This window comes from Camelina sativa, chromosome 15 (assembly GCF_030686135.1).
Source record: "Camelina sativa cultivar CO46 ecotype springtype chromosome 15, ASM3068613v1".
Classification (NCBI taxonomy): Eukaryota; Viridiplantae; Streptophyta; class Magnoliopsida; order Brassicales; family Brassicaceae; genus Camelina; species Camelina sativa.
Window position 1 is genome coordinate 6,550,052 of NC_141894.1, and position 129,806 is coordinate 6,679,857.

The 129,806-nt window shown below is 37.8% G+C and overlaps 28 protein-coding genes, 3 long non-coding RNA genes, 1 other non-coding gene and 5 pseudogenes across 51 annotated transcripts; 27 read left to right on the forward strand and 10 right to left on the reverse strand.

The window, feature by feature from the left end:
• Positions 1-1,195: 1,195 nt before the first annotated feature.
• LOC104745727 (terpenoid synthase 25-like) lies at positions 1,196-3,317 on the forward strand (annotated as a pseudogene). The gene is made up of 6 exons (XR_015581618.1): positions 1,196-1,493; positions 1,609-1,882; positions 1,974-2,349; positions 2,420-2,641; positions 2,747-2,904; positions 2,988-3,317. The product of XR_015581618.1 is annotated as a terpenoid synthase 25-like (transcript).
• A 1,399-nt stretch (positions 3,318-4,716) lies between these two features.
• Positions 4,717-6,399, forward strand: LOC104745728 (uncharacterized). 2 transcript variants are annotated; one of them, XM_087489455.1, is made up of 2 exons: positions 5,729-6,063; positions 6,162-6,399. In XM_087489455.1, the coding sequence occupies exons 1-2, from the start codon at positions 5,810-5,812 to the stop codon at positions 6,163-6,165; spliced, it is 258 nt and encodes an 85-aa protein (XP_087345581.1). In that variant the 5' UTR covers positions 5,729-5,809; the 3' UTR covers positions 6,166-6,399. The 2 variants fall into 2 exon arrangements, with proteins under 2 accessions (XP_010465347.1, XP_087345581.1); XM_010467045.3 differs by having other exon boundaries at positions 4,717-6,399.
• Positions 6,400-9,464: 3,065 nt separating this feature from the next.
• LOC104745730 (putative callose synthase 8) lies at positions 9,465-20,068 on the forward strand. 5 transcript variants are annotated; one of them, XM_087489447.1, is made up of 41 exons: positions 9,465-9,962; positions 10,096-10,196; positions 10,328-10,449; positions 10,532-10,619; positions 10,732-10,842; positions 10,988-11,107; positions 11,192-11,284; positions 11,367-11,458; positions 11,554-11,680; positions 11,782-11,919; positions 11,993-12,069; positions 12,161-12,365; positions 12,753-12,884; positions 12,968-13,085; positions 13,158-13,486; positions 13,627-13,679; positions 13,768-13,828; positions 13,933-14,014; positions 14,107-14,156; positions 14,231-14,317; positions 14,416-14,550; positions 14,676-14,770; positions 14,851-14,935; positions 15,021-15,181; positions 15,260-15,383; positions 15,502-15,623; positions 15,725-15,872; positions 15,975-16,126; positions 16,243-16,349; positions 16,432-16,554; positions 16,648-16,716; positions 16,812-16,980; positions 17,085-17,196; positions 17,305-17,424; positions 17,501-17,616; positions 17,722-17,805; positions 17,900-18,012; positions 18,097-18,326; positions 18,412-19,260; positions 19,369-19,554; positions 19,642-20,068. In XM_087489447.1, exons 1-41 carry the CDS (start codon positions 9,710-9,712, stop codon positions 19,870-19,872), a joined length of 5,970 nt encoding a protein of 1,989 aa, XP_087345573.1. In that variant the 5' UTR covers positions 9,465-9,709; the 3' UTR covers positions 19,873-20,068. The 5 variants fall into 5 exon arrangements, with proteins under 5 accessions (XP_087345573.1, XP_087345574.1, XP_087345575.1 ...); XM_087489448.1 differs by lacking the exons at positions 9,465-9,962; positions 10,096-10,196; positions 10,328-10,449; ... (7 more) ...; positions 11,993-12,069; positions 12,161-12,365 and adding an exon at positions 12,492-12,545; XM_087489449.1 differs by lacking the exons at positions 9,465-9,962; positions 10,096-10,196; positions 10,328-10,449; ... (8 more) ...; positions 12,161-12,365; positions 12,753-12,884 and having other exon boundaries at positions 13,033-13,085; positions 13,632-13,679.
• Positions 20,069-20,155: 87 nt separating this feature from the next.
• Positions 20,156-21,811, forward strand: LOC104745729 (pentatricopeptide repeat-containing protein At3g14580, mitochondrial pseudogene; annotated as a pseudogene). The gene has a single exon (XR_015582748.1). The product of XR_015582748.1 is annotated as a pentatricopeptide repeat-containing protein At3g14580, mitochondrial pseudogene (transcript).
• On the reverse strand, positions 21,483-25,689 carry LOC104748195 (C2 domain-containing protein At1g53590-like; annotated as a pseudogene). Its single transcript, XR_015582747.1, has 11 exons — positions 24,766-25,689; positions 24,582-24,656; positions 24,316-24,459; positions 24,088-24,183; positions 23,873-24,004; positions 23,641-23,793; positions 23,503-23,544; positions 23,351-23,402; positions 23,138-23,230; positions 22,739-23,046; positions 21,483-22,653 (listed from the first exon to the last, which is right to left on the reverse strand). The product of XR_015582747.1 is annotated as a C2 domain-containing protein At1g53590-like (transcript).
• Positions 25,690-26,274: 585 nt separating this feature from the next.
• Positions 26,275-27,795, forward strand: LOC104745731 (uncharacterized). The gene is made up of 4 exons (XM_010467048.3): positions 26,275-26,712; positions 27,105-27,183; positions 27,287-27,398; positions 27,508-27,795. The coding sequence occupies exons 1-4, from the start codon at positions 26,538-26,540 to the stop codon at positions 27,568-27,570; spliced, it is 429 nt and encodes a 142-aa protein (XP_010465350.1). The 5' UTR covers positions 26,275-26,537; the 3' UTR covers positions 27,571-27,795.
• A 33-nt stretch (positions 27,796-27,828) lies between these two features.
• LOC104745733 (large ribosomal subunit protein eL20x) lies at positions 27,829-29,298 on the forward strand. Its single transcript, XM_010467049.3, has 4 exons — positions 27,829-28,052; positions 28,427-28,542; positions 28,644-28,707; positions 28,772-29,298. The coding sequence occupies exons 1-4, from the start codon at positions 28,038-28,040 to the stop codon at positions 29,111-29,113; spliced, it is 537 nt and encodes a 178-aa protein (XP_010465351.1). The 5' UTR covers positions 27,829-28,037; the 3' UTR covers positions 29,114-29,298.
• An 88-nt stretch (positions 29,299-29,386) lies between these two features.
• LOC104745734 (cytochrome P450 72A13) lies at positions 29,387-32,081 on the forward strand. Its single transcript, XM_010467050.2, has 5 exons — positions 29,387-30,230; positions 30,382-30,599; positions 30,683-30,930; positions 31,003-31,375; positions 31,493-32,081. Exons 1-5 carry the CDS (start codon positions 29,954-29,956, stop codon positions 31,916-31,918), a joined length of 1,542 nt encoding a protein of 513 aa, XP_010465352.2. The 5' UTR covers positions 29,387-29,953; the 3' UTR covers positions 31,919-32,081.
• LOC104779344 (cytochrome P450 72A552) lies at positions 31,493-34,473 on the forward strand. The gene is made up of 5 exons (XM_087489453.1): positions 31,493-32,682; positions 32,797-33,014; positions 33,097-33,344; positions 33,437-33,800; positions 33,898-34,473. The coding sequence occupies exons 1-5, from the start codon at positions 32,394-32,396 to the stop codon at positions 34,324-34,326; spliced, it is 1,548 nt and encodes a 515-aa protein (XP_087345579.1). The 5' UTR covers positions 31,493-32,393; the 3' UTR covers positions 34,327-34,473.
• Positions 34,474-34,795: 322 nt separating this feature from the next.
• LOC147926320 (uncharacterized) lies at positions 34,796-39,687 on the reverse strand. The gene is made up of 4 exons (XR_015582749.1): positions 38,398-39,687; positions 36,525-38,292; positions 35,666-36,358; positions 34,796-35,404 (listed from the first exon to the last, which is right to left on the reverse strand). It is a non-coding gene; the product is annotated as an uncharacterized LOC147926320 (long non-coding RNA).
• Positions 35,004-36,979, forward strand: LOC104745736 (cytochrome P450 72A15-like). 2 transcript variants are annotated; one of them, XM_010467053.3, is made up of 5 exons: positions 35,004-35,280; positions 35,351-35,568; positions 35,656-35,903; positions 36,021-36,390; positions 36,474-36,979. In XM_010467053.3, the coding sequence occupies exons 1-5, from the start codon at positions 35,004-35,006 to the stop codon at positions 36,897-36,899; spliced, it is 1,539 nt and encodes a 512-aa protein (XP_010465355.1). In that variant the 3' UTR covers positions 36,900-36,979. The 2 variants fall into 2 exon arrangements, with proteins under 2 accessions (XP_010465355.1, XP_087345580.1); XM_087489454.1 differs by having other exon boundaries at positions 35,004-35,266; positions 35,322-35,568.
• Positions 37,187-39,268, forward strand: LOC104745735 (cytochrome P450 72A13). 2 transcript variants are annotated; one of them, XM_010467051.2, is made up of 5 exons: positions 37,187-37,514; positions 37,606-37,823; positions 37,925-38,172; positions 38,285-38,654; positions 38,736-39,268. In XM_010467051.2, the coding sequence occupies exons 1-5, from the start codon at positions 37,187-37,189 to the stop codon at positions 39,159-39,161; spliced, it is 1,590 nt and encodes a 529-aa protein (XP_010465353.2). In that variant the 3' UTR covers positions 39,162-39,268. The 2 variants fall into 2 exon arrangements, with proteins under 2 accessions (XP_010465353.2, XP_087345578.1); XM_087489452.1 differs by having other exon boundaries at positions 38,285-39,268.
• Positions 39,688-41,396: 1,709 nt separating the features above from the next.
• Positions 41,397-43,545, forward strand: LOC104745738 (cytochrome P450 72A13-like). Its single transcript, XM_010467055.3, has 5 exons — positions 41,397-41,694; positions 41,786-42,003; positions 42,090-42,337; positions 42,464-42,833; positions 42,915-43,545. The coding sequence occupies exons 1-5, from the start codon at positions 41,418-41,420 to the stop codon at positions 43,338-43,340; spliced, it is 1,539 nt and encodes a 512-aa protein (XP_010465357.1). The 5' UTR covers positions 41,397-41,417; the 3' UTR covers positions 43,341-43,545.
• A 1,801-nt stretch (positions 43,546-45,346) lies between these two features.
• On the forward strand, positions 45,347-47,592 carry LOC104745743 (cytochrome P450 72A13). Its single transcript, XM_010467064.3, has 5 exons — positions 45,347-45,834; positions 45,937-46,154; positions 46,242-46,492; positions 46,613-46,982; positions 47,063-47,592. Exons 1-5 carry the CDS (start codon positions 45,558-45,560, stop codon positions 47,486-47,488), a joined length of 1,542 nt encoding a protein of 513 aa, XP_010465366.1. The 5' UTR covers positions 45,347-45,557; the 3' UTR covers positions 47,489-47,592.
• Positions 47,593-48,297: 705 nt separating this feature from the next.
• Positions 48,298-50,825, forward strand: LOC147926321 (uncharacterized). Its single transcript, XM_087487012.1, has 6 exons — positions 48,298-48,491; positions 48,571-49,240; positions 49,397-49,585; positions 49,642-49,881; positions 50,214-50,265; positions 50,389-50,825. The coding sequence occupies exons 1-6, from the start codon at positions 48,298-48,300 to the stop codon at positions 50,823-50,825; spliced, it is 1,782 nt and encodes a 593-aa protein (XP_087343138.1).
• Positions 50,826-53,529: 2,704 nt separating this feature from the next.
• On the forward strand, positions 53,530-54,691 carry LOC104745742 (uncharacterized). The gene is made up of 2 exons (XR_015582750.1): positions 53,530-53,658; positions 54,218-54,691. It is a non-coding gene; the product is annotated as an uncharacterized LOC104745742 (long non-coding RNA).
• Positions 54,692-55,181: 490 nt separating this feature from the next.
• Positions 55,182-57,485, forward strand: LOC104745741 (cytochrome P450 72A13). Its single transcript, XM_010467059.3, has 5 exons — positions 55,182-55,627; positions 55,780-55,997; positions 56,089-56,339; positions 56,436-56,805; positions 56,893-57,485. Exons 1-5 carry the CDS (start codon positions 55,351-55,353, stop codon positions 57,316-57,318), a joined length of 1,542 nt encoding a protein of 513 aa, XP_010465361.2. The 5' UTR covers positions 55,182-55,350; the 3' UTR covers positions 57,319-57,485.
• An 884-nt stretch (positions 57,486-58,369) lies between these two features.
• Positions 58,370-60,621, forward strand: LOC104745740 (cytochrome P450 72A15). Its single transcript, XM_010467058.2, has 5 exons — positions 58,370-58,855; positions 58,955-59,172; positions 59,265-59,512; positions 59,623-59,992; positions 60,070-60,621. The coding sequence occupies exons 1-5, from the start codon at positions 58,579-58,581 to the stop codon at positions 60,493-60,495; spliced, it is 1,539 nt and encodes a 512-aa protein (XP_010465360.2). The 5' UTR covers positions 58,370-58,578; the 3' UTR covers positions 60,496-60,621.
• A 976-nt stretch (positions 60,622-61,597) lies between these two features.
• Positions 61,598-64,297, forward strand: LOC147926322 (cytochrome P450 72A13-like). Its single transcript, XM_087489456.1, has 3 exons — positions 61,598-61,905; positions 61,982-62,199; positions 62,296-64,297. Exons 1-3 carry the CDS (start codon positions 61,629-61,631, stop codon positions 62,545-62,547), a joined length of 747 nt encoding a protein of 248 aa, XP_087345582.1. The 5' UTR covers positions 61,598-61,628; the 3' UTR covers positions 62,548-64,297.
• Positions 64,298-69,560: 5,263 nt separating this feature from the next.
• LOC104774847 (uncharacterized) lies at positions 69,561-71,384 on the forward strand. The gene is made up of 4 exons (XM_087487013.1): positions 69,561-69,783; positions 69,860-69,970; positions 70,043-70,614; positions 70,695-71,384. Exons 1-4 carry the CDS (start codon positions 69,561-69,563, stop codon positions 71,235-71,237), a joined length of 1,449 nt encoding a protein of 482 aa, XP_087343139.1. The 3' UTR covers positions 71,238-71,384.
• Positions 71,385-72,926: 1,542 nt separating this feature from the next.
• LOC147926323 (uncharacterized) lies at positions 72,927-77,225 on the reverse strand. Its single transcript, XM_087487014.1, has one exon. The coding sequence runs from the start codon at positions 77,223-77,225 to the stop codon at positions 72,927-72,929; it is 4,299 nt and encodes a 1,432-aa protein (XP_087343140.1).
• A 5,126-nt stretch (positions 77,226-82,351) lies between these two features.
• On the forward strand, positions 82,352-84,401 carry LOC104745739 (cytochrome P450 72A13-like). The gene is made up of 2 exons (XM_087489457.1): positions 82,352-82,643; positions 83,904-84,401. Exons 1-2 carry the CDS (start codon positions 82,449-82,451, stop codon positions 84,327-84,329), a joined length of 621 nt encoding a protein of 206 aa, XP_087345583.1. The 5' UTR covers positions 82,352-82,448; the 3' UTR covers positions 84,330-84,401.
• A 2,641-nt stretch (positions 84,402-87,042) lies between these two features.
• LOC104748196 (enhanced ethylene response protein 5 pseudogene) lies at positions 87,043-88,324 on the reverse strand (annotated as a pseudogene). Its single transcript, XR_015582781.1, has one exon. The product of XR_015582781.1 is annotated as an enhanced ethylene response protein 5 pseudogene (transcript).
• A 266-nt stretch (positions 88,325-88,590) lies between these two features.
• LOC104745745 (F-box/FBD/LRR-repeat protein At3g14710) lies at positions 88,591-91,561 on the forward strand. 2 transcript variants are annotated; one of them, XM_010467065.3, is made up of 4 exons: positions 88,591-88,823; positions 89,848-90,780; positions 90,875-91,015; positions 91,122-91,561. In XM_010467065.3, the coding sequence occupies exons 2-4, from the start codon at positions 89,863-89,865 to the stop codon at positions 91,398-91,400; spliced, it is 1,338 nt and encodes a 445-aa protein (XP_010465367.1). In that variant the 5' UTR covers positions 88,591-88,823; positions 89,848-89,862; the 3' UTR covers positions 91,401-91,561. The 2 variants fall into 2 exon arrangements, with proteins under 2 accessions (XP_010465367.1, XP_087343768.1); XM_087487642.1 differs by lacking the exon at positions 88,591-88,823 and having other exon boundaries at positions 89,779-90,780.
• On the forward strand, positions 88,702-89,820 carry LOC104745744 (SART-1 family protein DOT2-like; annotated as a pseudogene). The gene is made up of 2 exons (XR_015581742.1): positions 88,702-88,823; positions 88,989-89,820. The product of XR_015581742.1 is annotated as an SART-1 family protein DOT2-like (transcript).
• Positions 91,562-93,888: 2,327 nt separating the features above from the next.
• On the forward strand, positions 93,889-97,616 carry LOC104745746 (mitogen-activated protein kinase 19). The gene is made up of 10 exons (XM_010467067.3): positions 93,889-94,543; positions 94,647-95,055; positions 95,148-95,275; positions 95,378-95,437; positions 95,719-95,868; positions 95,958-96,113; positions 96,258-96,466; positions 96,577-96,678; positions 96,778-96,938; positions 97,083-97,616. The coding sequence occupies exons 1-10, from the start codon at positions 94,517-94,519 to the stop codon at positions 97,478-97,480; spliced, it is 1,800 nt and encodes a 599-aa protein (XP_010465369.1). The 5' UTR covers positions 93,889-94,516; the 3' UTR covers positions 97,481-97,616.
• A 187-nt stretch (positions 97,617-97,803) lies between these two features.
• LOC104745747 (pentatricopeptide repeat-containing protein At3g14730) lies at positions 97,804-99,918 on the reverse strand. The gene is given in 2 exon segments (XM_087487641.1): positions 97,804-99,859; positions 99,862-99,918. Coding segments are annotated over 2 exon segments (1,974 nt in total). The 5' UTR covers positions 99,893-99,918; the 3' UTR covers positions 97,804-97,916.
• Positions 99,919-100,067: 149 nt separating this feature from the next.
• On the forward strand, positions 100,068-100,681 carry LOC109129250 (uncharacterized). Its single transcript, XR_002035478.2, has 2 exons — positions 100,068-100,348; positions 100,439-100,681. It is a non-coding gene; the product is annotated as an uncharacterized LOC109129250 (long non-coding RNA).
• Positions 100,127-100,229, forward strand: LOC147926324 (U6 spliceosomal RNA). Its single transcript, XR_015583030.1, has one exon. It is a non-coding gene; the product is annotated as a U6 spliceosomal RNA (small nuclear RNA).
• A 73-nt stretch (positions 100,682-100,754) lies between the features above and the next one.
• LOC104745749 (uncharacterized) lies at positions 100,755-102,140 on the reverse strand. 2 transcript variants are annotated; one of them, XM_019237053.2, is made up of 2 exons: positions 101,163-102,140; positions 100,755-101,044 (listed from the first exon to the last, which is right to left on the reverse strand). In XM_019237053.2, exons 1-2 carry the CDS (start codon positions 102,138-102,140, stop codon positions 100,997-100,999), a joined length of 1,026 nt encoding a protein of 341 aa, XP_019092598.2. In that variant the 3' UTR covers positions 100,755-100,996. The 2 variants fall into 2 exon arrangements, with proteins under 2 accessions (XP_019092598.2, XP_019092597.2); XM_019237052.2 differs by having other exon boundaries at positions 100,755-101,050.
• Positions 102,141-102,471: 331 nt separating this feature from the next.
• LOC104745748 (protein FLX-like 1) lies at positions 102,472-104,585 on the reverse strand. 2 transcript variants are annotated; one of them, XM_010467075.3, is made up of 5 exons: positions 104,384-104,585; positions 103,625-104,259; positions 103,378-103,541; positions 103,135-103,220; positions 102,472-102,754 (listed from the first exon to the last, which is right to left on the reverse strand). In XM_010467075.3, exons 2-5 carry the CDS (start codon positions 104,254-104,256, stop codon positions 102,614-102,616), a joined length of 1,023 nt encoding a protein of 340 aa, XP_010465377.2. In that variant the 5' UTR covers positions 104,257-104,259; positions 104,384-104,585; the 3' UTR covers positions 102,472-102,613. The 2 variants fall into 2 exon arrangements, with proteins under 2 accessions (XP_010465377.2, XP_010465376.2); XM_010467074.3 differs by having other exon boundaries at positions 103,625-104,304; positions 104,384-104,566.
• Positions 104,586-105,031: 446 nt separating this feature from the next.
• Positions 105,032-106,160, forward strand: LOC104745751 (uncharacterized). The gene is made up of 2 exons (XM_010467079.3): positions 105,032-105,729; positions 105,809-106,160. Exons 1-2 carry the CDS (start codon positions 105,271-105,273, stop codon positions 105,854-105,856), a joined length of 507 nt encoding a protein of 168 aa, XP_010465381.2. The 5' UTR covers positions 105,032-105,270; the 3' UTR covers positions 105,857-106,160.
• Positions 106,109-108,596, reverse strand: LOC104745752 (bidirectional sugar transporter SWEET2). Its single transcript, XM_010467081.3, has 6 exons — positions 108,075-108,596; positions 107,589-107,625; positions 107,271-107,487; positions 107,013-107,171; positions 106,807-106,926; positions 106,109-106,718 (listed from the first exon to the last, which is right to left on the reverse strand). Exons 1-6 carry the CDS (start codon positions 108,133-108,135, stop codon positions 106,602-106,604), a joined length of 711 nt encoding a protein of 236 aa, XP_010465383.1. The 5' UTR covers positions 108,136-108,596; the 3' UTR covers positions 106,109-106,601.
• Positions 108,597-112,322: 3,726 nt separating this feature from the next.
• LOC104745753 (uncharacterized) lies at positions 112,323-114,982 on the forward strand. Of its 3 annotated transcripts, none has more exons than XM_087487823.1 (3): positions 112,461-112,906; positions 113,160-114,481; positions 114,695-114,982. In XM_087487823.1, exons 2-3 carry the CDS (start codon positions 114,241-114,243, stop codon positions 114,823-114,825), a joined length of 372 nt encoding a protein of 123 aa, XP_087343949.1. In that variant the 5' UTR covers positions 112,461-112,906; positions 113,160-114,240; the 3' UTR covers positions 114,826-114,982. The 3 variants fall into 3 exon arrangements, with proteins under 3 accessions (XP_010465385.2, XP_087343949.1, XP_019092585.2); XM_019237040.2 differs by having other exon boundaries at positions 112,477-112,906; XM_010467083.3 differs by having other exon boundaries at positions 112,323-114,481.
• A 353-nt stretch (positions 114,983-115,335) lies between these two features.
• Positions 115,336-118,104, reverse strand: LOC104745754 (putative callose synthase 8). 3 transcript variants are annotated; one of them, XR_015581538.1, is made up of 7 exons: positions 117,710-118,104; positions 117,483-117,583; positions 117,167-117,279; positions 116,745-117,063; positions 116,382-116,644; positions 115,870-116,240; positions 115,336-115,764 (listed from the first exon to the last, which is right to left on the reverse strand). XR_015581538.1 is itself a non-coding variant. In XM_087486907.1 (6 exons), the coding sequence occupies exons 1-6, from the start codon at positions 117,945-117,947 to the stop codon at positions 116,237-116,239; spliced, it is 1,038 nt and encodes a 345-aa protein (XP_087343033.1). In that variant the 5' UTR covers positions 117,948-118,104; the 3' UTR covers positions 115,336-116,236. The 3 variants fall into 3 exon arrangements, 2 of the variants coding, with proteins under 2 accessions (XP_087343033.1, XP_010465386.2); XM_087486907.1 differs by having other exon boundaries at positions 115,336-116,240; XM_010467084.3 differs by lacking the exons at positions 115,336-115,764; positions 115,870-116,240 and having other exon boundaries at positions 116,296-116,644.
• A 719-nt stretch (positions 118,105-118,823) lies between these two features.
• LOC104745756 (putative callose synthase 8) lies at positions 118,824-120,700 on the reverse strand. The gene is made up of 5 exons (XM_087486915.1): positions 120,192-120,700; positions 119,959-120,059; positions 119,654-119,772; positions 119,303-119,544; positions 118,824-119,225 (listed from the first exon to the last, which is right to left on the reverse strand). Exons 1-5 carry the CDS (start codon positions 120,421-120,423, stop codon positions 118,957-118,959), a joined length of 963 nt encoding a protein of 320 aa, XP_087343041.1. The 5' UTR covers positions 120,424-120,700; the 3' UTR covers positions 118,824-118,956.
• Positions 120,701-126,157: 5,457 nt separating this feature from the next.
• LOC104748197 (putative F-box/LRR-repeat protein At4g15060) lies at positions 126,158-129,175 on the forward strand. Its single transcript, XM_087487015.1, is given in 4 exon segments — positions 126,158-126,175; positions 127,641-128,567; positions 128,660-128,800; positions 128,885-129,175. Coding segments are annotated over 4 exon segments (1,377 nt in total).
• Positions 129,176-129,806: the final 631 nt, after the last annotated feature.

Here is a 129,806-nt window from a genome sequence, read left to right on the forward strand (position 1 = left end):
GCCACTTCCTCAAATCATGCAGAAATAATTGCTCTTCATGAAGCATCGAGGGAATGTGTATGGCTCAGATCAATGACTAACCACATACATGAATCAAGTGGAATAGTCACCAAGAAAGAACCAACAACATTATTCGAAGACAATGCTGCTTGTGTTGCCCAAATCAAAGAAGGTTACATCAAGAGCGACAGAATAAAGCATATACCTCCAAGATTTTTCTCCTACACTCAAGAACTCGAGCAAAAGAAGGAAGTTGATATCCAACATATCCGCTCAAGTGACAATGCAGCAGACCTATTCACAAAGGCGCTTCCGACTACCACATTCAGAAAGCATATTCACAGTATTGGAATGCGTCATCTACGAGATTTATGAAGAAAGATTATACTTATCTTTTCGAGGGGGAGATTACGTTACTATACTCTTTTTCCCTTGTCTTGGTTTTTATCCCAATGGGTTTTTCCATGACAAGGTTTTTAATGAGATAGTACGTAATTCGTTAATGGTGATGGATAATCAAGGGGGAGTATTATGAAATATTGTGATTAATCCATCATAATACACATGACACAACACTTGTCATTACCAAAATTAATGGGTGTATGACTCATGCTTTTGTAAGTGTACTATAAATAAGTTGTGTAAGAAGAGTAAAAGGTGATGTTGTCCTTGATCAAAAAGAAAGAGTTCTCTAATCTCTCTCACTCTCACTCTCGTGCATGCTTCTCTCTTTCCCTCTCTTTATTATTTCTTTTACTCTTTATAAAGTATTGTAAAACACACATAATTGTATTCTACTTATAATTCACAACAGTAATGATGTAGTTGACAATTTTGACAATTTTGTGCGCACGTACCTCTAAATCCAATAATTCACTTTACTTGATAAACAAAAAAAAGTTTTTTTTCCTGTATTATGTGTTTAATCAATTAATCTCCTTTGATACAGAGAGTTATATATTCCCTGTATTAGAAAATCAATCTTTGTGATACAAAATAAATTTCTAAAACATTATATATTCTAATACAGAGGGAGTATATGATATGATCCTATCAAACTACTTTTATTTATGTATTTTTTAATTAAATTACGTTCCAGCTTCTCCAGTATGTCCCAGATCTATTTAAAACAGCGTAGGATGAGGCATCGAAGTGTATCACATATATCCTAAGACAAGGAGTAGAGTAGACTTTAATATCTCGTGTCTTTCTTGTACTGAGAGTACTGTCTAAAACATGGAAGCATCAAAAATGTGTTTTGGTCCTAAAACTCTCCCTATCATTCACAACGTCCCTCTCTGTCTGAAGACCAACTTCTCTATCTTTCCTTGCCGTTTGCTTCAAGGACAGTCTCTTTCCTCCAAGAAATCCACAAAACACGACTTGTTCTGTGTTAAGGCTGAGACTAGTGACGACAGAGTACTCGTCCATTGACCTACTTTGCTCCATCTGTTTGGGGAGATCACTTCCTCTCTATTCCCCTCGATGACTCCGTAAGTCACACTGACTTGGTCCAATGTGTTTGGTGTGGATGTCTTTTTTTTTTTTTGCTAAAATATGTGTTTGTTACCGTGCATGATTTTTATTTTTTTAACTGTATATTTGTAGGAATTTGAGGCACTTGAGAAAGAAATTGAATCGGTGTTGAAGCCTAAAGTGAGAGACATGCTCATGTCTCCTCACAGCAGCGACAAGGAAAAAATTCGTCTCATCCATTTGCTTATTAGCCTCGCTATAGCTCATTACTACGAGAGCGAAATCGAGGAGATTCTGCACAAGGCTTTCGGGAAGTTGGCCTGCTTAACTGCGGACGAGGATGATTTGGAAACATTGGCAATCATGTTTGAGGTTTTCAGACTATATGGACACAAGATGTCGTGCGGTACGTATACTGACAATTTAAACGAGTTTGATCAGTTTTCTTGTTTGTTTTCCATGTAATATATAACATAACATATAATGGTTTGGTATAGATGTGTTCGATAGATTCAAAGGCGAAGATGGCAAGTTTAAGGAAAGTATAGTTGGGGATGTTAGAGGGTTGCTACAGCTGTACGAAGCCGCACATCTCGGAACACCATCTGAAGATATAATGGATGAAGCCATAAGTTTTGCGCGGTACCACTTGGAATCGTTGGCCGGCCAGGAAACAAGCTCCCATCTTTTTAAGCATGTACAAAACGCATTGTATAGAGCTCGATATCATAGCATAGAGATACTAGTAGCACGGCAGTACATCTCTTTCTATGAACAAGAAAAAGGCTACGATGAGACGCTCCTCAGGTTTTCAAAGCTCAACTTCAATTTTTGCCAGATGCATTACGTCAAAGAGCTCAAAATTATCACCAGGTAATTATACTGTTTATTTAAGATTCTCGTCGTCATGGTCTTACAAATCTAACCTAATTTATGGTTCCAGATGGTGGGAGGGGCTAGGTCTACCATCTAAGCTACCGTATTTCATAAGGGACCGAAGTGTGGAGACCTATCTTGGGGGCCTGGGAATGTTTTTCGAGCCGCGATATTCACTTGGGAGAATTTTCTCAGTTAAACTGACACTGATCTTGACTGTTGTGGATGATACATGTGATGCATATGCCACTCTTCCTGAAGTTCAGAGTCTTCATGATGCTTTTCAAAAGTATGTACTTAGAGTCTTATCTACAACCATACATACCAAGGTCTCATGCATCTACATATGTATTTTCATATATTAATGTGTCTAACAGAGAAACGAAATATCCAGATGGGATCTGCGGGCCATGGACGAACTACCGACGTACATGAGAATCATATACCAAAATGATTGGTATATGATTCAACGAGTGGTTTTACTCCAAGCCCAAAATCTTCCAAGCCTTGAATACTGTGTTTCGTCTCAGAAATGACATTGTCACGTTCGAGGTACATATATAAAACACCTTTTAATTCTGCTTTTTATTTCATGGCTATTGCAACATCTTTAACGTAAGCAGTACAATAAACAGCAAGAGATGAGCAGAGGAGAGGTGGCAAATGGCGTCAATTGTTACATGAAGCAACATGGTGTTACCAAAGACGCAGCGGTTGAAGAACTGAGGAAGATGGAAAGAGAGAGTTATAAGATTTTGTTAGAGGAGTTCATGACGTCCAAAGCTGTGCCCCGACAGATTCTGGTGCGACTAGTCAACATTGCGCGTGTGATGGATTTGTATTACAAAGAAGGTGATGGGTTCGGGGATCCTGATCAAAAGCTCAAACACCTTCTTGCATATTTGTTCCTCCATCCAATTCCTCTTTGAACATTTATTAAAGTTATACGTAACTTTTACATGTGACTTTGAATAAGTAATTTTCACACGTGTAAGAGAAAAACTCGGTGAAAATATTACCTATTTCCTTTACAGCACTTTTGTAATTTTTTTTTTAGTTAATACTTGCAGCATCTTACAGATCTTGATAAAAAAAAAAAATATATTCAAAGAAAAAAAAACCTTTAACTGGAGTTACAGAGCAAAAATTAGGAAAACAGAGAGCCTGTGAATATGTTGGTGACTGATACGAAAAAAGGAAAGATGTTGATCGCTTGCCGCTTGGCTTCTGGTTTGAACAAGAAGGCTAAATCTGTTTCTTTGTTGATTCATGATTTAGAAGAAAAAAAGTTGTTTCAAAAAGTTACATGTAATCATCAATATCTAAATGTAGTTATTTTTTTTCTTTCCAATTCACCTCTATGATATTATTTATTTAAATAAAAATATATATAACATTTTTTTGTCAAACAATAAAATAATATATAACATTGTAATCAAGAAAGGATATAACTGTTCTACCAAAAGGATATAACTGTTACCTCAAAAACTAGTGAGTAATTTGGAAAATACATGCTTTTTATTTACACTTTTGAAACAAATACCATTTATTTATCATCAATTGAAAGACTATTTTTAACTAAGTCAAATTACTAAAATAACTTCACTTGAACAATAATAATTAACCAGAAAGATATATATTATAGATAATTAGATACCGAATCAATTATTAATTTATTAGTAATAATTGAATATTTAATTTTTACAACGTTGTTATACAACTAACAAGTCCATAAATTTCTTATCTTAATTATAAAAAAAAATAACAGTAAACTACCAAAATTAAATAATTTTTTTATCAAATCATGTGCTATTGTTATAATTCAGTTTCTGATGATTCATTATTATTGAAAACAAATAAAGTAGTTTAGTGTTTAATTTTTTTTTCGGATGTTTACTAATTGACAAACGTTAAAATACAAAGTTTTGAATCATATATTTTGCACTCAAAGATAATCCGACAAAATATTAGAGAATAATTGGAGAAGATTAAAGAAGAGCAAAAGAGAGGTGGAGACATGTGTACCGAGAGATAATTGATGCGACGAAGATGGGGTGGGTCGGTCCACTAGAAGAACCACCACTCGTGCTAATGCTTCGAATCTCATTTATTCGGTCAAATCACTTCTTCTCCAACGTCCAACACCCACATGTGACACGTACCTTATCAATCAAGCATATCGTATACGACCCCCTCAAAATTAAAGTTTCCTTTTTTACATATATCTTTATTATCAATTTAGTGTCGGTACGTGTATTGTGAATTTGTGATTGTGACATCCATTTGCATTCTTAGGCTTTTAGCCTACATTGTATTTATTTCAAGCCTATATACGTTAGTGTCCCGAACCGTTTTTATAGGCGTGTAGATAGTTCATTCGTACACCTTATTAGAAAACTTTTGAAGAAATTATATATCATTATATTAACACTTCTTCATAAACACACGACGCCCACCTTTGATTGTGATCTTAGTTTTCTTTTAAACATCCGAATCGTTTCATGTAATCAAACTGTTAAAAGGTAATACAAATTGTAGAACTGTGATATATGTTGAGCAATTCCTTGATTCTATTGTTTCATCAGTTTACTAAAACAAAAAGAATTTCTTCGTTTTACAATTATGTGAGATTCTTTTTCTTAAAATCGATATGTATTCTATAATATTCTATCCCTCATGTTTTTATTTCTTCATTTCTTAATGTTTTTGTTACGGCAACAAATCATAATTTTTTTGTTTAAGAAATGATATGGTGTATAAATTAAAGTTTGACATTGCCTTTAAATTATTCTTTCCTGTAGAAATCATTCCTCAAGAATAAAATCTTTCATAAAAATAAATTACTTTTTGTGGATGTTTATATGGTACTGGTGTTTTCTTTGTCTACATAATAGTGGTATTATCCGGAGCATTTTATAAAGTTCCCCTTTTAAAAATAAAAATAATTCTACGTCCGTTGATTTGTTCCTAAGTTAATTGCAAACACGAGTAAAGTAGATGTCTCGGCTTTGTTTCTTCGCCTGTCCTAAACCATACCTATACGTATTAAGTGGGTTGTGTGCATTGTACCAAACTTGAAAGATCTTGCCTGTACGCATATTCCACTTGTACATTTTGAAATTTGACATTCAACTAACTTTATTATTATATAGATGCTCAAGAATTAATTTCATTCAGTCATGTCTCATCGATGGTCCATTACTAGTTAGGCCAAAAGCTACGCTATCCTATTCTTCTTTATTATTAAGTTTTATATTACCATCATCATATCACATTACATATGATCACATGATTGGTCGTGTAGTGTGGGGGAGACATCTTATCTCATATGCCTAATTAATTAAATGAACCTTTGCCTATATAAGAGACCTTAGTTTTGGCTCAAGCTATATAATATATTTTCAAGTTAAAGTAATATAATTTTCTCTTCAGACCTCTTTTTTCCCCTTCTTCACAAATGGCGTCTGTGCAATATGCTTTTGATCATCAAGGCGGCATGGAGATTAACAACGATGAGCTTCTCATGTCGTTCTTGGAAGAAGAATCTCCCGTGGAATATCATAGTAGCATCAACAAAGAGGAAGAAGAGAAATTAAATAGTGTGATTAGATCGTTAGAAGTGGAGATCAACATGAGTTCTCCGACCATAGAAGCTAGGAAAAATGATCTGCAACAAACCACGACGATATGCGGTCTTGAAGATGATTTCAGGTGGCTTAACGACTTTGATATTGGTATGATTTCGTCGCAAAATGATGATGAGATGATGAATTGGTGTACTGAACTTTCTTACATGGATGGTGTGGTAGGTAGTACTGTTCTTGAGATTGAAGGTGGTCATGAATATTACTCTCATATTAACTATGGACTTACATTTGAGGAACCAACTCTTTCTCTATGGCAAGAGGATAATGATGTAGTTATGTATTAATTGGTTTCGTGAAGCCATAATATAGCAAAAGCTGTTTAATAATCTGTTAACAAAAAAAAAAAAACAAAAGGCTGTTTCATATAATCCCCTTTATAATAAAACGAAAGTACACAACATTGTTTTGTAGACTATATAATTTTAATAAGTTCGTTACAAATAGATTATACATTAATGATAGATTAATTGGTTACATATAGGTTATACCGAAAATCTTAGAGATAATATTCTAAAGAATCATATCATCTAACTTACCATATTAATTTCTTTTATTAAATTATTCATCAAATAAAATCTTTTGATATCTAACTTAACATATTAATTTGTTAATTATCATTATATTTCACCTCTCATTTTTATATACGAATCTATTTTGTGAAACAAAAAATTATCATATTATTTATTATAACTAAAAAATAGTTTTATTTACGTATATACCATAAGTTGAATTTTTAAAAACAAATATAAATTGTTCAATATATAAAATATTCAAGCTTTAGTAATATTATTCTTTAGAAATAATATCTATTGAATTAAAAAATTTACTGAGTAACAGGTCAAAATTTGAATATTTAAATTTAAAATTATGTCTTATAATGACATTCAAGTCATGATTTTTTTTTGTGTTAAAGACATTCAAGTCACGATGTAGAATATACATTGTTGAAATAACTTCACATATATAACCTAATACAACATATTAAATATTTTAAAATATAAAATATACAAAATTTTGTATAAAATAAATTTTAATCAGTGTTATAGCATGGATACTTATCTAGAATTATTAACAATATAAAACTTACAAAATATGTGTCTTTTTCAAGTCATCATATTTAGCATATGATTTTATTGCATAATATTTTATCTAATTTTTTTAAAAAAAAACAATCACATAAATTATATTTTATATAAAAATTACAATATAAATAAAATGAATTTCAATCAGAGCACGGATATATTAATACTTCTAGTCTTCTAGACCCAAAAGATTAATCTAGTCTTTAAACAAAAGAGAAGAAGGCTATTTCAATCAGTTATTTAACCTTTTAAATCCATGACTATGTATTAGTAAAGGATATATTAATCTTACATGCTTTTTATTATGGTTTTTGAGAAATTAATATATGTATATGTCTTTCCCAAAAAAAAAAAAATAGAAAAATAGAAATATCTATTTAAAGATTTATCGTGATTATCACTTGACAAAAGAACAATCATTAAAACTAGCTGGATGGAAATATATTTTCCAGTTTACATGTTTTCTGTTTTATGTTTATACATATATTTTTAATTTAAAAGTATATTTTAATCATTATAACTTAAAAAATATACAAAAAGTTAATATTATACTCTTAAAATAGCTTGTTTTAAAAAAAAAAAATATCAACATAAAGTGAACAAAGGGCAAAATGGTTTTGGACTCTTGGTGTAGAGTTTGGTTAAAGAGATATTTGAAAGTCGTTAGGCTGTTAAATTATGACAAAATTTTCTAAAAAGTGAAAATCATGTTTTACAGGGCTTAGAAATATAAAATGAAATTGGTCGACGAAATAAAAAAATAAAGAAATATAAAACATAACTAAACCCAAACATATATGAAAGTTGTTTTTTGTTTGTCAACAACATGCAATACACGAATTTGGATTTTCATATCGTGACACATTGACAATACAGTCAATACTAGCACAAACCAGTTAACTGCTGGTTGAATGTGATAATTTTCGAAGAACTTTTTAAACCGTCAATACATCATAAATAATTATATATATAAAAACTGATTTGAAGACATTTAAGCCTTGAAATGTTGCTTTGCATTCAAAATACATAAGACACAAAGCCCATGGGCCATGGGCGATTGATCAACATATCCAAGAATCATATATGGGTGGGTTAGGTATACTGAAAAGTCCATTTCTATACATATACCAGGCGCAGATATCAGTTCATTACATTTACTACTACTACACACACTTTTATATGGTTAGTTTGTAACAAGACAAAACTACCATCTATTAAGCTTCACTCGAGGTCTATGCATTACACACTCGTCAATGTAAATACGTAAGAGAAAATCAAGACAAGAAATGAAAACACACAAAAGAAAAGGTCAGTTTGATGTTTTTAAAAAGAAATTGGTTAGCTTTGGACACCAAGTTAATTTTTGTAGTCTTTTGGCATATTCTTAGTGACTAAGATACATATGAACATCAAGTATATGCTTTTATATTCCAATTCATTTAAATAAGATTTGGCTGCTTTACAGTCAATCAGCTTCTTTTCTTTTTAATGTTTTGTTTTTTTCTATTCCCATGCACGTTGGTATATATATAGATTATGGTGGAAACTAAAAATAAACTATTGCTGTGAAACCACTTTTTTTAAAGCAGGGATTTAGCAACAAACACTTTTTTTGTTTGTCATCCAATGAAACTAGTAAACTACTACATATACCAAATGTTTGTTTCTTCATACATCTTATTTATCTTTCACTTTAACTCTGTCTTTTATTTTGTTATCTTTTGGAGAAAAAAAGCTTACTTAGTTAATAAAAAAGCTCTTTACAACTTTAATCTTTCTAACATTTAAGACCAAATTATGCAAAGCTAATTAACACTTCTCCTCTCTATAGATATAGACTTCAATATAGTAAATCTCAACTTTTCTTGTATATATATGAAATTGGCTCAAAGGATTTAATCACAACATGTAAGTAAGCAAAACTTGAACCTATATCAGGAATGATTAATCCAAATTACATTTCTTCCAAAATTCTCGAGTTAGGATAAAATAAGTATCTAAATAACCATGTTATAAAATATACGTGTACTATACATATCACCTTCACCTATATTATGAAATTACAAAAAGAACTTTGTGACGTAACTCTATTTAAGAAAAGGTTATATAAAAAGTGAAAACTGATCATTTGTTTCATATATCCAAAACTAGGAAAAGTAAAATTATAATAAATCATTTACTTAAAAAATACAAAATCACACACATTATATTAATGTACATCAAGAAATTATAATCTAAAAATTTAATTAATAAAATTATAATCTAATAAAAGGAAAAACACAAAAAATAACTGAAATATATATTGTAGTGTTTCCCTCTCAAAAAAAAAAGAACGGCCAACTCTATTAAAGAAAGCAAAAAGCCCCCAAAAGAAAAGAAAAAAAAAAAGGAAATCGCACTCATCATCATCACTCCAGTCTCATCCCTTCTCCAAATCTCTCCTCCTTTTTCAAAAATTTCCGCCATGGGATTGGAAACTCACCTCGCTAAGCAATTACCACTTTATATAAATCTTCCCATCTCCTTCCACTCATCTCCTTCCCCTCTTTCTCATTCCCTCCAAAAAAAAACCCCTCACCGACGAACACAAATCCCTAGAAGAATCAGCTTTGATTTATTCTCCTGAATATGTCTCACGAAATCGTCCCCGTAGACCCCATAGATGTTCCTAGTACTAGTTACTCACGGCCCGTTCTGGGTGATGATGATGATTCGCCGGAACGCCACCAGTTCACTAAATCCCTAACTTTTCGGGAACATGTTTCGTCCTCGGAGCCTTTTGATAGTGAGAGGCTTCCTGCGACATTAGCTTCAGAGATTCAGAGGTTTCTTCGTATTGCTAATTTGGTTGAGTCTGAGGAACCTCGTATCGCTTATCTTTGTGAGCTCACTCTCCCACCTCTTCCCTAATTTTTAGTATTTTGAATGTTCGAAATTGGAGCTTTCTTGTTGAAGAATCATACTTCAGTACCAATGTTCTGAATATATAATGTTGAAATCTTTGGGGGTTGCAGGTCGATTTCATGCTTTCGAGATAGCTCACCACATGGATAGAAACTCTACCGGAAGAGGTGTACGGCAGTTCAAAACTTCTCTTCTTCAAAGGCTTGAACAGGCAAAGTCTCCTACTCCTATAGCTGGTTTTATTGACCAAGATGATATGACCAAATCGGAATCATTCATGAAATTTCTAAACAAATGATCTGTTTACTTTTGTATTTGACTTTCTTTGAATTTTTTTTGTAGGATGAAGAGTTTACTGTAAGAAGAAGGAAGGAGAAGAGTGATGTTCGGGAGCTCAAACGTGTTTATCATGCTTACAAGGAATACATTATCAGACATGGTGCATCATTTAATCTGGATAACAGGTAGAATCTACTGACTATATAGCTCCTTCTAGTTCAATTTCAGCGAGCCAACACTAAAATTTGGGATTTTGTATCTTAATAGTCAGCGAGAGAAGTTGATTAACGCACGCAGAATTGCTTCTGTTTTGTATGAAGTTCTTAAGACAGTCACAAGTGGTGCTGGCCCGCAGGTTCTGCCCTCTTTCTTTTTTGTTACTTTCTCTTCGCCCGAATCTATATATAACTTGTGCATTGGTTTCACAATTTTGTATGTCTAATTTTCAATATTTTGTTTGCTGATAGGCCATTGCGGATAGAGACAGTATTCGGGCAAAATCTGAATTTTATGTGCCATATAACATTCTTCCTCTTGATAAAGGAGGGGTACACCAAGCAATCATGCATCTGCCTGAGGTACAAAGATATTTTGTCTTCTCACCAATTAAGTATTTGGTGTTTTTTATTGTTGTGATTTCTCATTGTAGTATGTATGCATTGTTCTGTCACACAGCATACTGAAATTTTCATGGTGAAATGTTCCTTTGTGTCCTAAATACAGATTAAAGCTGCTGTTGCAATTGTACGTAACACTCGCGGGTTGCCTCCTCCAGAGGATTTTCAGAGACACCAGCCTTTCGTAGATTTATTTGAATTCCTGCAGCATGCATTTGGGTTTCAGGTACTTGTCAGGAACTCGATATCGGTATTGTAAAGACTGTAAGTACAGATGGTGACCAGACTTTCAATTTTTCTCTTTCGCTAGAATGGAAATGTTGCCAATCAGAGAGAGCATCTGATCCTCCTACTCAGTAACACCATAATACGGCAACCTCAGAAGCAGTCTTCAGCACCCAAGGTGTTGTGTTATGTCGCCTTTTTTTTGAATAAATTAAGTTCTCCATCTTTGAAACTGACAAAATCTTAATTCTTGTAACCAGTCTGGTGATGAGGCAGTAGATGCGTTAATGAAGAAGTTTTTTAAGAACTACACAAACTGGTGCAAGTTTCTTGGGAGAAAAAACAACATCAAGTATTTCAAGATAATTTCTATCTGTTCAATTCAATAATTTTTCATCTCTTAAGCCCATTTATATTTAACTGTTTGGCCTCACGATCTACCTGCAGGTTGCCATATGTGAAACAGGAAGCCCTACAATATAAAACACTCTATATAGGACTATACCTTCTCATATGGGGAGAGACGTCAAACTTGAGGTTCATGCCAGAGTGCCTGTGTTATATTTTCCACCATGTAAGCACAAAATATCTGTTTCTGTCATCAATACATCTTCTTAGAAAGTTCATCACTCAATCTGATCAATATTCACAATGTTGATGTTGATGATAATTCAGATGGCATATGAATTGCATGGAGTTTTAACCGGTGCAGTTAGTATGATAACTGGAGAGAAGGTCATGCCAGCATATGGTGTAGGACACGAATCTTTCCTTGCGAATGTAGTTACCCCCATATACAGGGTTGTCGAAAAGGTGATCTTCTGTTTTATGAAGTGCTTGAATTAAATTTAAAATTAGTAGTCAATTGTATATTATATGTCTGCAGGAAGCTGATAAGAACAAGAATGGAACTGCTGATCATTCTATGTGGAGAAACTACGATGATCTGAACGAGTTCTTCTGGTCAGAACACCATATTACGTCTCTTTGCTACCATATCTGTGTTTAAAAGCTATGAACAACATCACTAATCAGTCTTTTACGGCTTCTACAGGTCTCCCGAATGTTTTGAAATAGGTTGGCCAATGCGAGTGAACCAGGGAGATGGCGAGGAATGCTTTGATGGCCAATGTCAGCACGATTTTTTCTGTGTAGAATCGTCAGATACCAGTAAAACAGAGAGATGGCGAGGAATGCTTAGATTTCGCAAGCAGACAAAGAAAACGGATGAAGAGATAGAGGATGACGAAGAACTTGGGGTACATGTCCTTGTAACTCATGGATCTCTTCCCCTGATTATGCATTTGCATATACATACTAAGTAACCTAAAGAATACGGGAAGCTTTATTTATCAGTAGGCTGTTCATTTTTGTCATAGCAGTATGGTGTTCCTAGCTTGTTCAAGAGACTACGGAGCATATTATCGCTTAATATCTAAGTAAGCACATTATTCAAATTGGTCAATTCATGTGTGAACGGCTTCCAAAATCATCATTCAGAAAAAAGAACTTGGGCTGTCTGTAGGACTAACGTTGTTAGGTTCAGAAAATTGCATTGCTTTTAACCTATTTACAAAGATTGTACGTCTCAAAACGCTATATAGATACATTTTTCCTTGCCTCATGTGATCTTCTCTTCACTGTAGGGTCTCAGTGAGGAACAAACTAAACCAACCTCAAAATGGCTGGGGAAGACAAATTTTGTAGAGACTCGTTCCTTTTGGCAGATATTCCGGAGCTTTGACAGAATGTGGAGTTTCTTTGTTTTGTCTCTACAGGTTCCTCTTATTCTGCTCTTTCGTCGTTCAAATGATATCCAAGTATACATTAACAAATGCAGAAAATCTTATTTTCATTTCAGGCATTGATTATTATGGCTTGTCATGATGTGGGATCTCCACTCCAAATGTTTAATGCCAATATATTTGAAGACGTCATGAGCATTTTCATTACCTCTGCAATTCTAAAGCTTATAAAAGGTTATTAGCCATCCTTAATTTGAAACCTAAGATATAATACTTATTGCTAACAATTAATGGGGCTTGTTGCAGGTATTCTTGACATAATCTTCAAATGGAAAGCCAGAAACACGATGCCGATCAATGAAAAGAAGAAGCAGATGGTGAAGTTGGGTTTTGCTGCGATCTGGACTATTATTCTACCAGTGCTATATGCTCATTCAAGAAGGAAATACATATGTTATTTCACAGATTACAAAACCTGGCTTGGTGAATGGTGTTTTTCTCCATATATGGTGGCTGTCACGATATACCTGACAGGAAGTGCTATTGCGTTGGTCTTGTTTTTCGTCCCTGCCATCAGCAAATACATTGAGACCTCCAATCATCGCATCTTCAAAACTTTGTCGTGGTGGGGACAGGTACATAATTCTCAGAAACTCTATACTTTTGTTCAATTTTCTCACAGTTAAGCATTAAAGTCTTCAGTTTGTCCGTTTTAGTTTTGGTGTATATCAAACTCACTTTACAAGTTTATTGACTGCTAGCTGATTTTCTGCAGCCTAGATTATATGTTGGGCGAGGAGTGCAAGAAACTCAGATGTCACAATTCAAGTATGTATATGGCCAAATTTCCTCTGTTACTTTTGTTGACCATGTATTTTCTATTTTTCTGTAGTTTTTATATTTGTTTTCTGTTCAGATACACCCTCTTTTGGATTCTAGTTCTCCTGACCAAGTTTGCTTTCAGCTATGCATTTGAGGTAACTAGAATTGATGCAGTTTCCAGATATGCACTACTGACAACTGATGTTGTATGCGTTGAGCTCAAACAATTTCTTACATTCGTAATGATCTGAAAATGCAGATAAAGCCTCTAATAGAACCTACACGACTTATAATGAAAGTTGGTGTGCGGAACTATGAATGGCATGAAATTTTCCCAGAAGGTTAACTCTTATACTTTAATTTTTTATTCTTCTGTTGTAAAGTATGTATTGAAGCGTACTAAAGAACCTCTTTCTTTTTTCTCTGTCTATAGTGAAGAGTAATGCTGCTGCAATTGTAGCAGTATGGGCGCCGATCATGGTGGTGAGTTCTCTATAGGTAGATATAAAGCTTTTGAGTTTTCCAGCTCGTACCTTCCATAAAGATTGAACTTTCAGGTCTATTTCATGGATACACAAATATGGTATTCAGTCTACTGTACGATCTTTGGTGGGCTGTATGGAGTTCTGCATCACCTTGGTGAGGTAAGCACACATTTTTTCAATGCCAGAGTTGTCATTTTTGCAATTTCTGGCCAGGTGTTGCTGTTTCCAGGTTAACATGTTCCTTTATTTCTATTCAGATTCGAACTTTAGGCATGTTGAGAGGCCGGTTTCATACTTTACCTTCTGCTTTTAATGCACGCCTTATTCCACACTCAACAAAAGATGAGAAAAGGAGAAAACAACGAGGCTTTTTCCCTTTCAGTTTAGGCAGGGTAAGAAATTTTTTAAATGGATAATGTGTATATGCTGAAAGACTAAACTGTACACTTTTTTGTGAGCTGACTACTGGACTATATTTGAGTTTCTCATAATGAAGTCATCCACTTTTTTTTTGCAGGGTTCTGACGGCCAGAAAAATAGTATGGCCAAGTTTGTGTTGGTGTGGAACCAAGTCATTAACAGTTTCAGAACAGAAGATCTGATAAGTAACAAGTAAATTTCTCCCTTCTGTATTTATGCATGTAAAGTTCTGACATATATAAAAAGCTAATAAATGATATTTTTCTATTCAGGGAACTAGATTTGATGACAATGCCGATGTCATCGGAGGTCTTATCAGGGATCATCCGTTGGCCCATTTTTCTCCTTGCAAATAAGGTACATTTTCTTTAAAAATTTCTAAACAATTATTTTTGGTGGGAATTTCGGTTTGTTGGTAAATATAGCTGCCCCATCTTACTAGTTTTCAACAGCTCTGAGCATTACGAAAGACTTTGTCGGGAAGGATGAGGTTCTTTACCGAAGGATTCGGAAAGATGAGTACATGTACTACGCAGTAAAAGAGTGTTATGAATCTTTGAAGTACATTCTTCAGATTCTTGTTGTTGGTGATCTCGAGAAAAAGTATAGCCTCATAGCTATTTACAACTTTTACTTCATTTTCTGCTGCCTGCGGTCTGTAATTATTTGATATTGGCTCAGGATTATATCTGGCATAATAAACGAGATAGAGGAAAACATCAGACAGTCAAGTTTGCTTGAAGAGTTTAAGATGACTGAGCTCCCAGCGTTGCATGATAAATGTATTGAGCTGGTTCAACTCCTGGTAATCATCTTGTGGTGTTGCTATAGATTTCAGATTTTAAAGTGATGGCCGTTTCGTTGCCTAAAACTAGTACTTCCAACGGCCCTTTACAATACATGGGTTCTTCTGTACATTCCAGGTTGAGGGAAGTGAAGTGCGACTCCAGATTGAGAAAAGCGAAGAACTGCATGGTAAACTTGTAAAGGCTCTTCAGGATATCTTTGAGCTGGTAACAAATGATATGATGGTACATGGTGACAGGTTAGTGAATTACGAAGTTACGGAGCCCCTGTTGTTTTTAGTTCTCTCTATGTTAAGGAATGAGCAAGCTGACATTGCTTAATAATTTTTTGCATGTTTAGGATTCTGGATTTGCTCAAGTCTCAGGAGGGGTCAGAAGAGGAAACAGATATCTTTATGAGGGTTATAGAACCACAATTGTTTGAATCTTATGGAGAACATAGATGCATCCATTTTCCACTGCCAGATAGTGCTTCATTGAGTGAACAGGTACCCTATAAGTGTGTTACAATGTGGCCTTCATTCAATTGTTCCAGCTCCAACCTTGCGAAAATTCTGCTGTGTGCTGATAATGTACATTGGTTTTGGCAGATCCAGCGTTTTCTGTTATTGTTAACCGTCAAAGATAGTGCAATGGACATACCAGAGAACCTAGAAGCTCGGCGACGCATATCTTTCTTTGCTACTTCGCTTTTCATGGATATGCCCGACGCTCCGAAAGTACGCAATATGATGTCATTCAGGTTTGCCTTCACGACTTTACCCTAAAAAATATTCAAATTATTACTTCATTCTCTAGGAAACTAGAAGATGAGTACATGATTGGATCATCAATTGATGACTAACACTTTGATTGCAGTGTTTTGACACCGCATTATCAGGAGGATATTACCTTTTCAACGAAGGAACTACATTCCACCAACTCTAGCGTGTCAATCATCTTTTATATGCAGAAGATTTTTCCAGGTAAGTCACAACACATGTGGGTTTTGATTGATGTATGTATTCTCTGTCGTGTTTTAATTTAGTCTAATATTTGGATTGTTAGATGAGTGGAAAAACTTTCTGGAGCGAATGGGATGTGATAATTTGGACTCATTAAAGAAAGAGGGTAAAGACGAAGAGCTTCGAAGCTGGGCATCATTTCGTGGACAAACATTGAGTAGAACAGGTGAGACCAATAAGAATATGTGCAAATCGCCTAATTGATCCTTATCACTCTTTAAACTAACAAATTTTTGTTTTGTTTTCATGCTTAACACAGTTCGTGGTATGATGTATTGCCGAGAAGCTCTGAAACTGCAAGCCTTTCTTGACATGGCAGATGACGAGGGTATGTCATCTTAACTCTCTAATCTCTGATCTTTGCAACTTCTTTTTGAGAACATTTATTTTGTAGATTCCAATGTAGTCCTATTTCTCCTATAGATATTCTTGAAGGATACAATGACGTGGAACGAAGTAACAGACCTTTAGCCGCACAACTTGATGCATTAGCAGATATGAAATTCACGTATGTTGTGTCTTGCCAAATGTTTGGAGCCCAAAAATCAGCTGGGGATCCCCACGCGCAGGACATACTTGACCTGATGATAAAGTAAGCTTTTATTGTTATGCAAATTGTACATGACCTCAGTTAGATTCAGTAGCCAAAGTTGTAAATGCTTCCCTAAAGCACTATTACATGACTGTTGCATTTAGGTACCCGTCTCTCCGTGTTGCATACGTTGAGGAGAGGGAAGAAATCGTGTTGGATGTTCCAAAGAAGGTTTACTACTCTATACTGGTAAAAGCTGTCAACGGTTTTGATCAGGTATCAATAACTATGCTACAATGCTTGATAATTTGATGTGCAAGTTGAACTGTAAAATCTTCGGTACACCTTAATAGTCAATGATTTAAAGTTGGTATGATGTTCTAGGAAATCTACCGTGTCAAACTTCCTGGACCACCTAACATTGGAGAAGGGAAGCCTGAGAATCAAAATCACTCCATAGTTTTCACTCGAGGCGAAGCACTTCAGACTATTGACATGAACCAAGTAAGTTTTCTGCCTCTTGGATGTACAATTAATTAACAACCCTTGTGTCTTCTAAAACTTCTGACATAAATGTTAGGATCACTACCTGGAAGAGGCTTTTAAAATGAGAAATCTCCTTCAAGAATTTCTTCGAAACCGCGGAAGAAGACCTCCAACAATTCTTGGATTAAGGGAACACATCTTCACCGGAAGGTTTGTTCTACACATACGTGCATGCACATAATTATCTTTCTCCCTATAACAACCAGGACATGGTATATTATAAGCAGCGAGTTTACCGAGTTTCTGGTATTGCAGTGTTTCTTCTCTAGCATGGTTCATGTCATATCAAGAAACTAGTTTTGTCACAATCGGTCAAAGGCTTCTTGCTAATCCTCTCAGGCAATAATCCCTAAGTCCTGAACCCTCAAAATCACAGTTTCCATTTGGTGCGGCTACGGAAACCTAATGTCTTTTTTCTTTTCACAAATTACAGAGTCCGTTTTCACTATGGACATCCAGATGTCTTTGACAGAATTTTCCACATAACAAGGGGTGGCATCAGTAAAGCATCTAGAACTATTAACTTAAGTGAAGATGTATTTGCTGGTATGAAATCACATATAAAGGACTTCATTCTCAGCAATTTTCTAAGGTTTACTTTGTAGTTACACTCTTCCTTGTGTTCTGTAGGTTATAATACCACCCTACGACGTGGATGCATAACCTATAATGAGTACCTCCAAGTCGGAAAAGGTCGTGATGTTGGCCTCAATCAGATCTCAAAGTTTGAGGCCAAGGTGGCTAATGGAAACAGCGAGCAGACTATTAGCCGTGACATATACCGCTTAGGACAACGTTTTGATTTCTTCAGAATGTTGTCTTGTTATTTCACAACCATTGGTTTCTACTTCAGTAGCTTGGTAACGTCTATGAAACTTAGCTAAATAATAACGCTTTCTTGTTTCAGTTTTGGATAAGCTCTAAATCCTGCTGACGTGTGTACAGATTTCTGTGATTGGGATATATATTTATCTCTATGGTCAACTCTACCTCGTGCTCAGTGGGTTGCAGAAGACGCTTATTCTTGAGGCCAAGGTGAAAAACATAAAGTCATTGGAAACAGCCCTTGCCTCTCAATCATTTATCCAGCTAGGTCTCTTGACCGGTCTACCAATGGTGATGGAGATTGGATTGGAGAAAGGATTTCTTATAGCTTTTCAAGATTTCATACTCATGCAGCTACAGCTTGCTGCATTCTTCTTCACTTTCTCTCTAGGAACCAAAACGCATTACTTCGGCAGAACAATTCTCCATGGAGGCGCTAAATACAGACCCACAGGGCGTAAAGTGGTGGTGTTCCATGCCAACTTCAGTGAAAATTACAGATTATATTCGCGAAGCCATTTCATCAAAGGGTTTGAGCTCATGATTCTTCTGGTCGTCTACGAGTTGTTCAAGCATACATCTCAAAGCAATATGGCTTACTCATTCATCACTTTCTCAGTGTGGTTCATGTCCCTTACATGGTTATGCGCCCCGTTTCTTTTCAACCCTTCAGGATTTACCTGGGAAATAATAGTTGGTGATTGGAGAGACTGGAACAGGTGGATCAAAGAGCAAGGTGGGATAGGGATTCAGCAAGACAAGAGCTGGAAATCTTGGTGGAACGACGAGCAAGCTCATCTACGTGGCTCTGGTGTTGGAGCTCGCTGTCTGGAGATAATTTTGTCCCTCAGGTTCTTCGTGTATCAGTATGGTTTGGTATACCACCTTGACATTTCCCAAAGCAGCACAAATATCATAGTCTACGCACTTTCTTGGGTCGTGATTCTCGCCACATTCTTCACAGTCAAGGTAAAACCTCTCATCTCCTTTCATCTCTCTGCTAGAGTAACAAAAAGATGCACAAAAAACAGAACCAAAGTCAAGCTAGAAACAATTCTTATCTGTTTTCTCTTGCAGGCCGTAGATCTAGGGAGGCAACTCTTCAGCACAAGAAAGCATCTCTTGTTTCGGTTCTTCAAAGTCTTCATCTTCGTGAGCATTCTAACAGTCATTATCACTCTATCAAACATCTGTCACCTCTCTGTCAAGGACCTTATAGTCTCTTGCTTAGCCTTCTTGCCCACCGGTTGGGGTCTGATTCTGGTACCAATCCTTCCCATTCCAAATCTACCTCTCATTGTTCTTACAATTTAGTTTCTTACTGCATCCCCTATAAAAATCTCGCTGCAGATAGCACAAGCGGTTAGGCCAAAGATAGAAGGAACGAGCTTGTGGGAGTTCGCACAGGTTCTTGCTAGAGCTTATGATTATGGAATGGGAGTTGTTCTGTTCGCACCAATGGCTATCTTAGCATGGCTTCCTATCATCTCTGCGTTTCAAACACGCTTTCTCTTCAACGAAGCTTTTAACAGAAGGCTTCAAATTCAACCTATTCTTGCAGGGAAGAAGAAGAATCGATAAGATTATGCTTCGTTTTCTTCCTTCCACTCCTCTCTGCTTTGTACATCTTGTAACTATTTATTTCACTTATCTGTACAAAAATACGGTTCATTAAAATTATTTCACTGGTGTACCAAACCGCTCAAAAATTTCCGGTATATTACCTGTAAGCCGGATCTGAACCACAATTAAATTAAATAAACTTTCTAAACCGAAATATCTGAATACTAAACCACTTGGTTTAATTTATTGTTGGACCGGGTTTGTTCGTATTTATACAGTTCGTAGTGTCTGTTTTCAGAGCTGTTTCTGGGAACAGAAACAATGATTCTTCTTCGGAGGCTTGTTGTTCTGTCTGCATCATCCTATTCAAATCTCAGAAGAAGCCAATCACTTTCATCTTCGACCGTTCGTCTTCTCTCATCATCAACGACGACGACGTCGCAACGATACTCCGGTGACGATAAACTCGCAAGGCTAAAGCACAAGGACTGGTTAGCTCCAAACGAGGTTTTGAAAATCTTCGAGAATGTCAAAGATCCGAGCTTTCTGATACCTGCTTACCAACATTACTCTAACCGTAAAGACTACCAACCAACGGAGTCTCTCTACGCACTTCTGATCAACAAGTTCGGACAAGCGAAGATGTTCGACGAAATCGAAGAAGTAATGAGAATCATAAAGCTCGAGAAACGATGTCGTTTCTCGGAAGAGTTCTTCTACAATCTGATGAAGGTTTACGGGAACTTAGCCGGTAGAATCAACCGAGCGATCGAGGTTTTGTTCGGTATGCCTGAGTTTGGATGCTGGCCGAGTTCCAAAAGTTTCAATTTCGTTTTGAACCTACTCGTTTCCGCGAAGCTGTTCGATGAGATTCATAAGATATTTGTGAGTGCTCCTAAGCTTGGTGTTGAGATTGATGCTTGTTGTTTGAATATACTCATAAAAGGACTTTGTGAGAGTGGGAACTTGGAATCTGCACTCCAACTGCTCGACGAATTTCCTAAACAAAAATCACGGCCCAATGTGATGACTTTTTCACCTTTAATCCGTGGGTTTTGTAACAGGGGAAAGTTCGAAGATGCTTTTGAGTTGTTGGAGAGGATGGAGAAGGAACGAATCGAACCAGACACGATCACGTTTAACATTTTGATTTCAGGGCTTAGGAAGAAAGGTAGGGTTGATGAAGGGATTGAACTTTTGGAGAGAATGAAGTTAAAGGGGTGTGAACCAAACCCTGGGACTTATCAGGAGGTTTTATATGGTCTCTTGGATAAAAAGAGGAACTTGGAAGCTAAAGAGATGATGAGTCAGATGATCTCATGGGGTATGAGACCTAGTTTTCTTTCGTATAAAAAGATGGCTCTGGGGCTCTGTGAGACGAAGTCAGTTGTGGAGTTGGACTGGGTTTTGAGGCAAATGGTGAATCATGGTTTTGTTCCTAAAACAGGTATGTGGTGGAAAGTTGCTAACTGTGTTGTTTCGAAGAATAATAATGACTGGAGAGAAAATTTGGATCGTGTTACTACTGCTTGCCAAGAAACTCTTGGATAAGGTTTTATGCATTCTGCTGTGTTGTTTGAAAGATGGAATATGCTATGCACAGAAGCTGGAAGAAGTAAGACACAGACTCGTTTAAAAGAGACTCGTTAAAAAGCAAGATAAGAGACTCAACATTCAAAACTCAATGTACAAGTAAATCTTGTGGCGTACATTTACAACTGTTCTACTTGAGCTACTCAAAATATCCATCCTCAAGCTGCTTTTGATTGATTGCCTATGTCAATCATTCGATAGTCTTTGGGAGTGACGACTTTCTCAGCTTCAGCAGAAGAGTTCCTGCCATCGCTATGTTTGCTAAATTTACTTTATTATCTACCTTTGCTTCTTGGAAATGTCCGCAAGACCTTTAGAATCTTCTTTGGAGATTGCTGATATATTTACATTATCATTTTCACCTGCTTTGACAATTTTTCCTTCAAGTTTTGCTGTTCTTGGTGTCCCCGGATCCTGCACGCTGCTAAATGCAGATTCATCATCAGAATATTCACATCGACATTCAGAATCAGAGAGAGACTCAGATTCAGGAATGAAATCTTGCTCTGACACATTGCTTGATTTTCTTGATCCTTTACGTGAAAATGCATACTTTAGTTGTCTTGCAGACTTTTCAGCTTGTTTTAGAATGGTCTTTGCAACATCCTTCATGTGTCCCTTGTGCAGACTGTCTTCAGAACCAAAGCTCCCACCTCTTGAACTTCTTCCTGTGAGTGGCCCCGATAGACTGTCTTCAACGATGAACTTTACACCAACATCCTTTCGATCTAACGCCTTCAAATTAATCCGAGGAGAGCTGGTATCTTCTTCAATGTTCCCTGCATTATGACATTCTTCTTTTTTGCCATTCCTATGAAACATTAAACCAAACTTCTTCAATCCCCGACCAACAGACTTCATCGGGCTCTTTCCTTCCTGATTTTCATCAGTGCTGCTGCTTTCATTTTTGGGGGATGTAGATGCAGTGGAACGGGCACTGCCAGCACCTTGTATTTGGTTATCGAGGCATCGATTCTTGCCTTTTCTTGGTTCCCAAATCTGTGAGACTTCAGTTCCTGGTTGATGTACCCATATTCCAGTCTCTTCTTGTCCTTCGATGTTAATTGGTTCCATATTATCAGGAACCCTTGGAGACTTATCCGATACCACTGAAGAAAAGGAACCTTTATTTGTAAAGTCGGACGCAAAAGAAGCCCACATGTCTTCTTTACTTATTGTCACTCCTTCAAACGGATCATCGTTACACTGTAAAGGAATCAGATGTACATTGCATAAAGAATTAGTCATGGAAACTCTATATTTAAAGAAACTCATAAGGATCTCAATCTACCTTTGTCTCGTTCTCAAGTACGGTTATAGCAAGATGCAGCCTCCCCATTTTAATGTTCTGAAGAGGCAACCACATATCATTTCTTTGGCCACCTCTTAACTCTGCAATGTTTACTGAACAATCGCCAAGCCTATCATCGCTAAACCGGTCCTTGTCTTGAACTTCAATGTTAAGAACATTTGGGGAGTCCCATGTGGATATTGGTATCTTGAACTCTTCTTGCCATTTGGGAGCCAGCGTTTTTCGTAGTATCTTGGTTTTGAATCTGTAAGCGCCAAGCTGCCCTTTCACATAAGGATCGGCTAAACCTGAGGGCATCCAGATCCGAGCAGTTCATAAAATGTAGTTCAAACAACTAAAGCAGAGGAAAATAACTTCCGGTAAATATTTCAGACTAACCATTTAGGTCTGATGGTTTACAATCAAATGCTTCAACGACTTCAACAAGAGCGTGTGCTACTGGTTCTTTCTCATCAACAAAGAACCAATTTTCTGGAACGAACACAGACAACAGAAGGTAATCATCTGAACTGAAAAATGATGTTTTGAGGAACCAATAAAAGAAGTGCAAGATAGAAGTCATGAATTATGGACATCTCCTGCAATAGTTACCTCCTGACTCTGGACTAACAAATTTCTCCATATCAACTACCAGCATATTGGGCTGAAAATTAGACACAAGTCTTCATTTAGCTGGGGTGATTGTATTGAAAATGGTTTCTTAACTACAGGAAGAGAAAGGCGACAAACCAAAAGAATCTTACCTCAACAAGAGTCTGCTCAAATGCAACAGACAAAAGTTTGTCCTGATTGAGAAAGAAAGGAAAAGCTCAGAAAAGCTACTAGAGAGGAGTTTCTGACACTATATAAGTTTACAAGCTTATCCAGGAGTCAATACTTACTAGCCATCCTGCAATCCCTGGAAGCACAGCAACATCAAGTCCATGAGTGGAAAGAGGTTTAACAGTCATTTGGAAATAAGGTGGCTCTGCAAAGCAAACACGTAAACGCCCCAGGAAAGGCCATCGACGAAGGAACTTGACTCCAATCAACACCTTCAAGAGTTGAAGGTACTTCATTTAAGACAGCGTGCCCACGTATGTAAATCAACTACAGATACTAAAAATCTAGTACCTTTCCTTCGACATGCATTCCTGTCAAATGCAACTTAGTCCACATTCCAAACCCAAGTCTTTTTCTTAGTTTCACAGCGAGTACTGCGCTCATATCATCTGCTGTGAGAAAATTCATTCCAAGTTCCAGTACCTGTATACAATCCAGTATAAGTTCCACTTTCTCTACAGATATTACACACCAGATGTCACAAAACTGAAGTTGTGCAACTATACCAAGTGATCATCACCCGTAGATTCCCGAAGAACCCTTATATCAGTCAAAAGAGGCGGGTTTCTTCCCAAATAGAGGTCCTGTATCACAGCTTCTTTCTGCAGAAATTATAGTGGCCTTAGAACCCAAAGTAGTATTCAAAATGTCTTAACTAGAGACAAACAGTAATCGAAAAGACTCAAAAAGTTCCATATTGATAGAAACAGAGAAACAAATTTGTATGGGTTTACCGCGGTCCAAGGTCTATACTTGTCCAAGAACCAAGGTATGATTGGACGCAGAATCTTCTGAGATGCAATCTGTTCCATACAAATTGGCCATATCTTCTCCACAGCATGGTTCAACCACCGTACTGATTCAGAATCAGATAGGACCTAAAAAATTGTATTAAAACCAACAAGAAGCTTAAGTAAGTATCTTCCAATACAAGATTGAGAAACCCTAAAACTAAAAACTAGTGCCTGCACAAAGAAACTTGAAAAAAAGTAACAATTACCCTTCTCTGGTTAGCTTGCTTCCTCTCCTCAAACTGCAATTTCTTCCTCAATATGATTACATACCGTTCATGAACCTATAACAAAACCAACCAGGATACAAAAGCACAACAATCTTTTCACCAAATTCATAAAAAAAAACAAAAGAAACATGTCAACTAGGAAGAGAAGAGAAAGGAACAATACCAGGTAGAGATAAATAAGAGCGAGGAAATAGAAAAAGGCGTGTGATCGATTCAAGTAAGATAGAACCCAAAGTAACAGTAACACAATCACTACGTGATGTATAACAGAACACTCCATTAGTATTTATTACTCCAAAACTGAAAAAAAAATACTCCCAAGATTCTTCTTGCTTCTTCTTTTCAAACACCAACCTCATGAAAACCAAACCATCCAAAACCAATCCATCCGAATCGAGTCGAAGAACTTCAACATGTGTGTTGTTCGGTTTCAACTAAAAAGATGAAAGAAACCAAAGATTATGATTGCAGTTTTTTTGTTTTTTCGGTTCTGGTGGATTGATACAGTTAAAGAGAGAGAGACAAAAAGACAGAGCAAACGAGAGAGACGGAGACAAAGAAAACAAAAAACATTCGATCTACGGCAATTTGCTCTGTTTTCTTCCGCGAAGCCAGCAAACGTTGTCGTTTTCTTCCCAAAAAATAAAAGATATTAAAAAAGTAACATCGTCTTTGAAAAAATGGAAACGCGTCAACCGCCTAAAAGTGTGCAAACGTGTCGTACACGTGTGAGCATACACTGATCGTTATACACTAAGCAGATCCTACCCGTTCATTTTTCTCAATGGATTGATCTGAACCGACGGCTCTACAATTTCATATGGTATTATCCTATCCACATAACAATAATCTTCATCTCTATTATTGTTAGGCCTATACCATTTGCAATATATATTCCACTAAAATGGTCAACAAAATAAATATGTTTTTAAATGTTTATTTCAATTGTTATGGACTTAATGGTAAACAAGTGGGGGTATTTTTTTCCTCATCTATATTGTAACTATCTCACTCACTCTCTATATATATATATATAGACAACTATTAATTATGCATCCACCTCTAATTTTGTATTATTATGGTGGTTGGATTGGATGAATATGTGACCAGTAGTTTATATTTGTAAAGAATCTAATTTATCAAGATTTGGATTCCAATTTATTAAGGGGTAGTATTGGATTCTAATTTATCAAAGATTTGTTAAGATTTCAACAAAATCATTAAAAGTGAATAAGTGAAAGATTATTAAAAATTGCTAAAGAATTTTGTTGATTGGTTTTCTACAATCTTGTAAAGTTTTCCAACAATCCTTGTATTTTTGTGATACTTTCCATGAATTTATTTTGTAAAGAAAGTATTTTAAATCATAAACCAATAACATAATAGTTGAACCCATTAACAATCTCAGATTCTTTTGTTTTAATTGAATAACACAAAAATTTTAATGACTTTATAAAAGTAAGATTTAATCTTGATATAATAACAATAAATTCTACATAACATTTAAAATCTTTAAAACTCTATTCAAATCTCAAACCAATAACTTCACTAATTAATGTTTTTTTTCTTTCTTTGAAGAAGAAGGTAATTGGTTTAGTTCAAGTGTAAAATACTAAAATATCAATGGATAACGATGGTTATTAAATACTTAAATACACAATGAATTGAGTATTTTTAACTTTTTTTAATTTGCGTCGGTGCTTGTGTTTTCCCCCTGGGATTACGCGAACGGCAAAACTCAGATTAATAGGAAAATCTAGTTGGGGAAAATGTGACTAACCACAGAAAAAGCCACGTGGCACGTGCACCTTCCTAAAATACGTAACTTTAAAGCTTAAGAAGAAGAATAATATCTTTGGTTCTTTCACCTCTTCACACAGATCCAAAATCAGAGAAAAGATCTGTGTTTGTTTTTTTTTTTATCTTTAGAGAGAGATGACGAGCGGCGCCGTGGAAGACGGTAAGAACAGATCAGTCGTGACGGATCATCAACACCACAACCAACAGCCTCCTCCTCCGTTTCAAGGCGTCTCTAACTATCAACCTCCGCCGCAGCAGCAGCAGCCTCCGGCCGGCGGTTTTCCTCAGCCGGCTCAGCCCTACGTACAAGGTGAGCTTCTTCTTTGTCTCTCATTATCAGGGAAGCTTTTAGATTTCGATTTTTTTTTTGTGTAAGTATGATAAAAGTTTCGTTTTTTTTTTTTTTTGATCTCTGTTTAAAGGCTCTGTTTTTAAAGAGTTTTGTTTGGATATTTTTGATTGCTTTTTTTTTTTTTTCACTCGTTAAATCTTATTCGCAATGGGTTTAGAATCTGACACTTTGAATATTTCGTACGAGGCTTTGTAGTATTTAAAAGAGAATCTTTGAATGTACTTTGAGATGATGATGATGTCAAATCCTAGTTTTCTCAAAAGGATTCTTGTCATTTATTGCCACGCTTCACCACTATGTTGTTTTGGTATCTCTATTTTTCCATCAGCTAAAATAGTCTTGGTTCGTAGGTTATGCTGTTAATGGAGGCATGACAACAGCTGAACACCATCGCCTTCCTTGTTGTGGTATAGGCATTGGCTGGGTATTGTAAGTGGTCTTCATCATTTTACACATTAATCTTGTCAATTTCTGAGCAGACCACACCCCACATATTGTAAAATTGTTTTAATGTGTTTTTTGTTTCTTGAAGATTCATCCTTGGTTTCTTCTTCGGTGCGATCCCTTGGTACATCGGGTTCTTCCTTCTATTGTTCTCTAGAAACCCCCGCGAGAGACCAGGATATATAGCTTGCGCCATTGGAGTAAGTCCACTTTTATATTGTCTCTAACTCAACATAGTCAACAATACCCATATATCTCTTGTCTTGGTTCATGTTAAATCTATTCTGACTAAACCCATCATGTCCACAGTCTGTTGTTGCTACCATTATCATCGTCATTGGAGCCGTAAGAGGATCAGGGGTCTGGTCCTGAAGTGAAGATTCTCAACACTCTGAATCCAGTGTAGACCGGTTAGGCCGTTAAGATCTTATTTATCACAGAAGAAGATTGTAAATGTGTGTTTTTTTTTTTACTTCAAGAGCACAATAGATGTCTATTGTCTCAAGATTGTATATGTTACCTAAAAAAAAGTGTTCTTCTCAAAACATACAACTACAGTGTGTGAATTATATATAAAGATTATTAATTTTGAATTCATATCATGTCAGATTTTGACAGTATTAAATTTGTATAATGTTAGATTTTAATTTGACTGCTGCAAATAATAGTTTTATTATATAACAATGAGATGAAAATATATTATTGAAAGGGCCGAGTAGAAAAATAGAAAAGCCCAGAGGGACGGCCTAGGGTTTGTTCTAGAGAACCTCTTCGGCGCCACCGTTTAGCTCTCTGTTTCTTTTTGGCTGATTTCGTCAGAGCTTGATCTCTCCATAGAAATGGGTGTTTTCCGGGTGAGTTGCTCTTCACGATTGTGTCTCCGGATCGTTTTTTAGAAACTTGCTGAGCTACGAGTGACTCTGTGTTTTGGTCGTTTTGATGATTAAGAAATCATTAACTGTGCTCGTGCTGATTGGTTCTGATTCGTTTAGAAAGTATGAAACTTTTTTTAATGTTGGTTCTGAATTGGTTGTTTCCGACCCGAGGAAGTAGACTGCATTAGTTTCTGGATGAACTTTGATCCATGTGAATCTCTTATGCTATCATTAATCCCAAATTGTTGTTGTTTTGTGACTTACTTTCTTAGAGAGTTCGTATGATTATAAGGTTGAGTGTAAGGGTTTGCAAAGCTGATCTCTTTTTTCTCTTATAATAATGTACATTGCAGTTTCATCAGTATCAAGTGGTTGGGAGGGCCCTTCCGACAGAGAAAGATGAGCACCCTAAGATCTATAGGATGAAGCTATGGGGTAAAAATGAAGTATGTGCCAAGTCCAAGTTTTGGTAAGTCCTGTTTGGTACCAGTTGTTTGTTAATCGAAACTCTGTTTTGTTTTGTCTTGTTTATTCCCTGATCTTAAATGAATTTGTTTGTTGTGTATCTAGGTACTTCATGAGGAAACTGAAGAAGGTGAAGAAAAGCAACGGGCAGATGCTTGCCATCAATGAGGTATTTGATTGCATTTCCCCAGCTGAATATCATTACATATTCTGAAAGATGGCTACTTTTATAGATTTTTGAGAAGAACCCGACGACGATCAAGAATTATGGTATTTGGCTGCGTTATCAGAGCCGAACTGGGTACCATAACATGTACAAAGAGTACCGTGACACAACACTCAATGGTGCAGTGGAGCAGATGTACACTGAGATGGCTTCTCGTCATAGAGTGAGGTTCCCTTGCATTCAGATCATCAAGACCGCAACAGTTCCTGCAAAGCTGTGCAAGAGAGAGAGCACCAAACAGTTCCACAACTCGAAGATCAAGTTCCCTCTTGTTTTCAGAAAGGTCAGACCACCAAGCAGGAAGCTCAAGACTACATACAAGGCATCAAGGCCCAACCTCTTCATGTAAAACCAATCTTACATGTTTCTTCATATCTTTATCAACCAACATATTAGGTTTCTAGTTCCAAGTCTGAACAAACCACCATTTTGAAGTTCTTCACTTGAAGTTTTAAAGTTTGCATCTTTTGAACATTTTTGTTCTAGATATTAGGATACGAAATTAAGGTTCACTGGTTTCCAGTTTTCTCACCAGCTTTTAAAAGTGTTGCTGGTTAAATGTTGTTTCAGTTTTCACCAATTTTAAAACTTAGTAAAGGATAGTGTTGGAGAGTTAACTGTACATAAACCTCTCCCGTTATAAATAAGTCTGCTTTAAGATGCATACAAGCAACATTTCATCCTCAGCCTGTTCTTTGCAAATGGAGCCTTTTGGCATTTTTACAACTAGTGATGCACTTTTGCAAGTGGCACTTTTCATCAAAATTTTCAAAGTTTTGCTGCTTGAGGTAGTTTTGCAGAAAGTATAAAGCTACGGAAATGATGGTGAGTCCCATCATATCAAATCTTGCAATTATATTAAATCGCTTGATAAACAGCTCTTCATCTGCAGTCTCACTCTGGTGTTTGCTACATGTTCTCCGGGGAGCTCTCAGCGTCTGATACACACGCGCTTTATCCTTGACCAGCAAAAGAGTTGAGAGCACTTATTTATTCATCATGCTCAGTGTCAGTGGGTCACTTCCAAGATTTATCTTAAAAAATTGCCATTGAAAAGATGGACACGACACCCCAGTTACAGACAAATCCCCTTTCCGGGCAGAGTTGCCTGAAAGATCAAAAAGTCTCAATCTTTATAAAAACCAACGAAAACTTGCGAACTCCAGCAGAGTGAGTTAGAGAATTGGAGATGCCTTTTTCACTAGTAGCAGCTTTGTTAGTGGCGGTTGTAACAGTATTGGTACTGTGGACATGGCGGATCGTGAAGTGGGTCTGGATAGAACCAAAGATGCTTGAGAGTTGCCTGAAAAGACAGGGTCTTACCGGAACTCCTTACACGCCTTTCATCGGAGATATTAAGAGAAACGTTGATATGATGATGGAGGCGAGATCTAAACCCATCAAGTTAACCGACGATATCACCCCACGTCTCCTTCCTCTCACCTTGAAGATGCTCAATACTCACGGTATAGTCTCTCCCTCCGCTTTCCTCTTAGGACTTGAGTCTGATCTAGAGAGTGCTCTTTAGAGTTGGGAAGTAGAATTGAGTTTTGACTTGAGAGATCTCTGTATAGGTTTCATTGATGGTGCTTGATTGAGTTTATGTTGGTGCCACAGGAAAAACTTTCTTCATATGGATTGGACCAATTCCAACGATTGTGATAACGAATCCAGAGCAGATCAAGGAGATCTTTAACAAAGTTTACGACTTTGAGAAAGCTTCTACATTCCCATTGATCAGATTGTTAGCAGGAGGGCTTGCAAGTTACAAGGGAGATAAATGGGCGAGTCACAGGAGGATCATCAACCCTGCTTTTCACCTCGAGAAGATCAAGGTATTGGTTCTCTCTGCTGTCTGCACCAGTTTAAGACTGTAATATGTTTTGATCTCTTAGTGACCTTGTTTTTGCGGTTACAGAACATGGTCCCTGCGTTTTACCATTGTTGCAACGAGATTGTCTGTCAATGGGAGAAGCTATTTACAGATAAAGAATCGTCTCTTGAAGTCGATGTTTGGCCTTGGCTTGTGAATATGACTGCGGATGTGATCTCACATACTGCTTTTGGAAGCAGCTATGAAGAAGGGCAGAAGATATTTCAACTACAAGGGGAAATGGCTGAGCTCGTTGCACAAGCTTTTAAGAAATCTTACATCCCTGGATCGAGGTAATATCCATTGTGTTTTTTACCTGTCACAAACTAAAGATTTTGAGAATTTGTTTGTTTGGTGTACTGTAGGTTTTACCCAACAAAGAGCAATAGAAGGATGAAAGCAATAGATAGAGAAGTAAATGTAATACTGAGACGTATTGTGAGCAAACGGGAGAAAGCGAGAGAAGCTGGAGAACCAGCAAACGATGATTTGTTGGGGATACTGCTTGAATCAAATTCAGAGGAATCTCAAGGAAATGGAATGAATGTAGAAGAAGTGATGAAAGAGTGCAAGTTGTTTTATTTCGCAGGACAAGAGACAACTTCGGTACTGTTGGTCTGGACTATGGCTTTGTTAAGCCATCACCAAGACTGGCAAGCTCGTGCACGAGAGGAAGTGAGGCAAGTACTCGGTGAAAATAAGAAACCTGATATGGAGTCCCTTAACAACCTTAAAGTTGTAAGTTAAAAACACATAACTTTCACCATCCTCTTCCATCGTAGAACTGCATTTATAGTTGCCAAAGTCACTTGAATTTCAATTTGAAAGATTTCCCTTTTGATGGATTTTGAACAGATGACCATGATCTTCTATGAGGTTTTGAGGCTATACCCTCCGGTGGCTCAGCTTAAACGAGCTGTTAACAAAGAATTGAAGCTAGGAGAGCTTACCCTTCCAGCTGGAGTTCAGGTTTATTTACCAACTATACTTGTCCAGCGCGACATCGAGCTTTGGGGTGATGATGCAGCGGATTTTAAACCCGAGCGGTTCAGAGACGGGCTCTCAAAGGCAACAAAGAACCAGGTCTCCTTCTTTCCCTTTGGATGGGGGCCTAGGATTTGCATCGGTCAGAATTTTGCTATGTTGGAGGCAAAGATGGCAATGGCTTTGATTCTACAGAGATTCTCCTTCGAGCTCTCTCCTTCTTATGTTCACGCGCCTCAAACAGTCATGACCACTCGTCCTCAGTTCGGAGCTCATCTCATCCTGCACAAGCTCTGATTTTCGAATTTCCAAGGTGACGTCATCAGAAGTCTCTGTTGTGTAACGAAAAGATGATATAGAAAGGCTTATAGCCATAGCTTTTGAAAAAATATCTATGTCTGAATTAAATAGTTATTCGATAAGGTAAAGGTCTGAATATCTTATTCAGTCAAGTCTTAAAGGTCGTCTTCTTTGGTGGCTGCATTATTAATCTTGAAAAGTCTATAGCAAGAAGCCAATTTCGATTCTACTATCCGTAGGATGTGTCTTGTCTTTTAGGTAAGCCAAATCGTTTCATGGAATTAGACATATCTAAAACATTCGTCGAATCTTCTTGTACCCGACACTTGGCACATACGTAAAATTAACATGAATTTATATATCTATATATACGAACTACGAAGCATTTCACTTGGCAACTTACATTAAGAGAAAAGGGGAAAAAAACACATATCAAAAGAACATCTAACATATTTCGAAAAGAAGTGCATCTATGAGTGATACAGAGATATCAGCGGTGGCAGTTGCGGCTGCGATTGTGGTGGTAACTGTGGTTGCGGTATGGATATGGAAAGGCCTGAATCTGGCTTGGCTTAGTCCAAAGAAGAACGAGGCTTATCTAAAGAGACAAGGTCTCTCTGGAACTCCTTTCACCTTTCTTGTTGGAGATGTTAGAAGGGAAGCCAGTATGGTGGAGCAAGCAAAGTCTAAACCCATCAGTCTTACAGACGATAATACGCAACGTGTCATGCCTCTGATATTACAGACCGTGAAGGATCATGGTAAGAAACTGTTTGATTTGGACTCAGAAAAACAGAGGTTCTCTGTTTTTCTAATATATGGGTTGGTTAGTGTTGAAGTCCTCTGTTTCTAAGGTTGGTTGTTTGTTTATTTAGGGAAGACAACTTACATGTGGATGGGACCTAAAGCGAGAGTGATCGTGACGAAACCAGAACACATCAAAGAAGTTTTTAACAGAGTTTATGATTTCCCAAAGCCACCAATTCACCCAATCGTTGAGCTTTTTGCGACTGGTGTCGCGATGTGTGACGGGGAGAAATGGGCTAAGCATAGGAAGATAATAAACCCTCCTTTTCATCTAGAAAAGCTCAAGGTCATCTTTCTTACATCATTTCTCATGGCTTTTGCAACTTTTACAAATCATATGTTGACATTGCCTTTTATTTGCTTTGCAGGTTATGATACCTGCGTTCTACGAGAGATGCAGTGAGATGATAAGTAAATGGGAGATAATGGTGAGCGAGAAGGGATCATTAAGTGAGATTGATATTTGGCCATACCTTGGGGATCTAACATCAGATGTCATTTCACGTACTGCGTTTGGTAGTAGCTACGAGGAAGGTAAGAGAATCTTTGAGCTTCAAGAAGAACAAGGCCGACGACTTTTAAAAGCTCTTGAGCTTGGTTTTATCCCTGGAATGAGGTACATTAAGATGACCTTTCGTGTTCTTTCATTCATTCGTTAGTCGTTACATAGAAATCAGGAAAGATTCATTTGTTCTTCTCATTGTTTAGGTTTCTACCAACAAAGAACAACATGAGGATGTGGCAAATAAATAGGGAAGTTAAGTCTAGACTGAAAGAGATCATCATGAAAAGACAGAGAGCTATGGAAGCACGGGAGGCTCCAAAGAATGATCTGTTGGGGATACTCTTGGAATCAAATTCGGGAGATCACGGTATGAGTATTGATGATGTGGTCGAAGAGTGCAGGCTGTTTCACTTTGCGGGCCAAGAAACCACCGCGGTGCTACTCGTGTGGACCATGATTATGCTGAGCCATTACAAGCAATGGCAAGAACAAGCTAGAGAAGAGATCTTAGAAGTCATTGGAAAGAACAACAAACCTAACTTTGATGCACTCTCTCGACTCAAAATAGTATAAGCACTAATCTTTGTGTATTTAATTTTCCTATAACCCGAGGATTCTAGGCCAAAACTAACGTTTTTCTCGGAACCTTTTTGTCTTTTGACAGATGAGCATGATACTTAACGAAGTATTGAGGTTATACCCACCAGGGATACTACTTGGTCGAGCAATAGAGAAAGAAACAAAGCTTGGTGAGGACATGACACTTCCAGGTGGTGCAGAAGTAGTGGTTCCTGTTCTTATGGTTCATCGTGATCCCGAGCTCTGGGGAGAAGATGTTCATGAGTTTAAGCCAGAAAGATTCGCTGATGGGATCTCAAAGGCCACAAAGAACCAAGTTTCGTTTCTTCCGTTTGGATGGGGACCAAGATTCTGTCCTGGCCAGACTTTTGCTCTCATGGAAGCTAAGATGGCTCTTGTCTTGATTCTACAGAGATTCTCTTTCGAGCTGTCACCTTCGTACACTCACGCCCCTCACACGGTTCTTACACTTCATCCTCAGTTTGGTGCTCCGCTGATCTTCCACATGCTCTAAGATCGATTCACAGAGTACACAAAATTTCAAAAAATCATCTGTTTTTTTTCCCTTAAAACAAGAATATATACTTGATAGAGTAGCATATGTAACCCAATGATACGAGGAACTCATGAGAACTGAATTACAAAACTGTGTTTGATAAAATTTTGAGCATGAACACGTGTTTTCTATAACAATTATCCTATTACATGTGTTTGCCCAAGATGATGAGTGGGAAGTGCAATGAGTTTTCCTATGTAAATTAAAATAACCTTCTTCATATGCCTTACACCAAAAGAAAAGAACCTTTTGGGAAGAGATGATATTTGGAAAACTTCTACAACAGCATTACATATATTTATTTCCAAATTTTATATCATTAAAAAGGTCAATGAGAATCCGTTATAAAATCTACTGATTTGTTAGCAAAAAAAAAAAAAAAAAGAATCTACCAATTTGGGTAAACATAATTGTAGAACCCATAAAAATCTGTAAAATATTTAAAATCTCTCAACTTTAAAAATACACAAAAACACTTACACAATTCTAACTTCCCAATAAAAGCAAGACATCAAGTAAATCAAAATATCAATTAGTAAAAACAAAATAATTGTCCAAAACATCAGAGGTGGTGATCTCAACATCCGTATCTTCTAAATTCTCAACCTCTCTATCTCTCTTCTCCGAGAGAGAGAATGGAGATATCAGGTGCATCGTTAACAGTTTCAATAGCTCTAGTTGTTGTGTCGTGGTGGGTATGGAGAACTTTAAAGTGGGTTTGGTTTAAACCAAAGATGCTTGAGAGATACTTGAGAAGACAGGGTCTTGCCGGAACTCCTTACACGCCTCTTGTCGGCGACTTGAAGAGGAATGTCAACATGTTTACGGAGGCAATATCCAAACCCATCAAACTAACAGATGATATCACACCACGTGTCATGCCTCATCCCTTGCAAATGTTCAAGAATCACGGTATCCTTTTGGTTCCTCTCTGTTATGAACTGTTGCTATAGAGTATCTGATCTTTGTGTGGTTGAAACAGGAAGGTCTTTCTTTACATGGCTTGGACCAACACCAACCATCACGCTAATGGATCCTGACCAAATCAAGGAAGTGTTCAACAATGTTTATGATTTCCAGAAGGCACAGACGTTCCTTTTGGGAAATTTAATAGCAACTGGACTCATTAATTATGATGGTGATAAATGGGCCAAGCATCGAAGAATCATCAACCCGGCTTTCCACCTTGAGAAGCTCAAGGTTTTAAGTTTTTATTTTTCATTCATAAATCAGGTTTTACGTTCATTTAGTCCTGAACCAATTTGTGCCTTGTGCTTCTATGTATAGAAAATGGTACCTGCGTTCCACCAAAGCTGCAGCGAGGTTGTTTGCGAATGGGAAAAGTTAGTATCAGATAAAGGGTCGTCGTGTGAGGTAGACGTTTGGCCTTGGCTTGTGAGTATGACTGCAGATGTGATCTCTCGTACTGCTTTTGGTAGCAGCTACAAAGAAGGACAGAGGATATTTGAGCTCCAAACAGAACTAGTACATCTCATCATACAAGCTTTTTGGAAAGTTTACATCCCTGGATATCGGTAATTAAAAACCTCAACTTGCCTGTTTGGCTTTAGAACAAGACCGTATAGAGCTTCAGTAATGCTGCAACTTATTATAGATTGTTAAACCATGTTGTGTCATATTTTTCTGTGTAGTTATCTCCCTACAAAGAATAATAGAAGGATGAAAGCAGCATCTAAAGAAATCCAAGATATACTGAGAGGGATCGTTAACAAAAGGTTAAGAGCGAGAGACGCTGGGAAAGCACCAAACGACGATTTGCTGGGTATACTTCTTGAATCGAACTTGGGGCAAGCTAAAGGAAATGGAATGAGCACTGAGGATGTGATGGAGGAGTGCAAGTTGTTCTATTTCGCCGGGCAAGAGACAACTTCGGTACTTCTGGTCTGGACAATGGTATTGTTAAGCCAACACCAAGCCTGGCAGGCTCGTGCACGAGATGAAGTTAAGCAAGTTTTTGGCGACAAAGAACCTGATACAGAAGGTCTCAACCAGCTCAAAGTTGTAAGCAAGACAAAATCATAAACCTTTAGGTGACTTCAATACTTTTGTTGTGTTTAAATGATTTTGCTAAATGTTTCCAACAGATGACGATGATATTATATGAGGTTCTCAGGCTATATCCTCCAGTAACTCACCTAACCCGAGCCATTCACAAAGAGATGAAGCTAGGTGACTTGACACTACCAGGCGGTGTTCATATCAGTCTACCCGTAATGCTAGTCCAACGCGACACCAAGCTGTGGGGGAATGATGCAGCGGAGTTCAAGCCTGAGAGATTCAAAGACGGTATTTCAAAAGCAACAAAGAGCCAAGTCTCCTTCTTTCCATTTGCGTGGGGACCAAGGATCTGCATTGGCCAGAATTTTACCCTGATGGAGGCAAAGATGGCAATGGCATTGATTCTGCTGAGATTCTCTTTCGAGCTTTCTCCTTCCTATGTTCATGCGCCTTACACCGTCGTCACCATTCACCCACAATTTGGTGCTCATCTTATCCTGCACAAGCTATAATTCTAGAGTTTGTTAATTAAACAGAGGAAGCAAAGTCCAATCAAATATTTTTATTCAGTGAAGTCAGAATTTGTTATTTACAAAACAAAGTTTTTTCAAAGAAAGAGGTACTTTAATTCAAAGTCCTCTTTTTGTCGCTTTCCCTACAAAGTCCAAATTTGCTTCTTCCCTCTTCACACAGCGTAAAATGCATGGACCAATTTAATGCTCTCAATTAGTCAATACACAAAATAATTGTACTTATGACATCACATCTTCTCCGAAATTCTCCTTAATATAGCCCAAGAATGGTCGCAAACTCTCTCTCTCTCTCTCTCTCTCTCTTTCTGGTAGAGAAAATGGAGATATCAGTTGCATCGGTAACAGTTTCAGTAGCTGTAGTTGTTGTGTCGTTGTGGGTATGGAGAACTTTACAGTGGGTTTGGTTTAAACCAAAGATGCTTGAGAGTTATCTGAGAAGACAAGGTCTTGCCGGAACATCTTACACGCCTCTTGTCGGCGATTTAAAGAGGCATTTCAGCATGTTGACCGAGGCAAAATCCAAACCCATTAAACTAACGGATGATATTACACCACGTATCGTGCCTTATCCCTTGCAAATGCTCAAGACTCACGGTATGCTTCATGGTTGGCTTCTTGATTCCTCTCTGTTTAGAACTGTTGTAGAAAAGGTTTCAACTTTTGCATCTCTATGTGGCTTAAACAGGGAGAACTCACTTTACATGGCTTGGACCCATACCAACCATCACCATAATGGATCCTGAGCTAATCAAGGAAGTGTTCAACAAAGTTTATGATTTCCAGAAGGCGCATACGTTCCCTTTGGGCAGATTAATAGCGGCTGGACTCCTTAGTTATGATGGTGACAAATGGGCAAAACACCGAAGAATTATCAACCCAGCTTTCCACCTTGAGAAGATCAAGGTTTAAAAGCTATATCTTCCGTAGTCGCAGGTTAAAGCTGCTTTATGTATGTATGTCTATTTGGCTCTGACCCAATTTGTGCCTTCTGCTTCTATGTATAGAATATGGTACCTGCGTTCCATCAAAGCTGCAGCGAAACTGTTGGCGAGTGGGACAAGTTAGTGTCGAATAAAGGGTCGTCCTGTGAGCTGGATGTTTGGCCTTGGCTTGTGAGTATGACTGCAGATGTGATCTCTCGTACTGCTTTTGGCAGCAGCTACAAAGAAGGACAGAGGATATTTGAGCTCCAAGCAGAACTAGCACAACTCATCATACAAGCTTTTCAGAAAACTTTCATTCCTGGATACCGGTAATGAGAAACCTCAACTTGTCTGGTTCTCATACAAGGCCTTTTAGTCTCTAGAACTTGAGATTTTCAACTTGTCTGTTGTGTAATATCTCTATTTCATCTGTTCGTGTAGTTATCTCCCTACAAAGGGTAACAGAAGAATGAACGCAACAGCTAGAAAAATCAAAGTTATACTGAGAGGGATCGTTGACAAAAGGTTAAGGGCAAGAGAAGGTGGGGAAGTACCAAGTGACGATTTGCTGGGTATACTTCTTGAATCGAATTCGGGTCAAACGGAAGGAAATGGAATGAGTACTGAGGAACTGATGGAGGAGTGCAAGTTGTTCTATTTCGCGGGGCAAGAGACTACATCAGTACTTCTGGTTTGGACAATGGTTCTGTTAAGCCAACACAAAGACTGGCAGGCTCGTGCGCGAGAAGAAGTGAAGCAAGTCTTTGGCGATGAAGAACCTACTACAGAAGGTCTCAACCAGCTCAAAATTGTAAGTAAACCAAGCCAAAAACTTTTAGGTGACTTTTGCTTTGTTTTGATGATTTTTGATGAATGTTATGATCCCTTGCAGATGACAACGATATTATACGAAGTCCTCAGGCTATATCCTCCAGTATCCCAGCTGACCAGAGCCATAAACAAAGAGATGAAGCTAGGCGACATGACATTACCAAGCGGTGTTCAGATCACTCTACCCATTATGCTAGTACAACGGGACACGGAGCTGTGGGGCAAAGATGCAGGGGAGTTCAAGCCAGAGAGATTCAAAGACGGTCTCTCAAAGGCAACAAAAGGACAAGTCTCCTTCTTAGCTTTTGCGTGGGGACCGAGGATATGCATAGGCCAGAACTTTGCAATGCTTGAGGCAAAGATGGCAATGGCTTTGATTCTACAGAAATTCTCATTTGAGCTTTCTCCTTCATATGTTCATGCGCCAGACACAGTCCTCACCACTCACCCACAGTTCGGTGCTCCACTTATCTTGCACAAGCTCTAATCCTATAACCCCCATTTCCTTTTGTTGCTGTCAAATAAACTCCCATACACGGATGATATATACGATTACACATAATACAAAACACAGAATATTTTTCTAAGTCAAAACCCTTCTGCGCAGTGATTCTCACGGAAACAAATCTCAGTTGTTAAACTACAAGCCAATACAAAAGGATCGAAACTGAGTGAAGAAGATTTATCCAAACTTATAAACCTTTTTTGACCATCTGTTCTTCATCAATGACTCCTCTCTTCTGATTTCTGATCAGCAGCGGCAACGATTTTATCTGGAGCAATCAAAACAGTGCTCCCACCAAATATGAAACAGAGTACCAAATTCTATATATAGACGGTATTCTCCAAATCGATCACTTCAGAAAACCCTAATATGAAGAACCCCCTAAGGATCGACTCCTCTAAACCCTCAAACCTCGAGATATCCTAATTAGTAATTACATACCAATCGCGAATTCGACCGTCGGCTAAAGGTTCTGCACGACGGCGCTATGTTTAGACAGGACGACGACGTTTTTTGTCAAAGTTTTTATTTTTTAAACCTTTAAACTACTTTTTATCTGGGTTGCCCACCTGACCCAGATAAATATTAAATTAAAATTGTCTGGTCAGGATTAAATATTAAATTAAAATTGTCTTAAATACATTTTAATCAACTAGGAAATATAAATAAACAAAAAAATGAATTATAACATAATTTTAAAATAAATCATGTGTTAATAAAGTATTCTAAGAAAATATGAAATATTAACAAAACTTTCAAGTAGTTTTACTCAGGCATGTATTTGTATTTTGTAGTTTAAACATATTATCAATAGTACCTTATTATCAGTTCATTTTTTATAGTTGTACTTAGGTAATTTAAAGTACATTTACTATACTTACTTACACATCAAAATATTTATTAAAATATTTTGTTTATTTGTTTCACATAATAATGTGGTGACTATTTACAAAGTAATCATATAAATATAAGAAGGTAGTTAAAGTGAAAAATAAGAAGGTAGTTAAAGTGAAAGTATGACAATAAAATAGTTACTGTTTGTTCAAAATTAAAAAATGACAATAAGATAGTTACTAGTATAGATTTATATAATTTAAATTTCAATAGCAACAATATGATTGATGTAGTCATTATAAAGAAAATGAATAGCATACAACATTGTTTTGCTTGTACAGTAATTTTTTTTATTACACCTATAAACTAAAGTTGTACTAAAATATTAATATGACATATTGGGGGTTAGAACTCGGGTTTGGGGAGGTCAATGGTACAGAATTTACCATATGTGCTACTGAAATTTTACATAAATACATGTAAAAACCAATTATTTTATCACTTCCCCAGATCAGGTGACCCACCTTCCTCTTAAGTGGGTCCGCCGTTGTTCACCCACAATCCGGTGCTCATCTTATCATGCTCAAGCTTTAATTCTATAACCCCTTTTGTTGTTGTCAATTAGGAAACAAATTCCAGATCACAAAATACAAAACATTACAAATCTCACCAAATCACAATCTAGAATTCCTTTTTTAAAACCAAAAAACTAATCATTCCATCAAAATATCATAAAATCTCACATAAATCTCTCAAAATCTAAGAAGGTGTATTCAACTTGACATTTTAAGTGATTTAAGTAAAAGTTACAAATCCTATATTATTCAATCATAGATTTTAAAAAATCTTATGAAATCCACTGTTATTGAACTGATGATTCAAAATCTACTTTAAAATCCATTGTTATTCAAAACAGTTTGTGGATTTGGATTTAAATAAGTTTTAGGAATTTTAATAAGTTTTAGGGATTTTAGAGGATTTGAAAGGATTTGTTTAGTTAAAAATACAGAAATCCAAATCTCATAGTTTTAGGTGGGATTTGAAAGAATTTTACCATAAATCATATCAACTTCCCTAAAATCTATCAAAATTCCAAATTTACTAAATCACATAAAATCCTTCAAAATTATTGTTTCAATACACCTCCTAAAATTTTATAAATTCCACAAAATCTTCTAAAATACTCAATTCAATACTCTCTCTCTCCCCCCCCCCCCCCCCCCTAATTTTTATTTATTAACTGAAGTCAGATTTTGTGTCTTAGACCACTATGCATGAATTTGTATTTACGACATCAAGGATGATGTCACCACAACACATCCATATTTTCTGCAAATTTATCAACCTATATATTCCGAGAATTTTAGTAAATTATCTACCCTCTCTCTCTCTCTGGTAGAGAAAATGGAGATTTCAGTTGCATCGGTAACAATTTCAGTAGCTATAGTTGTTGTGTCGTTGTGGGTATGGAGAACTTTACAATGGGTTTGGTTTAAACCAAAGATGCTTGAGAGTTACCTGAGAAGACAAGGTCTTGCCGGAACTCGGTACACGCCTCTTGTCGGCGATTTGAAGAGGAATGCCAACATGTTGGCCGAGGCAAGATCAAAACCCATCAAACTAACGGATGATACAAGACCACGTATCGTGCCTTTTCCCTTGCACATGCTCAAGACTCACGGTATGCTTCCTGGTTCGCTTCTTAATTCCTTTCTGTTTGGAACTTTTGTAGAAAAGGTTTCAACTTTTGCATCTCTATGTGGCTTAAACAGGGAGAACTTTCTTTACATGGCTTGGACCCATACCAACCATCACCATAATGGATCCTGAGCTAATTAAGGAAGTGTTCAACAAAGTTTATGATTTCCAGAAGGCGCATACGTTCCCTTTGGGCAGATTAATAGTGCCTGGACTCGTTAGTTATGATGGTGATAAATGGACAAAACACAGAAGAATTATCAACCCAGCTTTCCACCTTGAGAAGATCAAGGTTTAAAATCTATATCTTCCGTAGTCTTTATGTATGTATGTCTATTTGGCTCTGACCCAATTTGTGCCTTATGCTTCTATGTATAGAATATGGTACCTGCGTTCCATCAGAGCTGCAGCGAAACTGTTGGCGAGTGGGACAAGTTAGTGTCGAATAAAGGGTCTTCCTGTGAGGTGGATGTTTGGCCTTGGCTTCTGAGTATGACTGCAGATGTGATCTCTCGTACTGCTTTTGGTAGCAGCTACAAAGAAGGACAGAGGATATTTGAGCTCCAAGCAGAACTATCACAACTCATCATACAAGCTGTTCAGAAAGCTTTCATTCCTGGATACAGGTAATGAGAAACCTCCACTTGTCTGGTTTTCATACAAGGCCTTTAGTCTAGAGCTTGAGTAGTGCTGCAATCTATAGGAGATTTTCAACCATGTTGTGTCATATTCTCTATGTCTGGTTCGTGTAGTTATCTACCTACAAAGGGTAACAGAAGGATGAACGCAACAGCTAGAGAAATGAAAGTTATACTGAGAGGGATCATTGACAAAAGGTTAAGGGGAAGAGAAGGTGGGGAAGTACCAAGTGACGATTTGCTTGGTATTCTTCTTGAATCGAACTTGGGACAAACGAAAGGAAATGGAATGAGTACTGAGGAACTGATGGAGGAGTGCAAGTTGTTCTATTTCGCGGGGCAAGAGACTACATCAGTACTTCTGGTTTGGACAATGGTTCTGTTAAGCCAACACCAAGACTGGCAGGCTCGTGCTCGAGAAGAAGTGAAGCAAGTCTTTGGCGATAAAGAACCTGATGCAGAAGGCCTCAACCAACTCAAAGTTGTAAGTAAACCGAACCAAAAACCTTTAGGTGACTGTTGCAGTGTTGTAATGATTTATGATGAATGATATGATCCGTTGCAGATGACAACAATATTATACGAAGTCCTCAGGCTATATCCTCCACCATGCCAGCTGACCCGAACCATAAACAAAGAGATGAAACTAGGCGACATGACATTACCAAGCGGTGTTCAGATCAGTCTACCCGTTCTGCTAATCCAACGCGATACAGAGCTGTGGGGGCACGATGCAGGGGAGTTCAAGCCAGAGAGATTCAAAGACGGTCTCTCAAAGGCAACAAAAGGACAAGTCTCCTTCTTAGCTTTCGCGTGGGGACCAAGGTTTTGCATAGGCCAGAACTATGCAATGCTTGAGGCAAAGATGGCAATGGCTTTGATTCTACAGAAATTCTCCTTTGAGCTCTCCCCTTCATATGTTCATGCGCCAGACACAGTCCTCACCACTCACCCACAGTTCGGTGCTCCTCTTATCTTGCACAAGCTCTAATCATATAACCCCCATTTCCTTGTGTTACTTTCGGCTAAAGGTTCTGCACGATGGCGCTATTTTTAGACAGACGATGACGTTTCTCTCTAGTTTTTATTTTTTTAAACGGCACAAAACTACAAATGGTTATCTTAGAAATATTACAAAATAAATAATGAATTTCAGAATTAAATATTAAATTTAAACTGTTTGAAATAAACTTTAATCAACTATGCAATAAAAATAATTAAATAATGAATTACAATAACTTATAACATAATTTTAATATATAAAATATATTGTTTAAATATGAAATATTAACAAAATTTTCCAAGTAGTTTTACACAAGCTTGTAACTGTACATGCATAAATACAATTGCATTTTTGTAGTTTAAACTTATCATCAGTTCATTTTTTTATAGTTGTACTTTTGATATTATGTAATTAAAGTACATTTACTATACTTACACGTCAAAATATTTGTTAAAGTACTTTATTTGCGGTGACTATTTACAAAGTAGTAATAAATAGGAATGTTAAAATGGGTAAACCTATCACATTAAACTCATTTCATTTAAACTCATCAAAATTAGTGCTGTGTCTGTATTTTATAGGATTTTAACCATAGTTTTTACACTTGTTTTGAGTCTTTTGTTAGGTCCAATTGTGCTTTTAGAGTCTTTTTAGTCTTTTGTGAGTCTCTACAGGTTCTAGGTCATTTTGGAAGGAAACTGAGTGTTTTGGGTATGAAAACAAGCATCTGGAGCTAAAGTTGGTTGAAGACCGATTGGACTAGCAAGCAGATGGAGCAAACGCAGAAAAGCATCCGAGATCGGCTGATCCGCATTTGAGATCAACTAGTCCTGTACCTGAAGCAAGTTTTCCTTGTATGTTTAAAACTGACTTTTAGAGTTTTATTTTACTATAGCACGAAGCTCGGCCTCTAGAAAGATAACATTTATTCTACGCAGCTTTTGAGTTACTTGAAAGAAACATAGGTGAGCAAGGTGGACCTTAACCAACGGAAGTTGAAGTTGAGGCACCTTGTGAACAAATCAAACTTGAACATTAATGTTTGCTTGTTTAGCTAGATTCAAACGGAAGTTTAGGGTCTAGTTATTTTTTTGCATAGTTAGTTAACACTGCGGAAGTAGGTTAGCTTTATAATTGTGATTTGAGTTCAAGAACGGTTCTTAATGCATTCCAATCTATCATCTAAATTTGTGATTGTAATCCCCTAACTGATTTCCTACGCCCAGTACCTCTCCTTGATTTCAAAACCTTTATTTTATTTTCTGTTTTAATCGGTTACTTGAAGCATAAACTTTCTCATTGCTTTAGCTATATTTGATCTATACAATTTCAAAGTGCATCGCTTGGTCTCTATGGATTCGATCCTAAAGTGTTATGACGACACCACTAGATCGTAGTTAAGTGCACATTAAATTTTAATTAACCTTTGATCAATTAGATATAAATCCATTTAAACTCATATATATATATTTAAAATTCATTTTCTTTTTTCGATAGGACCATTTGAAACTCATTTAACTATACCCATTTAATAGCATACAACATTGTTGTTTTGCTTGTATTTTTATTTTTTTTACACCTATAAACTAAGTTGTACTAGACTACTAGTTTGGACGTAGTTGCCATGTTGTAATGACATTGATTCTACTGAGATTCTCTTTCGAACTTTCTCCTTCCGCCTTACACCGGCGTCGTCACCAATCACCCACAATTCGGTGCTCATCTTATCCCTTTTGCACAAACTATAATCCTATAACCCCTTTTGTTGTTGTCAAATTAGGAAACAAATTCCAAGTCAGTAATACGGAATCCCAATAATACAAAACAAAACTTAAACTTTTTTTCGTTTTTATTAAGTGAAGTCAGAATTTGTGTCTTACAGATTAAGTAAAACCCAAATATTTGTTGTATTAACAAAACAAGATATTTCCAAGAGTCCAAAAAGAAGATACATGGACCAATATATATCTTCCTCTTTTTGTCGCTTTTCACACAAAGTCCAAATTTGCTTCTTCCCTCTTCGCGATCTCTTGATTGTGAGGCTCTCAATTATTCACTACGCATTAGTTTGTATTTACGACATCAGGGATGATGTCACCACCGCATTAGTTTGTATTTACGACATTAGTTTGTATTTCCTACGAAATTATAAACCTTTACATTCCGCAGTAAATTATCTCTCTCTCTCTCTCTCTGGTAGAGAAAATGGAGATTTCAGTGGCTTCGGTAACAGTTTCAGTAGCTGTAGTTGTTGTGTCGTGGTGGGTATGGAGAGCATTAAAGTGGGTTTGGTTTAAACCAAAGATGCTTGAGAGTTACTTGAGAAGACAAGGTCTTGCCGGAACTCATTACACGCCTCTCGTCGGCGATTTGAAGAGAAATTTCAGTATGTTGGCTGAGGCAAGATCCAAACCCATCAAGCTAACGGATGATATCACACCACGTGTTGTGCCTTATCCCTTGCACATACTCAGGACTCACGGTATGCTTCTTAATTGGCATCTTGATTCCTCTCTGTGTAGAACTGATGTAGAGTATCTAGAAAAGGCTTCAACTTTTGTATCTCTATGTGGCTCTGAAACAGGGAGAACTTTCTTTACATGGTTTGGACCCGTACCAGTCGTCACCATAATGGATCCTGAGCTAATCAAGGAAGTTTTCAACAAAGTTAATGATTTCCCAAAGGCGCATGCGTTCCCTTTAGGAAGAATTATAGCGGCTGGACTCGTTAGTTATGATGGTGATAAATGGGCAAAACACAGAAGAATCATCAACCCGGCTTTCCACCTTGAGAAGATCAAGGTTTCAAAGCTATCATTTTTTTCCAGGTCTAATTGCTTTATGTATGTATGTCCATTTGGCTCTGATGCCTTCTGCTTCTATGTGTAGAATATGGTACCTGCCTTCCACCAGAGTTGCAGCGAGGTTGTTGGCCAATGGGACAAGTTAGTGTTGGATAAAGAAGGGTTGTCCTGTGAGATGGATGTTTGGCCTTGGCTTGTGAGTATGACTGCAGATGTGATCTCCCGTACTGCTTTTGGCAGCAGCTACAAAGAAGGACAGAGGATTTTTGAGCTCCAAGCAGAACTAGCAACGCTCATCATACAAGCTTTTCGGAAAGCTTTCATCCCTGGATACAAGTAATGAGAAACCTCAACTTTGTCTGGTTTTAATACAAAGGCCTTTTAGTTTAGGGCTTGAGTAGTGCTGCAATATCTATAGGAGATTCTGAACCATGTCGTATCATGTTTTCTATGTAGTTATCTCCCTACAAAGGGTAATAGAAGGATGAAAGCAGCAGCTAGAGAAGTCAAAGTTATACTGGGAGGGATCGTTAACAAAAGGTTAAGGGCAAGAGAAGCTGGGGACGCACCAAGTGACGATTTGCTGGGTATACTTCTTGAATCGAATTTGGGTCAAACGAAAGGAAATGGAATGACTACCGAGGAACTGATGGAGGAGTGCAAGTTGTTCTATTTCGCCGGGCAAGAGACCACAACAGTACTTCTGGTTTGGACAATGATTCTGTTAAGCCAACACAAAGACTGGCAGTCTCGTGCACGAGAAGAAGTGAAGCAAGTCTTTGGCGATAAAGAACCTGACACAGAAGGCCTTAACCAGCTCAAAGTTGTAAGTAACCCGACCCAAAAAAACTTTCATGAGACTTGAGTGTTTTGATGATTTAAGCTGAATGATTTGATCCCTCGCAGATGACAATGATACTATACGAAGTCCTAAGACTATATCCTCCAGTAACACAGCTGACCCGAGCCATACACAAAGAGATGAAGCTAGGAGACATGACATTACCAAGCGGTGTTCAGATCAGTCTACCCATTCTGCTAGTCCAACACGACACGGAGCTGTGGGGAAACGACGCAGCAGAGTTCAAGCCAGAGAGATTCAAAGACGGTGTCTCAAAGGCAACAAAAAACCAAGTCTCCTTCTTTCCTTTCGCGTGGGGACCGAGGATATGCATAGGACAGAACTTTGCAATGCTTGAAGCAAAGATGGCAATGGCATTGATACTACAGAAGTTTTCCTTTGAGCTCTCTCCTTCATATGTTCACGCGCCTCACACAGTCATCACCATTCACCCACAGTTCGGTGCTCCTCTTATCTTGCACAAGCTCTAATCTTATAACCCCATTTCCTTGTATTGCTGTCAAATAAACTTCCATACACGGATCATAGATATGATTACACAATACAAAACACAGAATCTTTTTCTAAGCCAAAACTCGTGTCTCACAGACCCTTCTGCGCAGTGACTCTCACTGAAACAAATCTCAGTTGTCAATTTACAACCCAAATATGAAGAAGATTATTCAAAATTATAAACCTTTTTGAGCATCCGTTCTTCATCAATGACTCCTCTCTTCCGATTTCTAATCAGCAGCGGCAATGATTTTATCTGGAGCAATCAAAACAGTGCTCCCACCAAATATGAAACAGAGTACCAAATTCTATACATAGACGGTATTCTCCAAATCGATCACTTCAGAAAACCCAAGTATGAAGAATCCCCCAAGGCTCGACTCCTCTAAACCCTCAAACCTCGAGATACCCTAATTACATACAAATCGCGAATTCGACCGTCGGCTAAAGGTTCTGCACGACGACGGCGCCCACCTGACCCAACCCTTATCTGATCAGCATTAAATATTAAATTGAAATTGTTTTAAATAAATTTTAATCAACTTCAACTTCAACTATGAAATAAAAATAGACAAAAAATGAATTATAACATAATTTAAAGGCGTCGCAGGTTGTTAAAGGAGACTTCGTCTCGCTGGTTAATGGTTTTTTCAAGAAGGGAGTGTTTGATAGAGGTTTAAATACTACGTACATTTGTCTCATTTCGTAGGTGGTAAAGTCAACTCGGATGACGGAGCTGCACCCAATTAGTTTATGTAATGTGGGGTATAAAATTATTTCTAAGATCATGTATCAACGGTTTAAGAAAATTTTACCAGAGCTTATTTCGGAAACTCAATCGGCTTATGTTTCTGGCCGTCTCATTTCAGATAACATTCTGATTGTTCAGGAAATGTTCCACGGTTTACGGACTAATCCATCATGTAAAGGGAAGTTTATGGCAATAAAAACATATATGAGCAAGGCATGTGACCGGATGGAGTAGGGGTTTATTGAACAGTTACTCTACAAAATGGGTTTTTGATGCAAGATGGACTGGATGGATTATGTTTTGTGTTAGCTCGGTTGAGTACAAAGTTCTTCTGAATGGTCAACCTAATGGTTTGATTATTCCGGAAAGGGGTTTACGACAGGGGGATCCTCTATCTTATTATCTGTTTATCTTATGCACGAAAGTTTTAATTGCCAATATCCAGAAAGCAGAGGAGAATAAATTAATTACAGGGATCAAAGTGGCGAATCAATGCCCGCCAATCACACATCTTTTATTTGCGGATGATAGTTTATTCTTTTGTAAGGTCGCCAAAGAACAATGTGAGGTCATTTTGAGTATTTTACGGAAATATGAGGCTGCCTCGGGTCAGCAAATAAATTTTGCAAAATCTTCTATTCAGTTTGATCATAAGGTTGCGGAAGATACAAAAACGGAGATCCAAGGGATTCTTGACATAAAAAATCTGGGTGGCATGGGCTCGTACCTAGGGTTGCCTGAGAGTTTAGGAGGGTCTAAAACAAAGGTCTTTTCGTTTGTCCGGGAAAGACTGCAGGGACGCACGACTGGTTGGTCGGCGAAACTGCTTTCTAAAGGGGGAAAGGAGGTGATGATCAAATCTATCGCTATTGCGGTCCCGACGTTTGTGATTCTTGTTTTCGGCTACCAAAGACAATTACATCCAAACTCACCAGTGCTGTGGCGAATTTTTGGTGGAGTACGGATGGTAGGACGGGTGGTATGCATTGGTTAGCTTGGGAGAAACTATGCAGTAGCAAACAACTGGGCGGATTAGGATTTTGGAATGTTGATGATTTTAATTCGGCTTTGTTGGCAAAACAACTATGGAGGCTAATTGATTATCCTGATTCTTTGTTTGCAAGGGTTTTTAAAGGTAGGTATTATAGGAATTCATATCCCATGGAACCGATTCGTTCTTACTCTCCCTCTTACGGGTGGAGGAGTATTGTTTCAGCTCGCTCTCTGGTACATAAAGGACTTATTAAAAGGGTTGGATCTGGAGAGTCCATTTCTATATGGGCTGACCCCTGTATACCAGCTCAATCTCCGAGACCAGCTCTCAGTAAGGGCCCGTTTAAGGACCCTTCTCTTAAAATTTCATACTTAATTGATTGCCAGACAAATTCGTGGCGGCTGGATGTGCTTTCTGAGCACTTTGATCCAGTTGATGTTGCGTTGATAGGAGCTTTACCTTTAGGTAGTTGTCCAAAGGAGGATTCTCTTGGTTGGCATTTTACGAAGAATGGGAGGTATACGGTTAAATCTGGTTATCATGCGACACGTATGACGATCTCCGGGCCTTTTAAGGCACTTGGTGACGGGCCAGAGATAACCTCTCTCCTAGCTAGTGTTTGGAAGGTTCGTTTCCCACCAAAACTCCACCACTTTATGTGGCAAGCTTTGTCTCGGTGTATTCCGGTTTCACGAAACTTGTAGCGGCGTGGTATCGCGTGTGATTTGGGCTGTTCACTTTGTGGTGCGGAGGAGGAAACAGTTAATCAGTTTTGTTTCTCTGTCCACCAACGCGTCAGGTGTGGGCTTTATCTCAGGTACCGGTAGGTTCACATTGTTTTCCGGTGGAGTCTGTTTATGCTAATATGGATCATTTCTTGGATCCCAAAAGCCCGGGATCCCATGTGTCAGCTTTCTCGTAGATTTTGTGGTATTTATGGAAAGCGCGTAATGCAAAGGTTTTTGAAAATATCACGGAGCGGCCAGAGGAGGTTGTTCGGGTAGCTGAAGGTGAGGCTTTGTCCTGGCACCAGGCTCAGGAGGAGGGTGAAGATGTGGTTTCAACTGTCTAGACAACGGTGGCTGACTCTCGTTTACGGGGGCCAAACACTTCCCTTCCCATGTTCTTCTCAGGCTATCGTTGTTTCGTTGATGGCTCTTGGAAGTTAGGAGATCTTTTCGCAGGAGCCGGATGGTTTTGTACCCAGTCTCAGGATTCGAAGCCAAGCAGGGGAACAACTAACTTTCGACGAAGTCTTACCCCCTTACACGCTGAAGTCGAAGCTTTCATTTGGGCGATGCGTTGCATGATCGGACATGATTACCGTGATGTGGCGTTCTACTCAGACTGCGCTGATTTGGTGAAGATGGTGTCTTCGCCACACGACTGGCCGGCGTTTTCGACGTATCTTGATGATATCAAGATGGATAGGGAGGAGTTTTCTTCTTTTTCCTTATCTTTTATTCTTAGAAATGTAAATGTAAAAGCGGATCTTCTGGCACGCTATGCGCGCACATCTCCGCATAATATTTTGTATGTAAACAATTTCCCTTCGTATTGGTTCATCTGAGCTAATCTTTTGTTGACAGAAAAAAAACATAATTTAAAAATAAATCATGTGTTCATAAAATATTCTAAAAAATATGAGATATTAACAAAGTTTTCAAGTAGTTTTACTCACGCATTTGTATTTTTTAGTTTAAACTTATTATCAGTAGTACCTTAATTATAGTTGTACTTATGTAATTTAAAGTACATTTACTATACTTACTTACACATCAAAATATTTGTTAAAATATTTTATTTGTTTGTTTCACATAATAGTGTAGTGACTATTTACAAAGTAATCATAGAGGTATAAGAAGGTAGTTAAAGTAAAAGTATGACAATAATATAGTTACTGTTTGTTCAAAAAAAAATGACAATAAGATAGTTACTAATATAGATTTATATAATTTAAATTTCAATAGCAACAATATGATTGATGTAGTTATTATAAAGAAAATGAATAGCATACAACATTGTTTTACTTGTAGTATATTTTGTTTTTTTTATTACACCTATAAACTAAGTTGTAATAGTTGGACGTAGTTGTCATGTTGTAGACAAAAGATGGCAATGACATTGATTCTACTAAGATTCTCTTTCGAACTTTCTCCTTCCACCTTACATCGACGTCGTCACCATTCACCCACAATTTGGTGCTCATCTTATTCTGCACAAGTTTTAGAGCAAGTCCATTAGAGGGATTTAGCAAGGTCTCTTATTTTTATGGGATAAAAAAAAATCAAAACTGATAAAAAAACATAAGAGTTGTCTTTTATTTAGTAAGTTTTAACACTAACTCTTGTTGGATACGTGTAGACATATGATTGGTTTTATTTTTGATATAAAAAACAATTTTTTTGTTTCTTTCCCTTCTTTCTCTTTCTTCTTCCCATCTCTTTCACGATACCGTTCCTTCACTCCCCAAATTCTCATATTTGCTCTAACCAATCTCCGTTCTTTGCTCTTTTTCTTTAAACAATCTTCAATTGGAGGTGATGATTAAGCAATCAGAACAACACATAAGAGGTTCTGATCTATGGACGAGTTTGGATATGGAACTGTTGACTCGTTGAGAGTCTTCTCCACCAAATCGAAGCGTTTCCTCCACTGCTTTTGGAGAATTTGGAGACTTTGATGAATTAAACTCCATCTGATGGTAATTTAATGTTTCTATTTGTTTGAATTCTTGTCATATAACGATTTAGATATTAGGGTTTTGGATTTTCGAAAATTAGGGTTCTTCAATATCTCTGTTTATTTGTGTTCGTAGGCATGATTTTAACTAGGATTAACGAAATTAGCCATGAATGAAGATGAATTTAGGCATAAATTCTATGTTTCCATTGATCTTGTCCATTGGTTGATTCATACTTTGTGTCGAGTGTGGCTATTAGATAGGATGTTGTATTGTCTGAGTTTAACCTTGAATTGATGAACCTAGTCTTGAAAACATTTCAATTTTTGCTTCCATCAGATGATTTGTTTGGCAAAAGATCAAGTATGTAAAATTTGACTTATTTAACATGTCGTTTGATCTTGAATGTGATTTAATTGTTTCCTTTAAGCTCATTTCACTTCTACTATGTTTGTATTTGATGAATTTGTTTCAAATTTGCGCATGAATATGATCTTTGCTCTATTTTATTTTGAGGTTAATGGAGGAAGTTCAGCAGATGGAATGGGATCGAATGTGCTACATTCCCACCATTGAAGAAAGGTTATTCATCGTCCTCTCTTGTATTAATTTTTTTTCAGATTAGGTAAGCGTTGAGTGTTGAGTTGATTGATTTTGTGTTTGTTGGTTGTGATAAATGTTTGTTAGATGATTCTAAGACGTGTCTACATCATACTTAATGTACAATGCTTAGTGAATATGGTGTGTTCAATGCTACGTTGGTTTAGTGTAGGTAAACTCTTTATTTTGACATTGATTACTAACAACAACACATCACAAACTCTTCTCATTTATTATTCAATTTTGTGTCCTTTGTATGAATCTGGTTTGTGTCTTTTGTGTCACGAATCTGTTTTGTGTTTTTTTGTATCATGAATCAGTTTCTGTTCATGAATCGATCTTGATATGTTTTTGTGTTTTTCCTTTTTAAGAATTTTAATTTAACGATTCTTGTTTGCATTGATTTTGGTCGTTGATGTTTAACTTTGTTGTACTTCTTTGTTTTCCTTTATGAAATGCTATAGTTTCTCATTTTTATAAATTTAATATATTTAAACATCCAAACTATTTATGTTTTACTTAAAATATTTTTATTAAAGAATAAGAACCCCAATAACAGCTTCACCATTGGAGGAGCAAAATTTTAATTACTCTTTTAGAAGTTATTATTTTTAAAAAGTACATAATAAAATATTTAAAAAATTTAAGAGGCTCAAAATAGTATTCTCCTAATGGAGATGCCCTTAATTCTCTATAAAACCTTTTTGTTGTTGTCAATTAGGAAACAAATTCTAGATCACAAAAAACAAAACAAAACAAATCTCACCAAATCACAACCTAGAATTTCTTTTTTAAAACAAAAAAAAAACTAACAATTCCATCAAAATATCATAAAATCTCACATAAATCTCTCAAAATCTAAAATTTTCTAAATTCCACAAAATCTTCTAAAATCCTCAATTCAATCTAAAATTTGACTTATTTAACATGTCGTTTGATCTTGAATGTGATTTAATGTTTCCTTTAAGCTTATACCACTTCTACTATGTTTGTATTTGATGAATTTGTTTCAAATTTGCGCATGAATGTGATCTTTGCTCTGTTTTATTTTGAGATTAATGGAGGAAGTTCAGCAGATGGAATGGGATCGAATATGCTACCTTCCCACCATTGAAGAAAGGTAATTCATTGTCCTCTCTTGTATTGAATATTTTTCAGATTAGGTAAGCGTTGAGTGTTGAGTTGATTGAGTTTGTGTTTGTTGGTTGTGATAAATGCTTGTTAGATGATGCTAAGGAGTGTCTACATCATACTTAATGTACAATGCTTAGTGAATATGATGTGTTCAATGCTTGGTTGGTTTAGTGTAGGTAAACTCTTTATTTTGACACTGTTACTAACAACAACACATCACAAACTCTTCTCATTCATTATCTAGTTTTGTGTCCTTTGTATGAATCTGTTTTGTGTCTTTTGTGTCACGAATCTGTTTTGTGTTTTTTTGTATCATGAATCAGTTTCTGTTCATGAATCGATCTTGATATGTTTTTGTGTTTTTCCTTTTTAAGAATTTTAAATTAACGATTCTTGTTTGCATTGATTTTGGTTGTTGATGTTTAACTTTGTTGTTGTACTTCATTGTTTTCCTTTATGAAATGCTATAGTTTCTCATTTTTATAAATATAATATATTTAAACATCCAAACTATTGATTTTGGTTGTTGACGTTACTTTTGGGAGCGCGATGTCTGAGACGAAGCTTTTCACCCCTTCACTCGGAGTTACTTGCTTTGATCTGGGCTATGGAATCCCTCATGGCGGCTGGTGTTGATTGTAAAAATTATGAGACAGACTGTGCAGAGCTAATTGCGATTGTGCAATCTCCAGAAGAGTGGCCCGCCTTCTCCAATATATTGGATGATTTCAGCCTTCTCCGATCCTCCTTCCCTTCTTTTACTCTTACCAAGATTCCGCGATCGTCTAACGAGAGGGCAGATTGTCTTGCTCGTTCTTCAAGAACTTTAGTTTCAGAATTATCTTTTGTAAACTTCTATCCTCCGGCTTGGGTAACCAATCTTGGAGTTATTTTCTAATTCTTAATGTTTGGTTGACAAAAAAAAAACATCCAAACTATTTATGTTTTACTTAAAATATTTTTATTAAAGAATAAGATCTTCAATAACAGCTTCATCATTGGAGGAGCAAAATTTTAATTACTCTTTTAGAAGTTCTTATTTTTAAAAAGTACATAATAAAATATTTAAAAAATTTAAGAGGCTCAAAATAATATTGTACCAATGGAGATGCCCTTAATTCTCTATAAACTCTTTTTGTTGTTGTCAATTAGGAAACAAATTCCAGATCACAAAAAAAAAAAACAAAACAAAACACCCTAGAATTCCTTTTTTTTTTTGACAATCCCCTAGAATTCCTTTTTTAAAACATAGAATTCCACAAAAAAATTTACTTTTTCTCAAACAGAAAAAAAAACTAACAATTCCTTTGGGCAGACTAACAATTCCATCAAAATATCATAAAATCTCACATAAATCTCTTAAAATCCAAAATTTTTTAAATTCCACAATTCAATACACTCCCTAATTTTTTTTATTAAGTGAAGTAAGATTTTGTGTCTTACAGATAAAAAAACCCAAATATTTGTTGTATTGACAAAACAAAATATTTTCTAGGGTAATATACATAGACCTATATATTTCTTCCCTCTTGGCGATCTCTTGACTGTGAGGCTCTCAATTATTCACTAGTCACTACGCATTAATTTGTATTTGTCACTACACCACATCCTATATATTCCGAGAATTTTAGTAAATTATCTACCCTCTCTCTCTCTCTCTCTCTCTCTCGTAGAGAAAATGGAGATTTCAGTTGCATCGGTAACAGTTTCAGTAGCTCTAGTTGTTGTGTCGTTGTGGGTATGGAGAACTTTAAACTGGGTTTGGTTTAAACCAAAGATGCTTGAGAGTTACTTGAGGAGACAGGGTCTTGCCGGAACTCCTTACACGCCTCTCGTCGGCGATGTGAAGAGGAATTCCAGCATGTTGGCTGAGGCAAGATCCAAACCCATCCAACTAACGGATGATATCACACCACGTGTTGTGCCTTTTCACTTGCACATGCTTAAGACTCACGGTATGCTTCCTGCTCGGCATCTCTTGATTCTTTATTTCTTCTCTGTTTACAACAGAAAAGGTTTCAATTTTTTTTTTTTTTTTTTTTTTTTTTTTTGTATCAATGTGAAGTAAAAGGTTTCAACTTTTTGTATCTCCATGTGGCTGAAACAGGGAGAACTTTCTTTACATGGCTTGGACCCATACCAACCGTCACCATAATGGATCCTGAGCTAATCAAGGAAGTGTTCAACAATGTTAATGATTTCCAAAAGGCACATTCGAACCCTTTGGGCAGACTTATAGCGACTGGACTCGTTAGTTATGATGGTGATAAATGGGCAAAACACCGAAGAATCATCAACCCGGCTTTCCACCTTGAGAAGATCAAGGTTTCAAAGCTATCATTTTTTTCCAGGTCTGATTCCTTTATGTATGTATGTCCGTCCATTTGGCTCTGATACCTTCTTCTTCTATGTGTAGAATATGGTACCTGCCTTTCACCAGAGTTGCAGTGAGGTTGTTGGCCAATGGGACAAGTTAGTGTTGGATAAAGAAGGGTTGTCCTGTGAGATGGATGTTTGGCCTTGGCTTGTGAGTCTGACTGCAGATGTGATCTCCCGTACTGCTTTTGGCAGCAGCTACAAAGAAGGACAGAGGATTTTTGAGCTCCAAGCAGAACTAGCAAGGCTTCTCATACAAAATTTTCGGAAAGCTTTCATCCCTGGTTACAAGTAATGGGAAACCTCAACTTGTCTAGTTTTAATACAAAGGCCTTTTAGTTATCTTTAGGAGATTTTGAACCATGTTGTGTCATGTTTTCGATGTAGTTATCTCCCTACAAAGGGTAATAGAAGGATGAAAGCAGCAGCTAGAGAAATCAAAGTTATAATGGGAGGGATCGTTAACAGAAGGTTAAGGGCAAGAGAAGCTGGGGACGCACCAAGTGACGATTTGTTGGGTATACTTCTTGAATCGAATTTGGGGCAAGAGAAAGGAAATGGAATGAGTACCGAGGAACTGATGGAGGAGTGCAAGCTGTTCTATTTCGCCGGGCAAGAGACTACAACAGTACTTCTGGTTTGGACAATGGTTCTGTTAAGCCAACACCAAGACTGGCAGGCTCGTGCACGTGAAGAAGTGAAGCAAGTCTTTGGCGATAAGGAACCTGACACAGAAGGTCTCAACCAGCTGAAAGTTGTAAGTAAAACCAAATCACAAACCTTTTTAAGTGAATCTTTCTGAGTGTTTAGATGATTTAAAGCTGAATGATTTGATCCTTCACAGATGACAATGATACTATACGAGGTCCTAAGGCTATATCCTCCAGTAACACAGCTGACCCGAGCCATACACAAAGAGATGAAGCTAGGCGACATGACATTACCAAGCGGTGTTCAGATCAGTCTACCCATTCTGCTAGTCCAACGGGACACGGAGCTATGGGGAAACGACGCAGGGGAGTTCAAGCCAGAGAGATTCAAAGACGGTGTCTCAAAGGCAACAAAAAACCAAGTCTCCTTCTTTCCTTTCGCGTGGGGACCGAGGATATGCATAGGCCAGAACTTTGCAATGCTTGAAGCAAAGATGGCAATGGCTTTGATACTACAGAAGTTTTCATTTGAGCTCTCTCCTTCATATGTTCACGCGCCTCACACAGTCATCACCATTCACCCACAGTTCGGTGCTCCTCTTATCTTGCACAAGCTCTAATCTTATAACCCCATTATGTTGCTGTCAAATTAAAATTTCCACACACAGATGATACGAGTCCACATTATACACACACAAAATAACAGAGTCTTTTTCATGTATTGGAGTCCACATTATACACACACAACGATTTTATCATCAATCAAAACAGGTCGATTACGTCGTGATTTCGCTTCCTCAACAATGCTCCCACCAAATCTTACAGTCTCTTTAAAAAATTGAAACAGAGTACCATATTCTATACACAGAGACAATATTCTCCAAATCGATAACTTTTTTTTTCCTTTTCTAAAACGCTGTCGTTTGCTTTTATCCATTCTTATCAACTATTTGTGTAAATTCATAATATGCTGTGGAAAAAAATGATGCAATAGCTAAATGCCATGAGTTAATTCATCAAATAGTTTAAAGAAAATTTGTTGTATCCATGGGAAATGATTTTTGTAATTGTTTTCAGACATCTTTTTTTGTTTTGTAAAGAAATCACACCTCGATAAAAAAAATTTCCGCAAAAAAAGAAAAGAAGAAATGAGTCAAATGATTTCGAGATATTTTGTTTTCCAACGTTGTGGTAAAGGAAAAGAAGAGTTAAAACGCGTGGAAGGTAATGATTGACGTAGAAACGTCAAAAAAGCTGAAGACGTTCATAACCTGGCCACCACTCAAGTCATGACCAAAATAGTTTAGTTATTCATCTTCTTTTTTCGGTAAAAACAGTTCTCCATCTTGTTGTCCTTTTAACATCAACTCCAATTTTGTTTCTGACTACTTCGTGGCATGTGACTGTGAAGCATGTGAACCTCCAAGTGAAGTAAAAGATGAAAAATACACCACCGCATTAAACTGTCCGAAACATATTCCAAGAATAATATTTAACCTTTATATTCCGAGAATTTAGCAACTTAATAATCTACGTCCTCTTCTCTCTTTGGTAAATGACAAAAGAAACGTCACAAAGTTGAAGACGCTCGTCTCTTGCCCGCCACTAATGCGTTATACGACTATGAGTTAGCTATGAGTTATGACCACACAGAAGTCCAAATTGTTTCTCGCGCCTTCGTGGCATGTGACTGTGTGACGCAACCAAGTAAAGCAAAATATATCAATTAGTCACTATAAGATAATTGTCCGAACACACAAGACATCAGGGGTGATGTCATCACTCACATACATATCTTCTCCCACAATTTTCAACCTTTATATCCCAACAATTAGCAAATTCTCTACCCCTCTGTCTATCTCTCTTCTTCGGAAGAAAAAATGGAGATATCAGTTGCATCGGTAACTATTTCAGTAGCTGTAGTTGTTATGTCATGGTTGGTATGGAGAGCTTTACTGTGGGTTTGGTTTAAACCAAAGATGCTTGAGAGTTACCTGAGAAGACAAGGCCTTCCCGGAACTTCTTACACGCCTCTCGTCGGCGATGTGAAGAGGAATTTTAGCATGTTGACAGAGGCAAGATCAAAACCCATCAAACTAACGGATGATACAAGACCACGTCTCGTGCCTCATCCCTTGCAAATGCTCAAGACTCACGGTAGGTATCCTTTTGATTCTTCTCTGTTTAGAACTGTTGCAGAGTATCTGATCTTGAAAAGATTCCAACTTTTGTATCTTTTATGTGGGGTTGGAACAGGAAGGACTTACTTTTCATGGTTTGGACCTGTACCAATCATCACTATAATGGATCCTGAGCAAATCAAGGAAGTGTTCAACAAAGTTTATGATTTCCAAAAGCCGCATACATTCCCTTTGGCCACACTGATAGCTAAAGGACTCGCTAATTATGATGGTGATAAATGGGCAAAACACCGGAGAATCATCAACCCGGCTTTCCACCTTGAGAAGATCAAGGTTTATAGTCACCTAGAATCAAGTTATTTAGAAAACTGTAAATGTTTGTATGTTCATTTGGCTCAAACCCAACTTTGTGCTTCTATGTTTAGAATATGGTACCTGCGTTCCACCAGAGTTGCAGCGAGGTTGTTGGCGAATGGGAGAAGTTAGTCTCGGATAAAGGGTCATCATGTGAGGTAGACGTTTGGCCTGGGCTTGTGAGTATGACTGCAGATGTGATCTCTCGTACAGCTTTTGGCAGTAGCTACAAAGAAGGACAGAGGATCTTTGAGCTCCAAGCAGAACTAGCACAGCTCATCATTCAAGCTTTTCGGAAAGCAATCATCCCTGGATTCAGGTAATCACAAGGACTTCATAACTTGACTCTTGATCTTTTAGTTCTGCAATCTGTTAAAGACATGAAGAACCATGCTTTCATAATCTTTGTGAACCAATTTTTGTGTGTAGTTATCTCCCAACAAAAGGTAACAGAAGGATGAAAGCAACAGCAAGAGAAATCCAAGTTATACTGAGAGGGATCGTTAACAAAAGGTTAAGAGCGAGAGAAGCTGGCGAAGCACCAAGTGACGATTTGCTGGGTATACTTCTTGAATCGAATTTGGGGCAAACGAAAGGAAATGGAATGAGTACTGAGGATCTGATGGAGGAGTGCAAGTTGTTCTATTTCGCGGGGCAAGAGACGACATCAGTACTTCTGGTCTGGACAATGGTTCTGTTAAGCCAACACAAAGACTGGCAGGCTCGTGCACGAGAAGAAGTGAAGCAAGTTTTTGGCGATAAAGAACCTGATGCAGAAGGTCTCAACCAGCTCAAAGTTGTAAGTAAAAACCAAATCATAAACCTTTTCTAAGTGACTTTTGCTGTGTTTTTGATGAATGATTTGATCCCTCGCAGATGACGATGATATTATACGAGGTCCTAAGGCTATATCCACCAGTAACTCAGCTGACCCGAGCCATTCACAAAGAGATAAAGCTAGGAGACCTAACACTACCTGGCGGTGTTCAGATCAGTCTACCAATTCTACTAGTCCAACGGGACACAGAGCTGTGGGGAAACGATGCAGGGGAGTTCAAGCCAGAGAGATTCAAAGACGGTCTCTCAAAGGCAACAAAGAGCCAAGTCTCATTCTTTCCTTTTGCATGGGGACCGAGGATATGCATAGGCCAGAACTTTGCAATGCTTGAGGCAAAGATGGCAATGGCTTTGATTCTACAGAAGTTTTCCTTTGAGCTTTCTCCTTCATATCTTCACGCGCCTTACACAATCATCACCATTCACCCACAGTTTGGTGCTCAGCTTATCCTCCACAAGCTCTAAAATCATACTACCCCTTTTCGTTTTTTGTCAAATAAGCTTGTTTGTTATACACAGATGAAACGAGTTAGATCACAGAATACACAAAACTGAAATCTTTTTAATATATTCAAGTCAGAACTCTCATAACTCGTAGTGATTCTCATTCTCACTTGAACAAATCTGTGTTGTGAAACTAGAACCCCCAAATATATAAAGGAACGAAATTTAAGACTCGCCCACTATTTAAACTTCATCATTCAACGACTACTTCCTCTAATCAGGTACAGCACGTAACCAAATATGCAAAATACCAATCTAAAACAGTGTTGTAATCGGAAGAATCTGAGATATCCCCAAAATCATATCTTCCTACGGTTCGACTCACTAAACCCCTGACCTAGGGAAACCTTAGTGTCAGAGAGATCAACGGCGAGAGCTTTGGAGCATCTCTGTTCTTCATTAACAACTCCTCTCTTCCGATATCATCCATCATTCCATTTTCCATGGAAAATAAAATATCTTGTAATTTGGTTGAAGACATTTAATGACACTTCGATAAAATCTTTATCATCAAAGAAAAAAAAAGAAGAAAAAATGAGTCACATGACTTGGAAATATTTTGTTTTCTGACGAGTAAAACCCGTGGAATGGTACGAATCGACGTAGAAACCAAATTATTTCTTCATCTTGTTGTCCTTTTTAACACAAGTGCAATTTTGTTTCTTACTGCTTCCGTTGTATGCATGTGACTGTAAACTGTGTGAACCTCCAAGTAAAATATCAAAAATGGTCACCCACAGCATAATATAATATCAAGTATTTAAACTTAGATTCCGATATTTTTTTAGCAACTTACGTACCTCTTTCTTCTGTAGATGGTGTTGGTCAATGACAATGAAAACGTTTAAGACGTTCAACTCTTAGACTCTTACCCGCCACTGATGAGTTAGCTTGTTTTGACCACACAGAACAAATTGCTTCTTGCCCCTAAGTAGCATGTGACAGTGAGGCACCAAATACCAAATAAAGCAAAAAATCTCAGTTAACTAGTAATACATATATATCTTCTCCACAATATTCAACCTTTATATATATCTCAACAATTTTTCCAAATTCTCTACCTCTCTTTCTCTCTCTCTTCTCTGGAAGAAAAAATGGAGATATCAGTTGCTTTGGTAACAATTTCAGTAGCTGTCGTTGTTACATCATCGTTGGTATGGAGAACTTTACAACGGGTTTGGTTTAAACCAAAGATGCTTGAGAGTTACCTGAGAAGACAAGGTCTTTCCGGAACTCCTTACACTCCTCTCGTCGGCGATATGAAGAGGAATAATAGCATGTTGGCCGAGGCAAGATCAAAGCCCATCAAACTAATGGATGATACAAGACCACGTATCGTGCCTTATCCTTTTCACATGCTCAAGACTCACGGTATGCTTGGTTCTTCTTTGTTTAGAACTGTTTTAGATTAGGTTTCAACTTTTCCATCTCTATGTGGCTGAAACAGGGAGAACTTTCTTTACATGGCTTGGACCCATACCAACCATCACTATAATGGATCCTGAGCAAATCAAAGAAGTGTTCAACAATGTTTACGAATTCCAGAAGCCGCATACTTTCCATTTGAGTAAATTATTAGTGACTGGACTCCTTAGTTATGATGGTGATAAATGGAAAAAACACAGAAAAATTATCAATCCGGCTTTCCACTTTGAGAAGATCAAGGTTTTAAAAAACGCTAAATCTTCTATGTTATATTACTTTATGTATGTGTGTCTATTTGGCTCTGACCCAATTTGTGCCTTCTGCTTCTATGTATAGAATATGGTACCTGCGTTCCACCAGAGCTGCAGCGAAATTGTTGGCGAGTGGGAAAAGTTAGTGTCTAATAAAGGGTCGTCCTGTGAGGTGGATGTTTGGCCTTGGCTTGTGAGTATGACTGCAGATGTGATCTCCCGTACTGCTTTTGGCAGCAGCTACAAAGAAGGGCATAGGATATTTGAGCTCCAAGCAGAACTAGCACAGCTCATCTTACAAGCTTTTCGAAAAGATTTCATCCCTGGATACCGGTAATGAGAAACCCAACTTGTATGGTTTTAATACAAGGCCATTTATTTGTGTCATATTCTCTATGTCGTCTGTTGGTGTAGTTATCTCCCTACAAAAGTCAACAGAAGGATAAAAGCATCAACTAGGGAAATCCAAGTTATACTTGAAAGTGTATGTGTTGACTGAGTTTTATAAGCTGTCTGAAACATGTCATGGGATTGCTACTAAACCAGGATGTCATACAACATTGTGATATATGAGACAACAAGATAGAATTATCACAGATGTCTCATAGATGGTGTGAAGACAATGAGCAGAACTAACAAAGTTGTTGAGGCACTACCTGACACAATTGCAGTAAGAACATATGTGAAGTTCCAAAGTAGTACATGAAGTTATACAGGAAGCCGAACTGTGTGAGTACTTTGAAGAGTTGAAATAAAGAAGTTTGGGGACAACTTGGACAAGCCAAGAGGGTCAGATACAACAGAGATGGTATCAAACGTCTGAAACAGTTCTTGTACTAGTTCCGAGAATAATACAGGAAGTAGTACAAGAAGCTGAGTTGAAGAGTTTGAGTACAAAGGCTTGGGGTCGACTTGGACAAGCCAAGTGGCGGCTGCTGAGCTGGATGAACATCTTGAATGGAAGATTCAAGATGGGATCATGGAGAGAAACTTTCCTATTTGTTGTATAATAGGAAATTCCTATTTGTTGTATAATAGGAAAATTGTCAATCCTAGTGATTGTGCAATTGTTAATCTCCCAATTCCTATTTGTTGTATAATAGGAAAGTTGTCAACCCTAAGGGTTGGGCAATAGATATAAATACCAAGAGGGCGCTTCATGAAGACTTGCGCGCTTCAAGGTATTCTCAAGAGATGCACACAAGATGTGTGGTGTCGCCCCATCAATAAGATAGAGAGATCTTTTGATGGTTTATTCATCTAGAAAAGAATGATAGGCATAGTAGTGCTTGTATCATATGCAGTTGTAATTGCTATCTTGTTCTAGTGAATTTGTTCTGGACTAGGTCCCGGGGATGTAGGAAAAACCGAACCCTGTTAACAAAGCTTGCGTTATTTACTTTATGCTCATACATACACAAAGTCGATCCTAACTAGACTTAGCCACAAATATGCGTTTTCAATTGGTATCAGAGCGGTGCTCGATAGAGATATATTCTTGTTTCGGGTGTGATCCTGGATTTGTGGCTAGACAAGAAGAATGAGAAGTGAGATCTGTGTTTATGCGTATGCTATGTGAAATTTGAAGAAACGAAGCAAAAGAGAGATACGGTAAGTTAGGGCTATGATGAAAGTTGAAGACGTATCAAGTTCAAAAGAAGATTGAGAATCATCGCTTCTTTTGCTGTCAAAAGAAGGAGGAGTTTGAATGAAGAGGATTTCGTATGGTTTTATGAATCATGATATTTAAAGTCTTGTGTAAATTTTTTTTTTAAAAACAAGGGAATAACATTGACAGCACATGATCTTGCTACCACGAGAGAGGAACGAAGGCGTAAGAAGTCGTTAAGTATGAAGCAAGATGCGTGAAGAAGCTCCAGTACGAGAGATGTCAGATTTTAGAAAAAGAAATCTTTTTGGTTGTTTGTTTTTTTCAAAGCCCAAAAATCAGAATCAATTGGGAATAAAGCTCTACATATATCTTGGGTTTGCAAAGAGACGTCAGCGGACTGGATAAATAGTGGTCAATCAGAATTGTAAAGCAAGATTTCTATCATGAGTTAGAGGAAGAAATCAAAAGTTGAATAGAGAAGAGAAGCTCATAAAATCAGAGGGTGCTTGATTCAGATATATGCTTTGATGCAACTAACAATAGCTGGAGCTACAACTGATTCTAGTGACACGAAGATAAGGATAAGGTCTCAACTCTCAAAGAATTCACAAACCCTGAAGGAAGAAGCAAGAGGTCGATTTTGAAGCACAAGCATAGAACGTGAATAGGTTTTATTTTGTGATGGTGAAATTTGCCCGTGAAATAGAGTAAGCAATTCGGGAATTCGTCTCAAGCCTTCGTGGGATTCTCGGGTACAAATCTGAAACTAAGGAGGAACTTCGATTGTCAGTATCTATGTCAGATGAAAGAGGCGAATCTAGTCTTGGTGAAGAGATGAGCTTTGTCGGTCTCGTGTCGAAGATGTGTGATGTGATGGGTCTATTTCAAAACTTGGTTAAGCTTGAGATTAGTAGCTGGGCAAATTTTCGTTGGGTTGATTACAAATTACAATAGTAACTAAGCATGGTTTGGTTTCTGATTCGAAAGAGTTTTGGATAAAGACGTCACTAGAGAGCGTATGTTTGTGAATCGTGATTGACTGATTGCTCACAAAGAAGAGAAGTTGCGCACAAGAGCTTATGCAATCAAAAGTATTGACTGTTTCGGCTGTTAAATTGAGTTTTTCCTTACAGATTTTAGGTTTCGAATTGAAAAAGCTGCTAGGTCGAAAGTGAAAATTGTTAGCATAAGAACAATTTTGGGTCTGAGTACACAAAGAAGGTGGTTCTATTATCCGGAAAGAAGCTTCAAGGCAGAGACAATGAGATGGGTCACATGAAAGAAGCTTTAGAAAATTCAGGGGTTCAGATCTAAGAATAAAAGGAAAAGAAGAGTAACTTGTGTTTCTTGTTGCGAATATTTCAGTTGGTTTATTTTTGAGGAAGAATCAATAGTGATTCAAGTGGAAAGGTTAGAGTGCTCTCTTTGTCCAGGATGGAGAAGAAAGTTGAGCTTCATAGAAAGAGCTTCGTGAGAAGAAAATAAAGAGCTTGTTCGTATTCTTGTTCAAACCAAAGGGAGTTTAGTTCTTGATGCAGCTTACAATGGTTCATGCCATGAGAAAGACAGATGAATCTCAAAGATGAGCATATATATATCTAGAAAACGGTTCTTAAAGATAATGCTGGTAGTTGCAGAGAAATCAAAGAATGATGAAAAGAAGGTTGCAGGTTTTGTTGATGTATGAAATCAACGATATAAATAATACGAGTATTTGTGTGGGAATAAATCGGATCTGGTCCTTTATTTAACGTAGAATTCAATAAGGATTTACAGAAATGACAATTAAAGAGCTAACGCAATTAATCCGAAAATAATAGCTATTCTCTCTCTAATTGCCCAAAAAAGTCGATCCCCTGACATGACAATGACATCAAGTATTTATAGTGGGACCTTGACCTAGGGTTTCTTCTGTCTTCGGATAAAATGACGATTTTGCCCCTATGGCCTGTTGGGCCTGATCCAAGACTTTTGGCCCAAAATCCCTTCAGAATCTTCTGTTTGGGCTTCAGGAATGTTGGGGGCAAAGCCCATATTCAACAATGGTCCCCCCTTAGTCCGATGTGCGATGGCTTGCTTGAGCCCGTCGGTTACTGTTCTGTGTCTCTAGGTCCGTCTTGCAGAAGGAACAGAAGATTTTAAGAGCTTGAGGGCCTTCGGGAAGGTTTCTGGATAGATAGTGCATTGCGCACGTTTTTCAAGGAATCCGGGAGATTCCGAGATGAATAGTGCATTGTGCACGCTTTCCGAGGAATCCGGGAGATTCCGGGATGAATAGTGCATTGTGCACGTTTTCCGAGGAATCCGGGAGATTCCAGGATGAATAGTGCATCGGGCACGTTTTCCGAGGAATCCGGGAGATTCCGGGATGAATAGTGCATTGTGCACGTTTTCCGAGGAATCTGGGAGATTCCAGGATGAATAGTGCATCGGGCACGTTTTTCGAGGTCTCCGGGAGATTCCGGGGTGAATAGTGCATTGTGCACGTTTTCCGAGGAATCCGGGAGATTCCGGGATGAATAGTGCGTTGGGCACGTTTCTCGAGGTCTGTGTGGCTTTAAACGGGAGCTTTGAGTATTCTGCACGTTTCCCGAGGTGCGGGAAATAGAGATAGCTTAAAAATTAGGGTTTTTATCTTGGTCAATGTGCTGGTCCCCTCATATAAATATGTCCCTTGACCTAAAAAATCTTTTTCTTTCATCTTTCTTCTCTCTTCCAAAAAGGTATGCTTCTTTCTCTCCTCCCCTTATCTCTTTGTTCTCTTCTTCCTTTCTTCTTCTCTTTTTTTTTTTGCTTCGATCTCGGCTTTGTAATGGCGGACTTGAGAACCCGATCCGTCGACCTTCCACCGCTTTTGCCGAGATGCCGAGCTCCGAACTCCACCGTGCCTATCCGCCGGTATCTTCCTCAGCCGCGGCATCCCGTCCGTCCGCTGTCGCACGCCCGCCGCGAGCTGGAACCGTGAGGCGTTCTGGTTCACCGACTTCGTCATGGTGCCGCCGGCCGGACTGGTCGAGCTTATTGTTTCGCCGGTTTCAGATCCGCCGCCGTTATGGAGGGTTCTTCTCTTGGCCGCCCCATTCCCGTACCGCTGGTTCCGCATCGGTTCATGAAGTCGCAGCCGTATTCGGCCAAGACCGTGAGGCGTCTTGGCCACACCGTGCCGCCGTGGTTCTGTCGCCGAGGTCCACCGGTCCGCGTCGTAAACTCGGTGGTCGAGAGCTCAGAAACGTCAAGGTCGCAGTTCCGAGCTGGTGAGGGCGAGATTCCCGGAGGTGAGATAGTGCCGTACCCGATGGTGACCACGCTTGCGAGACCGACGTGAGGGCGTGGTGAGGTGAGCTTGTCTCGTTTAAATGGTGGTGTGGCGCGATGAGATGATGGAGAGCACGAAGATGAGATGGTCTTGTGGTCAGCGAGATGGCGAGGTGGGAACTTTACGGAGACCGTGTGGTGAGCCGGCGAGATGGCGAGGTGGGAACTTTATGGAGACCGTGTGGTGAGCCGGCGAGGTGAGCATTTTACGGAGACCGTGTGGCGAGCTTGCGAGGTGAGCATTTTACGGAGACCGTGTGGCGAGCTGGCGAGGTGAGCATTTTACGGAGACCGTGTGGCGAGCTGGCGAGCTCGGATGCGTTTGTAGGATGCCGTCAACGGTGTGGCGAGGTCGTATGAGGGGTGGCGAGCTCGGAGACGACGAGGTGACGTGGTCGTAGCCTTGGGAGGTTCGTAAGTTGACGAGGTCGCTGCGTTGGTGCGTGACTTGAGTGTCCGCGAGACGTTGTGCTAGAGTTCATGGCGTATTTGACTTCGCGGAGGAGCTGGCGGGTCTAGTCGTGGATATGCGTGAGTTGAGGTTCGAGAGCGTATGTCGAGCGAATTGGTCGTGTTGGTGTCGTAGCAGGCGATGACCTCGACGGTGAGATCAAGAGTCTGCGCAAGAAATGATGACGAGGTGGTGATAACGAGACGAGGGTGACGAGATGGTGATTAGACTGAGTGGCGAGCTCAATTATGCCCGCGAGATCGAGTGTCGAGCTTGATGCTTATTCGATCGGTATGACCATCAGTTCCGCGAGCTCTACCAAAGAAGTACGAGATTGTGGCGAGCTTGGCTTGACGAAAACAAGTTTGACGTGATGGAGCTCAACTCTTTTCGTACGGAAATATTGTGGAGGTCGACATTGCCGCGTATGGGGCCTTGGTGAGCTCAAATTCGGGACATCGTATGTTGACTAGCTGCTGAGCTAGAGTGGCGAGATGACATGCTGGAATGCTTCGTACGAGAATTCGGCGAGGTGGAGGTGAGGTGGAACTTTTCGGAGGCGAGGTGGGACTATCGAGCTCGCACAGGGTAAGGTGATAACGCATTTGGCGAGCTCGGTGCGCGTGACTCGGTGAGATCAAGGATAGCTTCGGGAATTGGGCGAGATGGCGAGATTGACGAGATCACTTCCGCGTACGGAGCCTTCGGGGAGGCTGATAGTGCCGCGTGTGGGACTTCGGTGAGCTCAAATTCAGGACATCGTATATAGAATATGGCAAGCTAAAGGGTGGCGAGCTCGTAGCGGGAATACAAACGTATGGGATCCTGGCGAGATGGAGAATTCCCAAGTTAATGGTGTGTACGAAGCTGGCGAGCTGGAGACTTGCCGATCCTGGTGAGGATTGCTGTGGGCGTGCTCGGATGTGTGCTCGCGAGGTGGTCGCATTGTTGAGATCATAAGGTGGTGAACTTGAATTTGCATACGAGAATGGCGAGATCAAGTGGCGAGATCGTATTCGAACCTTGGCGAGCCCGAGTGGCGAGATCGTATTCGAACCTTGGCGAGCCCGAGTGGCGAGATCGTATTCGAACCTTGGCGAGCTCGCATCTTTGACAAGGTGGCGAGATGAAGCTATTGGTGGAGAGCTCGTCAATGTTCCCGTGATGCGATGAGGTTTGCGGGACGGTGAGGCTGATGCGCGTAGTAGTCAGTTGGTGATGCGTAGTACGCAGTACGTGGTTCGTTCGGGTGTGATCGTTCTATCCGGATTTTGTGGTGCTTTCAAGATGTCTTTATTCCACGCTGACCGGTTGCTCGGTTTTGCCAGGTGTCGCACCATGGCTTCAGGAGACGACTTCTTTGGTGATATTCCGGAGGAGCTTGAAGATGACCAGTATGGCGCGTCAGAAGGAGACCTTGACGAGACGGGTAGGGAATTTCCTTGGTGGGAGCCGTCTGAAGGAAACGGTGTTATGTCGGATTTGGCGGATCTTTCGGTAGATGAGGTCCGGGAGCTCGAAGTAATGTTCCCGACGGGTAACCAAGCACTCAGTCTGATTCCTCTTCCTCCGAGTCGGCGTTGCGGGAAGGTTCTTCCGTACGAAGAACGAACTGTTGTGGAGGGTTCTCCTAGATCTCTGGTCGCTGGACTAGCCGTTGGTGATGGAGTTCCGAGGTGCCGTAGAGACCGTACGGGAAATAAGGAACGCACTTCCCGCGACGCAGGGAGTACATTATGCGATGAGGATTCCATAGCCTGCGTCCTTGATCTATTCCAAACGCCAAACGGTCCCGTGGGACTGCCCTGAAGGTCACCTCTGCGTTTACGAAGATTATTTTACCGATGGCGGCCTGTGGTTTCCTATCCCGGAATTTCTGACGAGCTTTTGTGCGCGTCGAGAGATTGCGCTCTCGCAGTTGTCGATTTCCAGCGTCCGTAATGCAGTGGGGCTTGCGATAATTGGTAGCCATATGAAAGTCAAGATGAGCACGGATCTCTTTGAGTTGCTGACTCGATTTCTACGTGACAAATCGGGGCTATGCGTTGCCTGTTGTGCAGCCGGACTCACGATCATGAACGGGCAGAGGAGTCATATCCACGATTGGAGGAGGCGATTTTTCTTCGTGGAGATAAACGACGCATCGGTCGAAGATCCCGGCACAACCTGTCATGCTTCTTGGAACTTCACCCCCGGTAGCCGTTGCTGGGTTGGGTTCCTATCGTTTTGGTGCTCCTAACCGTTTTCTGACCGTTCGTTTTATTTTTGCAGGAAAACCGCCATCTTCAGCTGCGCGCGATTTGAGCATTGTCGACAAAGGTGTTCCTTTTCTTTGGTGTAAGGCTTTGCGGTGGCCGAGAGTTCTTTCTCATCTCAAGACTTGTGAGTTTTGCTAGTTGTCTTATTTTTGGGATTTATGTGCTCTCGTGACTAAGGCGTCTATTTATGCTGTAGGTTCGCGGACTGGATTGCAAATGGGGGACTGTCCGATGCCATGCTACGCTGATCTGTTCGACGCCGAGGAGGTGCCAGCTGTTGCTACCGAGGTTGTTGCGCCAGACGCCGAGACCGGCTTGGAGGTCGTTGCTGTGGAGCTCGAGGATGGCGAGGTACTTGCTCCCGCAGGTGAGACTGACCGCAGATCCCGTTCTGCCGAAGTTGCTGCTGCTCGTGCCGCGAAGAAGCCTTCCTCGGGGTCTCGTAAGAGTGTTTCAGCAGCTGGTGGCGATCGCTCCCGGAAGAGATCATTACGTTCGAGTCCTCGGAGTGATGCTGGAGGTACTTCTAGGTGTCCTCACCATGCAGAAGATGGGCGCAGTGAGTTCGTCCCGCAGACGGAAGGCGGTCGTGAAGATGATCGCTCCTTCTCATTTCGCTACGACGTGAAGGACCAGGCGTTCGTTGGGAACTCGCGAGCTTGTGCAGACCTCGCCAGCAGGATTGACGGTGACTCTGTTCCGCTTCTTACCTCTCGCGAGTTGGCTTGTCAAGACTCGTATGAGCAAGCCGTTCGTCGACAATTTCAGGTTTGCATTTTTTGCTTCCCAGTTCGCCCCGATACGGATTTTACTTAGTCATAATCGAATTATTTTGCTTGGTGCTTTAGGCGATGAGCTGGATCAACCATCTCGCTGGCGACTGTGATGAAAAGGTGCGCGCCGCTAGGAAGGAGGCCTTGCTTGCTCAGGACGCGCGTGTTCAGGCTGAGCGATCAAGCAAAGAAAACGCAGCGATGGTCAAGGAGCTCACGGCTTCACTCAAGCAATCTGAGCGCAAGTTCACCTCCGAGACGGAGCGACTCAAGAAAGCGAGGGATGAGCGCGGAGAGGAGGAGCGCGCCAAGGCTGCTATCGTGATCAAGTCACATGAAGAGCGTATCGATCGTTTTAGGGAGCACGTGATCGCAACACGCAAGAAACAGCCCCATTTACTCACTCTTAGCCAGGTGACCGGAACTAGGCAATGTTTGACGAAGTTGATCAGTAGGGGTATTGCTATTCCCGCAGAGAGGATGGCGCGTCTTGCTGCTGGCGAGAAGGAGTTCACGGCGAAATCGAACGGGGTTGTGGCGCCGCCGCTTCGTGATGATGATCTCGAGCCGTTCCCGGGAGCTGCCGGTGGAGGTGCTGATGATGTCACAAACGAGTGATATGTCCTCGTATTATTACTTATTGTTGTTGCTTTTGAGTTTCACCTCTTGTTATTTCGTACTTGGATGCTGAGCGCTTCTGTACTTTTCCTTCGTATATTTGCAAACTCGTTTGCTTTCGCTTTATAAACTTGGTTATTCGCTTTCTCGCATAAGTGTTGATTATTGCCGAAGTTGCTTTCGTTTTTTTTTTTATCGTTGCGGGGCATATTTTGCGGTGCAGGACGTCTCCTGGCTTATCCTGGATATGTTATTCCCCGTAACGGCGAGAGTAGACAAGACGGACTCGTCGTACTAGTTAGGTGCGTTCAGTCGTGACCGGCTTACCCTGTGGGTGCTACAGGAATCGCGAGAGTGTGCGAGTCGGGGTCTTCGGCTTATTCACTCTGCGCCCTGCTAGCTTTGCGAGTCTGGGCTCGGCTTATAAATCCTTACCGAAGTAAGGACGTGGATTATTTCACCACGGCACTCATGCGGAGCGCTTGCGAGTATGGACTCGGCTTTTATTCTTTACCGAAGTAAAGTATGGATTATTTCACCATTACATTCATGCGGAACGTAGAACTGTACACCTGGCCAAGGCGTCAGCGTGAAGACGAAGGATTTGCTCGAAAATTTTATTTTTTATTAAAGTAATAGTTGGACCTCGTGAAAGGCTGCCTACGTACCCTCGAGAGGGATCAAACCAATCGTAGGTCATGTTACATAAGAATGCTCGGTGACGAGCTGGTTTTTTTTTTTTTTTTTTTTTTTTTTTTTTTTTTTTTTTTATAAACATGCTCCTAGATGATTGACTAATGGTAGTAGCGGTTGAGGTTGGCGGAATTCCAGGATCGCGGGACTGGTGTGACGATCTTCGAGACTAAGTAGGGACCTTCCCAATGCGCGCCCAGCTTTCCTGCGTTCTTCTCCGCGGTGTTTTCGAAGACTTTGCGGAGGACGAGATCTCCCTCGTCAAAGTAACGAGACTTGACTTTCTTGTTGTAAAACTTTGCGGCAGCTTGCTGGTAGTTCTGGATGCGCAACAGAGCCTGATCGCGCTCTTCTTCGATGAAAAGGAGTCTGTTACATAGCATTTTATCATTCAGCTCCGGATTGTGTACAAGCATAGATCGTCGGAGTGTCGGGATTCCCACTTCGGCTGGTGCGAGTGCCTCCATACCGTATGCGAGTGAAAACGGGGTTCGTCCGGTAGAAGTGCGCGGGGAAGTTCGGTGAGACCAAAGAACGCCGTCGAGTTCGTCTGCCCAGAGTCCTTTCTTTGCGTCGAGACGTTTCTTAATTCCTGCGAGAATTGTCTTGTTTGTTGCTTCTGCTTGTCCGTTGCCCTGCGGGTATCGTGGAGTAGACTTGCTAAGACGTATCCGCCACCCAGCGGAGAACCCTTCGAATTGGAGAGAAATGAATTGAGGGCCGTTGTCGCATACAATTTCGTATGGAAGTCCATGCCTGCATATGATATTCTTCCACACAAAGTTCTGGACTTCATTAGCTTCGAGTGAGGCGTACGATTCTGCTTCAACCCACTTTGTAAAGTAGTCCGTCATAATGAGGAGATATTTTTTTTGATTTGACGGGGTTAAAGGGCCGAAGATGACCATCGCCCATCGCATGAAGGGGTAAGGTGGTGATGTGGTCCTCAGAAGTTCTGTCGGAGAATGGATGAATGGTGCATGTCGCTGACATTTTTCACACTTGTTTGCGAATGCAGTACAATCGGCAACCATAGTCGGCCAGAAATGGCCGTTGCGACGAATTCGAAGTGCCAATGCTCGCCCCCCCCGAGTGGTTACCTCCAGCGCCTTCGTGGACCTCTCGCATGATGTCATTGACGTCCTTTGTATTAACACAGATGAGAAGTGCGCCATTGACCTCCCAACGGAACAAGCTACCATCCAACAGCGTGTAATGTGCGCTCTTGACGCGAAGACGTCGTGCTTCCCACTTGTCTTTTGGCATGATCCCATCCGCAATGAATGCTATAATCTCAGTTTGCCAATCTTCTTGTCTTTTGGAGGCAGGTGGTGCAGGTATGGTGGTAACTGGAGGCGCCGGGGTTGGAATGGGCGTGGCGTTAGTGTTTGCGTTTGTGACCGCTGAGGCTGATCTCGTGACTGCCAAGACGATTGCCGAGCTAGCGCTCGGGTTTGCTGATGCTTCTGTTGAGAGTGCGGCTTCAATGAGTTCGATGTCAATACTTGGTTGGTCAATACTTTCTACCGGAATTACTCGGCGGAGGTCTGGGTCCGATGTTGAGGCTAGTGTTGCAAGTGCGTCTGCGGGAGCATTGTCGCTGCGAGGAATCTTGACGAGCTCAAAGAACTCGAACTGTTGTGAGAGGTCGCGGACGACTTTCAGATAAGCATCCATGCGTGCGTGTCTCGTTGCATAGTCCCCACTGAATTGGTGCGTGACCAGCTGGGAATCGCAATAGGCTTGTATCTTTTTGACTCCGATTCCGTGTGCGAGACGCAATCCAGCAATTAATGCTTCGTACTCCGCATCATTATTTGTAGCTGTGAAGGCCAGGCGGAATGACTGCTCCAAGATTTCGCCTGCTGGCGAGGTTAGGCGTACACCCGCTCCCGAGCCCATCCTCGATGAAGCGCCATCAACGTGAAGTGACCATATCTCAGGTGAAGGTGAGTCAGGAGATAGTTCAGGAGATAGTTCAACGAGAAAGTCTGCGAGAACTTGTGACTTAGCGCAGGTGCGGTTTTTGTACTCAATGTCGTATTCGCTTAACTCAACTGCCCACTTTGCCAGACGTCCTGATCGACTCGGGCTGTGAAGGATCGTGCGCAGCGGCTGATTAGTTAGGACTTCAACAGTGTGTGATTGGAAGTATGGGCGGAGCTTGCGAGCTGAAATGACGACCGCGTATGCGAGCTTCTCAAGAGTTGGGTACCGAAGTTCTGCGTCATCGAGAGTTTTGCTCACATAGAAGATCGGATGTTGCTCTCCACGATCCTCTCTGACGAGCACACCACTTACAGCTGAACAGGAGATGGCGATGTAGAAATACAACGTTTCTCCTTGCTCGGGTTTGGCCAGGACTGGTGGAGACGATAAGTACTCCTTCAACTGTGTGAATGCTAGCTCGCATTTCTCATCCCACTCGAAGCGTTTATTCCCGCGGAGGAGCTGATAAAACGGCAAACACTTGTCTGTTGAACGAGAGATGAAACAATTCAGTGCGGCAATTCGCCCAGTAAGCCTCTGTACTTCACGTGTATTCCGTGGTGACGGGAGATTGATGATAGCCGAAATCTGTTTCGGATTAGCTTCTATGCCACGTTTCGTGACGAGGTATCCCAAGAATTCCCCGGAAGTGACCCCAAATGTGCATTTCGCTGGATTCAGCTTCATGTTGTACTTGTTGAGTATCTCGAAACATTGCTTCAGGTGTGCGACGTGATCTGCGGCTTGAGCTGATTTGACGAGCATATCGTCAATATAGACTTCCATTGTTCTTCCGAATTGACTCGCAAACATGCGGTTCACCAGTCGCTGATATGTTGCTCCAGCATTCTTCAATCCAAACGGCATGACTCTGTAACAGAAGGTGCCTTGCTCGGTGATGAAAGCAGTCTTCTCACGGTCGTCATTGTGCATCATTATCTGATTGTAACCTGAGAACGCGTCCATAAAAGACAACAATTCGTTTCCAGCTGTGGCTTCGACGAGCTGATCAATGCGTAGAAGAGGAAAACTGTCTTTCGGACAAGCTTTGTTGAGGTCTGTGAAGTCTACGCAGACTCTCCATGTACCATTCTTCTTCTTGACAACGACGGGATTACTCAACCAATCGGGATAACGGACCTCCGTGATTGATCCCGCATCAAGTAGTTTCCGCACCTCGTCATTGACCGCGGTTGTACGTTCCGCTCCCAGCTTTCGACGCTTATGCTTGACGGGCTTGTAAGTCGGGTCGACGTTGAGCTCGTGGCTGGTAATGCTTGGATCGATTCCGGTCATATGATCTATCGCCCACGCGAATGTGGTTGCGTTTTTGCGTAAAAACTGGACGAGCTCGTCTCGCAGAGCCATTGGTAACTCGGCCCCTATTCCCACGCAGCGTTTGGGATTGGACAAATCGATGTTGACTTGGATTACAGACTCCTTAGGGGGAGGTATGCGTGGGTCTCGTGGTGGAGTTGATTCAGCAATTACGAAAGCCCTTGCGTTGCGCATCTTTTTCTCAATGATAAAACAGGTCCGTGCCATCAGAGGGTCTCCGCGCAGCGTATAGATTCCGTATGCATTCGGGAACTTGACACATTGGTGATACGTAGAAGCGACAGCGCGCATCTTGTGGAGCCAGGGCGTTCCCAGAATAACATTGTAGACGATGGGTTTGTCCACAATTGCGAAGTTGAAGCACTGCATCGTACCGCCAACGTAAATTGGAAGCGTTATAGTCCCGACAGTCATGATGGTGTCCCCGTCGAATCCTGTCAAAGGCTGCGTTTCATGGACCGTGTTGCGCAGATCAATCTCCATCTGGATCAGCACGTCCTTGAATATCACGTTGACTGAACTCCCGGTGTCAATAAGAATCCTTGTTACTGAGCTCTCGCCGATTACCATTTCCACGACAAGTGGATCGTTGTTCGGACTAGCGTTGCGCGCATCTTCTTCAGTGAATGTAATTGGTGCGGTGGATGTCTTGAACATGTTGCTGTGAGAAGGCGTGTTGCGCTTTGTTTCTTTTTCGCGACAGTAGGCTTGGATAGATCGAACAGAATCGCGACATGTTGACAGGCCACCCATGATCATGTTGATCCTTCGGCGAGGAGCTGGTGGTTCATCGTGCTCTTCTGCCTCGCGATTCCTTCTGGGGGGAGGAGGTAAACGAGCAACTTCCCGTTCTCGGTCATTTTGTGCCCAAGCTCGGTCATCCTGTGCTGCAGTTTCCTCTTCGCGCCATCTGTCGTGCTGTTGTTCATCTCTTAGGCAATACTGATTATCTTTGTGTGCGACAACTTTTCTGCGCTCTCGTTCTACATCGACGCCACCTTTCTTGTACTTTTCGAGAAGCAGCATTTGAAGTGTTTTACACTCTTCAGTTGAATGTCCGTTGAACCTGTGGAACTTGCAATACGGGCGCTTGCCTTTGAAGCCGGGATTATCGGATTCACGGTGCCATTTGTTCCAAGACTTATTCTGTGGCTCTTTTCCTTCGATAGCGAACATCGTCGCTTTTCTTCCTTTCTCGCCTCGGGCGTAGTCCCTGTTGTAGTGCTGGCGTGGTTCATGGTACTCGTCTATGGCTTTACCCTTTGAGCTCGGAGCCTTCTCGGACGCTTTTTCTGCCGCATCAGTTTGATCGTGGCTTTCTTTCCCTTGGTCTTCCTCCACCAGCATGTATCGGTTTGCACGCGCAAAGACTTCGCGTAGGGATTGGAGGGGTAAGATTGTTAGGTCTTCCTTGAACCTGGTTCCGCGGGCGAGTGCGTCCCTTAGAGCTCCGATAGCGGATTCGTCACTGATGGCGAGCTGGGTTACAACTCCTCTGAATCTTGCCATGAAAGTTCGCAGCGACTCGTTGGGCTTCTGACGCATTCTCCATAATTCGGCGTTTGACGTAGGGACGTGCATGAAACATTGGTGATGCTGAAGGAAGGCAGTTGTGAGTGCTTCATAACCATCGATCGAATTGGCCTTGAGCTTTGAAAACCAGTTCAATGCTTCCCCAGTTAAGCTTTCGACAAACAGTTGACAACTTCCCGCGTCCTCCTCCTCGGGAGAAAAGTATGAACTACCAATATGGATAGACATAGACTTCAGGAAGATAGTGGGATCCCCCTTGCCGTCGTACGGTATTGGCTTGTTTTTGTTGGTATCGGGATTGCGTCTTACTCTGACGCCTGATACTTTTGTGGTGAAGGGCGAGCGTCGCGCCTCCGCTAATACAGTCTCGAGTTCCGGGGCTCCGCTCGTTGCTCTGTGCATCTGAGTCGTAAGCGTCTGCAGCTGGGCTTGCATCTGCTGAAGTTCTTGCCGTAGCGCGTGATTTTCAGCGTTCTCGGAGCGACTTGGATCAGCACGCTGATCTGCGGAGACCTGGCTGGCCTGAAAATGTACCCTTGGCTGCTCTCCATTGGGTCCGACGATGATCGACGAGAGACGGGGCCTTCCATTAGTGTTGTGTTCAGCTCTTGGTATGTTAGCGGCGTAATGGTTGGCTTGCGGAGCATGGTGGTCAGCTCGCGGAGCATAGAGGTCAGCTCATGGAGCGTTGAGGTCAGCTCGTGGAGCGCGGAAGTCAGCTCGCGGAGCATTGAGGCCAGCTCGTGGAGCGTCGAGGTCAGCTCGCGGAACGGGGAGGCTAGCTCGTGGAGCGTTGAGGTCAGCTCGCGGAGTGCGTGGTGCCAACGCGTCCTCCTCCTGTTGCCGATGATGTCTTGCATGGTCATTCCGTCCTTGTGATTCTATCTGCGCCGCTTGACCGCTCATCTTATCCAAGGTTCTTCGTACAGCTTCGTCAAGCGCGGCTTGACTGATTTTTACGTGTCTGGATGATCGACGGGGGTAAATGTCGCGCGTAGTGCCCATATCTTCACGGCCATTTGGAGCGTCTTCAACAGTTACTCGATCAGGAAGGATTCCCCCATTGGTTCCGCCATTTGTCGGAGCGACCCGCTCAACGTCTGCGGCTTCGCGGTCGGTTGGATTGACTCCATTGGTTTCACGAGCAAGTGACGTAGCGCCTTCGGCTACGCCATTGGTGGGAGCGACATGCGGTAGCGCCTATGGCTGCGCGGTCAGTGAGCGTTGCGTCCTCGCCCGTAATTGCTTCGGGCCTGTTGACGCCTTGGAGTTGGTTGGTCCTCGCACGGGTGCGCCCCCATACGGTGCGTGGAGGAGACATGTCGCGGGCTGGGGAGGAGTTCACGCCTTCGTCGCTTGAGTGATTGATCTGAGACATGCTTCTGGTTTTCCGAAAACGCCTTGTTCTTCAAATTCTTCTCGTCAAAAAGTAAGGATTCCGTTCAGCCCCACGGTGGGCGCCAAATTGTTGATGTATGAAATCAACGATATAAATAATACGAGTATTTGTGTGGGAATAAATTGGATCTGGTCCTTTATTTAACGTAGAATTCAAGAAGGGTTTACAGAAATGACAATTAAAGATCTAACGCAATTAATCCGAAAATAATAGCTATTCTCTCTCTAATTGCCCAAAAAAGTCGATCCCCTGACATGACAATGACATCAAGTATTTATAGTGGGACCTTGACCTAAGGTTTCTTCTGTCTTCGGGTAAAATGATGATTTTGCCCCTACGGCCTGTTGGGCCTGATCCAAGACTTTTGGCCCAAAATCCCTTTAGAATCTTCTGTTTGGACTTCAGGAATGTTGGGGGCAAAGCCCATATCCAACAGGTTTCAAGAACAATTTTTAGAACACAGGTTGCTACTGTCTTCTTCAGTTACTATGGCTACAGAACTCGGATTCTAGCTTTGAAAGATGTTTTAGAAACTTGGAAACGAGATCTTTCCAGTGATATAAAGACCACCTTCTGATTCCATGTGTTTTGATGGTAAATCGCTCTTAAAGTTGGCTGCTCGCTGGTCTGTTTTGTTTCGTAGCTGTCTTACGGATTTGATCATAACTCGCTATCAGAAAACCCAAATCGTGATCTGTTTCTTCCTGTGTCTTCATATGACTGGTTTGGATGTTTTCACCAAGTTTCATAATTTTCTGGGTTGTTTTGCTGCTCCGTTTATGGAAAGATCGATGTACTTACTAATGGAGCAGAATTTTAGTTGTTTCAAGACAAGAAGTTGTGGAATAAATGCTTGAAGGCTAGCTTGCAGTTTATATTTTTAGAGATGATCTTGTTGGTCATGTAAACATGCATATGTGATTAACAAAGAATATAAAGAAGGTTGTGTGATTAAAGAGATAAAAAGAGATCAATGAGGAAGAGAGAGCTGCAGCCATGGGAGAGAAGAAAGGGAAGAGATATCAGCTGCATCATCAATGTCAAAATATATGATATTCGGATTAGAGAAGAAAAGACAAAACAGTTCTGAAATATCTGATTCAAGGAAACCTTTGGTGGGTGAAACGTAATCAGATCGAGCCGAAATTTGGTAGCAAGCTTTGTGGTAATACTAGCTTGAGTTTCAATGGTCGGATTAAAATTCTGACGGTCAGTTTGTGTTTTATTCGAGCTTCTTCAACCTGATCCGGGCACAGTTCATCAGAAGTTTCATATTTGACCAGTTCCAGTGGAAACTTCAAACGGAAGTTCAAATGAACTCGGAATGGAATGAAGTTTGGTAGAGGCATTCTACACTCATAGATTTAGGTTATGGTAGAAGGAAATTGACATGGGAGCTTTGGAATCAAGTTAAATGATGGTATTTCAGAATAGTTATATGAGTCTTGTTATTAGAGACTATAGTAGAGATTGGATCAGAAATTAACACAGAAGCAGATCAAGCTGATCTTTGAGTTGAGTGGTGGTTGAAGCGGCTTAGTAATCTAAAGGAGAGACTAAAATGCTGGAACTTGCAGGAGATTCATAAAAAGAGTTCATGAAAAAAGATGAGATTATGTGGCAAAGAGTGATTGAAAATTGTCTTTTCACATTATCAGAAAAATTCACAGATTCTTGTTGAGGACTTATGTTGAGAATTTAGAAGTTCTACTACGTGTAAAGACAAGCCAGTATGGATGTGAAGACAAGCCAATATGGATGTGAAGGAGAAGAGGCTCTTCTCAATGATTATGATAAGTTCAGTCATAGGTTTTCAAAAGAAATATGCAAAGAGATGTCAAGCTTGGGTCATGGTGGAGATAAAGTGTAAGGAAAATGGTTCATCTTGAAGAAAAACAAAGAGTGAAAACCATTGGAAAAAAAAAATCTTACGTAATGATTCACTCTATATGAGAGGCTGATTGAGATCAATCTAAGAAATTGAAACTTGGTTAACATAAGCATAGAAGAATGAAGGCAAGGAAGATCTGAACTGCAACATCAAAGAAGGGAACTTGAATTTTTCAGATCTAAAAGCAATACGATCGAGCTGAAACTTTATGATGTGCTTCATGCTGATTTTGTCTGGATATTTAACGTTCTGGTAATTACATCAAAAGGAGGATCAATCAAACTCGAGATAAGGTGAGATAAAGTGAGATTTTGCTGAGAAATTTTATATGTGTGAGCAAGATTTTGATAGATGTGCAAAGGATTCATAAGCCAGGAACATAGCTAAAAGAAGCTTTTTCGAGCAGTGAGGTTGGTAGTTAAATCATTTGATCAGTTGGTGAGAGATATCTACAAAGAAAGCTAGCAGTTTGAGTTGTTCAGAAACTGGGAATTCTAAACAAGAAGCATGTATGATTCAAGTTATCTGCAAGTAATTTAGGAAGCAGATTGTTCAAAGAGAAGGAGACTAAGGAGATTGTCAAGAAAAATCCTTGCAAGTTACTCAAGTTAAGTTACAGTTTTTCAACAGGATGTGCTGGTACTCTTGTGTCAAATGGAGATGTTGATATCAAAGTTTTGAAGAGTATTCAAGGCTGCGCATAAGAAAGAGATTATCTAAAACTACTCAATGTCTCATGAATAAGTTATCGGATGATTAATGCACATAAGTAGACTACTTAAGGCTGAGAAGTGATGGGCAATGAAGAAGAGTCTTAAGCATATCTTGGTTTTGGTTAGAGGATTTTCTGGAATTATTAACCATGGGTTTAACGATGTTAAGCACAGAGTTTTTAATTTAGTTTGCACTCAAGCTAGGGGAGAAGAGAATGTCAAGTTTGCTGTGAGCTAAGCGCAAATATTATGAGGGAGCTCTACTAGTGATTAGAGATTAAAGAATGTGCTTGAGTATCAAACTAAGTTAAAAGGGGGAGAATGAAGATGTTATGATCTTTCAAGAATGATGCATGATGAAGCATGAAGTGAGAGATTGAAGGAGATTTAAAACGCAGTCATCAAGGGAGAGATTAAAGATATTGTGATGACTGGTTTTATAAGATGCATGGAATTAAACAACTCAATCACCGAGGAAGAGATTGAAAACCTTGTGTTGACTGGTTTTAATAGGTGCATGGATTATAAAACTCAATCACCAAGGGAGAGATTGAAAGTGTATGTGTTGACTGAGTTTTATAAGCTGTCTGAAACATGTCATGGGATTGCTACTAAACCAGGATGTCATACAACATTGTGATATATGAGACAACAAGATAGAATTATCACAGATGTCTCATAGATGGTGTGAAGACAATGAGCAGAACTAACAAAGTTGTTGAGGCACTACTTGACACAATTGCAGTAAGAACATATGTGAAGTTCCAAAGTAGTACATGAAGTTATACAGGAAGCCGAACTGTGTGAGTACTTTGAAGAGTTGAAATAAAGAAGTTTGGGGACAACTTGGACAAGCCAAGAGGGTCAGATACAACAGAGATGGTATCAAACGTCTGAAACAGTTCTTGTACTAGTTCCGAGAATAATACAGGAAGTAGTACAAGAAGCTGAGTTGAAGAGTTTGAGTACAAAGGCTTGGGGTCGACTTGGACAAGCCAAGTGGCGGCTGCTGAGCTGGATGAACATCTTGAATGGAAGATTCAAGATGGGATCATGGAGAGAAACTTTCCTATTTGTTGTATAATAGGAAATTCCTATTTGTTGTATAATAGGAAAATTGTCAATCCTAGTGATTGTGCAATTGTTAATCTCCCAATTCCTATTTGTTGTATAATAGGAAAGTTGTCAACCCTAGGGGTTGGGCAATGGATATAAATACCAAGAGGGCGCTTCATGAAGACTTGCGCGCTTCAAGGTATTCTCAAGAGATGCACACAAGATGTGTGGTGTCGCCCCATCAATAAGATAGAGAGATCTTTTGATGGTTTATTCATCTAGAAAAGAATGATAGGCATAGTAGTGCTTGTATCATATGCAGTTGTAATTGCTATCTTGTTCTAGTGAATTTGTTCTGGACTAGGTCTCGGGGATGTAGGAAAAACCGAACCCTGTTAACAAAGCTTGCGTTATTTACTTTATGCTCATACATACACAAAGTCGATCCTAACTAGACTTAGCCACAAAAATATGCGTTTTCAATACTGAAAGGGATCATTAACAAAAGGTTAAGGGCAAGAGAAGGTGGGGAAGTACCACGTGACGATTTGTTGGGTATACTTCTTGAATCGAATTTGGGTCAAACGAAAGGAAACGGAATGAGTACTGAGGATCTGATGGAGGAGTGCAAGTTGTTCTATTTCGCCGGGCAAGAGACTACAACAGTACTTCTGGTTTGGACAATGATTCAGTTAAGCCAACACCAAGACTGGCAGGCTCGTGCAAGAGAAGAGGCGAAGCAAGTTTTTGGCGATAAAGAACCTGATGCAGAAGGTATCAACCAGCTCAAATTTGTAAGTAAAACCAAATCATAAACCTTTTTTAAGTGACTTTTGCTGTGTTTTGATGAATGATATGCCGTGCCGGCTCAACTACAAGGGCGGGTGGTGCGACCGCCTCTTATCAAAGATCAAAAAAAAAATTACATGTATAAAAGGGGTCCAAATTTTTTTTTACATAACAAAAGGGGTCCAAGAAAATAATTATATCTATAAAAGGGGTTCAAATTTTTTTTAACATAACAAAAGGGGTCCAAAACAATAATTATGGCTCTGATTGGTAACGGCTGTTACTTGTGGCTGTAGATGCTTTGACTGTAACGACTTTGATGTAGAGACTTTTGCTGTAGAAACTTTAACTGTTAAAACTTTAATGGCTGTTGTTTTTATTATATGTTTTTATAAATATAAATTATGCTAAGAATAAATTTATGTGGCAACATAATAAATTTTATTTAAAAAATAAAAATTTTAATATTAAAATACAAAAAATCATAAAAATGTATAGATAAATATTTTCAACAAATTAAAAAATATAAAGATATGACATAATTGATTATGTGTTATAATTGTTTTTGATGCAAAAATAATTATGAAAAATAAATCTCAAAATAACAGAAATAAAAAATCTATTTTTAATGAATTATAATATATTTGTGATAAATTATACATAGATTGAAAATGAATGTTTTAATTATCATGGATAATAAGAAAGAGAAAAATAACAACAGTTTTATTCTTATTTATTTTTTTACAGCAAAAAAAATCTCATATTTATGACTTTAAAAATTTGTACGTACAAACTAAAAAAGTGGACAGTTAGACTTTTAAGACTTTTAAAAATAATAAAACAGTAAAAGCATGATTGGTAAAATTTTAGCTTTTAAGACTTTAAATTAATTTTAAAGTCTTAAAAGTCTCTCCCAATCAGAGCCTATATCTGTAAAAGGGGTCCATTTTTTTTGGAATGAACAAAAGAGGTCAAAAATATATATATATATATATATATATGTATAAAAGGGGTCCAAATTTTGTTTTTCTAATAAATAAAAGGGGTCAAAATAAAAATTTGTATGAATATAAAGGTTCATATAGAACTATTTTTTTTCTTTTTATCAAATGGTTTATTTTAAAAAATTTGCTCATTTAATATATTAAAAGGTTTATTTTAAAAATTTTGCCCTAGGGGCCTAGAAAATGTTTGAGCCAAAATTTTCCCTAGGGGCCTAGAAAATGTTTGAGCCGGCACTGATGATATGATATGATCCATGGCAGATGACGATGATATTATACGAAGTCCTCCGGCTGTATCCTCCAGTATTCCAGATGAGCCGAGCCATTCACAAAGAGATGAAACTAGGCGACATGACATTACCAGGCGGTGTTCATGTCACTGTACCTACTCTGCTAGTCCAACGCGACACGGAGCTATGGGGCAACGATGCAGGGGAGTTCAAGCCAGAGAGATTCAAAGACGGTCTCTCAAAGGCAACAAAAGGCCAAGTCCCCTTCTTTTCTTTTGCGTGGGGACCAAGGATATGCATAGGCCAAAACTTTGCAATGCTTGAGACAAAGATGGCAATGGCTTTGATTCTACAGAAATTCTCCTTTGAGCTTTCTCCTTCATATCTTCATGCGCCTTACACAGTCCTCACGATTCACCCACAGTTCGGTGCTCCTCTTATTTTGCACAAGCTCTAAAATCCCACTACCCCTCTTTTGTTTCTGTCAATTAAGTAAACTTGTTATGTAAGAAATAATTTCGTTTCCGTATTACGTGGTCTTATATTCTCCGTGTTCTATAGAATATTGTTATCTAAAATATCTAATATACTAATGTGGTCTACTCAACTTGTGATGGGACGAGTTATATCACAATACACAAAACTCAAAACTTTTAATATGAGTAGCTTATTAATTTAATGCAGAGAAATTATCATTAAAAAAGAAAAAGGCGTTTGGTATTTTGGCCTGTGGGGAATTTGGCTCGGAGTAAAAGACACCAAAAAATAAAGGGTTTGTTAGATTTTTAGTACATTTTCAAAACATAATTAGAAAACTAGTACTAATACTGTTTACAATTGGAAAAATGGGTGGGTGTGAGATAGAAGACAGTAGAGATAGAGAATAAGGTGGGACAGAGTGTTTTGGTGAATTTGACATAAACATCCTGGTCGAGTTTTTGGACAAGAAAGAGGAGAGAGGGAAGGAAAAGGAAAGAGAGAAAGCAAAAGAGAAATTGAAGGTGGGCCATACAAGAAGATCTGCAGCACTCATACGGCTCTCCCTCTTTCTCTCTTTATTTTTATTTTTAAATTTTTTTTATTTATTTTTAAACATAACCCCTAAATTCTAAAAACTAAAGAAATAGTTGTAATAATTTTTGTTTTCTTTTATGTTTTAGATACATAAAAATCTATGTTTTTTCTTCTATTATTTGATATGCATTTTGTGTGATATTTTAAATACATTTCATATATATTTTTTAATTTGTACAGTTTAGTAAATGTACAAGTGTAATCCGTACATCACATTAGGTGTACAAACATATATATATATATATATATATATATATATATGTGTATATAAGTCCGTACAACTCATTTAGTGTACAGATGTCTGTACACATTATTAAGAGTACATATGTAATTTATTTAATCCGTACATTTAATAATGTGTACAGACATCTGTACACTTATTTAAGGTTTAAAGACATCTGTACACTTAAAATAGTATACAGATAATATAATATATTTTAAAATAATAAACAAAATTCATATCAAATTGTAAAGAAAAAAATATAGATTTTTTTTTGTATCTAAGAAATTTTCTGAAAAATAAATTATATTAACATTTATTTGAAAAATAAAAAATTGTGAGAAAAGAGGAGTAGTGACAAGTTATGTAAATATCAAATGTTTTTGAGGGTTAGAGAGTCTCGTAAACAGTCACAAACAGTGGTCAATGTATTACTTTGCCAATTATGAATAGTAAACGTATTAGTTTTCAAATTAAGTTTAAAAAATGTATGTTTTTTCCTATTATCTCAAAAATAAAATATACATATTGACGTGAACTCAAATCTAATAGTAAAACATTTAAGACCTTTACCACCTTCCGTTCTCTTTATTTAAAGACCAATAACGCTGGCAAAATGATCGCTGCCTTCAATAGAAATGGATATTTTTGTTTAATAACTATAGTTTTCTGTCTTGTGGCTGTGGTGGAGATGGAAAACCAGGGGCGGAGGCAGTAAGATGGGAGGGAAGCAGCTGCCCTATTAAAATTTTTTGGTAATAATATAATTTCTTAAATTTTGTATTTTGACCTGTTAAATTTAAAAATTTCATCTTGACTCCTACAAATATTGTATTTTGATCTTATTAAAATAAAATTTGCACTTAGATTATCCTAAAAGTTTACATTTTTAACTCTTAAAATTTTACATTTTTATCCCATCAGAAAAAAAAATTCTTCTCACATCTCTAAACTTTTTGGTCTGGCTCCGCTACAGTGGAGAACTCTGATGTTGGGTTGGCTAAAACCGAAGATGTTGTTGGAGTGTTACTTGAGACGACAGGGCCTACGTCTACCTGGAACTCTTTACATCTTGTCGGACATTTGAGGAATTTTAGAGTTTTTTTAATGAAGGTAAGATCCACACACATCAATCTAACAAATGATATCATCCCACGTGTCATGCCTGTAACCTTAAACATGCTCCACACTCACCGTATGTATGTTTCCTGATAATTATCACAGCTTTTGATTCTTTTTGCGTTTACAACTGTCAAATGTAGCAGAACATGGGACGCTAAAAAAATAAGGCCAATTTTCTAGAACTGATTTTTATGTTTTGTTGTGTGTGAAGTGTGGAACAACATGAAGGACTTTCTTCACATGCATGCATGGCTTGGTCCAATCATCAGGGAAGATGAAACAAGTTTTCAACAGATAGAGTTTATGAATTTCAGAAGCCGCATACACTCCCATTGGCTAGTGAGTCTTTCTGCGGATGTGATCTCTCTAGCTCGATCGTACTGCTTTTGGTAGCAGTTATATAAACAAGGCCATACGATATTTCAGCTTCAATAGTGGATACTTTCACTGTACGTGTAAGTAGTACTTCCAAATTAATTGAATTTTTTGTTCCCCATTTTCTTCTGCTTTATTTTTGGAACTAGAAGATCTTTAAACAAAAGAAAAAAAAAATTGGAAAGATTGTTATGACATTTTCTTCTTTTTTTTTTTTTTTTACTTTTCTAACATTCCTTTTGCTAAATAAAATCGACCAGACAATATCATCAATAAAAACAATAATGAGATGATTAAGCAATATTGGTTTCTTGATACAACAACAAAAATAAGCCCGCAGTTCGCAGGGCATGCTCGTGAGTCGTGAAGGTACTTTATATATATAATCTATGAGCCAACCGGCTTCCCGTTTAGTTTAGGGAAAGGATTTTGCTTGCTTAGAACTACCACTTTGCTCTTGTGCGCTAAATAACCTTTCACAAGGTTCTTGTGTATCAATATCGTCATTATACATTCCACCTCGTCGAGATCCATGTCCATTTCTAGCCATCTTAGTGCTTTGGCAATCACTTCAAGCTTCAGCTGGTGCGCTCTCGCTGGATCACTCTGCTTCTGGATGATATAAATTTTCTTCATAAGTCTCTGGTAGACTTGGAGCTCTAGCTTTTCCAAGACAAGATACACACCCGACCTCAAGAACCGGTCTTCATGTTCTTGAAGAGCATGCCGGAGAAGCCTGAGATCACCCTTTCGCAGAGCTTGCACAATCTTTGTGTACTCATGAAGATTATAATTTTGCAAGAGCTCATCATCTTTCGGTATAACTCCTATTGAAAGTTTCACGGGTATCAAATACTTCAATATCATCCTTATATTCCCTTCTCTTTTGGGGTTGCAATATTGCAAGGCATATGATAGCTTTGTATCCGCAGCAAGAAAATTTTCGTTGAAGACTTCTAATCGTCCGGTGTAATACATGTATGTGACCTTGTCTCTTCTTGGAAACTCCTCAAAGTCAAATATCCGAGCAGTTTCAATACTTCTTATTACACTTGGACACAGATTGACGGTTCCAAGCTTAAAGTAGGTCTTGAACAATTGACATGTCACATATAATGCTCCGAGTCGTTTTGGACCTTTCCCAGCTGCAAGAAGTCCAAAAACTTTCATGAGAAGAGATCCAGCTGCTTTTAATTTCTCGGGAGACTTTCCATTACAAGTTAACTCTTTATGATCAGCCTTTTCCGCAAGAACCCGAATTTCATAACAAACAACATGCAGAGCTTCCAATGCCCAAGCAGATTCCCAATTACGAAACTCCTGAACAAATGCATTGGAAAACTTGTCGAAAGCAAGGTATGCTTCGACTAGATTCCCAACTCGGTAACTTTGTAGAGAACGAAACAAAGGAGCCAAAATCTCGCCGTATTCAGAGAATTTATCAGACTGTCTAATCAAACTGCTGCTAGCATCCTGGAAGAGGTTGAGTGCATCGGCGAGTGAGAGAAGAGGTGGAGAATTGGATGAGAAAGAGAGGAGACGGCAAAGTGTAGAAGAGTCTTGGTACGAAACGGCGTCGCAGAAACGGTTTAAGTATTCAGTGATTCGCCTGTGAGCTTCACCCATACTAACGTAAGCCATTGTTGTCACCTTCTTCTTCTTCTTCTTCTTCTTTTTCTAACTTATGATTTCAGAGAGAAACGAAATCGAAGTCTTCGATTCTTGTGGTTAAGTAGAGGAAACAAAAAAAGGAAAACAACGAATATAACATTTTCTTCTTTTATATTGATAATTTCCTTTTCTATTTTTACATTTTTAAATTTTATTTTATGACTACTTTAATTGATTTTATTATTATTTTCTTAAAAATAATACTATTTGATATTATCGAATAATATAATGGACCTTGACGTGGAATTCAGTTTTCATATATCTAAATAGTATCCATCCGCTCGAGAAAATTCTTCTAGTCAGCCCACCGAAATTGCCTTTGTCAATTTGGGCTTCTTGGTCAATCCTTTAGCTAGGTAGAGATCAACCTCGATAACATCGTTTGCTGTTACGAAATCGATCGGTGAATTTCATGTGATTTGAAGTTGGAATCTGGAGATTGTGTTCTTTGTGATCATCCATTCTCAATATACAGACCTAACCATAAAGGTATTCAAGTTATTTTTTTTTTCCTCTTCTTGTTTAGGATTCCAAATTAGGCAGGAGAATTAATTAGGTCAAATAATAAACCCTAGATCTCTAATTATATATAAGCTTTTTGAATTTTCTCGGTATCGTTTACGTTTCTGTCTCATCATCGGGGTTTTTGATAAGGATGTCTCAGTTCAACTTAGCTACGAAGAATGTTTCGATGAAGAAGAATAAGAAACTGGTTATAAATATTGCTCTAGATAAAGATGATCATGGTCAAGGTCTCGGTCTCGGTTCGTTAATAGAGGAGACAGAGAGGTCTGATTCATCAGAGAGACTAATAAGTGATCATGTGGACCATAATAATAACCTTGGTTGTTCAAGAGAGGAGAAAGATAGGTTTGAAAGGGTTTGTTCCAAAGCTGATGAAGAGATTGATGATCATTCTAGTGGTTTTAGAGATGGGATGATGCGTGAGGTTGATGTGGGAACTGGATTATCTGGCGCGTTGAACCGTCTTAGAGAGCAAGGTACTTTCAAAGGAGGGGAAAGCAAGCTTGTTGTAGGTGTTAAGGACAAGCATCATGATGATGATCAAGATGACAGATTCTGAGATGGATTTAAGGATATACAGATTCACAGGGTTGACAAGTGGGGAAGGACATTGACTCAGAAAGAAGCTTATCGAGCACTCTGTCATGGATTCCATGGGAAGCAACCTGGGAAGAGGAAGCAAGAGAAACGGGAGAAGAAGCACGAAGATAAGGCAAAACAGATGGAGTCTTCCCAGAGAACTGTGGAGAGAATGAGAGAAGTTCATGCCGTATTGAAGAGTCCTTACATTGTTCTCTAGTCTTGATAAAAACTTCTCTTTACATAGACTTTTACAAAACGATGATCTCATTGGCATTATTTTAAATTAAAAAAACTTCATAGATTTGGTATTTTGCTTAATAGTTTCAAGGTTTTTTGTATGTTTTTTACATCAATAATAATACATTGGTTTTTTTTTTCACCTATAATTCCATTGCTTGATGATCAGGGAAAACCAATTTCAATGCATCCCGAGACAAAACAAGCGTGTTTAGTGAAGGTTCCATCTTCCAAGAAGGCTCGCCTATGCAGTGATCAGAACTTTGAAGATAAGTTCAGCAGCTTGCATGAGAGTATTGTTAGCAGAATTCTAAGCCATCTTCTAACTGTTGAAGCTGTTAGTACTTCTGTGTTGTCAAAGTCATGGAGGAACATGTGGACAAGCATCACAGAGTTACAGTTTGATGATAAAATTCATAGGGATCCGACTGATTCTCGATTTACTGACTTTGTTGATCGTGTGATTGGAAACATTGGAAGTCATCCTATTAACAGTTTCTATCTACGTTCTGTTAATTCTTACGATGAGGCTTTTCTAATCTCGTGGTTGTCAGAAGTTCTAAAGCGCAACCTTCAGAGACTTGTTATCATTTGCCACGAACTTGACAGTGTAAACTTTTCACCACTCTTTCCTAGTTTTGGTTCTCTTGTGGAGTTAAGGCTTCGTACAAAGAGCATTCTAGACATTTCGGCTCCAGCTCTTCTCCCTAATCTTAAGTTCTTGAGTCTCGAGGATGCTAGAATCTTCAACTTGTCTTCCGTCTCAACGAACCTCGTTCTGAACTTCCCTGTCTTGGAAACTTTTGAAGCATCTTATTGCCGCTGCTTTAGAACCGATACTGTGATCCTAGATTCTCCATTGCTCAGGATCTTTGAGATGTTCAAGTGTACCTCTGTACACGTACCAAATGCTTCTCAAGTGTGTAAGATCAGGGTGTTAGCTTCAAACCTTGAGAAAATCACATTCTCCGGGAACGATTCCCGGAAGATTCTTCTTTCTTTTCCACCATCTTTACCTGAAGCTTATCTTGCCCTCAGAAGATCACATTGGTCCAAGAAGTTTCTAAGTAGCTTCACGTGCGTGAAGAGTTTGGGGCTCGAGGTTAGTTACATTACATCTTCCTCTTAACTTAATTTTCAAAGCTTTTCATGGCTCAGTTCACTCACACAACTCTTTGTCTCGGCGTCCTTCTTAGCTTAGCAAGGATTTTCATGTGTTAAAAGTACCCAAATTCAGACAGTTGGTTTACCTGCATTTGATATACGACATGACACGATATTTTACATTAACACAGTTCCTCGAAGCCGCACCAATACTCGAAATGCTCAGCATCCGCGTAAGTCATATACATGTCCTACTAATAATATCTAATGTTGTGAGTTGTGACACCAATATCTTTTCTCCTCTTTTGAACTTGCCTTTCCGGTGAAACTAACCTGCAGGACCTGACATCTCCTCGTTCATCCCCTACTGAAAAGTTATTGAAGGAACTACGTTCAGAAGAATCCCCGGACTGCATTAGAACAATGCTCAAGGTCCTGCAAATCAGGAATTTTAAGCCAAACAGGCTGCAGACATCAGTGTTGAGGTGCGTGATGGAGAACGCTGGGATTCTTGGATCAGTCATCCTTTCCTCGCCCAATCCGATCACAGAAGAAGCTAAAGCACAGATCTTGTCTTATCCAAAAGCCTCACCTCATGCCTCTGTCTTTTTCGAATGACCAAAATTTAAACCTTTTGCAATTCGCAGTTCCTTGTGGGTTACGGCAAAGTTATATGATCTTTACTTCGATTCTCACTTAAACTTTGAAATTATGTTCTCTGTGGATTCTCTGATTGAAAGAAAAGAATATGCCTTTTGGACAAGGTTTAAAGACAGAAACAAGTGTTGATGTGCCCTCAACCACATGCAACTTCTTATGCCACTCTCAGTGGACCACTCTTCTTTGCACTAATATTATGATTTATTAGTATATGATGCAGCATCCAATATTTGTCTTCTTTTATCAACTCGACTAATATTTTGTACAGTAATATAAATATTAGACAAAATCTCATAAATCCAATATGGTCCTCTGTTTTGCTGGTCTAAAAGATTGAAAAAGTTGTTTTGGAGTTATGTGTAAAAGATACTTTTATTTTATTTGATGTTATTATAGGTGGTGACACAAACTTATTTAGCATCATAATAATTTTGATGGTGATGTGTTTTTAATATTGAACTATAAATTAGGTTCGTTGATTTTAGAAGGCCACCAAACAAACAAAACAAAAATCTGCTTGGCGGAGATATTTCGGTTCTTATAATTACACCACTTTAGAGTAAAGCCAAATCTAACAAAAGTTATGTTTTATGTGGTCGATTTGTGTCAACTGTGCTATTTTGAGCCGTAACTATAGTGGATAGAAAAACAAAACAAAAACGGTAATTGATGATCATTCTAGCTAGATGAACTTCTGTCCTATACGTTGGTTTAATTTATTGTTAGTATGTTAATATGTTATCAGTTACTATATATCTAGTTAACTGATAAATTTTTATTGGGGTTTTAGTTAAAAGCCAGAGCAAACTAATTACTACTGTAGTATAAACTAACTTTTTAATCATTGAAAATTAATTTCGGATCGAGGTCACGAAACCGGATTCGTATATTTTATGTTCAAAAAACTAAAACTGAAAACTTAAAACGATGAACACATATATGTTGAAGTTCTACGGTTGCATATTATTTTAAGCAACTCCCAAATGTATGGGAACATACTCGAGTTTTACTTTTATGCACCAATTTAGACTACATCAGAGCCATTTTTTTTTTCCCTGTGTAGTCATCTATAATTTTAATATTATTATACCGACTACCACGTTTCAAATATATACTACATATTGATGTATAGCTTAATTAAAAAAGTTTGACACCTTGTATAGTTGTATTGTAGATTTTATAACTTAAAAAAAAAAAGGGTCACCGGAACGAAGAAAGCGTGATGGAAAATGAAAGATCAACTTTTGTTTAAATGTTAAAATATTATTACTTAGATGACACCTTGCCCTACATTTATAATATGATATGCTATTTTTTTTTTTGTGGCTTAAGATTCGAGATCATCTATTATATAATATGCAAATAATACATGTCTTTTTCATGCTTTTAGCTAATGGACCGACTTTACATCTCACCCATATGTTATAAAAAAAATCTAAAATTGTTCAAATTACATTAAAATCCAAGTCTTTAATAATTAAACTTAGAGTAAACCATATAAGTTTAACATAATTAACTCAACAAAGTATATAAACCATATAAATTAATTAAACTTTGAATGGGCATGCATAATACAACATTGAGTTCAATCTTAATATATAACTTTTGTCTCTTCGAGTATTATTTTAAAAGTTTAATCAAATAAATTAGTATAATTGACCTTGATACCAGCTATTATAATGTTTTTCTCACTTTTTTTTTGTTATCTTCATCAAAGCGGATACCAAATGAGACTTGCAATCTTTTATTGCCTTTGATCTTAACGTTGTAGCGGCAACAACAACAGCAAGGGTCGCTTGCTAGAAGTCATTATCTTAATTTTTTTTTTTTTTTTTTGACACTTAAGTCTTCCCCCAATTTATTCAAAATGTAATCGTAATTACTACTAATATATTATAGTATAAAACAACTTTAAGAAAACTCAAAAAAGTGTTCTCTCATATCATAGTATTAAATTCCGCCATGTGTAATGTACATGTGAAACGTTATCTTATCTATGATTAGGTAAGTTTTACGGCTACATAAGTAGTAAACTTATCCTAAATTCATTATTATGTTCTAATCTATATAGATATACATTGTTAAATAAGCATATTAATTGACTGAACAATCAATGACAGAGAGATCAACCAAACAACTCTTGTTTTGGTAAGATTAGCTGTGAAAAAAATAAAAAAAAATTTCAATTTAACCACACGAATTTTATACTAATTTTTAAGAAAAGGAGTAGGTGAAGTTTGAGAATTGCAACATAGAAAATATACTAGTAAAATAATAGTATTATTAAAAAAAGGGTCGGGGTTGATCATCGGTAGTTGCCTTACAACGGGTCAATTTGAAAAAGATCACACCACCGACAGTGGACCTAACCAAACCTACTAAACCTCAGAGTTTGTAGTAAATTACGATTAATACCATTCGGTTCCCTCGTGACCTGTCCCCCCCCGTACCCAATTAGTACCACGAAAATTACTAATTTTAGAAAGATATATGTATTCTATATTTTTTAATTATTATTTGGAGAGGAAACAAAAAAAAAAAAATTAGAATACAAATAAAATTAAATAAAATAAAAATCACATCTTTGGATTTTTTGTATATATATATATAAACAAACCATTTCTCATCTTATTAGAGATTTTTGTTGGTGTTAGTTGTGGTTGTCTATCAATCTTTTCTCTCCGATCGCTCGATCTTGAAGATCTCTAGATTTTCTCATCTCTCTTTCGCTTTTGAGTCCGTCTGGGTTTTTGGGGAGTTCTTGTGAGAGAATCTAGGGGTTTTTCTCTAGTAATCAGAAAAAAAAAAAAATTAAAATTCTCGATCGGGTTTTGGTTTCTGGGATTTTGTGTACATCGAAGAATCGCCATTTTCTTTGATTCACTCATATATTTTTTTTGTTTATTGTTAAATTTGCGATCTTTACCGAGATCACTGAAAGGGGTTCTTAAAGTTTTGATTTTTTTGAGGAGAGAAGACGATAAGGGTTGTTGAACGGTATTGGTTCCTTCTGGTGTTGTTTGGTTTGGTTGCTGTGAAAAATTACAAAAAAAAATTCAATCTTTCGGAAGAGGATGATGCAACAAGGTCAGGAGAAGAAGGTTCGTTTCTTATAGCTTTCTTTGTTGAATCTGAGTACCCTTTTTACTGAATGTGATTCATCAGAGATCTTACGATTCTTTTTGTTGGGACTAATTTGTACAGAACATGAAGGAGGTGGAGTTTTTTACAGAGTATGGTGATGCTAACCGTTATAGGATTCTTGAAGTTATTGGGAAAGGAAGCTATGGAGTTGTTTGTGCTGCTATTGATACACATACTGGAGAGAAAGTTGCTATTAAGAAGATTAATGATGTCTTTGAACATGTCTCTGATGCTCTCCGTATCCTCCGTGAGGTTAAGCTTCTTAGGCTCTTGAGGCATCCTGATATCGTTGAAATCAAAAGCATTATGTTGCCGCCTTCTAAAAGAGAGTTCAAAGATATATATGTTGTGTTTGAGCTTATGGAATCTGATCTTCACCAAGTCATCAAAGCTAATGATGATTTGACTCGTGAGCACCATCAGTTTTTTCTTTACCAAATGCTTCGTGCTTTGAAGTATATGCATACAGGTGACAAAATATTCTTTATCTTTTTTCTTTTTCCCTCACTCAGATGATTTTGCGGTAGTTCGTACTTAACTGGATTCTTTCTGGATGGGCAGCTAATGTTTACCATCGTGATCTTAAACCGAAGAACATATTGGCCAATGCGAACTGCAAGTTGAAGGTCTGTGACTTTGGACTAGCAAGAGTGGCGTTTAATGATACACCTACAACAGTCTTTTGGACGGTATGCACCCTTATCTACACATTTTTGCTGTCAACTGTTCATTTAGTTCTGGTAATCACTGTCCAGTTTTTTTGAACTTCCTTCTCTTTTTTTATGTTCCAGGATTATGTTGCCACAAGATGGTACAGGGCACCTGAGCTCTGTGGATCATTCTGTTCTAAGGTAGTTGTAATTCTTCTTATATGCTTGTTCCCTGTTTCTCTGTGATTGTAAAGTTATAGGTTTGGTGTAGAAATCTGTGTGGTAGAGAGTGTTAGATATATGTCTAGTACTCTACAAGTTCGACTTGTGCCCTGTTGGATAGAATGAACCCGCATATGGTCATAATTTTTGCTCAGGCAGGATTTGAACTCTCCCGGAGATTTAAAAACCTAAGGCAGCCTAGGCACTTGTTTCAGAATTATTCGCTCAATATTCTGATATGCAGTTTTTATCTTTGGCAGTACACTCCAGCAATTGACATTTGGAGCATTGGCTGCATCTTTGCTGAGGTGTTAACAGGGAAACCTTTGTTTCCTGGAAAAAGTGTCGTCCATCAGTTAGACTTAATTACAGATCTTCTTGGCACACCAAAATCAGAGACCATTGCTGGAGTATGTTCCTTCTGCTTCCACATTACCAAATTCTTTTTACTTTTGCGGGGAGGAGAAATGGATAACTAATAATATTGTCTCTAATGTAGGTTCGAAATGAAAAGGCTAGAAAATATTTGAACGAAATGAGGAAGAAAAATCTTGTCCCCTTTTCGCAAAAATTTCCTAACGCAGATCCTTTAGCATTGCGCCTTTTGCAAAGACTGTTGGCTTTTGATCCAAAGGACAGACCGACTGCTGCAGAGGTGCGTGTTCTGTCATTTCTCTTGTGAATAGCTTCTTTCAACCCTTTATATTAGAACAACTGACTTCCTTTTAGTGCAGTAAGCTGTTGTTCATATTTCAGCTCCTTAAATTGGTGGTGTTAACACTCTGATGTTTTTTGACAGGCGTTGGCTGATCCTTACTTTAAGTGTCTTGCTAAGGTTGAAAGAGAACCTTCTTGTCAGCCGATCTCGAAGATGGAATTTGAGTTTGAAAGAAGAAGGTTGACAAAGGATGACATCAGAGAACTAATATACAGGGAGATACTAGAATACCATCCGCAGCTGCTCAAGGATTATATGAACTCTGAAAGCTCAAGTTTTCTATATCCTAGGTTGTTACTTCTTCCTCTTTTAAACATAGTCATGTCTTCCTTTCGTAGCAAAATAGCACTACACTCTGTCGTTATTCATTTTCGCTGATTGATTGTATTTTCAATTGCAGTGCCATCGGTCACTTGAGGAAACAATTTGCGTACCTAGAGGAAAATAGTGGCAAAAGTGGGCCAGTCATACCTCCAGAGAGGAAGCATACTTCACTTCCACGGTATGTTTTCTCATCCATTCATAACAATTTTACTGAATATATGTCTCTGTTGATTCAGTATTGCAGTTGTGATTAATATTTACCTCTTCATCTTCGTAGATCTACAGTTCACTCCAGTGCAGTAAACTCGAACGCTCAACCCATTTTGAATGCATCAGACACTCGACGCGTTCCTTCCGAGCCTCCAAGAAATGGAATAGTTCCATCAACTTCAGCATATTCAACTAGACCTTTAGGGCCTCCACCAAGAGTACCATCAGGTAAATTACCCAAGTTAATTTCTGAAATTATTTGACTTTTTCGCTGGGGCTGAAAAATTGTAGCAATCTTCTATCTTTAGTTAATATCACAAATTGATGCACAGTATTGTTCTCAAAGTCAACCGCCTTCTATATGTCTAACAGGTAGACCAGGCCGTGTTGTGGAATCATCTGTAACTTATGAAAATGACAGAAACCTCAAAGAGTCGTCCTATGATGCAAGGACATCATATTACAGAAGCACGGTACTCCCTCCACAGACGGTATCTCCTAACTATTTCTTCCATCCTAACTCCATGAACCAAGAGAAGCACGGTGGTACAACTGTTTCTTCTCAACCAAAACCGCAGTTTGTCCCCTCCCAATGCAACTCCGTGAAGCCAGCTGAGCTGAACCCAAACCCTTATGTCCAATCACAGCACAAGGTGGGTATTGATGCTAAGCTGTTGCAGGCACAATCCCAATTTGGTCCTGCTGGAGCTGCCGCGGTTGCAGTAGCAGCACACCGGAACGTGGGCGCAGTTGGGTATGGCATGTCTTAGAATTTAGCACATTGGCGCTGTTGGCTATTGCCAGAAACTCCTCTCGTTAGTTGTTATGTATTGTAAGTATTATTCGATCGAAGCCTGATTTGAACACATTTGAGATTGTAATAAAAATGGTTCAGTTTTAACCCCACCAAATGTCTCGGCTGAAGCCTAATGTGCTCTTGGAAACTGCTCCGGTAAGCTTGGATCATCCAGGTGATTTCTTGTTGGAAAAGATTTAAGATTTTGGCCTTTTATGAATAAAGGACTACAAATAATAAATCAATGTTAATCCAAATTGGCCTCTTGGCTAATGACACAGAGGAATGGCCAAAGAATTTACAAGTCCCAATTGATTAGATTTTTAATTTTTTTTTTAGTCCGTAAACTATTGTCTTTCACAGAACATAAATAGTAAATTATACTCAATGGTTACAAAAAGATCTGATGTCTACACAAATAAGTGGTCGAGCATCATAGACTCATTACCATGCATATGAGAAATCAATAGGTTTAACCAAGCGTGGACAGATTTCAATTCTGGGTGAGTCCGATCCCCGGTAAAGAACGTGTGAACATCGTTCTTGAGCGTAATCCAGCTGCAACCTGGTGTCTTCTTCACATTCTGCTGTCTCATTGTCTCTCTAACGTCCAACACTTGCTCGTACTTCCCAGCTTCCACAAGAATATTAGACATTAATACATAACCACCGCAATGCTCTGGCTCGAGCTCACTTAGCCGCTTTCCTGCCAATAGTGCGAGATCATTGTTCCCGTGAAGACGACAAGATGACAGTATTGACCTCCAGACTACAGGATTATCGCAAACGGGTATTGATATTGCTAACTCATATGCTTCCTCTAGCTTGTCTGCACGGCCAAGCATGTCTATTACACAAGCGTAGTGATCACTTGTTGGGATAATGTTATATACTGTCTCCATCTGAGCCAAAAAACTTCTCCCTTCGTTCACAAAGCCTGAGTGGCTACACGCTTGTAGTAACCCAACGAATGTGATTTCATCGGGTTTGACACCGGCTCTGCACATGCAGGAAAACATATCCAAAGCCAACTCACCGCAGCTCTGTACACCATAACCATTGATCATGATATTCCAAGAAGCAGAGTCTTTAACCCTCATCGAGTCGAAAACCATCCGAGCGTCCCTCAAGTCCCCACATTTCACGTACATATCCATTAAAGAGTTATGTATGAAGAATTCAGTATTGGAATTACGGTTTAGAAGTCCATTGACGATCATGTAGCCATGAATCTCTCTGCCTTGCTTCAATGCAGCTAGACGACCGCAAGTGGGCAGAACAGTTGTCAATGTAACAATATCAGGTCGGGTTCCAGAACATAGCATCCTTTTGAAAAGAGCCAAGGTTCCATCATGATCACCAGAGTAGTCATGAACACATAAAACAGAGTTCCAAGTAAATATATCTCTCTCATCCATTGCTTCAAATATACTAATTGCCTCTTCTAGCCGCTTACTCTTTCCATACATATCAATCAACGCATTTGACACAACAATATCAGAATCAGATCCCGTTTTCACCGCAAGACCATGGATTGACCTACCGTTGTCAAGATCCCCTGACACAGTAAAACCTGACAAGACGCTTGTAATCGTATGCCTACTTAGACCTACACCTTCTTCACGCATTTTACTAAAGACTATCAAAGCATCCTCAAATCTAAAAATCTGTGAATAACCATTGACCAAAGCATTCCAAAGCACACTGTCATCTCTCTCAGGCAATTCGTCGAACACTTTCTGAGCATCTTCCACTGACTTGAACTTCGAATAAGAAGTAACCAAACCACTCCCAACATAACAATCAGAATCAAACCCAAGTTTAAACGCTAACCCATGAACCTTCTTAACATCATAAACCTCCATAGCATCGCTTCCTTTAAGCAAACTAGGAAACGTATACTTATCAGGCAAAATCCCATTAGCTCTCATTTCTCTATACATCTCCATCGCATCCAAAGGAAACCCATTCACCACAAACCCAGAAATCAAAGCGTTATAACCAAACACATCGCGTTCAGATCCGGCAAAGACCGTCACCGCACGCCGCATAAGACCACACTTGGCATACATGTTGACGAGGCTCGTGACGGCGCGTGGAGAATCTTCGAGAAACCTTTTTCTAACCATGAAACCATGGATCTGTTCGCCGGAAACGTAATCGTTGCGCTGCGCACACCGTTGTAACGCGGCGATACATGTAGCAACATTGTGGTACTCGTATCTCTTCGGGTGTTCTTCGATTTGTACAGAAACTGTTGAATATAATAATGCAGCTGAAGCAGAAGAAGGCTTTATTGTAGCTGCGAATAAATCTGGGTTTCGTGAGAGCAACCTTAAAGTTCCGACAGACATTGAATCTCGATCCGTTGAATCAAAACGGTCATTGTTTTTTTTTGTTCCGACGATTATATTTGAAATTAAGCTTTTATATATTTTAGTATAAAAAAGCTCTGTGTTATAAGAAAATAGCTCGAACGGATGTGAAATAATAAAGAAAAAGGCCCATGAAGAGAGGCAGACAGGCCCATTTAAACTAAACACAGTAGCAATTTGTCCCACATCGCGTAGCTGAAGAAAAGAGGCTGTGTTTAAGTAAGGATAGAGTCGAGTATATGATTGTCCCTTCGGGGACATCCGATAAAATTGGAACGATACAGAGAAGATTAGCATGGCCCCTGCGCAAGGATGACACGCACAAATCGAGAAATGGTCCAAATTTTTTTTTTCCTCTAATTCTAAATCTCCAAGATCGATCTCTTCTTCCTCTGTTCGATTTCTATCTTTTTCCCCATTTTGTGAATCACAAGTGATGTTTTGGATGCAAGATCTGCGTGAAAAAAGTAAGATTACTGGTTTCTGTAATCCTAAAAATTCGACCTGCAGTGAACTTATAAGATAGCTCAGACAATCTGATTGGTTTGTTGTTTCAGTTCCTGATGGTCGGAGAGTTTTGTTTCTGATTACGTGTACGAATTGAATTGAGAGAGGTTCCGGTTAAGGGTAAACCAACGAAACCATTTCTTTACTATTAGCGTCTAGTCAGAGGAGTTTCTGAATAAGTAATGTTGTATGTAAAAAATCTTCTTTTGGCTTTTTTTTTTTTTTTTTTTAGGTTGGTGTTAATGTGTTATTATTGATTCCCAAAGAAATGACAAAATATTTGATATTTTAAAGAGAGAAGACAAGTATTTTATTTTGGAACAAGAGAATCAAGGCCTGGCCTATCATCAAGACTAGCTCTACCTCTTTGAAAAATTGGTGGTTGAAAACTTTAAAAATACAACAAGAATGGAATAAGATTGACCAAAAGATTAAACATAACATAGCTTTTTCAGAATAGCATAAACTTTGACAGCATTTAGCACCAGGGCTACTCTCACTTATCAGATAACAATAAAAATCAGAAGAAAAAAAAATTCAAAAGTACATGAGTGGAAGCTTCAGAGTTGCAAGCAAAAGCATGGTGATCATGGCCCTCGAGCTTTCTCCTACTTTTTATCTTCTTCTCTAGCAACAATCTTGTACTTCCCACTTTCCTGTTGCTGACAAACAAAACCTTATCATCAAATTCAAAAACTGAGCCCTACACTACACATACATACACAACTAAACAGATCAAAAACAAACTAGAGAAACTTTGATATAAAATATTACCTTTTCCCATAGTTTGGTATGCTCATTGCAGAAACCAACAACAAGACCACAAGTCTTCTTGCCTTCACGATACTCAATACAAAGATCCTCCTTCAACCCACAAGTAACATGAAAAGCCAACTGACACCTCATCTCCGAACACTCAATAACACACCCACGCCTAACCTTACACAAATAACACCTATCTTTCCATCTCCTACTCGGTACCTCACTACAACAAATCCCTTCCCTTCCTTCAGGATCCTCAAAGTAAACCTCAGGCACAAACAACGCACAAGTAATGTGAGCCCATCGACCATCATTCGTAGGTTTCATCGCTCCACCTTTAGTTGTACACAAACAGCAAGACAAAACCTTCTCTCGATTCTTCTTCGAAGACATACACTGACTACAAAACCAATCACCTTCTGGTATAGCCTTAACAAGAGGATTCCCATAACAAGAAGCATGAACCATCAAATCACAACCATCACAGAACACAATTGGATTCGTTGGATCACCATCTGTACTTTGACAAACAGCACACATAATCCCATCTTCATCTTCTACTACTTCTTCTCTACCTTCTAGATCCAATACTTTTACATTCCCTAGAGGATCTATATTCTCTTTATCATCATCACCTTCTTCTACCTCTAGACTCGATTCAACAACTAGAGTTGACTTTTTCTCAACTGAACTCTCCTCAACAGAAGGCTTATACTCAATATTCAGATCAAAAGACGAAAAGGGGTTACCGGAGAGCAGATCAGGATCAACCGCCCAGATCCTTTTCTTCGCCGGAAGACAATGATAGGTAGGGTTAGAGTTCTCGGTGTCTTCGTCGTAGTCGACACGAGTCTGCTTTCTCTTCTTGGCCGGCAACTGCAACGACGACTTCGCCTCTGGTTGGTTCTGTTGCGCAGCTTCGAGATCTCGCTGTATCAGTCTGTATCTTTTGAGAGGAGGTAGATCTTGATACTGAGCAGCAGCATCCATGGCTTCTAGTTTCAGATCTGTGTGTCTGTGTCTGAATGAATGAATGAACAGTCGTTAGATCTCCGATGAATTAAAGGCAAAACGAAAATGATATTTGCCCGCCAATTGTTTATCTGTGCGCCAAATTTCTGAAATTGGTTCTGTTTTTTAAAATTTTCTTCTTTCTTTTTCGTTTCACCCAAAACCGAAATTATAAAAATTTAGAATTACCCGCCAATTGTTTTTTTATAAGAGCGTGCGAGGGTAGAGGGAGGTGAGATTTCTTATGGGTCTTAACTCGGCCTGTTTTAGATGTTGCTGGGCTTATTCTTTTTATAAAACTGTATTGGGCTTTTATGTTTTTTCTTAACTAACAACGCTGTATTTGCTGCTTGTTCATTATCACTTGCAATTTATATGCATCATCCTCAATAATCAGAGTAAACTTACAAAAAGAAATTTCATGAGAGTTGCTGGAAAAATGGACGAATTTATCATCGATGTCCTTGTTGTCCTTGTTGTCCTTGTTGTCCTTGTGGCTGCTGTTGGTGTTGCTGCGGATCGTAGCCACCAGCCCACGCAGCCTGCGGTGGTCCGTAAGGAGGAGGATAATAGCCAACAACGCCTGCTTGTGCCTGAACCAGCATTGTCATCAACATTACTTTAGATGTGTATAATAAATGTATGCACCTAAAACTACAAGACCATGAGATATGTGAAGATAGTTGTTGTTTCAGTAACATATTCTGTCACAGGTTTCATCGACTACACAGCTCACATTGTTGACTCGAGATTCGTCTAACAAATAGATTGATCCAGTTCTCTGTTCTCTTCACACTAGATTGACTTGTTCAAACTTTAGGCTGTACTATTGGCTACTGAAGTTCCGGTTCATGTCCAAGATTCAAAGTTCAAACACTTAGTGTGAAACTGTCTAGACAGAACTATGGTGAGTTCAGACATATCATCTACTGATCTACTTAGTAAAAAGAGATAAAAGCTTTCTTTAACTTACTGGATTCATGACATAGTTGGGTTGATAAGGATTCACAGGATACCCAGCCTCAGGATTCCCATAGCCACCACCATAAGCAACTCCACCTGGTCAAAAAACATGTTTTTGCTTAACATCGGCACATGCATTCAACTGTAGCTCCACTGTATATTCCTAGTAATTATTTTCACCTATTACTTGTGCATTGAATAGGCACTGTGATGACTAATTTTAAAGGTTTGTGATTATTAAAGATTATGATACCAGGATTCCCAACAGGGGCAGTTGCATGAGCCCTCGACTCTGAGTTAGCAATCTCTGCTCGAAGCTTCTCCAGTTCCCGAGCCATTGCAACTAATTTATGCTCCATAATTTTGCCGTGCTCGTAATTTTCCGCATATCCTTTCTTCTCATAATCAATAGCCGCTCTACAAAACAGAAATCACAGCATCAACATACTAACATCCAGATGAACACAAAGGCAAATCTTAAAAACGAAAACTGGTCTAACCTTGCTCTTTGCAACTCTTGCTTTGTGTTCTCAATTTCTGCAGTTAGTGTTGGTATCTGCTGCAAATCTGATGTAAGTCTAGCCAAATCTTGAGTCATCACATGAACCTGGCTGTTAAGTTCTTGCCTACCAGAAGTCAACTCTTTAATATCCACCCGAATCTTCTGAATCTCACCTCGCATAGCATCAACCTCACGCAGTTCCATCTCAGACCGCATAGATTTATCATACATCTCCCTCATCATGATCTCTTCCTCAGCTCTCAATGAATCAATGTAATGCATAATTCTCTGCAACTCATGCTGAGCAACTTCAAGTTCTTGATTCAACGCCACATGAATAGCAGCAACCGTCTGGTTATCAGCAAGTAAACCCTGAACATCTTGGTTCTGAGCAGCGAGACGATCCTCCATGATTGAAAACTGTGGAGGAAGACCTCTTGCATCAACTCTAAACTGAGCTTCCCTACCATCATCAATCATAGAAGGATGAGGAGGAGGAGGCACTGGTCCTCCTCCTCCTCCTCCTAAGCCTCTAACGAAAGGCGGTTGTTGATGAACCGGAGGTTGTAAGCCACTGTAAGAGCCACCTTTCATCGAAGGTGGAGGAGGTCCACGATTTCTTCCAGACATTACCTTAATCGTTTAAACCAGAACGTTTCAAAACTATAATCTCAATTCCTGGAACGGTGTTCGTTTACATAGTCAAGCAACAAATTCGAGAACGAAAAGGTTTACAAACTCAGAATCACGCACTGACCTTCGACGATGAACAAAAACAAATTAGGGTTCCTGAGATAACGCCTTGTTTATCAAATTGAGGATCGATCAACTTAGAGCGTTCCCTCAACTGTAACAACTCCGATTTGCTCTGAAGAAATCAAAAACCTTCAAAATTTCCAATTCGCCGGAAATTGATAAAGCGGAGGTTCGTTCGCTTAATAATAGTTATTTTCAGAACTAGTCCTTGATATTTTCCGGATTTACAGTATTTCTCTGTGATGTTTACCTTTTTATCAATACTACCCAATTATTTCGGTTTTTTACAATTTACTCCACTTCTCGTCTTTAATTGGTGGCACCATGACAGGTCCAATAGGTCCACACACCAACAAGAACATGAATAGACAACGTTATGTGGCTCGTGATGTCATAAACACCTTCTGTCCCCACTAGCTATACCGTGAATATAAGATTCCCATAAGATATACTCCTATAACAAATCATTTAATTAACCGTCAAATCGTCAAAAATTATTTCATTTTTTAAGCTAGTCGACTCTCAACTTAAAATGATACGTAAGGTTTACACAACTTTCCAAAACCTTACAATCATACAAAACGTAACAATCATACGACTACAATGACAAATGTTATATTTAATTTTCTTTGTAGGCAGCAATAACTTTGTTTAGTGTCCGTTACGTAGACTACAACGGATGAATTTAATACCACAATGACATCAATACTCAAAACACAATGAATCGTCAAGGTGAGAGAGACGAAAGTTTTGATTGATGGGTTATATATAATATATCATAATGATGAATAACGGTGGTATTCACATGAAGCTCACCATTTTCACCTATATACTTTGCTGCTCTTACTACAGATAGACCCCTAAAAAAGACCCTAAATTTAGCAAACAATGGAAGCCTTGTGGAAGTTGGAGGAGAAACTGAATCTAACAACCAAAGAAGCAGTTGTGATCTTGGTCGGAACAGCGGCTGCAGTAACGCTACTCTGCATAGCCGCAGCGTTTCTTAACCGCAATTCTCGAGGGAAGCAAGTAGCAGACGCGGAGTGGGCGTTCGAAGCAGCGGTTGTATCGAGAGCTATGGAGGAAAAGAGAGAATGTAAGTGGAGTAAAGTGAAGAGAACATTGATGGGTTCGTTTTGTTGGAGCTCTGGAGCCAAGTGGATGGAGATGGAAACGCTAAGGCCGCCTCCATTGCTTGCAGCTAAAGAAAGGAGTCTTAATGCGGTTGATCCGGTTTGGAAGCGACCGATTCTGATGGGTGAGAAATGTGAATTACCGCGGTTTAGCGGTCTTATATTGTATGATGAATGTGGCCTTCCTCGTCATCATCCTCAACTTCAAGAACAAGTGAGTGTTAGTTTACTCCTTTAGATTTAACGACAAATTTTTCTGTTATAACTAAGTTCTTGCCATTGTTGTTTTGTAGGTAAAACAGAGCTCTATGGTAAGAACAACTCTGAGAGATTTGCTGTAACAATGGTTTTCCCTGCAAGGAAGTCTCTTGAAAGTTTCGTGTACTACAGGTTAAAACCCCGATGAAAGGTCAGATTATGAGTGCGGAAGAAATATGTTTCTGAAAACAATGTCCTATATGATGTAGATGCAAATGTTCTTTCCTTTCTTGTGTTCTTGTTTGCTTATTAGAGAGACAAAGAGTAGCTTAATCTTATTATGAACAAAAGATTTGCTAGCAAATTTGTGTATTTGTATTATTGATTGCTTGGTGTGGACAAAGAAAGAAGAGTTCTTATGAAATGGAATAATATTCACCAAACAAACAATATATGGACACTCGCTCTTCAAATCAACCCACCAATGATTACATCTCAAATAAACAAAATCTTATGCACAAACAAATAGAATTTCTACAAAAAAATAAAAAGAAAAGCAAACAGTATATGAACCTAGTTCTTCAAATCGATCCCACCATGTAGATTTGCATCACACAAACAAATAAAAACCCACACTAGTGAATCTGTCATTTGTCTTCAGATAATCTTCAGCAATTTATTAGAGCCATCAAAACTGGAAAACAAACTCCACCCTTGGATCATGACGAGAAGCACGAGAGGATAAACATCTTCACGCCATGAGAGAACGAAAGCCGCGATGGTTACAAGAAGCTATACAAAGTAGACAACAACAATAACAAACAAAGAATCTGTATGTCACCACATTTCCTGAGGTGTTTTTTTTTCCCCTCAGTGTTTGTGCTAATTTCACACATAAGATACAATCAGAGGCTCTTTTGTTTCTTCTGCTATAGAATTCCTGTGGTAGTAACAGTACAAAGCCAGCTGCACTATACCAAGAATAGTTCCTATTCCATTTGGTATCTGAGTTGAGAAAAAAAACAAGAAATTTTGTTAGTACTCTAATGAGAAAAACACAGATTGTAAAAGCAACTATTGTAGAGTAACTTACATAAACAAAGGCGTCACTGTTGAATAACCCGTAAAGTAAGAAGGAAGCACTCATCAAGAAAGTCGATAGAGAGAGATAAAAAGGCATGAACTCAACGCTCTTAGTCCGAATCACTAGGTTCTGCAAAGAGCACACATGTCAGGCACAGGCAATCAAGAAACCTACACATTTTGAAAAGATTCGTTCACATTTGTTTGGGAACTTACTATAACAAACAAAGGCGAGGCAGACATCGAGACAAGAGAACCGCAGCTCAAGAACCCGACAAAGTACCATCGTGTGAGCTGGTCAGGTATCTGCAAACTTCCAGCTACAATCAATCCAACCACAGCAAACACCACAAAAAGCAAAGCAAGCATCTTCATCTGCCATGATAAAAAATGTTGATTAGCTAGAGTCACTAAAGAAACACCAATTTTTTTTTGGCAGAGAGCATACAAGGTCAGGCAATCAAAAGTAGAAACCTTGTTCTTCTTGTCTGTGTGCATGATGAAGAGGATAATGTAGCAAAGCTGAAAAGTGGCTCCAACAGAATTCACAGTCATAAGCATAGTATTGCTGTGTGATATGAAAGGTGTGCCATACCAAAGGCATATCAAGCAGTTTACGAGAGCGTAAATGTATGGTAAACCCGAGAATTGCTCTGTAGATTTGTTCCTCATGATTCTCCTAAACGTTGGCCTGAAAAAAAAAAGACAGATATCAGTGAAGTCCATAGATAAGAAAACTTATGTTTGATACAACCAATGAGCAAGTTTGGTAAGTGAAAAAGAGGAACTCACATTGGTGAAACGAATAGCCCAAATGCAAATATGTTGCCTGAACACAGAAGAACAATGAAACAGTGATAAGTGATATTATAACGGATAGGAAAAAAAAATTTATATCCTTTAGTTCAAAAAAAAAAAAAAAAAATTTATATCCATGTTTTTTTTTGTTTTGTTATATCCATGTTTATAAATTGCATCACAATTCTGTTTCTAAAGAATCAGAGTTCTTGAATTCACAAGAAAAATGATCAGAGAACATTTTGTTACTTATTAACGTTGTTTCAGTGCCTAGAAGTAGAAAGTTACAGACCAAAACTGGCCAAACAAATCTACTGAATTGGGGATATCAATAATGGAATGGAACCTACGCCAGATCTACTTACATATTTTATATATATAAAAAATGGAATTTAAATATTGAAGATTCACCAAATTAAATTTTAAACCAAAAAAAAGAAAAGAAACAAAAAAAGCAGTGAATAAAAATATATAGATTACCTGCGATTCCGGCAACATCTTTACACAGAGATAAAGAAACATTGAAAGTATATACATCCATGAGAGACTTCTCTGTCTTAAACTCTGTTTTTTTTTTTTTTAGTTTCTTGCTCTGTTTCTGTTCTGTTCTTATGAAAACGGATTAAAACGCAAAACAGAGAATTAATAGAGACGAGAGATGTCTTAAGAGATATCTTCTTATAGAAATGAAACTGGAACCCAGCTGAAACCAAAAAAGAAGACTTCCCTTAAAAAGGTAATGAGCTTTACACTCAATCTGTACGACTATATATATGCGGTCCAGATTTGGCTTTGTCGACTGCTCTCTACTATCTTACAAAATAAATTAAAACAAAAAAGTGTCGTAAAGTTATATACTATCTACTTTGCTGGGTCGAACAGAAAAATAAATTTATATAATTATATATTATTTATTTACTAAGAAATACATAAAAAAAAATACATCAGTAATTTTCAAAAACGTGATCTTTGAGTAATAGACTTGCTTGTCTGATTGTCTCCGTTGATTATGCATTAAATGTAATGTTTTGTTCTTATTAGAATGTACTGTATAAGGTTTGAAAAGACTCCAAAGGTTTGAAAAATCATGCCTATAAGAGAGACAGTTAATTAACATTGCTCACCGTCCACATGGATCCCAACTTGATTTATTTTTCGATATCGATAGATTTCCATTTGGTTATCTGATAGTTGCTGTCTGCTGACCAATCATTTCTTTTCGTTTTGGATTGAGCTTTTTTTGTGGTCTACGTTTGACATTCTTTCACACAAGGTTTTTTTTTTTTTTTTTAAATGAAGAAGAATATAATAGTAATTATAATTAACATTTAATTTGGTGGTCGTGTGTTCTCTACGTCAACAAGCTGTCTTGAGTTGTGATGCATGTGTCTCGCTCTGAGTCACTCATCACAATCTTAAACCCTGACAGAGGATGAAAAAATCTAGTGGAACACGTAAATCACACTTTTATACCATTTTTATTATTAAGCATAGATTTATAAATCTCCAATGAGAGTCACGTAAACTACAGTGTTTTTGACTAGTTGCATGGTTTTTTTTTTTTTTTCCTTCTTTCTTATAGAGAATTAATTAGCAACCCCTCGAGAGAACAACTCCCATATTTGTTTTCAAGGAAACCATCACAATCTCAATATTGTTTCAGGATCTCATCTGGTCAGCACGTTCCTAAACCATGCGAGACGCGCTCAACATTACAGTTAAGAACAATTACCGTTCTGTGAATTTATCATCGACGACGGTATGTGAAATTATAACTTGCGTACGTAAGCGAGTGAATACGAATATGAGATCGAAATAAAATAATATTCCCTCCGTTTCAAAAAGAGTGTTATTCTGGAGATTTTTCTTTGTTTCACAAAGAGTTTCACTTTACAATTCCAATACATTATTTTATATTTTCAATGCATCTTTTATCTTAGATTTCATAATTTTACTCTTAATTATAACTAAAATAATCTATTAAATAAGAGCATATATGTATATTTCAATATTTTCTTAATTTGTGTGAAAAATATCAGAATGACACTATTTGTGAAAGAGTACTAGAAAGTAGAAATATACCGTATATTGTTTAGAAAACCCCCACTAAATCATTAGATTTTTCTTAATCAATATTATTGAAGTCAAAATACTGATTGAATAGTTTATTAAGCCATGTCACTGATGACCTACGTTATAAGCGAAGGATGCGAAGCCACGCGATCTGTTTAACAAAGCGTGGGACAATCAATCATTAAATCTAATTAACGTAATAACGCAAGTATTGTGTCTCTTTTGCTACTTTATATTGGTGAACCAATGATTCCAAACCATTTATAATTGAAAATTAGATAGCAGCGATAACTTCCGAAAATATATATATGTGTGTGTTCAATAGGTTTGACTTTTATGTTGTGAGTTGTGACACGTTTATTATTCATCACGCGGATTAGTTTTTAAGTATACTCCTTTATTTGCAATCAAATTAAAATAGAGCCCTTATGTAGTCACTATCGGTAACCTATGCAAAACATTTATGTACACGAGTAATCAAGTGGTTAAGCTTATCCAGTTTTCAGAAAATTATACGATTCAGATTTCCGGTGAGTACTTCTATAATAACGTTTACTTAGAAATATCAACTGGATCAACCAGAAAAACACGTGAATTAAGCAAAAGAAAAGTCATTAGGAGACTTTTGCAATTTGTTATAATTTTTTTTTCCGCCCTCGATGCATGTCTTGGTTTTTAAAAAGGGAAACTAGATTAGATTAAGATCCGTGCTAATGCACGGGTTAAAATTTATTTTATTTATATTATAATTTTAGAATAAAATATGATCCTGAAGATCACGATTAATGCTAGATTAGGACCTTAAAACTTTTAAAATCAATCATATAAATTATATTTATTCTAAAAATATAATATAAATAAAAGGAATTTTAACCCGTGCTCTAGCATTAAGGTTTAATTTTTAATAAATAGAATAAAATCCTGAAGATCACGATCTTGTTAAATTAGCGAGATTTTTTTTTTATGATTGAGAGTATATTTTATCCTTTAATAATTTTTTTATTGATGTGGTTTATCAATAAAATCTGTGAAAATAAATTGGTATTATTGTGATTCTAGATATTTGGAACCATATACGTGATCTTTCGAAAATAAAGTTTAGAATATTCATGAACTATCCCGTTTAAGATTTCGGTTTTATTTGTTACAATTAATATATGGATTAATTTATAACTTATGTATAACCTATTTGTAATTATTTATTAAAATTATAAAGTCTACCAAAACAATGTTGTGTACTTCCCTTTTATTATTATAAAGGAGATTGGCAGCAATAACCAAGAAAAAAATTATAATTCACTAGCTAACCTCTAATCATGAAAAGATCATATACTCTATAATATATATAATAATGACAATTCTAACCTCTTGCCATATTAACCGTTCCACTCGCCCAGCAAACTGTATATGCATATATTTTCTCTCTATATGGCCGTATATCTTTGTCATCTTTTCTCATTTTATTTCTTTCTACTCTTTCATATTTTGCAATAATTATTTCTGAACACACTGTTTTGATTTCATAAACTCAGTTAAAACCACAGATTTTTATTTTTATTGTACAGTGATTTAAAGATATTAGGAAGATAAAATTTAGTTCATAAATTAATAAATAACAAAAATATTCATAATATATAGAGCACAATAACATTCTATTCCATTTTAAAAAAATATATTTCTCAAGTTTCAAATTACATAAATTGAATTATAATTATAAATACATGAACGATTTATAGAGTATATCGTTTATTATCAGCGTTTAACTCAGTTGATGTGGTTTGCATATGTTGTATCTTTTAGAGTATAACTTTTTTTTGTTGTGCGTTTATTTTGGTCGTTAGAGTTATTTAGGTTTTATCTCTTATGGTTAGTGTTTGACATGGTTGTTTGGGTTGTCTATGTTGTATCCCTTAGGGTATAGCGCTTTTTGTTGTTATGCGTTTAATTTCATCTTTTGAGTTGTCTATGTTTTATCTCTTATGATTTGCGTTTGACATGGTTGCTTTGGGTTGCCTATATTGTATCCCTTAGGGTATAGCGTTTTTTTTGTTATGGTTGCTTAGGTTTGACATGGTTACTTGGGTTGCCTATGTTGTATCCCTTAGGGTATAGCGTTTTTTGTTGTTATGCGTTTAATTTCATCTTTTAAGTTGTCTATGTTTTATCTCTTATGATTAACGTTTGACATGGTTGCTTGGATTGCCTATATTGTATTCCTTAGGGTATAGCATTTTTTGTATTATGCGTTTAATTTCATCTTTTGAATTGTCTATGTTTTATTTCTTACGGTTACCGTTTAACACGGTAGATTAGGTTGTGTTTGTTGTATTGCCTAATGTATAGCGTTTTGTGTGTGTTTAAATTTATGTTCCATACCATTTTATTTTTTCTATACTATTTCATTTTGTTTCTTGTATAACATTTCATTTCAAAATTCACTATTCAAAAATATTTTTTTTTACACTGCATATACATATATATATATATTTGAGTTTGAATCTTACAGATCATATATTTTAGTCCTAGACTCTTAGTATAACTTATTCTTATTATAAAATCTATTCATCATTTCAAATTTTCAACATCCGATTTTAAAAATCCAAGTTATGTCAAATGTTAAAAAGATATATGAAATCAAGATTTAAAGGGGTATGAATTATTTAATCAGATAAATAAAAAAAAAATCATCACATCCTCCAACATTCCTTTACAATGCGCGTGTCACTCACAATTACCCTTCTCTTGTCATTTTACATTAGCCCATGGTTACTCTCTTAATTTTTAATGTTAGTTGGCTATATTCTTTGTTGATTTTTTTGTTTTGGTTACGGTGCAAATTCGCCCTTTTAAAAATGCTCATAATAAAATACTATAATAATATTATTTTTTCCAAAAGATGCCGATTAGGTTTGCGATTGGAATGTTTCTTGACGGCGGATCTCGTGATGGTTTATGGTGGTTTCCTTTTGGTTTTTTGGATTATGAGGCTGGGAGTATACGATCCCTACTGTCGGATGCAGTGATGGATCAGTATCGGGGGAATCAGAAATTTGGGATTTGGAGAAAGAGGGATCTCGATTTCCAGGGATCTAGATTGGGAGTTTGGCGGATTTCCCAGATTATGAAAGATCCGATTTCCTTGACTGGTGATCTGTTATCTATGGAATTTGTTTGTGATTGTTTTGGGCGAGTTGGTTTTAGATATGGAAAGTGGGGATTCTGGTTTCAGGAAGCTTCGGGTAAGCAAATATTCGGTTTACTCTTGTTTAGTGATCGGATTAGTTGCTCAAGGATTCGATGTCTAATGGAGATTGAAAGCGCGGATTCTGGTTTATCAATATTTATATGGATCCGTGTCGTGCTTACTCTCATCATCTTGTTTTCTTCATTCTTTCTGAGTACTTTCAACAGCTTTTTCTACATTTTCGGGTTGTTACTCTGTAGTGCTTCGTTTTCATCAAAGGCTTCTCTTTGTGTTCCGTTTTCTGGTAGGATTATCATGGCTCAACTGAACCTCAACAAAGGAAAGGCAACAATGGTTCGAACAGAGACAGTGAAAATCTCCGACTCTGTGATGGCACATCGTATTCAACAGTTTTCTTTAACCCTCATTGGGAGGTTGATGAATCCTACGGTTCAGAGAATGGAGTCCCTGGTGGCTAATTTGCCAAAAATTTGGAAGCTAGAAGAGAGGGTTGAAGGTGCGGATTTGGGTCAGGATACGTTTCAATTTAATTTTGAAACAGAGGAAGATCTTCAGGGTGTGTTAAGGAATGGTCCTTACCACTTCGATAATTGGATGTTAGCCTTGGTTCGATGGGAACCTATCATTTCAAACACTTATCCCTCTGCTATTAACTTCTGGGTGAAAGCTACTGGGATCCCTATGCATTTCTGGGAGACTGCAACTCTTCAAGCTATAGGGAAAAAGATTGGGATACTTCGTGATGTCGATGAGGAAACTGGTAGTCTTTTTGTGACTATCAATGGCTTTAATCCTCTCATTTTCCACCTGGTGGTCCCGTTTAACACTGGAGATGAGGTGGTGGTCTCGCTAGAGTATGAGAAGCTGATCGGTTTTTGTACTCATTGCTATAGGCTCACTCATGATCAGAAGTTCTGTCCCGAGTTGAGTAAGGGTGAAGGGAATCGTGGTCAGGGTGAAGGTGTGGATAAGAGGGGTGTTCCGTGGAATCCTTCATTGCTAAAACCGTCTGTTCAACAATTTGAGGGGAGTTGGGAAAAGCCAAGAAAATTTGCTAAGAGAGCTCTTGATTTTAACTCAGAGTTTAATCGAGAAAGGGATCAACAGCAGGTGCGTCTTGGTGAGAGTTCAAAAAATGGATTTCGATTCCAGGCTACTAATCAAGGAGACGTGGGTCAGTATAGGAGTTATGGGAAACATGTAGAGGCAAGAGAGGGTCACGGTGCTTCCATGGTCCATCAGTCTCGCACTCATCACCCTAGAAAGGGGAGTGGTCCTGCCTGGCCGAAGCCTCTCTATCAGGCGAAGAAGAAACAGGTTCCGCAGCCTGAAAATGTTCTCGATTGAGTCATCCCTTCGGTTGATGACATGGTGGATAAGGAGAAGGACTCACTCATGGAGGATGTTAATGGTATGAATGCTGGTGATAATGGTGCAGGGTTTTCGGTGAGCTCTGATGATCTTCTCGAGGATGGGGAATACCAGGAGGGTGACGCTTCGGGATTGGTTGAGGATTCAGTTGCTACTGGTGGAGAGGTTCATACGGATACCGAGAAGGGTGAGTCCGAGGAGGAGGATGAGGCTCCACAAGGTGTTGAAGGTCCACAAGGTACTAATTCTATCTCTTCTTCCATTGATGAGGGATTGGGGTATGTTAATCGGGCAATGAAAGCTATAGATTTGGGGAATACTAAGGTTATAAATGCTAAGAGGGTTGGTTCCTATGGTTCTAAAAGAGGCAGGAGGGGGACCCGTCATGCTGTAGCTATTGCATCGCCGGGTAAACGGCTGTTAGCTAAAGCCTTTTTGTTGAAATCTGCAGGTGAGGCTAGTAAGCAGAAAGGGATTACCAGGTCCAATGAGAAGAAGTCCGAGGGTGGTAATATGGGAGGAGGAACCCGCAAACTGAAGAAAGGGATGGTGGCTCTCCCGAAACCGCCGGCTCAAACGTGAAGATCATGAGTTGGAACTGTCAGGGCATTGGTGCGGATCTGACAGAAGGATATTTAGGAGATTTGTGGAAGCAGCATAAGCCTGATATTTTATTTTTATCAGAAACTAAAAAATGTTTTTCTTATTTACAAAAATTTCAAAAGAAGTTTGGCTATAATAATTTGTATACAGTTGACCCCCTTGGTTCTAGGGGTGGGTTAGCAATATTTTTCAAGGATGAAAAAAAAAAAAAAAATGCTCATAATTTAATAACACGGAAAAAAGTAATGAACTGTAGTCTACTTTTGTTATTTGTCTAGATGATAATTATAACCAACCATCCCTTGTCAAAATTAAAAGCTCACAATCACAAGTTATGATGAATTAAAAAGTTTGAGAGACATAAATCAATGGATCACATCATGTAAACATCAACAACTAACTGTTAATTGGTAAACGTGCATATATTGTATCTCGCAATTTGTTAACAATTATTACAAAAGGGGAGAAACCGCATGTGTTACTCACATGTATGTGGATCAGAATTGATAGTATAACGTTGCTTGAAAATGTCGTTTCTTTTATCACATGCATACTGTATGTAAAACAAATGTTGGTGTAAAATAAATGTTGGGCTTCCCTTTGGAAGAATTGTGAATGCGAGAGTCGTAGGCCCAAAACAATAACTAAACATGGCATATAGCTAATCACCGTAAACTATAAGATCTAAAACGGTCACGTAACTCGTTGATTCTAATCAGCGAAAGTCATCAAATCAAACTTTTGCCGTTTTGCGTACAAAGCAGCTATTACCTTGATGGCTAATGTGGAGAGTACCCTCTGTATTTCCGCCCACATTAGATTTGCATCTTTGTGCTAATTTCACACGTAAGAAACAGTCAAAGGCTCTTTTGTTTCCTCTGCTTTGGAATTCCTGTGGTAGTAACAGTACAACACCAGCTGCAATATACCAAGAATAGTTCACTTCTCTGTCTTAAACTCCCTGTTTGTTTTTTTTCTCTTCAGTTCAGAACAAGAAAGCTTCTGCTCTATTCTGTTACGTACCGTATATAATATGGGTTCCCCTCTTGAAGAATTGTGGATGCGAGAGTCGTAGACCCAAAACAATAAATGGTGAATGCGAGAGTCACAGGCCCAAAACAATATCGCTAACTAATCACCGACAACTACGATCTAAAACCCCCAAGTAAAACCAGGCTCTCGTTGATTTCTGATCTACTTTCATCAAATCAAACTTTTGCCGTTTCGCGTTCAAAGCCCCAAACCTGATGGCCAATGAGTGCATCCAAAAGTCTGTTGTTGTTCCGGTTATTCAAAATGCCTATTCGAAATATACACTAATATAATGTCACTCAAACACTCCATGTGTCCCACCACCACTTTTTTTTTTCCAATCAACTCAAACTCTCATTCAACTGCAATTCGTAAACAGAATTAAAATTCGTAAATTATATGAATATCTGAAACATATTTTTAAAATGAATTTTAATATTTATTGTCTTACAAACAGTTTAAAAAAACCAAGATAGAAAATAAAATTTATTGGCTTTGTTTACTGTTGTTTGTTGTTCTCGGTTTGGTTCGCTCTCATGGACGGAGGTACTTGGTCTGGAAACATGTTTTGCATCATGTTAGTCCAGAAGTCGACATCCTTGAGTTTCAGCTCCATCTCCTTAATCTTCTTCTCCACCTTGTTCAATTTTTCTTGTGTCTCAAGATATTTATCTTCGTTTGACAAAGATGGAACTGCGGAACTCGGTCTGACACCGTCCACCATTGACCCATTTGCAAACCTTCTGTCTTCCTTTATTTGAACTTCCTAGAAAACCCTCAAAAAATATTCAAAACAGTTAGATAATATGCTTATAAAGTTATTGTTACAAATAAATAATTTTTTAGCATCTCAAATGTGTTGTTACCTCTTTGTGGATGGCATTTATGTCAGTTTGGGTGAGATGGTTTGACTGGATGGAGTCATCGCCTTGAGACAAGTGAGTTTGTCTATCATCCTTCAGGGCTTTTTCGTCGACAAAGGTCTCATCCAAAATTCTCTTGTGGGTTTCCTCTTCCTCTATTGAGATGACCATGTCATGTAGTTCACCAGTCTCCTCATCCCGGTTTAATAGTATACTTTCCGGGGCTGAGAGTGAGACGTAAGCGCCACTAGTGTCGGCTGCCTTGAGAACTTCATACAAAACGGACGCAACTGTGCGTGCGTTTATCAACTTCTCTGGCTGACTGTTAAGATAAAATTCCATATATAGGTTAATAATGTTGGCTCGCTGAGATTGAACTAAAACTAGCAATAGTTATCAGTAGATTAAAGAAAGATGGACGATACCTGTTATCCAAATGACCATGTGTGATAATGTATTCCAAGTAAGCATCATAAACACGTTTGAGTTCCTTAATATCATTCCTATCCTTTCTTATTCTCATAGTTAACTCGTCATCCTACAAGGAAACAATAAAGATCAACAACAAAATATATAATTAATCAGATGGTGTTTAGAAATTTAATTAATTATCCGGAAACTAGCTAGGCCACATCATTATTTACACGATCGGTCATATATATATATATCTTTAACAAAAATCATAGGCTTACGAAACTACGCTAGAATCAGTCTCCGGTTCAACTATATTGGATCACTTGCCTTCTCAAGCCTTCGAAGAAGAGAAGTTTTGAACTGTCTTACACCTCTTCCAGAGGACCTGGCATCAATTCGGTGAGCTACCTCAAACGTATAAAAACGACCTGCGACAAATGGAAATAATGAGAGTCTTCAAACAAGAAAGCGCCAAGAAAATAAAACAAAGAGAAGATTCAAAAATAGTAACAAATTGACCTTAAAACATTAGAGAAGACGAGAGTAAAACTCACAAAGATAAGCAACACGAGGTTCTTCAGACTCAACCAAGTTAGCTACACGAAGAAACCTTTGAATCCCTGAGGCTAACGTCTCGGGAAGCTTCTCGCTGTCATAGGGTACCCACACATATTGTTCCTGAGAAGTGACGGATCTCATGGACCGGCGGATGGTTGGCGAATCTTCGGGGAAGATGGGATCCATATCAACAAAAACATCGGTGGGATCAACGGGGACAATTTCGTGAGACATTTGAGAGACTAAAAGCTGATTGTTCTATGGTTTTGGTTGGATTGGATAAGTAGGTGGAGACGGAAAGGTTCCATTATATAAAGCGGCAATAACTTAACGAGGTGAGTTTCCATGGCATATTTTTTGTCAATGAACTAAGTAAGCTCTTTTTCTCCAAAACAAACAAATTAGAGACTATTAAACTAAAGTGTTAAAGTGAAACTGACATTTGGCATATGTACTTTTATTGGAGGGGGGAAAGAAAATACTCTTGTTACTAAATTTGTACTAGAGAATGTGGTTTTCCAAGCAATATTTTACACTTTAAAACGACGTGCATGGGAAAAGTAAAAAAAAAAAAACTCTGTTGAGTGTAGTAAAAAGGAGCCAAATCTTATTTAAATGGAATGTAAAGCATATACTTGACGTGCATATGTAACTATTTCTTTGTCATTATACACGTACCAAAAGACGATACAAATAAATTGGCTATCCAAATCAAACCATTTTGTTTTGTTAAATTTATCATAATCAAATTATAAAAACATGAGATTAAGGATAGTCGATTTTAGTCTAATGTATAGACTAGTTAGACCAGTAGTGAATTGTGTGATTAAGGGTAGTTTTGTCACCGACAACTACGACCTAAAACCCCCAAGTAAAACCTAAACCAGGTTCTCGTTGATTTCTGATCTACTTTCATCAAATCAAACTTTTGCCGTTTCGCGTTCAAAGTCCCAAACCTGATGGCCAATGAGTACATCCAAAAGTGTGTTGTTGTTCCGGTTATTCAAAATTCCTATTCGAAATATATACTAGTATAATGTCACTCAAACACTCCATGTGTCCACCACCACTTTTTTCCAATCAACTCAAACTCTAATGCAATTGCAATTCGTAAACAGAATTCAAATTCTTAAATTATATGAATATCGGAAACATATTTTAAACTGAATTTTAATATTTATTGTCTTACAAACATTAAAAGAAAAAAAAAACAAGATAGAAAATAAAATTTTATTGGCTTTGTTTATTGTTGTTTGTTGTTTTCGGTTTGGTTCGCTCTCATGGACGGAGGTACTTGGTCTGGAAACATGTTTTGCATCATGTTAGTCCAGAAGTTGACATCCTTGAGTTTCAGCTCCATCTCCTCAATCTTCTTCTCCACCTTGTTCAACTTGTCTTGTGTCTCAAGATATTTATCTTCATCTAACAAAGATGGAACTGCGGAACTCGGTCTGACACCGTCCCCCATTGACCCATTTGCAAACCTTCTGTCTTCCTTTATTTGAACTTCCTAAAAACCCTCAAAAAATATTTTAAATAGTTAGGTAACATCTCAAATGTTTTTTAACATCTCAAATGTGTTGTTAACTCTTTGTGAATGGCATTTATGTCATCGCCTTGAGACATGTGAATTTGTGTCTCTTCGTCCAGGGCTTTGCAGTTCTCATCTATCAACTCGGATTTTTCGACAAGTAGTTCACCAGTCTCCTCATCCCATTTTAATAGTATACTTTCTGGGGCTGCTGCGTAAGCACCAGTTGTGTCGTTTGCCTTAAGAACTTCATACAAAACAGAAGCAATTCTGCGTGCGTTTATCAACTTCTCTCGCTGACTATTAAGATAATTCCATAGGTTAATGTTGGCTCGCTAAGATTGAAGTAAAACTAGCACTAGTAATGATCAGTATAGGTTAAAAAGAAAGAACGATACGGACGATATACCTATTATCCAAATTGAATGCTGCACCATTTCTGATAACGTATTCCAAGTAAACATCATAAACACGTTTGAGTTCCTTATTATCCCTCTCTTTTCTTAACCTCGCAGTCAACTCGTCATCCTACTAGGAAACAATGAAGACACATGACAAAATAATTAAACAGATAATGTTTAGATATTTCATGAATAATCCGGAAACTCTAGTCCACATCATTTATACGATCGTTCATATCTTTAACAATAACCGTAGACTTAAGAAGCTAGCTAGAATCAGTAGTGTCCCGTTCTACAATATTGGATGACTTGCCTTCTCAAGCCTTCGAAGAAGAGAATTTTTGAACTGTCGTACACCTCTTCCGGTTGAAGTAGCGTCAAGTCGGTGAGCTACCTCAAACGTATAAAAACGGCCTGCGACAAAAATACTTATGAGTCTTTTATAACAAGAAAGCGACAAGAAAAAAAAACAAAGAAAAGAAGAGAAAATTCACAAATAGTAACGATTGACCTAAAAACATTAAAGAAGACGAGAGTAAAACTCACAAAGATAAGCAATACGAGGTTCTTCAGACTCAACCAAGTTTGCTACACGAAGAAACCTTTGAATCCCTGAGGCTAACGTCTCCGGAAGCTTCTCGCTGTCACAGGGCTCCCACACATATTGTTCCCGAAAAGTGACGGATCTCGTGAACTGCTGCGAATCTTCGGGGAAGATGGGATCCATATCAACAAAAACTTCGGTGGAATCAACGGGGACAATTTCTTCGTGAGACATTACGAAAGCTGATTGTTTTACGGTTCTGGTTGGCGTTGAGATAGGTCGAGATGAAAAGGTTCCATTATATAAAGCGGCAATTGCTTAGCGAGGCGAGTTTCCATGTCAATTAACTAAGTAAGCTTTTTACTAAATTTGTACTAGAGAAAGTGGGTTCCCAGCAGTATTTTGCACTTTACAACAACATAACATACCAACGTGCATGGGAAAAGTTAAAAAAAAAAAAAAAAGTTTGTTGAGTGTAAAGGAGCCAAATCTTATTTAATTGAACTGGAATGTAAAGGCTAAAGGCTAAAGCATATATATATATATACTTAATGTTGATGTGCATATGTTATGTATCTATTTCTTAGTCATTAAGATTATATACGTACTAAAAGGCTACAAAAGTAACTTGGGTATCCAAAATCAAACGAATCTGTATTTGAAACATTTTGTTTTGTTTCATATATCATATCTAAACTATTATACATTAAAAATGAGATTATGGATAGTCGATTTCAGTCTAATATGTATAGACCACTAGTGAAGTTTGATTACTGCATGGTAGTTTTGTACTAACGAAATGTGTTGATTTGTTTGAATGTGAATACTGTAAGTGAAGATTGAATCAGTCGCCATACTAGTGTGAATCAGTCATGGTTGTGATTAAAAAAGACCATGGGATTTATATATCACTAGATTAGGACCCGCACAATATGCGGGTTTTAAAACTATTTTAATCAAATTAAAATTTTTAAAAATATAGAAATATTTTTTGTAAGTGAAATATATTTTTCAGAAATAAGTAGATAAATATTTTTAGTTAGAGAGGAGTTTTTAATTTAATACACTAATTTAGATTTTTATATTTAAAACTTATTCTTACAATTCTTATAATAATCTAAAGCTAAATTATCGACCACTATAATGTTTTTGAAACATTAACTATTACAAATATTATTATTGTCAAAATTCAAAAAGTTCAACAACTTATTTACAAAATGTTTTACATGCAATCAACCCATCAAAACGTCATCTTATTAGCATCCACATACAGTTTCACTCTATGTTTTACTACTAATAATGTATTCTTACACCCTAAAATATTTTATTGTTAAAGTACACTCTTTATCACCACCTATAAAATGTATATGTGAACAAATTAAACCAATTTTTGTCTGTTTATTTTCACTTTGACGTAGTTCTTTTTCACGACTAAAATTTTTAGTGACAGTTTGTTTAACTACTAAAATTGTTTGCTCAAAAAATATTTCAGATGAAAAAGTGTGAAGAAAATAGCTAAATGATTGCAATGAGTTTATGACCAACCTAATAAAATTTGAGAAATTAAAAGACAGTTAAAAAAATAAACCATGATGATATAAGAGTCTTAGATAATATAGATATAAAATATAGACTAAAATAAAAAATCTAAAAATACTACAACATAAGAAATTTAAAATATTTATTTTAAAAGAAACAAATTAATATTGATCTTACATATTTTTAACTGAAAAATAAAAAATAAACTCAAAATAATACAGAATTTTTTTTAAATTTATATATATATATATATATCAGAAATTTCTAATAAGAAAATTAAATTTAACTAAATAATATAACTAAAATATAGAAATAGTACAACATAATTAAATTAAAACATTAAAAAGAAGGAATAAACAAATATTGATGCAAATAGAATAAAAGTTCTTACCATCGTCTAAGTTGCGAAGTTGTAATTTAGGAACCCTGTATTTTGGTAAACTATTCAAGACAATGAAAATCAGTGAAATTTTTAAAATAATATGATGTCTATTATTCATAGATGTGAAAATAGTCAGATATGTGGAAGTAGTCAAAGATATATGTTTAGCATCCCCTATATAATAAAATGGAAGTACACAACCTTTTTTTATAGACTATATAATATGGGTTATAAAATTAATTATTTGATAGGTCATAGGTTATATGAGTTATAACCATTAGTTAATCTCGATTTAAGGCCTGACTGGTTCAAACGCTGCGGTTGCGGTTGCGGGAGATTGCGGAAGCGGACGATTGCGGTTTTAAGCGTTATGAAGCGTTTTGAACGACTGATTTAGGGGTTTAAAATTGGTGCGTTTGCGGGAGGTTTACGACTGGTTAACCAGCGGGTGCAATAGCGGTTGGAACATAATAAATGTGATATATAATATATAAATGTTTAAAAACACCAAAATTTTTATTAAACTTGATTTATAATTAAAATTTATTAAAAAAATACTAAAATAATTATTCAAAAACAAATAAATTACATATTGAAATATTTATTCCTGTATGCATTTGGTTTTTCACCAAAAATTTAATCAAGTAATTTGATAATTGACAAAACATATGCTTTAGATCGTAGATATTTTCTCTTTTCTCTTAGATCGTGGGTCAGTAGCTGTATCGGTAGGAATGGTCAAGTGAGAGTTGAGAAGAGTCACTAGTGATTTGTTTTAATATTTTTCACAAATAATCTTATTTTCTTAAATTTCTGATGAAATATTATATTTATTTAGATTTTTTGAACTTATGTGCGATGTGCCATTAAATTTACATTAAGTTTTCTGGATTATTGTTAATTGGAATATTATTTTCTGATATGTTTATTTTATAATCTCTGCAATTATATCCGTACTTCATTTTCTCCAATCATTAATGAGTAAAATGGTTAGATAGAAGATATAACAAAAAAAATCATTATCATTGATTTTTTTTAAGTTTTTTACAAACAAAAAAAAATTCCAACCAATCGCCCGCAACCGCAAACGTTTGCGGGAAGCAGTTTTTGGAATTCAGTGGTTTGGAGCGGTTGGAAGCGATTTGGAGCGATTGGGAGCGGTTTGTGTGATTGGTTCCAATCGCTAGCAATCGCTACCACCCGCAAACGCAGCATTTGCGGGAAGTAGCAGGAGAACCAGTCAACACCTTAAGATCTGCTAAAACAGGATATTCTAAAGAATAAAATAAAATCTCCAAAGATTATTTAATTAACCATATATAGGCAAACATATCTAAAAAAATATTCACGGATTAAGAGTAATTTTTGATTATACTACAAATAAACCGATCAATAATCCATCGTTATCTTTTGATAAGGTATCATTTCTCGGTTTATGTCTTTTAATTCTATCATACTTATAATGATGATTATGATGTTTATACACATTAGTACATTATAATTCATGGTGTACTGCAAGTTAAAATATTATACAACGGAGTTATATGACATGACGTGTTTGAGTAGATACTAATATAAATTTAAAATTTCATTAATTTGGTGCTACACAAATAAAATATAATTTCATTATTTTGTTATACAAATATTAAATTAATAGACATATATAATTAAGTTGATTAAATTAATTTTGAAATAAAAAGTTAATATGCGGTAGGCTGTAGGTTAAGTCATAGAATTAACAATCAAAATACAATATATAATTTTAAACCCTAAACAATTCAAAGAAAATTAACAAACAATATTTTTTTATATCAAATAACTTAATTTGCGGTGTACTGCATGTCAAAATCTATACAAAATATAAGTTCTTTCAATAAGTCATATTCAACATATGATTTAATGGCATAGTATTTCATCTAAAAAAAATAACTTTTAAAACAAATAAAACAATCACATATATGGTGTTTTAAATAAAAATTACAAAATAAACAAAAGAAATTTCAATATATGCTATAGCACGGATTTATCATATTTAGCATATGATTTTATTGCATAATTTTTTATTCACAACAATTTTTAAAAACAATCACATAAATTGTATTTTGTATAAAAACTACAATATAAATAAATTAAAAAATTTAACCCGTGCTCTAGTGAAATAAACCCGAACTGACCTATCAGCATATAGTAAACAGTTCTTATTGCTTGCCAAATCGTAGTACCTTCACTTTTTCGATATATTAGAGAAAGCTATTTTTTACAGTTGATCTGCCAATTTTATTAGTTATCTCTTAAAAAAAATATAAGCCCAACTGTTAATATTTAAGAACCGGCCCACTTTTTTCTTTATTTAGGCTTAATAAAAAGATCATAAGTATTTTATTTAGGGTTTCTTCTGTTCCTCTATTTTTATTTTCCTCGCCTCAACCAAAGTTTAGTATTCTACAAATTGGTGTTTATGTCAACGATCGGAGAATCTATACTATTAAAAGGGAAGCATTTTTAATAAGTAGACATAGAGTTTGAGATTATTACAATGAAATGCCACTCAAAACAGAACAAGGATATGTATAAATCATGTAGCCAAACTGATTGAAATTAAATTGGAGCCAAACAGATTGATAATAATTATACTAGCCGAACAAATATTAAATGATAATAACACATAAAATTCGGAAACAATTAAGACCTACTATAAAATCGGAAACTTACTATAAAATTTAAATAAATTAATCTACAAAATTAGCGTAGAATTTAAACAACTAATTAAAACTAATTAGAAGGGAAGTTCATAGTATAATCTAAGCAACTTAAATCTAGGAAAATTCGAAATTAATACCAAAATCTCCGAAAAATCAATTAAACGTAGATAATAAAGAAATCAGAATCAAATATATCCCTAATAATTTGTACTTGCCATAACTAATCGACTATTAAAAATCAAAACAGTCAACATTATACCATTTTAATAACAAACTAATTGATTGTTTCTTAAAATATCTACCAATATAACAAATGTTTTTCCTAACCTACTAACCATTCAGAGTAATTTTAGGAACCATAAAACTATTAAGAAAAATATATTTTTAATGATGAAAGATTTTTTTAATCCTAAATGACAGCTTATTTGTTTTTGTATAAATACTGCTTCTATTGACAAGCCGATCACTCAGATTCATTGATATAGTTCTATTAAAATATTTCTTTTGGTGTTTTTTTTGTAGTGTTCTTTTGGTGTTTTCTTTGGTTCTATAAAATCAAAATAGTGTTTTTGGTGTTTTTTCTCACATGCCTCGGATATTAACCCAGTGGCATCTTGAGTATGAAGCAAAAAGAAACCAGGAAATGCAAAATTCATGTATTATAGTCTCAAAATTACATGTAAACTAAAGTTATTATTTTGTTTTTTGTACTTCAAAAAGCAAGTATATAAGTTTAAGTACACGTCAACATTAGGATGAAAGGTTATGATAATTTTATTTCCATGTATATACATGTATTAATGAGAGTTTGACTTTGAGCGGTTAACAGGACAATGAATATGCCATTTTTGAATAAATATGGCATCATCAGTTACATATTAAGATTCTTAATTTAATATTGGATTATTTTCTTAAGCCTATGTTTTCTCACATTTTTTTTTTTTGGTTTATACAGAGTGACATGTAAAGCCAAAATCATAGGAAAAACTGTTACAATGTTTTCAATACAAAAAAATCAGAATACACAAGCTACACCGCACCTTTTGCACAACTCTACAGGTTTTATTTTTTTATTATAACTTATATATGTTATAATAGAATATAACATTACTGTAGTGGCAACCCTCAAGTTTCAATAATATATTATAAGGTCTGTTCGTTTCAACCCTCAAATTACAAGTGAGCGACTTAAAGGCAACGAATTCGGTAATTAGTGTCGGTAAAACTAAACCAGAGACAGATTAAGAAAATGTGAACTTGCATGATTAAACGAACTGGCCCATAGTCTAATCAAAGTTTTGAAATTGCATGATTAAAAGACTTTTAAAAATGATTTACGATTGTAATGTCTGTATTTTCTAAGGTAAAACAGGGAGGAGAAAAATCAAGGCACTTCTTGACGTGTAGTATACTTTACTTGTGATTGATTTTACTGTATTTAGAATTATATATGAAAACAAATAGTGTAAAATATATATATGTGTGATATAAAAGATAAATTATTTTTTAATATATTACATAAACATAAAGGTAATTTTTGTTTTTTTGGTCGTAAAGACCAGCTAATTTTTTTTATCCATTGGATCCTGATCATATAAACTTGTGGATCTTTGTTTACAAATTACAAAATAATTAAAATTAAATCAACAACTTTGATAAGTAGCCAATATTTATGAAAGTCGTTTTTAAAAGTGTTCATAACTAATCAGATTATTAATATTGGTAATGTATATATGGAAACTTATTTTATTTTGGTAGTATATTATTTGATATTTCTAAAACGACCATCTAATTTAATATCTATATGGAAAGAAACATGTAATTCGGAGAAAATATATTATCTAAACTATTCTGGATAAAATATGAGGATGAGAATTTTGGGTAACATGGATTCAAGCATGATAGATTTAGACATAACATTTACTTATGTGGATTACATGGGACGGGTTTTTTGTGGGTCAATATAATTTAATACTCCCTCCGTTTCAAAATATAGGATGTTTTAGAGAAGTTTGTTGTTTCATAATATAGGATGTTTTCAAATTTCAATGCAACTTTTAGATTAGTTTAGTAGTTTATATTATGCAGTATTGTTTCTGATTGGTTGAACTTATTAAAAGTAAAGTCTTCTTAATATGCGTGCTTTGCTTAAAACATCCTATATTTTGAAACGGAGGGAGTATATTGCAGGGCACACGGGGTTAATCTGCTTGAAAACTATTTTAAAGTCATCCAGTTCATGAATTTCTAGCTGATCACTAATCCATATCACAATCGATCCGGGTTCGCTATCATGTCGATCCAAAATTTATGGTGATAACAATATTATGAAAGAAATCCATTATAAGTTTATGTTCTAAATGTCATATCAAATAAATATATCTACCAATAAAATGTCGTACATATATGCAGTTCCAAATCTCTTACATATTTTCTTATTTGTTGGACTAGAATATAAGATCTCAAATATTTAAATTATTATTAAAACCTTAGTTATGCGATAGAATATAAGATCTCAAATAGTTAAATTATTATTAAAACCTTAGTTATGCGATGAAAAATCTTAACATATACGGGACGAGACGCATTTTCTGTCCCAAAATAAACATACCGTTTTTTATTACTACTTTTTTATATGTATTGTCTTTATTGATAACAAAAACAAATCTGATCATTCTTTTTCTCTAAACCAAATGTAGAGTTTAGATCTTGAATATTAATAACATTTCTAAAAAATTGTTTAGAAATATGTTAGTAAACTTTGTTTTTGAAATCAACCCCGCACATACGTGCGGGTCCGAATCTAATCTTCGTTAAACCCGAAAAAGAGTTTCGGAGATTTTGAAGACGTGGATAATATAAGTCAATTGCCTGATGAATTGCTATTGAAGGTACTATTGTTTCTCCCAACAAAAGTTGCTGTAAGCACAAGTATATTATCCAAGCGATGGGAGTTTCTTTGGATGTGGTTGCCTAAGCTTGAGTACGATTCAATCTATTACTCATATGATGGTCCCCTAAGTGTAGGGCTTGATCCTGAACGTGAAAATCTGGTGAATTTTATTTAATTCAATCTGCCATTACATAAAGCTCCGGTCTTAGAATGCTTTCGTCTCAACTTTAGCTATGGACCAAATCAAATAGTTAAAGCTGAAACTTTTAGTACGTGGGTTGTAATAGCAGTTTCTCGCTGTGTCCGTGAGTTAAGCCTCAAACTTATTGATTGTACGAATCACACGTTGACTATGATACCGAGTAGTTTGTATACCTGCAAATCGCTTGTGATCTTGAAACTCATAGACGACATAGTCGTGCATGTACCTCGCATGGCTTGTCTCTCAAACTTAAAAACTTTGCTCCTTCGACGTGTGATTTACTCAGATGACAAGTCTTTTTACCGACTTCTTTCCAGTTGCCCTGTTCTTGAGGATCTAATGTTGGAACAACATAAATATCACTGTCTTAGAACATTGAGGGTAATTGTCCCATCTTTGCAGAGACTAACCCTAAAGATAAGAAGAGGTGATAAGTTCGATGAGCTTGTGATAGACACTCCTTCTTTGAAGTATTTCGAAGTTACGGATTATAAAGAAAGATATGTAACTGAGGACGATAGCTACTCCTTCGAATTCAAAGATATGCCTAACTTGGAGGAGGCGTACATTGATTCGAAAAACCCTGATGTCGAAAAGTTTGTTAGATCAATCACATTCGTCAAGCGGGTCTCATTATGCATACGAGTCAATGCTGAAGAGGTATAATCTGTTTCCATTTATCTACCAATCTCATTTTAGAAAACTCAACCAGCTGGTTATCTTGAGGTTGAATCATTTTTCATCATGTGCAGGCGGTGTATCGTGAAGGTCTTGCATTTAACCAGCTAAAACATCTGAAGCTATGTCCATGCGATCCAAATTGGTCGAAACTACTTGTTCGGTTACTTAAAGATTCTCCTAATTTAAAAGAGTTAGAGGTCTATATTAATGATGTAAGTTTCTTTCATAGAGTTCGTTCGTTTTTGTTTAATTTACCGTAAATTATGTTTAAGCCATGCTCTCATGTTTGATCTCAGGACCATAAAGAGAGTAATTTAGATCCACTGCTTCGCTGGGATAATGAACTGAATTGTGTTCCTGAATGCTTGTTATCGAGTCTTGAAACTTTCAAGTGGACAGGGATACAAGGATCTCGAAAAGTGATAGATTTGGCAAAATATATCTTGAGAAATGCTCGTTGCTTAAAGGCTGTGACAATCAGGTTCCGGTCTGCTCTAGAGACTGAAGATGAACGTGAGATGGTGATCCAGGAGCTGTTACTTTCTTTGCGACATTCGACAACTCATACTATGTTTTCATTTATATGAACCGTACCGGTCTGCTCTAGATGATCACCTCAATGCCGCTAGTGTTTATTGTTTGGAAGTTGCTTGCCAATTTTAAGATGTTGGCTTCGACAAAGCTATTGTTATGACTAATAATTATGTGATCAATTATGTAACTCTTGAAGAACAATCATTATTTTTCAACAGTGCCTAAACTATTAGTATCATTCTCTATTGTTTCATCGTGTTCCAAACATATAATATACTAGATTAGGACCCGCACTAAGTGCGGATTTTAAAATAATTTAATAAAACTAAAAGATTTAAAATTATAGAAATACTTTTTTGTAAATGAAATGAACAATACATCTTCATTCACCCCCTTATAAAATAAGAAAATAAAATATGTATACATTATTATAAAATTAAAAATTTAAATTATTTTTTTATAAACCTAAACTGATATATAATGTAAAATCTAAACGCTAACCATCTCATTTGTAAACTCAAACCGACATATAATTTCGTTCTAATTGTAAAATCTAAACCTTAGCCATCTCATTTGTAAATCCAAACCGACATATATTTTCGTTCTAATTGTAAAATCTAAATTCTAACATCTCATTTGTAAACCCAAACCAACATAAAATTTTGTTTTAATTGTAAAATCTAA

Excerpts from the sequence above, each read along its gene's own strand:
- LOC104745728 (XM_010467045.3), top strand. The coding sequence starts at position 5,810 with ATGGCGTCTGTGCAATATGCTTTTGATCATCAAGGCGGCATGGAGATT.
- LOC104745730 (XM_087489447.1), top strand. The coding sequence starts at position 9,710 with ATGTCTCACGAAATCGTCCCCGTAGACCCCATAGATGTTCCTAGTACT. Across the intron at positions 11,920-11,992 it reads TATACAGGGTTGTCGAAAAG|GAAGCTGATAAGAACAAGAA; the intron begins GTGATCTTCTGT and ends ATATGTCTGCAG. Across the intron at positions 13,680-13,767 it reads ACTCAGATGTCACAATTCAA|ATACACCCTCTTTTGGATTC; the intron begins GTATGTATATGG and ends TTTTCTGTTCAG.
- LOC104745731 (XM_010467048.3), top strand. The coding sequence starts at position 26,538 with ATGACGAGCGGCGCCGTGGAAGACGGTAAGAACAGATCAGTCGTGACG. Across the intron at positions 27,184-27,286 it reads ATAGGCATTGGCTGGGTATT|ATTCATCCTTGGTTTCTTCT; the intron begins GTAAGTGGTCTT and ends TGTTTCTTGAAG. Across the intron at positions 27,399-27,507 it reads ATATAGCTTGCGCCATTGGA|TCTGTTGTTGCTACCATTAT; the intron begins GTAAGTCCACTT and ends TCATGTCCACAG.
- LOC104745733 (XM_010467049.3), top strand. Across the intron at positions 28,543-28,643 it reads TGTGCCAAGTCCAAGTTTTG|GTACTTCATGAGGAAACTGA; the intron begins GTAAGTCCTGTT and ends TTGTGTATCTAG. Across the intron at positions 28,708-28,771 it reads AGATGCTTGCCATCAATGAG|ATTTTTGAGAAGAACCCGAC; the intron begins GTATTTGATTGC and ends CTACTTTTATAG.
- LOC104745734 (XM_010467050.2), top strand. The coding sequence starts at position 29,954 with ATGCCTTTTTCACTAGTAGCAGCTTTGTTAGTGGCGGTTGTAACAGTA. Across the intron at positions 30,931-31,002 it reads TCTTACATCCCTGGATCGAG|GTTTTACCCAACAAAGAGCA; the intron begins GTAATATCCATT and ends GGTGTACTGTAG. Across the intron at positions 31,376-31,492 it reads CCCTTAACAACCTTAAAGTT|ATGACCATGATCTTCTATGA; the intron begins GTAAGTTAAAAA and ends GATTTTGAACAG.
- LOC104779344 (XM_087489453.1), top strand. The coding sequence starts at position 32,394 with ATGAGTGATACAGAGATATCAGCGGTGGCAGTTGCGGCTGCGATTGTG. Across the intron at positions 32,683-32,796 it reads ACAGACCGTGAAGGATCATG|GGAAGACAACTTACATGTGG; the intron begins GTAAGAAACTGT and ends TTGTTTATTTAG. Across the intron at positions 33,015-33,096 it reads TTCATCTAGAAAAGCTCAAG|GTTATGATACCTGCGTTCTA; the intron begins GTCATCTTTCTT and ends TTTGCTTTGCAG.
- LOC104745736 (XM_087489454.1), top strand. The coding sequence starts at position 35,004 with ATGGAGATATCAGGTGCATCGTTAACAGTTTCAATAGCTCTAGTTGTT. Across the intron at positions 35,904-36,020 it reads GTTTACATCCCTGGATATCG|TTATCTCCCTACAAAGAATA; the intron begins GTAATTAAAAAC and ends TTTTCTGTGTAG. Across the intron at positions 36,391-36,473 it reads GTCTCAACCAGCTCAAAGTT|ATGACGATGATATTATATGA; the intron begins GTAAGCAAGACA and ends TGTTTCCAACAG.
- LOC104745735 (XM_087489452.1), top strand. The coding sequence starts at position 37,187 with ATGGTCGCAAACTCTCTCTCTCTCTCTCTCTCTCTCTTTCTGGTAGAG. Across the intron at positions 37,515-37,605 it reads GCAAATGCTCAAGACTCACG|GGAGAACTCACTTTACATGG; the intron begins GTATGCTTCATG and ends TGGCTTAAACAG. Across the intron at positions 37,824-37,924 it reads TCCACCTTGAGAAGATCAAG|AATATGGTACCTGCGTTCCA; the intron begins GTTTAAAAGCTA and ends TTCTATGTATAG.
- LOC104745738 (XM_010467055.3), top strand. The coding sequence starts at position 41,418 with ATGGAGATTTCAGTTGCATCGGTAACAATTTCAGTAGCTATAGTTGTT. Across the intron at positions 42,004-42,089 it reads TCCACCTTGAGAAGATCAAG|AATATGGTACCTGCGTTCCA; the intron begins GTTTAAAATCTA and ends TTCTATGTATAG. Across the intron at positions 42,834-42,914 it reads GCCTCAACCAACTCAAAGTT|ATGACAACAATATTATACGA; the intron begins GTAAGTAAACCG and ends GATCCGTTGCAG.
- LOC104745743 (XM_010467064.3), top strand. The coding sequence starts at position 45,558 with ATGGAGATTTCAGTGGCTTCGGTAACAGTTTCAGTAGCTGTAGTTGTT. Across the intron at positions 46,493-46,612 it reads GCTTTCATCCCTGGATACAA|TTATCTCCCTACAAAGGGTA; the intron begins GTAATGAGAAAC and ends TTTTCTATGTAG. Across the intron at positions 46,983-47,062 it reads GCCTTAACCAGCTCAAAGTT|ATGACAATGATACTATACGA; the intron begins GTAAGTAACCCG and ends GATCCCTCGCAG.
- LOC147926321 (XM_087487012.1), top strand. The coding sequence starts at position 48,298 with ATGTATCAACGGTTTAAGAAAATTTTACCAGAGCTTATTTCGGAAACT. Across the intron at positions 48,492-48,570 it reads AAGGCATGTGACCGGATGGA|CTCGGTTGAGTACAAAGTTC; the intron begins GTAGGGGTTTAT and ends GTTTTGTGTTAG. Across the intron at positions 49,586-49,641 it reads ATCTCCGAGACCAGCTCTCA|ACAAATTCGTGGCGGCTGGA; the intron begins GTAAGGGCCCGT and ends ATTGATTGCCAG.
- LOC104745741 (XM_010467059.3), top strand. The coding sequence starts at position 55,351 with ATGGAGATTTCAGTTGCATCGGTAACAGTTTCAGTAGCTCTAGTTGTT. Across the intron at positions 55,628-55,779 it reads GCACATGCTTAAGACTCACG|GGAGAACTTTCTTTACATGG; the intron begins GTATGCTTCCTG and ends TGGCTGAAACAG. Across the intron at positions 56,806-56,892 it reads GTCTCAACCAGCTGAAAGTT|ATGACAATGATACTATACGA; the intron begins GTAAGTAAAACC and ends GATCCTTCACAG.
- LOC104745740 (XM_010467058.2), top strand. The coding sequence starts at position 58,579 with ATGGAGATATCAGTTGCATCGGTAACTATTTCAGTAGCTGTAGTTGTT. Across the intron at positions 58,856-58,954 it reads GCAAATGCTCAAGACTCACG|GAAGGACTTACTTTTCATGG; the intron begins GTAGGTATCCTT and ends GGGTTGGAACAG. Across the intron at positions 59,173-59,264 it reads TCCACCTTGAGAAGATCAAG|AATATGGTACCTGCGTTCCA; the intron begins GTTTATAGTCAC and ends TTCTATGTTTAG.
- LOC147926322 (XM_087489456.1), top strand. The coding sequence starts at position 61,629 with ATGGAGATATCAGTTGCTTTGGTAACAATTTCAGTAGCTGTCGTTGTT. Across the intron at positions 61,906-61,981 it reads TCACATGCTCAAGACTCACG|GGAGAACTTTCTTTACATGG; the intron begins GTATGCTTGGTT and ends TGGCTGAAACAG. Across the intron at positions 62,200-62,295 it reads TCCACTTTGAGAAGATCAAG|AATATGGTACCTGCGTTCCA; the intron begins GTTTTAAAAAAC and ends TTCTATGTATAG.
- LOC104774847 (XM_087487013.1), top strand. The coding sequence starts at position 69,561 with ATGAAAGTCAAGATGAGCACGGATCTCTTTGAGTTGCTGACTCGATTT. Across the intron at positions 69,784-69,859 it reads TTCTTGGAACTTCACCCCCG|GAAAACCGCCATCTTCAGCT; the intron begins GTAGCCGTTGCT and ends TTATTTTTGCAG. Across the intron at positions 69,971-70,042 it reads TCTTTCTCATCTCAAGACTT|GTTCGCGGACTGGATTGCAA; the intron begins GTGAGTTTTGCT and ends TTTATGCTGTAG.
- LOC147926323 (XM_087487014.1), bottom strand. The coding sequence starts at position 77,225 with ATGCAAGCCCAGCTGCAGACGCTTACGACTCAGATGCACAGAGCAACG.
- LOC104745739 (XM_087489457.1), top strand. The coding sequence starts at position 82,449 with ATGAGTACTGAGGATCTGATGGAGGAGTGCAAGTTGTTCTATTTCGCC. Across the intron at positions 82,644-83,903 it reads GTATCAACCAGCTCAAATTT|ATGACGATGATATTATACGA; the intron begins GTAAGTAAAACC and ends GATCCATGGCAG.
- LOC104745745 (XM_087487642.1), top strand. The coding sequence starts at position 89,779 with ATGTTTTTTACATCAATAATAATACATTGGTTTTTTTTTTCACCTATA. Across the intron at positions 90,781-90,874 it reads TGAAGAGTTTGGGGCTCGAG|CTTAGCAAGGATTTTCATGT; the intron begins GTTAGTTACATT and ends CGTCCTTCTTAG. Across the intron at positions 91,016-91,121 it reads TCGAAATGCTCAGCATCCGC|GACCTGACATCTCCTCGTTC; the intron begins GTAAGTCATATA and ends ACTAACCTGCAG.
- LOC104745746 (XM_010467067.3), top strand. The coding sequence starts at position 94,517 with ATGATGCAACAAGGTCAGGAGAAGAAG. Across the intron at positions 95,056-95,147 it reads TTTGAAGTATATGCATACAG|CTAATGTTTACCATCGTGAT; the intron begins GTGACAAAATAT and ends CTGGATGGGCAG. Across the intron at positions 96,939-97,082 it reads TCCACCAAGAGTACCATCAG|GTAGACCAGGCCGTGTTGTG; the intron begins GTAAATTACCCA and ends TATGTCTAACAG.
- LOC104745749 (XM_019237052.2), bottom strand. The coding sequence starts at position 102,140 with ATGGATGCTGCTGCTCAGTATCAAGATCTACCTCCTCTCAAAAGATAC. Across the intron at positions 101,051-101,162 it reads ATACCAAACTATGGGAAAAG|CAACAGGAAAGTGGGAAGTA; the intron begins GTAATATTTTAT and ends TTTGTTTGTCAG.
- LOC104745748 (XM_010467075.3), bottom strand. The coding sequence starts at position 104,256 with ATGTCTGGAAGAAATCGTGGACCTCCTCCACCTTCGATGAAAGGTGGC. Across the intron at positions 103,542-103,624 it reads CAAGAGTTGCAAAGAGCAAG|AGCGGCTATTGATTATGAGA; the intron begins GTTAGACCAGTT and ends TCTGTTTTGTAG. Across the intron at positions 102,755-103,134 it reads CCAACTATGTCATGAATCCA|GCACAAGCAGGCGTTGTTGG; the intron begins GTAAGTTAAAGA and ends ATGCTGGTTCAG.
- LOC104745751 (XM_010467079.3), top strand. The coding sequence starts at position 105,271 with ATGGAAGCCTTGTGGAAGTTGGAGGAGAAACTGAATCTAACAACCAAA. Across the intron at positions 105,730-105,808 it reads ATCCTCAACTTCAAGAACAA|GTAAAACAGAGCTCTATGGT; the intron begins GTGAGTGTTAGT and ends GTTGTTTTGTAG.
- LOC104745752 (XM_010467081.3), bottom strand. The coding sequence starts at position 108,135 with ATGGATGTATATACTTTCAATGTTTCTTTATCTCTGTGTAAAGATGTT. Across the intron at positions 107,626-108,074 it reads AGATGTTGCCGGAATCGCAG|GCAACATATTTGCATTTGGG; the intron begins GTAATCTATATA and ends TTCTGTGTTCAG. Across the intron at positions 107,172-107,270 it reads ACACAGACAAGAAGAACAAG|ATGAAGATGCTTGCTTTGCT; the intron begins GTTTCTACTTTT and ends TTATCATGGCAG.
- LOC104745753 (XM_010467083.3), top strand. The coding sequence starts at position 112,564 with ATGCCGATTAGGTTTGCGATTGGAATGTTTCTTGACGGCGGATCTCGT.
- LOC104745754 (XM_087486907.1), bottom strand. The coding sequence starts at position 117,947 with ATGTCTCACGAAATTGTCCCCGTTGATCCCACCGATGTTTTTGTTGAT. Across the intron at positions 117,280-117,482 it reads TTCTTCGAAGGCTTGAGAAG|GATGACGAGTTAACTATGAG; the intron begins GCAAGTGATCCA and ends GTTTCCTTGTAG. Across the intron at positions 116,645-116,744 it reads TAAATGCCATCCACAAAGAG|GAAGTTCAAATAAAGGAAGA; the intron begins GTAACAACACAT and ends AGGGTTTTCTAG.
- LOC104745756 (XM_087486915.1), bottom strand. The coding sequence starts at position 120,423 with ATGTCTCACGAAGAAATTGTCCCCGTTGATTCCACCGAAGTTTTTGTT. Across the intron at positions 120,060-120,191 it reads ACCTCGTATTGCTTATCTTT|GCCGTTTTTATACGTTTGAG; the intron begins GTGAGTTTTACT and ends TTTTTGTCGCAG. Across the intron at positions 119,773-119,958 it reads TTCTTCGAAGGCTTGAGAAG|GATGACGAGTTGACTGCGAG; the intron begins GCAAGTCATCCA and ends GTTTCCTAGTAG.